Here is a 104,340-nt window from a genome sequence, read left to right on the forward strand (position 1 = left end):
GAGGATTTCTGCCTCTACCATCCTTTCAGCAGTGAGTTCCAGACCCCCACTGTTGTGTATGGAGAAAGAGTCAGACTGAACACTGTGAGCTCAAAGTAAAGTGTGACTGTAGTATTTTATTGCCGGTCTCCCGAGTACCTCTCCAACCTGTGAAACCTCCTGAAATAACTGTGCTCCCAAGGGATTATGGGATCCTTTGGGACTCCAGGGGATGAGCCCTCTGGTGGGTGTACAAGTCCACATATATAACAACATTCCCCCCCAAAAGTCAATAGTGTAACTATTTACAATGTGAGTCGATCTGGGGTCCTTCTTGCCCTGGTTGATCGTCTCGGTGTGAAAGCTGGTGTTGTTGAATCATTTGTTGGGCCCTCGCTGGGCTGCTGTGCAGCTGGCCTTGCTGGGCTGCCTTGTGTGTTGGGCCCTGCAGGGCTGCTGTGGATGATGGGTTCTGCTTCGTGGTCAACCGTGGTGCCGGTTGCCACTGGTGTGTATGTTGGGAGATCAAAAAAGGTAGGGTCCAAGGTGGGTTGCTCAGGATAGTCTGTGAATCTGAGTTTGATTTGGTCCAAGTGTTTCCGATGAATGAGTCCATTTGAAAGTTTGATCCGAAACACCCTGCTCCTCTCTTTGGCCACGACAGTGCCGGGAAGCCACTTGGGACCTTGTCCATAATTTAAAACAAATATAGGATCATTGATTTCAGTCTCACGTGACACATTTGCACTATCATGGTATGCACTTTGTTGAAGCTGCCTGCTCTCTACCTGTTCATGTAGATCAGGATGAACTAACGAGAGCCTTGTCTTAAGTGCTCTTTTCATGAGCAGTTCAGCAGGTGGGATCCCAGTGAGTGAGTGGGGGGGTCTCATGTGGTAGCGAAGCAGGACTCGGGATAGGCGAGTCTGCAGTGAGCCTTCAGTTACCCTCTTCAAGCCTTGCTTGATGGTTTGCGCTGCTCTCTCTGCCTGACAATTGGACGCTGGTTTAAACGGGGCAGATGTGACATGTTTGATCCCATTACGGGTCATGAATTCTTTGAACTCAGCACTGGTAAAACATGGCCCGTTGTCGCTCACCAGGACATCGGGTAAGCTATGTGTGGCAAACATGGCCCACAGGCTTTCAGTGCTTGATTATTTGCACTGCTCTCTCTGCCGACCATTGGATGCTGGTTTAAACCAGCGGACATGCTAGCTGACATTATCTCCCATTCAAACCACTTGGAATATGCGTCTACAACCACCAGGAACATTTTACCCAAGAATGGGCCTACAGAGTCGACGTGTACCCTAGACCATGGTTTGGAGGGCCAAGACCATAAACTTAGCGGCACCTCCCTGGGTACATTGCTTAACTGTGAGCATGTATTACATCTGTGAACGCAGGATTCGTAAGTTCGCATCAATACCGAGCCACCACATATGGGATCTGGCTATCGCTTTCATCATTACGATGCCTGGGTGGATACTGTGGAGGTCATTCATGAAGGTGTCTCTGCCCTTCTTGGGGACCACTACTCGATTGCTCCACAGAAGGCAGTCTCCCTGTATAGACATTTCATCTTTGAGCCGCTGGAACGACTTTATCTCTTCCTGCATTTCCACTGGGATACTGGACCAGCTCCCGTGAAGCACACAGCTTTTGACTAGAGATAATAAGGGGTACTCGCGTGTCCAGGTTTTGATCTGCCGGGCAGTGATGGGTGATTGCTCACTCTCAAATGCTTCCATAACCATGGCTAGATCTGCGGGCTGCGCCTTTTTCACCCCCGTGGTGGGCAATGGTAGCGTACTGAGAGCATCGGCGCAGTTTTCTGTGCCTGGCCTGTGGCGGATGGCGCAGTTGTATGCGGACAACGTGAGTGCCCATCTCTGGATGCGGGCCGATGCGTTGGTATTTATCCCTTTACTCTCGGAAAACAGGGATATAAGTGGCTTATGGTCAGTTTCCAATTCGAATTTAACCCAAACAGGTATTGATGCATTTTATTTACCCCATAGACACACGTTAATGCTTCTTTTTCAATCATGCTGTAGGCTCTCTCAGCCTTGGACAGACTCCTGGGTGCATAAGCAACCGGTTGCAGTTTCCCGAAATCATTAGCTTGTTGCAATACACACCCGACGCCATATGATGACGCTTATATGGATCATACAACATAAGCAATTTGTTTGAGCATAACAATTTTCTCACTTTTACAAAGGCATTTTCTTGGCTTTTGCCCCAAACCCATTCACCCCCTTTTTGTAGTAAGACATGCAGTGGTTCTCAGTGTGCTGAGACCCGGTAAGAAGTTACCAAAGTAGTTTAAGAGTCCCAGAAACGACCGCAGCCCCGTCACGTTCTGTGGCCTCGGTGTGTTCTCGATTGCCTCCGTCTTCGCGTTGGTGGGCCTGATGCCGTCCGCTGCAATCCTCCTTCCCAAGAACTCTACTTCAGGTGCTAGGAATACACACTTCGAGCGTTTTAACCTGAGCCCCACGCGGTTAAGTCGACTAAGAACCTCCTCCCGGATCTACAGATGCTCGACTGTGTTCCGACCTGTGACCAAGATGTCGTCCTGGAAGACCACGGTGTGCGGGACTGACTTCAGTAAGCTTTCCATGTTTCTCTGGAATATCGCCGCCGCCGATCGGATTCCAAACAGGTATCTGTTATAAACAAAAAGACCTTCGTGCGTGTTGATGCAGGTGAGGGCCTTCTATGATTCCTCCAGTTCCTGCGTCAGGTAGGCTGAAGTCAGATCCAGCTTCGTGAACATCTTTCCTCCCGCCAGCGTTGCAGAGAGGTCGTCGGCCTTTGGTAGTGGGTATTGGTCCTGCAGGTAGAAACGATTGATAGTTACTTTGTAATTGCCACAGATTCTGATAGTGCTGTCTCCCTTGAGGGCTGGGACAATAGGACTAGCCCACTCGCTGAACTCAATCGATGAAATGATGCCCTCTCATTGCAGCCGGTCTAGCTTGATCTCTACCCTTTTTTCTCATCATGTACAGTACTGCTCTCGTCTTATGATGGATGGGTCGCACCTCCGGAATTAGGTGGATCTGCACTTTTGCTCCTTGGCATTTCCCGATGCCTGGTTCGAACAGCGAAGGAAATTTGTTTAAGACCTGGGCACACAAAATGTCGTCAACAGGCGATAGCGCTCGGACGTCGTCCCAGTTCCAGAGTATCTTTCCCAGCCATATCCTACCGATCAGCACGGGACCATCGCCCGGTACCGCCCAGAGTGGTAGCTTGTGCACCGCTCCATCATAGGAGACTTTTATGGTAGCACTGCCATTTACAGGAATCAGTTCTTTCGTGTAAGTTCTTAGTTTCGTACGAACTGGAGTTAAGACTGGCCTTGAGGCCTTGTTGCACCACAACCTTTCGAAAGTCTTGTTGCCCATGATGGACTGGTCCAGCTCCATTGACACCGGGAATCCATTTAGTTCAACATTCAGCATTATCGGGGGACAATTCATGGTGAATGTGTATCTGAGGCTCTGGTTCATCATGATCCTCTGTGGATTTGTCCTCCTCTGCAACATGGTGGTTTGCAGGTTTAACACGCTTAGCAGCTTGCCTGCACACTTGCTGGAGGTGTCCCATTGTTCCACAGCCCTTGCAAATGTACTCTTTGAATCGGCATGAATGGAAACGATGAGCACCGCCGCAGCGCCAACAAGGTGTTAATGGCCTTGCATTCATCACCCTTGATAGTGGACTCTGAATCATCTGCAGATGTGCAGCTGCAGGTATGTGTGACCTGCCCTGTACATTACGATTCGAAAACAACATCACTTTGTTCACAGTACTTGTAGCAGTACTTGTGTGCTGAGAGATTTGCTTCGTATTGTCATTGCATGGCAGATGAAGTATAATGTGGATAAATGTGAGGTTATCCACTTTGGTGGTAAAAACAGAGAGACAGACTATTATCTGAATGGTTACAGATTAGGAAAAGGGGAGGTGCAATGAGACCTGGGTGACATGGTACATCAGTCATTGAAGGTTGGCATGCAGGTACAGCAGGCGGTTAAGAAAGCAAATGGCATGTTGGCCTTCATAGCGAGGGGATTTGAGTACAGGGGCAGGGAGGTGTTGCTACAGTTGTACAGGGCCTTGGTGAGGCCACACCTGGAGTATTGTGTACAGTTTTGGTGTCCTAACTTGAGGAAGGACATTCTTGCTATTGAGGGAGTGCAGCGAAGGTTCACCAGAGTGATTCCCGGGGTGGCAGGACTGACATATCAAGAAAGACTGGATCAACTGGGCTTGTATTCACTGGAGTTCAGAAGAATGAGAGGGGATCTCATAGAAACGTTTAAAATTCTGATGGGTTTAGACAGGTTAGATGCAGGAAGAATGTTCCCAATGTTGGGGAAGTCCAGAACCAGGGGTCACAGTCTAAGGATAAGGGGTAAGCCATTTAGGACTGAGATGAGGAGAAACTTCTTCACCCAGAGAGTGATGAACCTGTGGAATTCTCTACCACAGGAAGTTGTTGAGGCCAATTCACTAAATATATTCAAAAAGGAGTTAGATGTAGTCCTTACTACTCGGGGGATCAAGGGGTATGGCAAGAAAGCAGGAATGGGGTACTGAAGTTGCATGTTCAGCCATGAACTCATTGAATGGCGGTGCAGGCTCAAAGGGCCGAATGGCCTACTCCTGCACCTATTTTCTATGTTTCTATGGTGGCAATGAATGCTATGACCTTACTCAAGGTTGGGGTCTCTACAGTCAAAAGTTTGCGAAGTATGGTTTCATGGCCAATACCTAGTACGAAAAAGTCTCTGAGCATGTGCTCCAAATGTCCTTCAAATTCGCAATGTCCTGCAAGGCGTCTTAGCTCGGCGACATAACTCGCCACTTCCTGGCCTTCAGACCTTTTGTAGGTGTAGAGCCGGTACCTCGCCATCAGAACGCTTTCCTTCGGGTTCAAATGCTCTCGGACCTGTGTGCACAAATCGTCGTACGATTTCTCCATGGGTTTCGCTGGAGTGAGCAGATTCTTCATGCCCCACAGACGGTGAGGAGGATCGCTCTACGTTTAGCAGCGCTCTCTTCCCCATCTAGCTCGTTGGCACAAAGTATTGGTCGAGTCGTTCCACAAAAAGTTTCCCAATCATCTCCCGCCGAAAATTTCTCCAGGATGCCCACTGTTCTGTGCATCATTGGGTTCACTATCTGTATCTCGTCGCCAGTTGTTGTGTATGGAGAAAGAGTCAGACTGAACACTGTGAGCTCAAAGTAAAGTGTGACCTTAGTCTTTTATTGCAGATCTCCCGAGTGCCTCTCCAACCTGTGAAACCTCCTTAAATACCTGTGCTCCCAAGGGATTATGGGATCCCTTGGGACTCCAAGAGATGAGCCCTCTGGTGGCTGTACAGAGTAAATACAAGTCCACAAATATAATACCCACCACCCTCTGGGTGAGAAATGTCCCCTCAAATCCCCTCTAAACCTTCTACCAATTACTTTAAATGTATGCCTCCTGTTGTTGACCCCCCTGCTAAGGAAAATAGGCCCCTTCTATCCACTACATCTAGGCCCCTCATAATTGTATTCACCTCAATGAGGTCTCCCCTCAGCCTCCTCTGTTCCAAGGAAAACAAACCCAGCCTATCCAATCTGTCCTCATAGCTCAGATTCTCCACTGTCGGCAACATCCTCGTAAATTTGCTCTGTACCTTCTCCAGTGCAGTCACATCCTTCCTGTAATGCGGCGACCAGAACTGCATGCAGTACTCTAGCTGTGACCTAACTAGTGTTTTATACTGTTGAAGCATAACCCCCCTGCTCTTGTATTCTATGCCTTGCATTCCGTATGCCTCCTTAACCACCTTATCTACCTGGCCTGCTACCTTCAGGGATCTGTAGACCTGCACTGCAGGGTCCCGTTGTTCCTCTACACTTCTCAGTATCCTTCCATTTTAATGTGTATTCCCTTTCCTTGTTAGCCCTACCAAAATGCATTACCTCACTCTCGCTCACAATCCCCCCAGCCTCTCTCTAAACCCCCCCCACCCCACAGCCTCTCTCTAACCCCCCCCCCCAGCCTCTCTCTACCACGCCCCCCCAGCCTCTCTCCTTCCCCCCTAGCCTCTCTCTATCCCCCAGCCTCTCTCTACCCCCCCAGCCTCTCTCTAACCCCCCCAGCCCCTCTCTACTCCCCCCAGCCTCTCTCTAACCCCCCCACAGCCTCTCTCTTACCCCCCCCCAGCCTCTCTCTACCCCCCCAGCCTCTCTCTACCCCCCCAGACTCTCTCTAACCCCTCCCAGACTCTCTCTAACCCCTCCCCCCAGCCTCTCTCTAACACCCCCAGTCTCTCTCTAACCTCCCCCCGAGCCTCTCTCTAACAACCCCCCAGCCTCTCTCAAACAACCCCCCCCCAGCCTCTCTTTAACCCCCCCCCCCCCAGTCTCTCTCTCTCCCTCCAAGTGTCGATTGTTCATGGTCCACGTTTATGAGCCATACAGGAGGGCGGGGTTTCACTACAGCCCTGTAGACCATGAGCTTGGTGCCAGATTTGAGGGTCTGATCTTTGAACACTCTCTTCCTCAGGCAGCCAAAGGCTGCACTGGAGGCGGTGTTGAACCTTGCCGTCGATGTCTGCCCTTGTTGATAATAGGCTCCCGAGTTGACCCACTAGGCTCACAACTGCATACCTCATCGTGGATGACCTAGACTCAATGGACTGGGGTTTTAATGAGTCTTGTGAACATCACGTGACTGGCTTAGTCACTCAATGTAACACCTCTACAACTTTTTTCAATTATAATTTTAAGCCAAGTGTCCCCTTTGGTAAGGACACTAGAACGCGCAAATACACAAATAAACATTAAAGGGAACGTTAACAAATCAAATTAAAATTCTGTTCCCTGTTGTAATGAAGCACTTCAGTCCCTCGGTGCCTACCTGTCACAGAAGCCCTCGAGCGTACTGGTATACACCGCGTGCTCCATCTCCAGGGACACCATGGTGCGAACATAGGCACGGAAGAGAAACAGGCAGTCGGGCTGAATGACCACCTTGACCACCTGCTGCCTTGAACTGTTAATGGCCACCTTGGCCTAGCCCAGGAGCAGTCCCATGAGGAGGCTCTCCAAACTGCCCGCTCCCCTCTGCACAGGGTGCCCAAAGATCAGAAGTGTGGGACTGAAGTGCAGCCAGAAATTGAGTTGCAGCCCCAACAAATAGTGGAAGAGGGCTGCAATTTCACACACTGTGTAAAAACATGGATCATAGACTCCTCCAGACTGCAACAGCTCTACAACTATTTTGGTGAAAAGTATAAATCAAGTGCCCCTTATTAAAGGGGCACTAAAACCAAAAATTAAACAAACTTTTAACATTAAAGGATCAAATTAAAATTTGGTTGCCGGGGGTGATGATGCACTCCAGTCCCTCTGGCGCCCACCTCTCGCAGAAGGCCGCGAGCATACCGGTGGATACCGCATGCTCCATCTCCAGGGACACCCTGGCTTGAATGTAACCATGGAAGAGAGGTAGGCAGTCGGGCTGAACCACCCCCTCGACTGCCCGCTGCCTGGACCTGTTAATGGCCACTTTGGCCATGCCCAGGAGCAGTCCTACGAGGAGGCCATCCGACCTACCCGCTCCCCTTCACACAGGATGCAACAGCTCTACAACTATTTTAGTTGTGAACATTAAACAAGTGCCCCCTGATTAAAGGGGGGGGGGGAGGGGGTCACACTCCAAAAAAACCTTAAGTGCCCCCTTGCTTTTCTTTTTGAGGGCACCAAAGACAAATTATACAAGTGCCCCCTGGCTAAAAAGGGGGGGGGGGCACTACAACCGACAAACATAGACAAATTAAACTTTAAACATTAAGAATCAAATTAAAATTTGGTTGCCGGGGGTGATTATGCACTCTAGTCCCTCCGGTGCCCACCTCTCGCGTAAGGCTGTGAGCGTACTGGTGGACACTGCATGCTCCATCTCCAGGGACACCCTGGCTTGGATGTAACCGCGGAAGAGAGGCAGGCAGTCGGGCTGAATGACCCCCTCGACCGTCTGCTGCCTGGACCAGCTGATGGCCCCCCTGGCCATGTTCAGCAGCAATCCTACGAGGAGGCCTTCCGACCTGCCCACTCCCCTCCGCACAGGATGCAACGGCTCTACATGTTGTATCAGTAATCAAGTGCCCCCTGATTAAAGGGGGGTGGAGGGTGGGGGGGGTCACACTCCAAAACACTTTTCAACTGCCCCCTTGTTTTTGGTTTTTTTTATTTTTTTTTTATTTGAGGGCACTAAAACACAAATTATACAAGTGGCAACAGCTCTACAACTATTTTGTTGTAATCAGAAAATCAAGTGCCCGCTGATTAAAGGGGGAGGCACACTCCAAAATACTTTTCAAGTGCTCCCTTGTTTTTTTTTGCAGGCACTAAAACACAAATTATACAAGTGGCAACAAACATGTGAGCATACTCACAGGTGCATACATTACATGCCGCACATACGCTAGTCCAGATCAATTTTCTATATTGTGAAGAGCAACTCAGAGAGTTGTTAACCTGTGGAATTCCCTGCCACAGAGAGTTGTTGATGCCAGTTCACTGGATATATTCAAGAGGGAGTTAGATATGGCTCTTGCGGTTAAGGGGATCAAGGGATATGGAGAGAAAGCAGGAAAGGGGTACTGAAGGAATGATCAGCCATGATCTTATTGAATGTCGGTGCAGGCTCGAAGGGTCGAATGGCCTACTCCTGCACCTATTTTTCTATGTTTCTAATGGTCTCAACACTGACGCTGGGGGTCACCACTGTTTACATCCTTCCAGTCTGAAGAACATCCATTAACCGCTACTCTCTGTTTTCTGCCCTTTACCCAACTTCCTATCCATGCTGCCCCACTCCCTTTAATACTGAGCCTCAATTTGATCAACAAGCCTCCTCTCTGCCACCTTATCAAACAGCTTTTGACAATCCATTTGCACAACATCCACTGCATTTCCTTTCTCACGTTCGTGGACCACTTTCCATACCTCAGGAACATATTATCAACAAGGGTAGACATCGATAACGAGATTCAACAGTGCACCAGCGCAACCTTCGGCTGCCTGAGGAAAAGAGTGTTTGAAGATCAGGCCCTCAAATCTGCCACCAAACTCATGGTCTACAAGGCTGTAGTGATACCTGCCCTCCTGTATGGCTCAGAGATGTGGACCATATACATGAGACACCTCAAATCACTGGAGAAGTACCACCAACGATGTCTCTGCAAGATCCTGCAAATCCCCAGGGAGGACAGACGCACCAACATTAGCGTCCTCGACCAGGCCAACATCCCCAGCATCGAAGCACTGACCACACTCGACCAGCTCTGCTGGGCAGGCCACATTGTTCGCATGCCTGACACAAGACTCCCAAAGCAAGCGCTCTACTCGGAACTCCTACACGGCAAGCGAGCCCCAGGTGGGCAGAGGAAACGTTACAAGGACACCCTCAAAGCCTGCTTGATAAAATGCAACATGCCCACCAACACCTGGGAGTCCCTGGCCAAAGACCACTCTAGGTGGAGGAAGTGCATCTGGGAGGGCGCTGAGCACCTCGACTCTCATCGCCGAGAGCATGCAGAAACGAAGCGCAGGCATGGAAGGAGTGTGCGGCAAACCAGTCCCAACCACCCTTCAGTGACTATCTGTCCCACCTGTGACAGAGACTGTAATTCCCGTATTGGACTGTTCAGTCACCTAAGAACTCACTTTTGGAGTGGAAGCAAGTCTTCCTCGATTTTGAGGGACTGCCTATGATGATGACACTATTATTTCCTCAAATAATCCCTGCTATCTGTCCTGAATGAATCCATTTCACTTACAAATGTTGCAATATTTGCTTCACACCATAGGGTCTCATCTGTTTAAAGCCACAGTTTTCTCCTGGAGTTTTAGAGAAATCAGCTTTTAAAAAGAAAAGTAAAGGCACAGTGTCTCTGGGTGTGAATCTAATAATAACCTCCGACCTGGGTATAGGTGTAATACACAGACCGGCTTGTGGGTATGGTCTGGTCACAGCTGAACTAAATTCCCTGAATTAGCAAGAGTTCAGGAGATGGTCAACAGACGGGTCCAAACAATCCCATTTCCTGAACGGTAACCAAGCTTGTGTATAAGAACAGGCCACTTAGGCCGTTGTTGATTGGAACAGACTTGAGAAAATTGCACGCGAATCCACTGTACTTCTGTTCTCCAGATTGAGGGAATTATCACCCGATCCGTGTTATGCAGCGCTCTTAATAAAAGAAAATATGCTCTTGTGTGCTTTTTTTATTTGTTCACGAGATCCGGGAGTCACAGACACAGCCTTTATTACCCATCCCTAATTGCCCTTGAGAAAGTTATGAGCAGAAAATGTGTATTTAAATAAATTGTGTGAAGCTTATGGCCCTTTGAAAGGCCGCTCACTGTGGCCCCTCTCCCAGATTCCAGCCCCAGCTCTGGGCTCACTGTGGCCCCTCGCCCAGAGTCCAGCCCCAGCTGTGTGCTCACTCAGCTGCTCTCTCCTGGGGACAGCGCGTCACAATCGGCCCCAGCGCACCTGAGCTGGGCACCAGGCCCCGCCCCCTTGCTGCGCCGCCATTGGTTGAAGGACCCGCCGCCCGGGCTCTTCCGATTGGTCCGAGTTCCCGTCAGTCAGGCTGTGCCCCGGGGTCACGTGTCCAGGTCACGGATACGGCTGAGTCCGTTCCATTTGATGTCCGGGGAGCTCCTGCCGATTCTCAGGTTTGGATTTGACTTTATTCTCTCTCTCCGCCCAACCTCGAGCTCTGTCGGTGCCACAAACTCACTTTCCGCCGGTGATGAGGCCTGTCCGCCTGACCCAGGAGGCCCCTGATTTCAGCAGAGAGGAGGGAGAGCGGGTTTGGGAAGAACAAAAAGGTAATGTAAGAAAGGGAATTGCCTATTCTGAATTTCTCTCCTGCACTTACAGTAATTAGTGATAACTTGTTTTACAGGGTATTGCAAGGGGAGGATTTGTAGAAGGGAAGCTCTAAGCTCGATTCACCAGGGCCTGAATATCATCGGCGTATGCAGGGGAAAGCAGCAGTCAGAGCGTGGACAGACTGTACACGTGTGTCTCTGGGATGCAGATCAACCAATCATAGAAATTTGCAGCACGGAAGGCGGCGATTTGGCCCATCTTGTCCGCAGTGGCGGACCAAGAGCTATCCAGCCTAATCGCACTTTCCAGCTCTTGGTCTATAGTCCTGCAGGTTCCAGCACTTCAAGTGCACATCCAAGTATCTTTGAAATGTGTTGAGGGTTTCTGCCTCTACCACCCTTTCAGGCACTTTGTTCCAGACCCCCACCACTGTCTGGGTGAAGACATTTCCCCTCCTATCTCCTCTAAACCTTCTACCAATTAATTTAAATCCACACGCCCTGACCCCTCTGCCAAGGGAAACATGTCCTTCCTATCCACTACCCAGGCCCCTCAATAATTTTTTTGTCCTGTAAAAATACTCCACCCTTTGTTTCTGATTGGTCCCTTTGGAGGATAAGCCACACCCTGAAGTTTAACGGGAATGTGTCACTGGAACCGCCCATCTCACTAACTTTGCAAATTGTAACTCAGGTTTATTGGGTATGAAGTGAATAGTGACAATGTTGTGACTTCTGGATATCATCCACACTAATGTTCTTTGTAGGGGGTTGGAAGAACGTGATCCATTTTCCCCCGGCCCGTGTCTCTTCCTCACCTCCCCAGCCCGTGTCTCTTCCTCACCTCCCCCTTCCCTACCCCCCGCCCCCCATCTCTCCCCCTTCCCTGCCCCCCCCCCCTCTTTGCTGGCCCGTGTCTCTTCTCTCTTCCTCCCCCACCCCGGCTCCTGTGTCTCACTCCTCTGGCGTGTGCCTTTCCAAATGAAGATTTATCCTGTCCTTCAGGAGTTTTTCCAATAATTTTGACTGACGTTAGGCTGACTGGCCTGTAATTACGCAGTCTATCCCTTTTTCCCTTTTTAAACAAAGGTACAACATTACCAATCCCCCAGCACCATACCTGCAACCAGAGCGGACTGGAAAATGATGGTTAGAGCCTCTGCTATTTCCTCTTTTGCTTCTCTTAACAGCCTGGGATACATTTCATCTGGGCCTAGAGATTTATCCACTTTCAAAGCTGCAAAGCCCCTTAATACTTCCCCTCTCACTATGTTTATCTTGTCTAATATTTCACATACCTCCTCCCTCATAGCAAAGTCTGCATCGCCCCTCTTGTGAAAACCGATGCAAAATATTCATTAAGAATCATACCCACGTCTTCTGCCTCCACACAACAATTTCCTTTATCTTTCTCTAGTTATCCTCTTGCTCTTAATATATTTATAAAACATCTTCGGGTTTTCCCTGATTTTACTTGCCAACATTCTTTCATGCTCTCCCTTTGCTTTCCTGATATATTTTTTAATTGCATCCCAGCACTTCTTATACTCCTCTCGAGTTTCTGCAGTATTGAGTTCTTGTTAGCTGTCATAAGCTTCCATTTTTTCTTTATCTTGCCCCGTATGCCCCTTAACATCCAGGGGGCTCTCGATTTGTTAGGCCCACCCTTTTTTTTTAAGGGAACATACTTGCTCTGTACCCTCAGGATCTTTTCCTTGAATGCCTCCCACTGCTCTGACACTGATTTATCATCAAGTAGCTGTTTCCAGTCCACTTTGGCCAAGTCCCATCTCAGCTCAGCAAAATTGGCTTTACCCCAATCTTTTATTCCTGGTTCTTTGTCCTTTTTCATAACTACCCAAAATCTTACTGAATTATGATCACTAGCACTAAAATGCACTCCCACTGATACCCCTTGCACCTGTCCCTCTTCATTCCTCAAAACCAAGACCAGAACCGCCCCTCCCTCGTTGGGCTTGTTAGACAGTGGCTAAAGAAGTTCTCGTGAATGCATTTTAGGAATTCCGCAGCCTCTGGACCATTGACACTACTTTTTCCCAGTTAATATTAGGGTAGTTGAAATCCCCCCACTATTACAGTGCTATAGCTTTTGCACTTCGCTTCAATTTGCGCACATATTATTCTTTCTCTCTGTTGACTGTTTGAGGGTCGATAGTACACTTCGAGGAGTGTGATTGCCCCTTTTTTGTTCAATTCAACCCATAAGGCATCGTTTGACCCGGGGAAGCACAAGTGTACCAAACTGGGGCAAATCGGTGTAAACATAGAAACATAGGTGCAGCAGTAGGCCATTTGGCCCTTCGAGCCTGCACCACCATTCAATAAGATCATGGCTGATCATTTACCTCTGTACCCCTTTCCTGCTTTCTCTCCATACCCCTTGATCCCTTTAGCCGTAAGGGCTACATCTAACTCCCTCTTGAATATATCCAACGAACTGGCATCAACAACTCTCTGCGGTAGGGAATTCCACAGGTTAACTACTGAGTGAAGAAGTTTCTCCTCATTTCAGAACTAAATGGCCTACCCCTTGTCCTTAGACTGTGCCACTGGTTCTAGACTTCCCCAACATCGGGAACATTCTTCCTGCATCTAACCTGTCCAGTCCCGTCAGTATTTTATATGTTTCTATGCGATCCCCTCTCATCATCCTTCTAAACTACAGTAAATAAAGGCCCAGTCGATCCAGTCTCTCCTCATATGTCAGTCCAGCCATGCCGGGAATCTGTCTAGTGAACCTTCGCTGCGCTTCCTCAATAGCAAGATCGTCCTTCCTCAGATTAGGAGACCAAAACTGAACACAATATTCCAGGTGAGGCCTCACCAAGGCCCTATACAACTGCAGTAAGATCTTCCTGCTCCTATACTCAAAACCCCTAGCTATGAAGACCAACATATCATTTGCCGCCTTCACTGCCTGCTGTACCTGCATGCCAACTTTCAGTGACTGATGTACCATGACACCCAGGTCTCGTTGCTCCTCCCTTTTTCCTAATCTGCTGCCATTCAGATAATATTCTGCCTTTGTGTTTTTGCCAACAAAGTGGATAACCTCGCATTTATCCACATTATACTGCATCTGCCAGTAATTTGCCCACTCACCTAACCTGTCCAAGTCACCCTGCAGCCTCTTAGCGTCCTCTTCACAGCTCACACTGCCATCCAGTTTAGAGTAATCTGCAAACTTGGAGATATTACACTCAATTCCTTCATCTAAATCATTAATGTATATTGTAAATAACTGGGGTCCCAGCACTGAGCCTTGCGGCACCCCACTAGTCACTGCCTGCCATTCTGAAAAGGACCCATTTATCCCGACTCTCTGCTTCCTGTCTGCCAACCAGTTCTCTATCCACGTCATTACATTACCCCCAATACCATGTGCTTTAATTTTGCACACCAATCTCTTGTGTGGGATCTTGTCAAAAGCCTTTTGAAAGTCCAAATACACCACATCCACTGGTTCTCCCTTGTCCACTCTACTAGTTACATCCTCAAAAAATTCCAGAAGATTTATCAAGCATGATTTCCCTTTCATAAATCCATGTTGACTTGGACCGATCCTGTCACTGCTTTCCAAATGCGCTGTTATTTCATCTTTAATAATTGATTCCAACATTTTCCCCACTACTGTTGTCAGGCTAACCAGTCTATAATTACCCGTTTTCTCTCTCTCTCTCCTTTTTTAAAAAGTGGTGTTACATTAGCTATCCTCCAGTCCATAGGAACTGATCCAGAGTCTGTTGGAAAATGATCACCAATGCATCCACTATTTCTAGGGCCACTTCCTTAAGTACTCTGGGATCAATCCCATCAATTTCCCGAACACAATTTCCTGACTAATAAAGATTTCCTTCATGAAGACAGAACCAAAGTATTTGTTCAATTGATCTGCCATTTCTTTGTTCCCCGTTATAAATTCCTGATTCTGACTGCAAGGGACCTACGTTTGTCTTCACTAATTTTTCTCTCTTCACATATCTATAGAAGCTTTTGCAGTCAGTTTTTAAGTTCCCAGCAAGCTTCCTCTCGTACTCTATTTTCCCCCTCCTAATTAAACCCTCTGCTGAATTCAGAATTTCTCCCAATACTCAGGTTTGCTGCTTTTTCTGTTCAATTTATATGCCTCTTCCTTGGATTTAACACTATCCCTAATTTCCCTTGTTAGCCACGGTTGAGCCACCTTTTCCGTTTTTATTTTTAATCCAGACAGGGATGTACAATTGTTGAAGCTCATCCCTGTCTGGATTTTTAAATGTTTGCCATTGCCTATCCACCGTCAATCCTTTAAGTATCATTCGCCAGTCTATTCTAGCCAATTCACGTCTCATACCATCGAAGTTACCTTTCCTTAAGTTCAGGACTTTAGTCTCTGAATTAACTGTCACTCTTCATCCTAATGTAGAATTCTACCATATTATGGTCACTCTTCCCCAAGAGTCCTCTCACAACAAGATTGCTAATTAGTTCTTTCTCATTACATATCACCCAGTCTAGGATGGTCAGCCCTCTTATTGGTCCCTCGACATATTGGTCTAGAAAACCATCCCTAATACACTCCAGGAAATCCTCCTCCACTGCATTGCTACCAGTTTGGTTAGCCCAATCTATATGTAGATTAAAGTCGCCCATGATCACTGCTGTACCTTTATTGCACGCATCCCTAATTTCTTGTTTGATGCTGTCTCCAACCTCACTACTACTGTTTGGTGGTCTGTACACAACTCCCACTAGCATTTTCTGCCCTTTGGTATTCCGCAGCTCTACCCATACAGATTCCACATCATCCAAGCTAATGTCCTTCCTTACTATTGCGTTAATTTCTTCTTTAACCAGCAACGCTACCCCACCTCCTTTTCCTTTCTGTCATTCCTTCCTGTATGTTGAATACTCCTGGATGATGAGTTCCCAGCCTTGGTCACCATGGAGCCATGTCTCCGTAATCCCAATTATATCATATTCATTAATAGCTGCCTGCGCAGTTAATTCGTCCACCTTATTCCTCGCATTGAGGCACAGAGCCTTCAGGCTTGTCTTTTTAACACACTTTGTCCCTTTAGACTTTTTCTATAATGTGGCCTTTTTGATTTTTGCCTTGGCAGATACAGCACGGGTTAAATACAATGTAAATCTCCGACTACACTGACCCATGAATCACTCCCAATGCAGGTACAGCACAGGTTAGAAACTGAGTAAAACTCCCATTATACTGTCCAACTAAATACTCCCAGGACAGGCACTGCACAGATTAGATACAGAGTAAAGGTCCCTCTATACTATCCCATCAAACAATCCCAGGGCAGGTACAGCATGGCTTAGATACAGAATGAAGTGCTCTCTACACTGTCTCATCAAACACTCCGAGGGCAGTTACAGCACGGGTTACAGACAGAGAACAGCTCCCTCTACACTGTTGTGTTGAACACTCCCAGAGTAGGTACAGCACAGGTTAAATATGGAGTAAAGCTTCCACTACACTGCCCCATCAAATATTCCCAGAGAGAATTATATTTACATATTTATATATTTATCTATCTATAGAGATATATATCGCCTTTAACTTGGTAAAACGTCGCAACAGATGACCAAAAGCTTGGTCAAACACGTAGATTTTAAGGTGCATTTTGAAGGAGGAAAGGGAGGTAGGGAGGTTTAGGGAGGGAGTTCCAGAATTTGGGGCCCAGGCAGCTGAAGGCACGGCCGCCAATGGTTGAGCAGTTAGAATCAGGGATGCTCAAAAGGGCAGAATTTGAGGAGCGCAGTCAGCGGGGATGGAGGCTGGAGGAGAGTACAGTGGTAGGGAGAGGTGAGGCCATGGAGGAATTTGTAACAAGGATGAGAATTTTGAAGAAGAGGCGTTGCTTAACCGGAAGCCAATGTAGGTCAGCGAGCATAGGGGTGATGGGGGAGCAGGAATTCATGCGAGTTAGGACACGGGCTGCCGAGTTTTGAATGACCTCAAGTTTACGTAGGGTAGAATGTGGGAGGCCAGTCCAGGAATGTGTTGGGATAGTCAAGTCTAGAGGTAAAGGCATGGATGAGGGTTTCAGCAGCGGATGAGGGTTTCAGCAGCGGATGAGCTGAGGCAGCGGCAGAAACGGACAATGTTACGGAGGTGGATATAGACGGTTTTACTTAGGCAGCGGATATGTGGCCGTCAGCTCAATACAGGGTCAAATGAGACACCTAGGTTGCGAACAGTGTGGTTCAGCCTTGGACAGATGCTAGGGAGAGGGATAGAGTTGGTGGCTCGGGAATGCAGTTAGTGGTGGGGACCAAAGACAATGGCTTCGTTCTTCCCAACATTTAATTGGAGAACATTTCTGCTGATCCATTATCGGATGTCGGACAAGCAGTCTGACAATTTAGTGACTGTGGAGGGGTCGAGAGAAGTGGTGGTGAGGTAGATCTGGGTGTCACCAGCGTACATGTGGAAACTGACGGCGTGTTTTTGGATGATATCGTCAAGGGGCAGCATATAGATGACCTAGAAGGGGGCCAATTATAGATCCTTGAGGGACACCAGAGGTAATGTAGAGTAAAGCTCCGTTTATACTCTCCTTCAAACACTCCCAGGGCAGGGACAGCATGGGTTAGATAGAGTAAAGCTCGCTCAACACTGTCCCAAACACGCCTCGGGCAGCTACAGCACAGGTTAGGTGCAGAATAAATCTCCCTCTACACTGACCCATGAAACAATCCCAGAGCAGATACTGCAAGGGTTAGATACAGAATAAAGACCACTCTAAATTGTCCCAGTAAACACTCCCATTTCAGGTACAGCACGGGTAAGATACAGAGTAAAACCTCCTCTACACTGACCCATTAAACACTCACACGGCAGGTACAGCACAGGTTAAATACAGAGTTAAGCTCCCACTGCACTCCCATCATACACACCCAGGGGCAGGTAGAGCACCGGTTAGATCGAGAGTAAAACTCCCTCTAAACTGTCCCATCAAACACTCCCAGGGCAGGTATACAGACATGTTACCAATGCTTTCCCTGGATCTCAAGGCTAGAAGAGGTACTGTGGAATATATGGGGAGCTCGGACTTGTCCATGAGAGTACCGATGGTAAGAAAACTGAAATAATCCAGAGTAATGAGGTGTTTGTCGTGGCTCAGTGGTAGCACGCTTGTCTGAGTCAGTAGATTGGGGTTCAAGGCCACCTCCAGAGCCTTGAGCATTAAATCTAGGCTGACATTCCAATGCAGTACAGAGGGAGAGCTGCACTGTCAGAGGTTCAACATGAGACGTTCAACCGAGGCCCCATCTGATCTCTCAAGTGGGTATAAACAATCCCATGATATTCGAAGAAAAGGGGAGTTCTCCCTGGTGTCCTGGCTAATGTTTATCCCTCAACCAACATCACTAAAAAAGATTATCTAGTCATTATAACATTGCTGTTGAGGGGGCCTTCTGTGTGCAAATTGGTTGCTGCATTTCCTACATTACAACAGCGACTGCACTTAAAATGTACTTCATTGCTTGTAAAGCGTGTTGGGATATCCTGAGGTCATGAAAAGCACTTTAGAAATACAAATTTTCCTTTAACTAAGGAGAAAAGGCTCAAAATGGAACAGTCGGTAACAGGACATCAATTAGTCTCCTCTTAGAGTGAGTTGATTTCTTGATTTCTCCATGTAGGAAACAAAGGTGATTTATTCGACAATTGTTTGAGGCTGCAGGAAAGATTTACAAGAATGGTTCCAAGGATGAGGGACTTCAGTTACGTGGATAGATTGGAAAAGCTGGGGTAGTTCTCCTTCGAGCAGAGAAGGTTGAGAGGAGATTTGATTGAGGTGTTCAAAATCGAGGGCCTGGAAAAAGTATATATTGAGAAACTGTTCCCATTGGCGGAAGGGTCAAGAACTAGAGGACACAGAATCAAGGTGATTGGCAAAAGAACCAAAGGCGACATGAAAAACTTTTTTAGGCAGCGAGTGGATAGGATCTGGAATGTATTGCCTGAAAGGGTGATGGAGGCAGATTCAATCGTGGCTTTCAAAAGGGAATTGGATAAGTATCCGAAGGAAAACATTTGCAGGGCTACGGGGTAAGGGCGGGGGAGTGGGACTAGCTGAAGTGCTGTTAGAGAGCCGGCACGGGCTCGACAGGCCGAAAGGTCTCCTGTGCTATAATCATTCTATGATCCAGAAAATTAAACTCCAGCCCAGTTACAGCGATTAATTACATCAGCAGCAACAAACCCCAACTGTCAGTGAACATGGTTCAGTACTGGACGTGATTAACATCAACAATATCGGCAGAATCCAACCCCTGCAGCCACTTGTGAACTTGCTGGTGCCTCAGTAGGTGGAATGACTGAGTGAATCCCTTCCCACACACTGAATTAGTGAACGGCATCTCCAATGTGAGCTCGCTGGTGTCTGATGATTTAACAAACCCTTTCTCGCATATGGAGCAGACGAACGGTCTCTAGTGTGAACTCGTTGGTGTTCAATGAGGGTGGATGAACAAGTGAATCCCTTCCCACACATCGGAAGAGGTAAATGGTCTCTCCCCAGTGTGAACTCGCTGGTGTTAAATTAGTTCCTGAGGTTTTAAAGCTGTTCCCACAGTCAGAGCATTTATAAGGGGCCTCATCAGTGTGAACACGTTGGTGTCTTAGAAGGTGAGGTAAATGAATCCCTTCCCACACACAGAGCAGGTGAAGGGCCTCTCCCCGATGTGACGGTGTCGCTGAGTTTCCAGCTCAGATGGGTAATTGAATCCCTTCCCACAGTCTCCACATTTCCACGGTTTCTCCACGGTCCGGGTGTCCTTGTGTCTCTCCAGGTTGGATGATCAGTTGAAGCCTCGTCCACACACACAACACTTGTCCGGTGAATGGTACAATGTTTCTCCTTCCACTTTGAAACGCTGATGATATTCAGGTTCTGATGAATGGAGTGACTCTGTCAGATCTTGACACGATGTTTGGTTCGAGTTTCCCATCTGCAAATCCTCCCCTTCTAATATCCTGTAAAAGGAATTTACAAAAGTCAGCACTGGAAGTGCAGGATAGAAATTGAGGATAGACAATTCTCGTTTCTATGAAACATTCTTTTCCCTCTCTTTCCCCCAAAGCTGTAAATCCCTGTCTCTCTCTCTCTCTCCCTCCTCCCTGTGCTGAAATTCAAACTCATTGCACTATCTCCAACATTTCTTTCCTCCACTCCTTGTTTGCTCCCTCCCTTTGCTCTGGTTGGGTTCAATTCTATGTGCAGAGTGAGAAAATCAATGAGGCAATGATTTTTTTCTCCTGGTCACTGGGACCATGAAGCCCCATCCACTTTCTGTTCCTGTACCAAAATGGCCACGCAGGTGCCATAATCCGGCCTGTCACCGGGCAGATGGCCATGCAGGTGCAACGATCGCTCCCTGTCCAAGATGGCGGCTAGTTAACCCGGGCGACCGGGCCTATCACCACGTGCAAACACGGGGTAGTGGGCTCTTATTCGGTGCCTGAGGCCTTCGCGACCTGTTTATGAAGCTTCCCAGCATATCCAGCTGTCCAATTTCTCCGCTGAGCCCACAATCTCGTGACTCCTCGCAGAACCGTCTCTTCCGCCACAGACCATCTCCACCACTGGCATTGCGCATGCCCAGAGCACAGACCAGTCCCGCGCACTGGGCTCCTGTAGTCATTCATAGGGCACATTCAGCCGTGCGGGGGTTTCTGGCGCTGCCAATGAAAGCCCCAAGTAGTGAAGATAAAATTTATTTCATGTCATCCGATTGAGATTGGGTCTTTTTTCACTACCTGTAGGGGATCACACTAAGTTGCCCCAGTGTCACCACATGTAACAAAAACCTTTAAGATCAACTATCATTTCTTTAACCTGCGGTGCCAACTGGGTCACGGAAGGTATCAAGCCTTCCAGATGGACACCACATGCTCCCTCTCCAGTGCCACCCGGGCAAGACCGCAGAAGCGAGGCAGGCAGCCAGTGCGACCCCCCCCAATGGGCCCTGCCCATCCTGGACTTGCACATTTCTGTTTTTGCCAGACCCAAGAGAAGGTCCAGGAGAAAATACTCCGACTTACACACCCTGCCACCCCCACCCTCCGCACCAGGTGGTCTAAGATTAGGAGGGCAGGGCTCAAGCGTAACCAAAACTTGAGGAGCAGCTCCTTCAGGTAACTATGCAGGGGCTGAAAACACTCTCTGAATATATACATGCCCCAGGACCACAAAAATCCACATCTGGCCTTGGAGCCTGGAAAGGGGCTAAAATTGACTGCACACGACTGCTCTGTGCAACAGTCTCTACCCCAGGTCCCGAGTGGTGCAGTGGAGGAGGACTCCCGCATAGAAAGCCCTCCATTGGGGACCCCAGCCTCTGTCAGAAGATGACCCGCCAGCCCGATTGAGATTGGGCAATAAACAAATTTAATAAATAAATTACACAGAAACCTGAGTGCCCGGGTCCTCGACCATGGTGTGAAGTATGCTGGCTGACACATTTCCTTTACTAACTCACATCTCAGGACACACCCAATCTGATTTAATTGAAAAATATATTCTAACTGTTTTTGTAACGTGAGTTCTGGCCTATCATTCTGAGGGAAACTTACGAGGCCTCATTTTGTTTGTGTGTCCCACCCAAGAGGCTGTTAATGGCTTTAATAAACTGGCATCAAGTTTTTTTTAATGTGGCAAGAGATGAAAAACACCATTAGCGATGCCTCAAACCACATGGGAGAGAGAAATCCAGTTAATCAGCGCCCCTGCCACAGTACTCAATATCCACCCTCTTCACCACTGGTGCACTGTGTCTGCAGTAAGTACGGTCTATAAGATGACCACAATCAGGCCATGTGGAGTCAAAGGCCAGGTCGCAGAATGGATGGAAAGATGGCTACAAACCAGAAATCAGAGGCTATGAGCTAAGCGAAGTTTCTCAGACCAGCAGGAAGTGAGAAGTAGTGTCCCGCAGGGATCCGTGCCGGGATCACTGCTGTTCACCATTATATGGACTCAGAAATTGGAGGCATGTGGAGGCTGAGGCCAACTTCCATCGTATTGTGTGGCACTACCACTGTGCCATGTGGAATAGGCCAATAATAGACCAAGCAGCTCAAAACTGGGCAGCCATAAGGTGCTGTGGGCCATCCGCAACTGCAGAATTGTATTCCAACACAATCTGCACGCTCATGGCCCGGAATATTCTCACTCCTCCATTACCATCAAGCAAGCTGACCAATCTCGGTTCATTGAGGAGTGTAGAAGAGCATGCTGGGAGCAGCATTAGGCGTACCTAAAAATGAGGTGCCAACCTGTTGAAGCTACAACACAGGATTACCTGCCTGTCAAACAGCATAAGCAGCATGCTATAGACAGAGCTATAAGCTGAATTTAGGGAGCTAGGAGTTAAATTAAAATGTAGGACCTCCAAGGTAGTAATCTCAGGATTAGTCAGAGTAGAAATAGCAGGATAGTTAAGATGAATACATGGCTAGAGGAATGGTGTAAGAGGGAGGGATTCAAATTTCTGGGACATTGGAACTGGTTCTGGGGAAGGTGGGACCAGTACAAACCTGATGGTCTGCACCTGGGCAGGACTGGAACCAATGTCCTAGGAGTATTTGCTAGTGCTGTTGGGGAGGGTTTAAACTAATATGGCAGGGGGATGGGAATCAATGCAGAGGGAAGTAAAATGGGGGCAGAAGCAAAAGGTAGAAAGGAGATAAGGAAAAGTGGAGGGCGGAGAAATCAAAGGTCAACAATCAAAAAGGGCCATAGTACAACATGATTCTAAAAGGACAAAGAGTGTTTTTAAAAAAAACAAGCCTGAAGGCTCTGTGTCTCAATGCGAGGAGCATTTGTAATGAGGTGGATTAATTAATTGCACAGATAGCTGTTAACCGATATGATGTAATTGGGATTACAGGGACATGGCTCCAGGGTGACCAAGGCTGAGAACTCAACATCCAGGAATATTCAATATTCAGGAAGGATGTACAGAAAGGAAAAGGGGGTGGGGTGGCGTTGCTGGTTAAAGAGGAAATTAATGCAATAGTAAGGAAGGACATTAGCTTGGATGATGTGGAATCTGTATGGTAGAGCTGCGGAACACCAACAGGCAGAAAACGCTAGTGGGAGTTGTGTGCAGACTACCAAACAGTAGTAGTGAGGTTGGGGATGGCATCAAACAGGAAATTAGGGATGCGTGCAATAAAGGTACCGCAGTTATCATGGGTGACTTTAATCTACATATAGATTGGGCTAAGCAAACTGGTAGCAATATGGTGGAGGAGTATTTCCTGAAGTCTATAAGGGATGGCTTTCTAGACCAATATGTCGAGGAAACAACGAGAGAGCTGGCCATCCTAGACTGGGTGTTGTGTAATGAGAGAGGATTAATTCGTAATCTTGTTGTGGGAGGCCCCTTGGGGAAGAGTGACCATAATATGGTAGAATTCTTCACTAAGATGGAAAGTGACACAGTTAATTCAGAGACTAGGGTCCTGAACTTAAAGAAAGGTAACTTCGATGGTATGAGACGTGAATTGGCTAGGATAGACTGGTGAATGATACTAAAAGGGTTCATGGTGGATAGGCAATGGCAGGCATTTAAAGATCACATGGATGAACTTATACAATTGTACATCCCTGTCTGGTGTAAAAAAATAAAACGAGGAAGGTGGCTCAACTGTGGCTAACAAGGGAAATTAGGGATGGTGTTAAAACCAAGGAAGAGGCATGTAAATTGGCCAGAAAAAGCAGCAAACCTGAGGACTAGGAGAAATTTAGAATTCAGCAAAGGAGGACAAAGGTTTTAATTAGGAGGAGGAAAATAGAGTATGAGAGTAAGCTTGCAGGGAACATGAAAACTGACTGCAAAAGCTTCTATAGATATGTGAAGAGAAAAAGATTAGTGAAGACAAACGTAGGTCCCTTGCAGTCAGATTCAGGTGGATTTATAATGGGGAACAAAGAAATGGCAGACCAATTGAGCAAATACTTTTGTTCTGCCTTCACTAAGGAAGACACAAATAACCTTCTGGAAATACTAGGGGATCGAGGGTCCAGCGAGAAGGAGGAACTGAGGAAATCCTTTTGTCAGGAAATTGTGTTAGCGAAGTAGATGGGATTGAAAGCCGATAAATCCCCAGGGCCTGATAATCTGCATCCCAGAGTACTTAAGGAAGTGGCCTTAAAATAGTGAATGCATTTGTGGTCATTTTCCAACAGTCTATCGACTCTGGATCAGTTCCTATGGATTGGAGAGTAGCTAATGTAACCCCACTTTTTAAAAAAGGGAGAGAGAAAACAGGGAGTTAGCCTGACATCGGTAGTGGGGAAAATGTTGGAATCAATTATTAAACATGTTATAACAGTGCATTTGGAAAGCAGTGACAGGATCGGTCCGAGTCAATATGGATTTATGAAAGGGAAATCATGCTTGACAAATCTTCTAGAATTTTTTGAGGATGTAACTAGTAGAGTGGACAAGGGAGAACCAGTGGATGTGGTGTATTTGGACTTTCAAAAGGCTTTTGACAACGTCCCACACAAGAGATTGGTGTGCAAAATTAAAGCGCATGGTATTGGGGGTAATGTATTGACGTGGATAGAGAACTAGTTGGCAGACAGGAAGCAAAGAATAGGAATAAACGGGTCCTTTTCAGAATGGCAGGCAGTGACTAGTGGGGTATCGCAAGGTTCAATGCTGGGACCCCAGCTATTTACAATATACATTAATGATTTGGACGAAGGAATTGAATGTAATATCTCCAAGTTTGCAGATGACACTAAGCTGGGTGGCAGTGTGAGCTGAGGAGGATGCTAAGAGGCTGCAGGGTGACTTGGACAGGTTAGATGAGTGGGCAAATGCATGGCAGATGCAGTATAATGTGGATAAATGTGAGGTTATCCACTTTGGTGGCAAAAATAGGAAGGCAGAATATTATCTGAATGGCGGCAGATTAGGAAAAGGGGGAGGTGCAACGAGACCTGCGTGTCATGGTACATCAGTCATTGAAAGTTGGCATGCAGGTACAGCAGGCGGTGAAGAAGGCAAAATGACATGTTGGCCTTCATAGCGAGAGGATTTGAGTATAGGAGCAGGGAGGTCTTACTGCAGTTGTACAGGGCCTTGGTGAGGCCACATCTTGAATATTGTGTACAGTTTTGGTCTTCTAATCTGAGGAAGGACATTCTTGCTATTGAGGGAGTGCAGTGAAGGTTCACCAGACTGATTCCCGGGATAGCAGGACTGACATATGAAGAAAGACTGGATCGACTAGGCTTATGTTGACTGGAATTTAGAAGAATGAGAGGGGATCTCATAGAAACATAAAATTCTGACGGGATTGGACAGGTTAGATGCAGGAAGAATGTTCCCGATGTTGGGGAAGTCCAAAACCAGGGGTCACAGTCAAAGGATAAGGGGTAGGCTATTTAGGACCGAGATGAGGAGAAACTTCTTCACTCAGAGAGTTGTTAAACTGTGTAATTCTCTACCACAGAAAGTTGTTGAGTCCAGTTCATTAGATATATTCAAAAGGGAGTTACGGCTAAAGGGATCAAGGGGTATGGAGAGAAAGCAGGAATGGGGTACTGAAGTTGCATGATCAGCCATGATATTAAATTGTGGTGAAGGGTCGAGTGGCCTACTCCTGCACCTATTTTCTATGTTTCTATGTGATCCCACAACTGACCGATCAGATCAATGCTCTGTAGTTCTGCCACATCCAGTCATGAATAGTGGTGGACAATTAAGCAAATAACGGAAAGAGGAGGCTCCATGAACATCCCCAGGCTCAATGATGGCAGATCCCAGCACTTAAGTGCAAAAGGAAGGCTGAAGCATTCACAACTATCTTCAGCCAGAAATGTTGAGTGTATGATCCTTCTCTCCCTCTTCTGAAGTCAACAACCACAACAACTTGCATTTATATAGCTCCTTTTAACATCGTAAAACATTCCCATGCTCGTCACAAGCGTCTTATCAAACAAGATTTGACACTGAGCCACATAAAAAGATATTTGGTCAAGTGGCCTAGAGCATGCTCACAGAGGTAGGTTTTTGGGAGTGTCTTTAAGGAGAGAGAGGTGGAGAGTCTGAGACATTTACGGAGGGTGAAAGTTGAGAGGCTGGGCAGGAGAGCACTGGAATAGTCCAGTCTGGAGGCAACAAAGGCATGGATGAGGGTTTCAGCAGCAGATGAGCTGAGGCAAGGGCGGAACTGGGTGATAATACGCAAGTGAAGGGAGATCTCAGCTGATGTACTGCTGAAACCCACAACCATGTCATTGTTGTCTCTCGACTTTAGTATTCCAATGTTCTCCTGCCACCTTCAAAGATTTGTGTACGTACACTCGAGGTCTCTCTGTTCCTGTAACCCCTTCAAAATTGTACCATTTCATTCATATTGCCTCCTCATTTTTCGTACCAAAATATATCACTTCACACTTCTCTGCATTAAATTCCATCTGTCACGTGTCTGCCCATTCCACCAGTCTGTCTATTTCCACCTGAAGTCTGTTACTACCCTCCTCGTTGTTTACTACATTTCCAAGTTTCGTGTCGTCTGCAAACGATGAAATGATGCTGTGTATACCCAACCATACCAACTTGCATTTATATAGCTCCTTTAACATAGTAAAATGTTCTCAGGCTCTTCACAAGAGTCTTATCAAATGAGATTTGACACCGAGCCACATAAAAAGATGTTGGGTCAGGTGGCTTAGAGCATACTCAAAGATGACCATTTATATCAAAAAGAACAGTGATCCTAACGATCCCTGGGAAACACCACTGGATACTTCCCGCAGGTACAGCAGCCGGTGAAGAAGGTAAATGGTATGTTGGCCTTCATAGCTAGGGGATTTGAATATAGGAGCAGGGAAGTTTTATTGCAGTTGTACAGGGCTTTGGTGAGGCCTCACCTGGAATATTGTGTTCAGTTTTGGTCTCCTAGTCTGAGGAAGGTCGTTCTTGCTATTGAGGAAGTGCAGCGAAGGTTCACCAGACTGATTCCAGGGATGGCTGGGCTGTCATATGAGGAGAGACTGGATCAACTGGGCCTTTATTCACTGGTGTTTAGAAGGATGAGAGGGGATCTCATAGAAACATATAAGAATTTGATGGGACTGGACAGGTTAGATGCGGGAAGAATGTTCTCGATGTTGGGGAAGTTCAGAACCAGGGGACATAGTCTTAGGATAAGGGGTAGGCCATTTAGGACTGAGATGAGGAGAAACTTCTTCAGAGTTGTTGACCTGTGGAATTCCCTGCCACAAAGAGTTGTTGATGCCAGTTCATTGGATATATTCAAGAGGTAGTTAGATATGGCCCTTACGGTTAAGGGGATCAAGGGGTATGGATAGAAAGCAGGAAAGGGGTACTGAAGGAATGATCAGCCATGATCTTATTGAATGGTGGTGCAGGCTCGAAGGGCCGAAGAGCCACCTACTGCACCTATTTTCTATGTTTCTATGTTTCTTGTCTGAAAAACAACCGTTCCACTACTGTCTGCTTTATGTCGCTTACCCAATTATGTATACATGCTGCCACTGTCCCTTTAATCCCATAGGCTTTAATTTTGCTAACAATTCTATTATGTGGTGCTTTGTCAAGTGATTTTTGTAAGTCATATGCACAACATCAAATGCACTACCCTCATTAACCCTTTCCATTACTTCATCAAAAACCTCAATCATGTTACTCAAACATGCCTTTAACAAATCCGTGTTGACTTTGTTATTAGCCCATAGTTTTCCAAATGCCAATGAATTTTGTCCCGGATTATTGTCTCTAAAAGTTTCCCTACCACCCACGTTAAGCTCAATGGCCTGTAGTTTCTGGGTTTATCCCTCTCCCCTTTTTTAAACAGGGGTGTAACAGTTACAGTCCTGCAGTCCTCTGGCACCACCCTGATATCCAAGGAGGATTGGAAGATTATGGCTGGAGCCTCTGCAATTTCCATCCTTACTTCCCTCAGTAATGCAGGGTGCATCCCATCCAGATCGTATAACTTTTCTACTTTGAGGACTGTCAACCTTTTATCTACTTCCTCTTCATCTATTTTTATCCTATCTAATATCGCTAATGCCTCCTTCTTTACTGCTACATTGGTAGCATCCTCTTCTCTTCTCTTCTTAAGACTCATTAATATCTCAGCCATGCCCTCTGCCTGCACAAGAATATCTCCTTTTTGGTCCCTAATAAGCTCAACCCTTCCTTTTGACTATCCTTTTACTAGTTATGTGTTTATAAAAGACTTTTGTGTTCCCTTTTATGTTGGCTGCTAATCTATTTTCACACTCTCTCTTTGACCCTCTTATTCCATATTTTAGATCTCCTCTGTACTTTCTTTATTCAGCTTGATTCCCCACTGTATTTGAACCTTGCATTTGTCAAAAGCATCCTTTTTTGTCATTTTAACTTCTATACGTTTAGTCATCTAGGGAGCTCTAGCTTTGGATGCCCTTCCTTTCCCCCTCATAGGAATATGTCTCCTCTGTCCCCGAACCAAATCCTCTTTGAAGGCCTCCTGTTCACTTGCTGTTTTGCTTCCCAATATTTGACTCCAATCCACCTGGGCCAGATCCTTTTTCATTCTATCTCACTGCATAATGGGAATGGTAACATAGTGGTAATGTCATTGGACTAGTAATCCCGAGGCCTGGACTAATAATCCTGAGACATGAGTTCAAATCCCACCATAGCAGCTGGGGAATTTAAATTCAATTAATTAAATAAATGTGGAATAAAAAGCTAGCATCAGTAATGTAATTACCGGATTGTCATAAAAACCTATCTGGTTCACAGAGAAGGAAATCTGATGCCCTTATCTGGTCTGGCCTATAAGTGACTCCAGACCCCACAGCAATGTGGTTGACTCTTTACTGCTCTCTGAAATGGCCTAGCAAGTCACTCAGTTGTAACACACCGCTACGACAAAGTCAGCAGCGTGGGAGTACCTTCACAAGGACTGCAGTGGTTCAAGAAGTTGGCTCAACAACAACATCTTGAGGGCAATTGGGGATGGGCAATAAATGCTGGTCTTGCCAGAACTGCCCACATCCCATGAACGAATATTCTAGTTAAGTATTGTTATACTTGATTGTTACTTGTCCTTTTCTAAACCTGCTGATATAAGAACATAAGGAATAGGAGCAGGAGTAGGTCATACGGCCCCTCAAGCCTGCTCCACCATTCAATAAGATCATGGCTGATCTGATCATGGACTCAGCTCCACTTCCCTGCCCGCTCCCCATAACCCCTTATCGTTTAAGAAACTGTCTAGTTCTGTCTTAAATTTATTCAATGTCCCAGCTTCCACAGCTCTCTGAGGCAGTGAATTCCACAGAGTTACAACCCTCTGAGAGAAGAAATTTCTCCTCATCGCAGTTTTAAATGGGCGGCCCCTTATTCTAAGATCATGCCCTCTAGTTCTAGTCTCCCTCATCAGTGGAAACATCCTCTCTGCATCTACCTGGTCAAGCCCCCTCATAATCTTATACGTTTCGATAAGATCACCTCTCATCCTTCTGAATTCCAATGAGTAGAGGCCTAACCTACTCAGCCTTTCCTCATAAGTCAGCCCCCTCATCTCTGGAATCAACTTAGTGAATCTTCTCTGAACTGCCTCCAAAGCAAGTATATCCTTTCGTGAATATGGAAACCAAAACTGCATGCAGTATTCCAGGTGTGGCCTCACCAGTACTCTCTATAGCTGTAGCAAGACTTCCTTGCTTTTATTCTCCATCCCCTTTGCAATAAAGGCCATGATTCCATTGGCCTTCCTGATCACTTGCTGTACCTGCATACTATCCTTTTGTGTTTCATGCACAAGTACCCTCAGGTCCCACTGTACTGCAGCACTTTGTAATCTTTCTCCATTTAAATAACTTGCTCTTTGATTTTTTTTTCTGCCAAAGTGCATGACCTCACACTTTCCAACATTATACTCCATCTGCCAGATTTTTGCTCACTCACTCAGCCTGTCGATGTCCTTTTGCAGATTTTATGTGTCCTCCTCACACATTGCTTTTCCTCCCATCTTTGTATCGTCAGCAAACCTGGCTACATTACACTCAGTCCCTTCTTCCAAGTTGTTAATATCGATTGTAAATAGTTGGGGTCCCAGCATTGATCCCTGCGGCACCCCCCTCCTTACTGATTGCCAACCAGAGAATGAACCATTTATCCCAACTCTGTTTTCTGTTAGATAGCCAATCCTCTATCCATGCTAATATATTACCCCCAACCCCGTGCACTTTTATCTTGTGCTGTAACCTTTTATGTGGCACCTTGTCAAATGCCTTCTGGAAGTCCAAATACACCACGTCCACTGGTTCCCCTTTATCCACCCTGTTCGTCAAAGAATTCCAGCAGATTTGTCAAACGTGACTTACATAGACATAGAAACATAGAAAATAGATGCAGGAGTAGGCCATTCGGCCCTTCAAGCCTGCACCGCCATTCAATGAATTCATGGCTGAACATGCAACCTCAGTACCCCATTCCTGCTTTCTCGCCATACCCCTTGATCCCCCTAGTAGTAAGGACTACATCTAACTCCTTTTTGAATATATTTAGTGAACTGGCCTCAACAACTTTCTGTGGTAGAGAATTCCCCTTCATGAATCCATGCTGACGCTGCCTGACAGAATTTTGCTTTTCCAAATGTCCTGCTACTGCTTCTTTAATAATGGACTCCAACATTTTCCCAAACAGATGTTAGGCTAACTGGTCTATAGTTTCCTGCTTTTTGTCTGCTTCCTTTTTTAAATATGATCACTCTTCCCCCAAATACTCTCCCACTGAAAGATGCTCGACTTATCCCACCTCATTCCCCAGAATTAGATCCAGCGCTGCTTCCTTCCTCAATGGAAACACACTGATCTAGAAAGTTCTCTTGTACGCATTTCATGAATTCCTAACCATGTTGCCGCTGTTACTATCCAAGTCTATATTCGGATAATTGAAGTCCCCCATTATCACTACTTTGTAGTTCTTGCATCTTTCTGTAATTTGCCTGCAAATTTGTTCCTCTATCTCCTTCCCACTATTTGGTGGCTTATAGTGTACACCCAGTAGTGTAATATCTCCTCTATTCCTTAATTCAAACCAAATAGACCCTGTTTTTGACCACTTGACTACACCATCCAGTGCTATATAATAGTTTATTTGATCAGTACTGGAAGCCCCTTTTCTTTTTCCGTCCCTCTCTTTCCTGAATACTTTAGTGCTAGGAATATTACGTTCCTAGCCTTCTCCTTCTTTGTCCCGGGGCTGTGCTATTGTCATTATATCATAGTCCCATGTTGCAATTTGTTCCTGCAGCTCACCAACCTGATTTACCATGCTACATGCATTTACAAATCCATCTTAGTCTGCCTTGCTTTTGCCCATCTGATCCCTTCTGTTTCTGAACTATTTTTTATTCTGATGCTATTTCTCTTTATATTTATGACCTCCCGTTCTGATCTCCCCCACGAGTTAAACATTTTCTCTGCGTCCACCCTGTCAAATGCTTTCATAATTTTAATGACAGCCTAACCTTGGTGGTGGGAAAATTATTGGAAAAAATCCTGAGGGACAGGATAAACCTTCATTTGGAAAGGCATGGATTAATCAAGGAGAGTCAGCATGGATTTATCAAGAGAAGGTTGTGTCTGACTAACTTGATTGAATTTTTTGAGTAGGTAACTAGAAGATATATGATGTAATGTATATGGATTTTAGCAAAGCTTTTGATAAGGTCCCACATGGCAGACTGGTCATGCAAGTAATAGCCCATAGGCAAAGTGGCAAATTGGATCCAAAATTGGCTCAGAGAAAGGAAGCAAAGGTTCTAGTCTCCCCCATCCTCTCTGCATCCACCTTGTCAAGCCTCCCTCATAATCTTACACTTTTCGATAAGATCACCTCTCATTCTTCTGAATTCCAATGAGTAGAGGCCCAACCTACTCGACCTTTCCTCATAAGTCAACCCCCTCATCCCCGGAATCAACCTAGTGAACCTTCTCTGAACTGCCTCCAAAGCAAGTATAGACTGCCCTGCTTTTATTCTCCATCCCCTTTGCAATAAAGGCCATGATTCCATTGGCCTTCCTGATCACTTGCTGTACCTGCATACTATCCTTTTGTGTTTCATGCTCAAGTACTCCCAGGTCCCGCTATACTGTGGCACTTTGCAATCTTTCTCCATTTAAATAATAACTTGCTCTTTGATTTTTTTCTGCCAAAGCGCATGACCTCACACTTTCCAACATTATACTCACTCTGCCAAGTTTTTGCCCACTCACTTAACCTGTGTATATCCTTTTGCAGATTTTTTGTGTCCTCCTCGCCCATTGTTTTTCCTCCCATCTTTGTATCGTCTGCAAACCTGGCTACGTTACACTTAGTCCCTTCTTCCAAGTTGTTAATATAGATTGTAAATAGTTGGGGTCCCAGCACTGATCCTTGCAGCACCCCACTAGTTACTGATTGTCAACCTGAAAATGTCCCCTTTATCCCGACTCTCTGTTCTCTGTTAGTTAGCCAATCCTCTATCCATGCTAATATATTACCCACAACCCCGTGAACTTTTATCTTGTGCAGTAACCTTTTATGTGGCGCCTTGTCAAATTATGAAGGGCCTGGATAAAGTGGATAGGAAGGACCTGTTTCCCTTGGCAGAGGGGTCAATAACCAGGGGGCATAGATTTAAAGAAGAAAGCTGCGGACAGCAGGAAGATATCAATGTACTGGTCAGGTGGGCAGAACAGTGACAAATGGAATTCAATCCAGATAAGTGTGAGGTAATGCATTTGGGGAGGTCCAACAAGGCAACGGAATATACATTAAATGGTACAACACTGAAAAGTGTAGAGGAACAAAGGGACCTTGGAGTGCAGGTCCACAGATCCCTGAAGGTAGCAGGCCAGTGGTTAAGAAGGCATATGGAATACTTGCCTTTATTAATCAAGGCATGTATAAAACACTGGTCACTCTGCAGTACTCTGCAGTTCTGGTAACCACATTACAGGAAATATGTGATTGCATGGGAAAGGGTGCAGAGGAGATTTACAAGAATGTTGTCTTTACTGGAGAATTTTGGCAATGAGGAAAGATTGGAGATGCTGGATCTGTTTTCTTTGGAACAGACGAGGTTAAGGGGAGAACTGATTGAGGTGTGTAAAATTATGAGGGGCCTGGATAAAGTGGATAGGAAGGACCTGTTTCCCTTGGCAGAGGGGTCAACAACCAGGGGGCATAGATTTAAAGTAATTGGGGGAGGTTTAGAGGAGATAGGTTGGGTGAAAAAATTTCCCCGAGGATGGTGGAGATCTGGAACTCACTGCCTGAAAGGGTGGTAGAGGCAGGAACCCTCATCATATTTAAAAGATATTTGGATGTGCGCTTAAAGTTCTACGGACCAAGAGCTGGAACGTGGGATTAGGCTGGATGGCTCTTGGTCGAGGAGTGCGGACAGGATGGACCGAAATGGCTTCCTTCCGTGCTGTATATTTCGATGATTTCTATGACCTCCATCGGGCCACCCCTCAGCCTTCTCTTTTCTCGAGTAAAGAGCCCCAGTCTGTTCAGCCTTTCCTGATAGGTATATCTCTCAGTTCTGGTATCATCCTTGTGAAACTTTTTTGCACGTACTACTGATGTCAGGCTAACCGGCCTATGCTTCCTTGTTTTCTCTCCCTCCTTTCTTGAACGTCAGGGTTATATTTGCTACCTTCCAATCCTCGTGGATAGTTCGAGAGTCCAGGGAATTCTGGAAGATCAAAACCAAGACTCGGGGAGTTATTGGTAAACAAAAGTCAGCACTGGAAGTGCAGGATAGAAATTGAGGACAGACAATTCTAGTTTCCATGGAACATTCTTTCCTCTCATTCCCCCAAAGCTGTAAATCCCTGTCCCACACATATTCCATCCTCCGTGTGTTGAAATTCGAACCCCATGGCACCATCGCCATCATTTCTTTGCTCCCATTTCTCTCTCCCTCCCTCTGCTCTGGTTGGGTTTAATTCTACACCTCCTGTGTGCAGAGTGAGAATAAAATCAATGAAGCAATGATTTTCTCTCCTGGTCACTGGGACACTGAAGCCTCACCCACTTTCTTCCTGTACCAAGATGGCCACGCCTGCGCCCTGATACCTCCCTGCTCAAGATGTAATATGGGAAAAAAATTAATTACAAACTTGCAGAACAAGCAGAATCGCTGTCCCTTTAACTACCACAAATCCCTGTGTGGCGGAGAGGGAGAGATACAGTCTGTCCCAGGAAGTGCCGCACAATAGAAATAGAGATACTGTCCCTTTTATTGATGAATTTTAAAAGTCTGCATTAAAATTTGATCCAGTAGATTGTGAAACAAAGAGCCTTGTCTCCAATACAGGGAAATAAAGGTCCACAGCCTCCCCTGGCCCCAGGTCCTAAAAGGGGATGCAGAAAATGGCTGCCCTGTGGATCAGCCAATCAGTTGGCTCGTACCCCCAGACGCCTCGCTCGCTTCCCATTGGTCGGAAGCTCCCATCAATCAAAGTTGAAGCAAGTCTTCCTCGATTTCGAGGGACTGCCTATATTGATGATGACGATGGGGGCCCGGGTCACATGTCCCTTGAGCCAAAATGAAGAAGCTCCGCGCGGGGGGACTCTCTGTTTGGAATTTTCCTTTATTCTTTCCCCCCTTCTCTCCCGCTCTCCATCTGAGAATCTCACTGATTCCACTCTAACCGGACACCGGCCCCACCCCAGATTGTGGGCACAGGGAAGGGATTAGACCCCTGGGTGGGCTTGGAAGCTTCATAATCACCTGGTGAAGGCCTTAGACCCCAAATAAAAGCCCTGTGTCTGCACGGCGGGGAAAGGCCAGAGTGAGCGGGGTCAGTGGCTGCCATCTTGAGCAGGGAGGGATCAGGGCGCAGGCGTGGCCATCTTGGTACAGGAAGAAAGTGGGTGAGGCTTCAGTGTCCCAGTGACCAGGAGAGAAAATCATTGCTTCATTGATTTTATTCTCACTCTGCACACAGGAGGTGTAGAATTAAACCCAACCAGAGCAGAGGGAGGGAGAGAGAAATGGGAGCAAAGAAATGATGGCGATGGTGCCATGGGGTTCGAATTTCAACACACGGAGGATGGAATATGTGTGGGACAGGGATTTACAGCTTTGGGGGAATGAGAGGAAAGAATGTTCCATGGAAACTAGAATTGTCTGTCCTCAATTTCTATCCTGCACTTCCAGTGCTGACTTTTGTAAACTCCTTTCACAGGATGTTAGATGAGGAGAATTTGCAGACGGGAAACTGAAACCAATCATAATATCAAGATCTGACAGAATCACTCGATTTATCTGAATATCATCGGCCTTTGAATGTGGAAGAAGAAATGTTTGTCTGTTTGGTTTGTGGGAAAATATTTCAAACATCAGTGTGATTGGAAAAGCACCAAGACACACACCCGAGTGAGAGTGTTCTAGTGCACTGACTGGAAAGAGCTTTAACCAGTTACACATCCTGAAAAAAAATCGCATCATTCACAGCGGGAAGAAACCGTACACGTGTTCTGTGTGTGGAGGAGGCTTCAACTGATCATCCAACCTGGAGCGACACAAGGACACTCGCATCATGGAGAAACCGTGGAAATGTGGGGACTGTGGGAAGGGATTCAAATATCCATCTACGCTGGAAACTCATCGACGCAGTCACACCGGGGAGAGGCCGTTCACCTGCCCCGTGTGTGGGAAGGGATTCACTCAGTCATCCAGCCTGCTGACACACCAGCGCGCTCACAATGGGGAGATGCCGTTCACCTGCTCTATGTGTGGGAAGGGATTCACTTGTTCATCCAACCTCACTGAGCACCAGCGAGCTCACACTGGGGAGAGGCCGTTCACCTGCTCCATATGTGGAAAGGGGTTTGTTAAATCATCTCATCATCTGAGACACCACCGAGTTCACACTGGAGAGAGGCCGTTCATCTGCTCTGAGTGTGGGAAGGGCTTCACTCGATATTCCACCCTGCTGACGCACCAGCGAGTTCATACTGGGGAGAGGCCATTCACCTGCTCCAAGTGTGGGAAGGGATTCACTCAGTCATCCCACCTACTGAGACACCAACGAGTTCATAATTGACTGACTGTAGGGGTTGGATTCTGCTGTTATTGTTGCTATTCATCACATCCAGGATTGAAGCCGGTTCACTCTTGACAGTTGGGGTTTGTTGCTGCTGATGTAATTAATCCCTACAACTGGGTTGGAGTTTAATTTTCTGGATATCATAGAATCATAGAATGGTTATGGCACAAGGAGGCCTTTCGGCCCATCGAGCCCGTGCCGGCTATCTGCAAGAGCACCTCAGCTGGTCTCATTCCCCCTCTTTCTCCCCCCACCTCCCCTTTTCCCGTAGCCCTGCAACTTTTTTTCTTCAGGTACTTATTCAATTCCTTTTTGAAAGCCACAATTGAATCTGCCTTAAACATTCGTTTCAGGCAGTGCATTCCAGATTGTACCCACTCGCTGCGTAAAAAGGTTTTTCCTCACGTCGCCTTTGGGTCTTTTACCAATCATGTCAATTGGACTAATTCATGACCTGTTACTAACTGATCTTATGTTCCATTTTGAGCCTTTAACAAAAGGAGAAAAGAAAGACTTGTATTTATAGAGTGCCTTTTACCGCCTCAGGTTGTCCCAAAGCGCTTTACACCCAATGAAGTATCTTTTGATGGGACAGTGTAGAGGGAGTTTTACTCTGTATTTAACCCGTGTTGTACCTGCCCTGGCATTGTTTGATGGAACAGTGTAGAGGAAGTTTCATATGAAAGATGGCACCTCTGACAGTGCACCTCTGTACTGGATTGGAACGTCGACTTAGGTTTTATGCTCAAGGCGCTTGAGGTGGATGAACCCATAACCTACTGACACGGAGACAAGAGTGCTACCACTGAGCCACGGCTAACACCTCATTACTCTGGATTATTTCAGTTCTCTTATCATTGGTTACTCTCATGGACAAGTCCGAGCTCCCCGTACCTTCCAGAGCGCGCCTCCTAGCCTTGGGATCCAGGTAAGGTATCGGTAAAATGGCTGTGTACCTGCCCTGTGGAAGTATTTGATGGGACAGAGTAGAGGGAGCTTTACTCTGTATCTAACCCATGCTGTACCTGCCCTGGGAGTGTTTGACGGGACAGTGTAGAGGGAGCTCTATTCGATAGGGGACCGAGGGTCCAGTGAGAAGGAGGAACTGAAGGATATCTTTATAAAGCGGGAAATTGATGAGATTGAAGGCTGATAAATCCTCGGGGCCTGATAGTCTGCATCCCAGAGTACTTAAGGAAGTGGCCCAAGAAATAGTGGATGCATTAGTGATCATTTTCCAACAGTCTGTGGACTCTGGATCAGTTCCTATGGACTGGAGGATAGCTAATGTAACACCACTGTTTAAAAAAGGAGGGAGAGAGAAAACGGGTAATTATAGACCGGTTAGGCTGACATCAGTCGTGGGAAATGTTGGAATCAATCATTAAAGATGTAATAGCACATTTGGAAAGCAGTGACAGGATCGGTCCAAGTCAGCATGGATTTATGAAAGGAAAATCATGCTTGACAAATCTTCTGGAATTTTTTGAGGATGTAACTAGTAGAGTGGACAAGGTAGAACCAGTGGATGTGGTGTATTTGGACTTTCAAAAGGCTTTTGACAAGGTCCCACACAAGAGATTGGTGTGCAAAATCAAAGCACATGGTATTGGGGGTAATGTACTGACTTGGATAGAGAACTGGTTGGCAGACAGGAAGAAGAGAATGGTAGGCAGTGACTAGTGGAGGGCCACCGGGCTCAGTGCTGGGACCCCAACTTTTTACAATATACATTAATGATTTAGATGAAGGGATTGAGTGTAATATCTCCAGGTTTGTAGATGATACTAAACTGGGTGGCAGTGTGAGCTGTGAGGAGGACGCTAAAAGGTTGCAGGGTGACTTGGACAGATTAGGTGAGTGGGAAAATGCATGGCAGATGCAGTATAATGTGGATAAATGTCAGGACCCATTTATCCCGACTCTCTGCTTTCTGTTCGCCAGCCAATTCTCTATCCATGCTAATACATTTCCTCTGACTCCATGTACCTCTATCTTCTGCAGTAAGCTTTTGTGTGGCACCTTATCGAATGCCTTTTGGAAATCTAAATACACCACATCCATCGGTACATCTCTATCCACCATGCTCATTATATCCTCAAAGAATTCCAGTAAATTAGTTAAACATAATTTCCCCTTCATGAATCCATGTTGCATCTGCTCGATTGCACTATTCCCATCTCGATGTCCCGCTATTTCTTCCTTAATGATAGTTTCAAGCATTTTCCCCACTACAGATGTTAAACTAACCGGCCTATAGTTACCTGCCTTTTGTCTGCCCCCTTTTTTAAACAGAGGCGTTACATTAGCTGCTTTCCAATCCGCTGGTACCTCCCCAGAGTCCAGAGAATTTTGGTAGATTATAACGAATGCATCTGCGATAACTTCCGCCATCTCTTTTAATACCCTGGGATGCATTTCATTAGGACCAGGGGTCTTGTCTACCTTGAGTCCCATTAGCCTGTCCAGCACCACCTCCCTAGTGATCGTGATCGTCTCAAGGTCCTACCTTCCCACATTCCCGTGACCAGCAATTTTTGGTATGGTTTTTGTATCTTCCACTGTGAAGACCGAAGCAAAATAATTGTTTAAAGTCTCAGCCATTTCCACATTTCCCATTATTAAATCCCCCTTCTCTTCTTCGAAGGGACTAACATTTACTTTAGTCACTCTCTTCCGTTTTATATATCGGTAGAAGCTTTTACTATCTGTTTTTATGTTTTGCGCAAGTTTACTTTCGTAATCTATCTTTCCTTTCTTTATTGCTTTCTTAGTCATTCTTTGCTGTCGTTTAAAATTTTCCCAATCTTCTAGTTTCCCACTAACCTTGGCCACCTTATACGCATTGGTTTTTAATTTGATACTCTCCTTTATTTCCTTGGTTATCCATGGCTGGTTATCCCTTCTCTTACTGCCCTTTTTCACTGGAATATATTTTTGTTGAGCACTGTGAAAGAGCTCCTTAAAAGTCCTTCACTGTTCCTCAATTGTGCCACCGTTTAGTCTGTGTTCCCAGTCTACTTTAGCTAACTCTGCCCTCATCCCACTGTAGTGCCCTTTGTTTAAGCATAGTACGCTCGTTTGAGACACGACTTCCTCACCCTCAATCTGTATTACAAATTCAACCATACTGTGATCACTCATTCCGAGAGGATCTTTTACTAGGAGATCGTTTATTATTCCTATCTCATTACACAGGACCAGATCTAAGATAGATTGCTCCCTTGTAGGTTCTGTTACATACTGTTCTAAGAAACAATCCCGTATGCATTCTATGAATTCCTCCTCCAGGCTACCCCGTGCGATTTGATTTGACCAATCGATATGTAGGTTAAAATCCCTCATGATTACTGCCATTCCTTTTTCACATGCCTCTATTATTCCCTTGATTATTGTCCGCCCCACCGTGAAGTTATTATTTGGGGGCCTATAAACTACACCCACCAGTGACTTTTTCCCCTTACTATCTCTAATCTCCACCCACAATGATTCAACATTTTGTTCATTCGAGCCAATATCATCTCTCACAACTGCCCTGATGTCATCCTTTATTAACAGAGCTACCCCACCTTCTTTCCCTTCTTGTCTGTCCTTCCGAATTGTCAGATACCCCTGTATGTTTAATTCCCGGTCTTGGCCACCCTGCACCCACGTTTCTGTAATGGCCACCAAATCATACCCATTTGTAATGATTTGTGCCGTCAACTCATTTACTTTATTTCGAATGCTGCGTGCGTTTAGGTAAAGTGTTTTAATACTAGTTTTTAAACCATGATTTTTAGTTTTGACCCCTCCTGCAGCCCCTTTATATTCATACATATTGTCCCTTCCTATCACCTTGTGGTTGACACTTACCCCACTGCTACTCTGCTCTGTTGCCTCCTGCCTTTTGCATTCTTTTTTGGGGTCCTGTTCATCTGCGCTCTCACCCACTCTAACTAGCTCAGAGCCCTCTCCTGGGTTCCGAATACTCCTCGCATTGAGGCACCGAGCTTTCAGGCTTGCCTTCTTATTACACTTTGACCCTTTAGAGTTTTGCTGTACATTGGCCCTTTATGTTTTTTGCCTTGGGTTTCTCTGCTCTCCACTTTTACTCATCTCCTTTCTGTCTTTTGCCTCTGTCTCCATTTTGTTTCCCTCTGTCTCCCTGCATTGGTTCCCATCCCCCTGCCATATTAGTTTAACTCCTCCCCAACAGCACTAGAAAACACTCTCCCTTGGACATTGGTTCCGGTCCTGCCCAGGTGCAGACCGTCCGGTTTGGACTGGTCCCATCTCCCCCAGAACCGGTTCCAATGCCCCAGGAATTTGAATCCCTCCCTGCTGCACCACTGCTCAAGCCATGTATTCATCTGCGCTATCCTGCGATTCCTACTCTGACTAGCACGTGGCACTGGTAGCAATCCTGAGATTACTACTTTTGAGGCATACTGAAGTTGCATGTTCAGCCATGAACTCATTGAATGGCGGTGCAGGCTCAAAGGGCCGAATGGCCTACTCCTGCACCTATTTTCTGTGTTTCTATTTGTACTAACTGGCCGCCGTTTCTCTGATTGGCTCTACATTATCACATGACCCATTGCTGATCGGTCCCCTTGGAAGATAAGCCACACCCTGAAGTTCTCTGAAATGTGTAAATGGAACCGCCCATCGCAAGCTCTCACTGACTTTGCAAATTGTAATATGATCCTTTCTGACTTCAGAAGCCAGAGAAGCCACATCTCGAACAACCCAGCAAAAGCCACCAAATTCCAGCCGAAGTCCCCAGCACAAGTGATCCCACCCTCAGTCCAAGTCCCTTACCCCAGCGGAAGTGCTGCCTCCACCAACCAAAGTCCCTTACCCAAGTGCAAGACCTGACCCCCACCGGCCATAGATGAGGCATTGTGTGCGGATTGTTAACAGGTTTATTGGGTATGAAATGAATAGTGACAGTGTCGTGACTTCTGGATTTCATCCACTCCAAGGATGTCCCTTGTAACACCTTTCACAACCACCGGACGTCGCAAAGCGCTTTACAGCCAATGAAGTACTTCTTGAAGTATAGTCACTGTTGTAATGTAGGAAACGCGGCAGCCAATTTACAATGTGATAATGACTAGATAATTTTTTTTACTGATGTTGATTGAGAGATAAATATTGGTCAGGACATCGGGGATAAATCCCCTGCTCCTCTTCAAAATAGTGCCGTGGGATCTTTTCCGTTCACCTGCGAGAGCAGACTGGGCCTCGGTTTAATGTCTCTTCCAAAAGACGGCACCTCCAACAGTGCACTGGAGTGCCAGGCTAGATTTTTGTGCTCAGTCTCTGGAGTGGGACTTGAATCCACTACCTTGTGATTCAGAGGCAAGGGTGCTACAAACTGAGTCATAGCTGAAACAAATACTAGATGTAGTTAAAGCAGGTTAGCTCAGTTGGAGATGTTAGACAATGCATTTATCAATGCTGAGATATTTTTCTGTTCCTTCAAATCAATAGGATTCTTGGAATGTTAAGGTCAAGGTTCACAGATTAAGTTTATATCATACTTAAAATCACACACTAGAAGGAAAGAATGTTCCATAGAAAATAAAATGTTCTGTTCTGAATTTCTATCCTGTACTTAGAGATGACTTTTGTAAACTACTTTTACAGGGTGTTAGAAGGGGAGGATTTGCAGACAGGAAACTCAAACCAAGCATCATAATCAAGATCTGACAGAATCACTCGATTCACCAGGACCTGAATATCATCGGCCTTTGAATGCGGAAAGAGAAATGTTTGCCTGTTCTGTCTGTGGGAAAAGATTTCAAACATTAGTGTGACTGAGAAACCATTCACCTGCCCCGTGTGTAGGAAGGGATTCACTTGGTGATCCTATCTACTGACACACAAGCGACTTCACACTGGAGAGAGAGACCGTTCACCTGCTCTGTGTGTGGGAAAGGATTCACTCAGTCATCCACCCTTTTTGAGACACCAGTGAGTTCACAAGTCACTGCTGTGGTTGGATTTTGCTGTTGCTGCTGTTAATCACATCCAGGACTGAACCATGTTCATTCTGGCATTTGGGATTTGTTTCTGCTGATGTTAATAACCATCATAAGTGGGCTGGAGTTTAATATTTTGATATGTCAAATAGATTAGGTTTGTTCAAAAACAGTCAGGTCTTTGATTTCTCTAATATAAGAGGAGACGAATTGATGTCCTGTTACAGACTGCTCCATTTTGGGACCTTTTATCCTTTCTAATTCGAGATTATTTTGGTTCTCATGCCTTCAGTTACTTTCAGGGACTGATCCCAGTTCCCCATACCTTCCAGAGAGTCTCCCCTAACCTTGATATCCAGGGAAGGTATCGGTAACATGTGCTTGTATCTGCCCTGGGAGTGTTTGATGGCACCGTGTAGAGTGAGCTTTACACTGTATCTAACCTGTACTCTATCTGCCCTGAGTCTTTAAAATAAATATAGCCACAATGGCTAATGAAATATTAATCCTTAGAAGAAGAGGACTGGAATATAAAGGGGTGGAAGTTTTGCTACAGCTATACAAAGCCCTGGTTAGCCCACATCTGATGTACCATGTACAGTTCTGGGCACCACACCTGAGAACCAATATACTGGCCTTTAAAGGAGGGCAGCACAGATTCACCAGCATGTTACCAGGGCTCCAAGGGTTAAACGATTGAGAGTTTACATAAATTAACCGTGTATTCCCTGGAATATAGAAGGTTAAGAGGTGATTTGATTGAGGTTGTTAGGATTTTGAAAGCAATTGCTAGGATAGATAGAGAGAAACTGCTGGCAGCGTCTACGACGAGGGGGCATAACCTGAAAATCAGAGCCAAGCCATGCAGGGCAGAAGTTTGGAATCACTTCTTCACACAAAGGATGGTAGAAGTGTGGCACTCTCCCACAATGAGCAGTCGATGCTCGCTCAATGAATCATTTTGGGCCGGTTGTGGTTTCTTCCCGTTCTCTCATTGCTTGTTCCCTTGGATTGGATCTTTATTTGTTCCCTTTGGTTTGGTTTCAGTTTCACTGCCTGACCCACCACTCAAAGCACTGTGATCTGCCCCTGGGAATGAGCAGACTCCTCCCTCATCTCCCACACTGCACCAGCTCTCCTCCTCTTTTTCCCCTTGGTTATGTTCCACACTCTGGGCCTCGGCCCTTCCCCGGGGATTCTCAGTATGAACAGGGGGATGTGTTTTGAGACAGGATGTCCCAGCTCTCCACCTTTAAAGGGACAAGGAGAGGACCAGCTGGGCTGAATGGCACTGCTTTATGACATCACTGCAGTGCCGAGCAACCAACCTCCTTGAGCTCTGCTCATTATGGGCTGGGTTTAGTTCAGTGCTGTTACAGGAAGGGAAACAGGAGCAGGATTCGACCTGTGTGGAGCCCAGGATTAATGGGGAGAGGTACAGGATCAATTTATACCTTATTGAATGAGAAATGTCATTGTCCTGGACACTCCCTGTCCCTCAGTATCTGTGTCGGGGAACAGCTGATGGGTTTACTCTGTAACTAACCTGTGCTGTGCCCGACTGGAGAGTGTTTGATGCTCAGCTCGATGAGCACAACATTTAACCCAAAGTTGATCTGATAAACCATCAGCTTCTCCTCTGGACACAGATCCTGAAGGACAGGGAGTGTGTCTCTCAATTTTGTCGGTGTCCTTGATCAACTTTAAACACCTCGCTCACATCTCCTCTCACCCTGCTTTGTTCTAATGAGAAGTGCCCCAGTTTCTTTAGTCTCTGCTCCTGGGAAAGTGAAGTTAGCCCAAGTTAGAAACTTAAACTGGTGCTTCACTGCAGACAGGTCATCAGGAGGAAACATTTCGTCCTGATCTGAAATGCCCTGCCTGAAAGGGTGGTGGAAGCAGATTCAATAGTAACTTTCAAAAGGGGATTGGATAAATATTTGAAGGGAAAACATTTACAGGGATATTGGGAAAGAGCAAGGTAGTGGGACTAATTGGATACCAAAGAGCTGGCACAAGCACAATGGGATGAATGGCTGTGTTTTAGAATCATTGATGCTTGCAGCATGGAAGAAGGCCAGTCAGCCCGTTGAGCCTGTGCCGACTCTCTGCAAGAGCACTTCAGCTAGTCCCACTATCCCGCCCTTTCCCCGTAGCCATGTAATTGTTTTCCTTCAGGTACTTATTCAACTCACTTTTAAAAGCTACCAGCCTTTCAGGCAATGCATTCCAGATCTTAACTACTCACTGCGTTAAAAAGTTTTTCCTCATGTTGCCTTTGGTTCTATAGCCAATCACTTTAAATCTGTGTCCTGTGGTTCTTGACCCTTGTGCCAATGGGAACAGTTTCTCTCTATCTACCCTGTCCAGACCCCTCATGATTTTGAACACCTCTATCAAATCTCCTCTCAACCATCTCTGCTCCAAGGAGGACAACCCCAGCTTCTCCAGTCTATCCATGTAACTGAAGTCCCTCATCCCTGGAATCATTCTTGTAAATCTTTTCTGCATTCTTTCTAAGGCCTTCACACCGTTCCTAAAGTGCGGTGCCCAGAATTGGACACACTACTCTAGTTGAGGCGGAACCGGTGTTTTATACAGGTTCATCATCATTTCCACTTTTGTACTCTATACCTCTATTCATGAAGCCCAGGATCCCATCAGCTTTGTGAATTGAATTCTCAACCTGCCCTGCCACCTTCAACAATTTGTACACGTATACTCCTAGGTCTCTCTGTTCATGCACTCCCTTTACGATTGTACCCTTTAGTTTATATTTCCTCTCCTCATTCTTTCTACCAAAATGTGTCACTTCGCACTTTCCTGAGTTAAATTTCATCTGCCACTGTCCAACAATTCTACCAGCCTGTCTAGTTCCTCTTGAAGTCTATCCTCCTCATTGTTCCCTATACGTCCAAGTTTTTTGTGTCATCTTCAAATTTTGAAATTATGCCCTGTACATCCACATCTAAGTCATTAATATATATCAAGAAAAGCAGTGGGCCTAGTACTGACCCTGGAGAACACCACTGTATACCTTCCTCCAGTCCAAAAAATAACCGTTCACCACGAAGCTGTTTCCTGTCACTTGGCCAATTTCATATCCATGCTGCCACTATCCCTTTTATTCCATGGGCTTAAACTTTCCGAGCAAGACTATTATGTGGCACTTTGTCGAATGCCTTTTGGAAATCCATATACACCACGTTCACCTCATGGCCCTCAACAACCCTCTCTGTTAACTCATCAAAAAACTCAATCAAGTTGGTTAAACCTGATTTGCCTTTAATAAATCTGTACTGACTTTCCCTAATTAATCCACACTTGTCAAAGTGACTGTTAATTTTGTCCCTGATTATTGTTTGTAAAAGCTTCCTCAATTCAGAGGTTAAACTGACTGGCCTGTAGTTGCTGGGTTTATCCTTGCACCCTTTTTTGAACAAGGCTGTAACATTTGCAATTCTGCAGTCCTCTGGCACCACCCGATTCTAAGAAGTATTGTAAGATTATGGCCAGTACATCTGTGATCTCTTCCTTCACTTCCCTCAGTGTCCTAGGATACATCCCATCAGGTCCTGGTGACTTATCTACTTTAAGTCCAGCCAGTCTTTTGAGTACCTCTTTATCAATTTTATCCTTACAGTATCTTCTCTACCTCCTCTTTCACTATGACTTTGGCAGCATCTTCTCCCTTGGTAAAGACAGATGCAAAATACTTATTTAATACAAAAGCAAAATACTGTGGATGCTGGAATCGGAAATAAAAACAGAATGCTGGCAATCTCTGGGTCAGGCAGCGTCTGTGGAGAGAAAAACAGAGTTAACGTTTCGGGTCGATGACCCTTTGTCAGAAATGCCGAATGTTTGAAAAGAGCACATTCTTAAGCACTAAAAGGGGGAGGGGAAGAAAGAACAAAAGGGAAGGTCTGTGATAGGGTGGAAGGCAGGAGAGATTAGAGAGACAAAAGGAATGATGGGCTGAATTGAAATGGTAATGATAGAGGTTAGAAAAAGATTAATCTGGATAGGTGTGAATGCTGTAGTAATGACCAGCTACCATTATAGGCAAAGAGAAGAGAAAAAACATAAGATATTCTGAATTAAATAAATATAGTGAGAGAGGAAGTATTAAGGGGTTTAGCAGCTTTGAAAGTAGATAAGTCCCCAGGCCCAGATGAAATGCATCCCAGGCTGTTGAGCGAAGTAAAAGAGGAAATAGAGGCCTTGGCCATCATTTTCCAGTCCTCTTTGGATCTGGGCATGGTGCCGGAGAATTGGAGGACTGCTAATGTAGTACCCTTGTTTTAAGAAGGGAGAAAGGGATAGGCCAAGTAATTACAGGCCTGTCAGCCTAACCTCAGTGGTGGGGAAATTATTGGAAAAAATCCTGAAAGACAGGATAAATCTACATTTGGAATGGCAAGGATTAATTGGGGACAGCACGGATTTGTTAAGGGAAGATAGTGTTTGATGAACCTGATTGAATTTTTTGAGGAGGTAACCAAGAGGATCGATGAGGGTACTGAGTACGATGTAGTATATATGGACTTTAGCAAGGCTTTTAATAAGGTCCTGCATGGTAGATTAGTCATGAAGTTTAAAGCCCATGAGATCCAGGGCAAAGTGGCAAGTTGGATCCAAAATTGGCTTGGAGGTAGGAAGCAAAGAGTAATGATTGGATGTTTCCATGACTTGAAGGATGTTTCCAGTGGGGTTCAGTACTGGGTCACTTGCTTTTTGTGGTATATATCAACAATTTAGATTTGAATATAGGGAGTATGATTAAGAAGTTTACAGACTACACTAAAATTGGCTATGTGGTTGATAATGAAGAGGAAAGTCATGGGCTGCAGTAGGATATCAAATCTACTGGTTAGGTGGGCAGAGCAGTGGCAAGTGGAATTTAATTCAGAGAAGTGTGAGGTGATGCACTTTGGGAGGGCTAATAAGGAAAGGGTATACACATTAAGCGGTAGGCCACTTAATAGTGTAGATGAACAAAGGGACCTTGGAGTGCTTGTCCACAGATCCCTGAAAGTAGCAGCCAGGTGGTTAAGAAGGCATATGGAATGCTTGCCTTTATTGGCCGAGGCATAGAATATAAGAGCAGGGAGGTTATGCTTAAATTGTATAATACTTTGGTTAGGCCACAGCTGGAGTACTGCATGCAGTTCTGGTCCCGTATTATAAGAAGGATATGATTGCACTAGAGAGGGTGCAGAGGAGATTTACTAGGATGCTGCCTGGAATGGAAAATCTTAGTTATCATAAGAACATAAGAAATAGGAGCAGGAGTAGGCCATAGGCCCCTCAAGTCTGCTCTGCCATTCAATAAGATCATGGCTGATCTGATCATGGACTTGGCTCCACTTCCCTTCCTGCTCCCCATAACCCTTTATCCTCTTATCTGTCTATTTCTGTCTTAAAATTATTTAATGTCCCAGCTTCCACAGCTCTCTGAGGCAGCGAATTCCACAGATTCACAACCCTCAGAGAAACAATTTCTCCTCATGTCGGTTCTAAATGGGCGGCCCCTTATTTTAAGATTATGCCCTCTAGTTCTAGTCTCCTCCACCAGTGGAAACATCCCCTCTGCATCCACCTTGTCAAGCCCCCTCATAATCTTATATGTTTCGATAAGATCACCTCCCATTCTTCTGAATTCCAGTGAGTAGAAGCCCAGCCTACTCAACCTTTCCTCATAAGTCAACCCCCTCATCCCCAGGATCAACCTAGTGAACCTTCTCTGAACTACCTCCACAGCAAGTATATCCTTTCATAAATATGGAAACCAAAACTACGCAGTATTCCAGGTATGGCTTCACCAATACCCTGTACAGCTATAACAAGATTTCCCTGCTTTTAAACTCCATCCCCTTTGCAATAAAGGCCAAGATTCCATTGGTCTTCCTGATCGCTTGCTGTACCTGCATACTATCCTTTTGCGTTTCATGCACAAGTACCCCCAGGTCCCGCAATACTGCAGCACTTTGCAATCTTTCTCCATTTAAATAATAACTTTTGACCTCACACTTTCCAACATTATACTCCATCTGCCAAATTCTTGCCCACTCACTTAGCCTGTCTATGTCCTCCTGCAGCCTTTTTATGTCCTCCTCACACATGCTCTTCCTCCCATCTTTGTATTGTCAGCAAACTTGGCTATGTTACACTCAGTCCCCTCTTACAAGTCATTAATATAGATTGTAAATAGTTGGGGTCCAAGCACTGATCTCTGCAGCACCCCACTCGTTACTGATTGCCAACCAGAGAATGAACCATTTATCCCGACTCTCTGTTTTCTGTTTATCAGCCGATCTTCTATCTATGCTAATATATTACCCCCAACCCCATGAACTTTTATCTTGTGCAGTAACCTTTTGTGTGGCACCTTGTTACATGCCTTCTGGAAGTCCAAATACACCACATCCACTAGTTCCCCTTTATCTGTGCTGTTCATTACATCCTCAAAGAATTCCAGCAAATTTGTCAAATGTGACTTCCCCTTCATAAATCCATGCTGACTTTGCCTGATCAAATGTTGCTTTTCCAAATGTCTTGTTACTGCTTCTTTAATAATGGACTCCAACATTTTCCCAACCACAGATGGTAGGCTAACTGGTCTATAGTTTCCTGCTTTTTGTCTGCCTCCTTTTTGAATAGGGGTGTTACATTTGCAGTTTTCCAATCTGCTGGGACCTCCCCAGAATCCTGACTCTGATGAGGACAGATTGGATAGGTTGGGTTTGTTCTCATTGGAACAGAGGAGGTTGAGAGGAGACCTCATTGAGGTGTACAAAATATTGAGGGGCCTGGACATGGTGAATAGTAAGGGCTTATTTCCATTGGTGGAAGTGTCTATTACGAGGGAGCATAGTTTTAAGATGGTTGGTGGAAGGTTTAGAGGGGATTTGAGGGGGGCTTCTTTACGCAGAGGGTTGTGGGGATCTGGAACTCGCTGCCTGGAAGAGTGGTGGATGCAGAAACCCTCACCACTTTTAAAGATGGTTGGATGGGCACTTAAAGTGCCATACCTGCAGGGTTACGGACCTAGAGCTGGTAATTGGGATCAGACTGGATGATCTTTTGTTGGGCAGCGCAGATATAATGGTAAGTACTGCAGGGAATCTAATACAGCCAGGGTGATTTGGACTAGTTTCGATAGCCTGGATGCGTCAGAGAGGAATTTTCCCAGATTTTTTTCTCCCAAAATTGGCCTGAGTTTTTAATGTGTTTTTTTGCCTCTCCCAGGAGATCACATGGCTCCGGTTGGGGTGGCGTGTAGAATGTTTCAGTATAAGGGGTGTCGCAGTTGTATGGGGTGAACTGGTTGGACTGGATGCTCTTTGCCTTTCTGTCATTGTTCATAGGTTTATATGTAACCTTCAGGGCTGCTGACCGAGGGCCGTGCGGCTCTTTGTCAGCCAGCGTGGACACGATGGGCCGAAATGGCCTCCTTCTGCGCTGTAAATGTCTGTTTCTATGGCGGGGGGAAAAGGGAGCCAAAGATGGCCAGAAGTTATGCTCTGAAATTGTTGAACTCGATGTTGAGCCAGAAGGCTGTAAAGTGCCTAAAGGAAAGATGAGGTGCTGTTCCTCGAGCTTGTGTTGAGATTCATTGGAAGAATGGAGGAGTCCAAGGATGAAGATACCAGAGGGAGTGGGAGTATTAAAGTGACAGGCGACCGGAAGCTCAGGGTCACACTTATGGATTGAACTGAGTGTTCAGCAAAGCGGTCACCCAATCTATGCTTGGTCTCAACATTCAATAAGATCATGGCTGATCTTCGACCTCAACTCCACTTTCCTGCCCTGTCCCCATATCTCTTGATTCCCTTAGAGTCCAAAAATCTATCTGTCTCTGTCTTGAACGACTGAGTATCCACAGCCCTCTGGGATATAGAATTCCAAATATATACCCCCTGAGTAAAGAAATTCCACTTCAGCTCAGTCTAAAATGGCCGCCCCTTGATCCAACTCATGCAAACTCATTCTAGACTTCCCAGCCAGGGGGAACATCCTAATGGCCAACTCCTGCTCCTATTTCCTATTTATTTTATTCTCACTCTGCAAGATATTAGTTGGAACTGGTACAAACCGGACGGTCTGTACTAAGGCAAGACCGGAACAAATGTCCTCGGGGTAGTGTTTGCTCATGCTGTTGGGGAGGGGTTAAACTAATATGGCAGGGAGACAGTGGGAAGTAGAATGGGGGCAGAAGCAAAAGATAGAAAGAAGAAAAGTAAAAGTTGAGGGCAGAGAAACCCAAGGCAAAAATCAAAAAGGGCCACATTACAGCAAAATTCTAAAGGGACAAAGTGTGTTATAAAGACAAGCCTGAAGGCTCTGTGCCTGAATGCGAGGAGTATTCGTAATAAGGTGGACGAATTAACTGCGCAGGCAGCAATTAACGAATATGATATAATTGGCATCACAGAGACATGGCTCCAGGCTGACCAAGGCTGGGAACTCAACATCCAGGGGTATTCAACATTCAGAAAGGATAGACAGAAAGGAACAGGAGGTGGGGTAGCGTTGCTGGTTAAAGAGGAAATTAATGCAATAGTAAGGAAGGACATTAGCTTGGATGATGTGGAATCTGTATGGGTGGAGCTGCGGAATACCAAAGGGCAGAAAACGCTTGTGGGAGTTGTGTACAGATCGCCAAACGGCAGTAGTGAGGTTGGGGACAGCATCAAATAAGAAATTAGGGATGCGTGCAATAAAGGTACAGCAGTTAACATGACTTTAATCTACATATTGACTGGGCTAACCAAACTGGTACCAATGCAGTGGAGGAGGATTTCCTGGAATGTATTAAGGATGGTTTTCAAGACCAATATGTCGAGGAACCAAATAGAGGGCTGGCCATCCTAGACTGGGTGATGTGTAATGAGAAAGGACTAATTAGCAATCTTGTTGTGCGAGGCCCCTTGGGGAAGAGTGACCATAATATGGTAGAATTCTTTATTAAGGTGGAGAGTGACGCAGTTAATTCAGAGACTAGGGTCCTGAACTTAAGGAAAGGTAACTTCGATGGTATGAGACGTGAATTGGCTAGAATAGACTGGCGAAGGATACTTAAAGGATTGACTGTGGATAGGCAATGGCAAACATTTAAAGATCACATGGATGAACTTCAACAATTATACATCCCTGTCTGGAGTAAAAATATAACTGGTCAGAAAAAGCATCAAACCTGAGGATTGGGAAAAATTTAGAATTCAGCAGAGGAGGACGAAGGGTTTAATTAGGAAATAGAGTATGAGAGGAAGCTTGCTGGGAACATAAAAACTGACTGCAAAAGCTTCTATAGATATGTGAAGAGAAAAAGATTAGTGAAGACAAACGTAGGTCCCTTGCAGTCAGAATCGGGTGAATTTACAATGGGAAACACAGAAATTGCAGACCAGTTGAACAAATACTTTGGTTCTGTCTTCACAAAGGAAGACACAAATAACCTTCCGGAAATGCTAGGGGTCCGAGGGTCTAGTGAGAAGGAGGAAATCCTTATTAGTCGGGAAATTGTGTTGGGGAAATTGATGGGATTGAAGGCCGATAAATCACCAGAGCCTGATAGTCTGCATCCCAGAGTACTTAAGGAAGTGGACCTAAATAGTGGATGCATTAATAATAATTTTCCAACAGTCTATCGACTCTGGATCAGTTCCTATGGACTGGGGGGTAGCTAATGTAACACCACTTTTTTAAAAAAAGGAGGGAGAGACAAAACGGGTAATTATAGACCGATTAGCCTGACATCAGTAGTGGGGAAAATGTTGGAATCAATTAAAGATGAAATAGCAGCGCATTTGGAAAGCAGTGACCGGATCAATCCAAGTCGGCATGGATTTATGAAAGGGAATGCTTGACAAATCTTCTAGAATTTTTTGAGGATGTAATTGGTAGAGTGGACAAAGGAGAACCAGTGGATGTGGTGTATTTGGACTTTCAAAAGGCATTTGACAAGGTCCCACACAAGAGATTAGTGTGCAAAATTAAAGCACATGGTATTGGGGGTAATGTACTCACGTGGATAGAGAACTGGTTGGCAGACAGGAAGCAAGCAGAGTCGGGATAAACGGGTCCTTTTCAGAATGGCAGGCAGTGACTAATGGGGTGCCGCAGTGCTCAGTGCTGGGACCCCAGCTATTTACAATATACATCAATGATTTAGATGAAGGAATTGAGTATATCTCCAAGTTTGCAGATGACACTAAACTGGGTGGTGGTGTGAGCTGTGAGGAGGATGCCAAGAGGCTGCAGGGTGACTTGGACAGGCTAGGTGAGTGGGCAAATACATGGCAGATGCAGTATAATGTGGATAAATGTGAGGTTGTCCACTTTGGTGGCAAAAACACGAAGGCAGAATATTATCTGAATGGCGGCAGATTAGGAAAATGGGAGATGCAACGAGACCTGGTTGTCATGGTTCATCAGTCATTGAAAGTTGGCATGCGGATACAACAGGCGGTGAAGAAGGCAAATGGCATGTTGGCCTTCATAGCTAGGGGATTTGAGTCGAGGAGCAGGGAGGTCTTACTGCAGTTGTGCAGGACCTTGGTGAGGACTCACCTGGAATAGTGTGTTCAGTTTTGGTCTCCTAATCTGAGGAAGGACATTCTTGCTATTGAGGGAGTGCAGCAAAGGTTCACCAGACTGATTCCCAGGATGGCAGGACTGACATATGAGGAGAGACTGGATTGACTGGGCCTGTATTCACTGGAGTTTAGAAGGATGAGAGGGGATCTCATAGAAACATATAAAATTCTGACAGGACTGGACAGGTTCGATGCAGGAAGAATGTTCCCGATGTTGGGGGAAGTCCAGAACCAGGGGACACAGTCTAAGGCTAAGGGGTAAGCCAGTTAGGACTGAGATGAGGAGAAACTTCTTCACTCAGAGTTGTTAACTTGTGGAATCCTCTGCCGCAGAGTTGTTGATGTCAGTTCATTGAATATATTCAAGAGGGAGTTGGATATGGCCCTTGCGGCTAAAGGGATCAAGGGGTATGGAGAGAAAGCAGGAAAGGGGTACTGAGGTGAATGATCAACCATGATCTTATTGAATGGTGGTGCAGGCTCGAAAGGCTGAATGGCCTACTGCTGCACCTATTTTCTATGTTTCTATGGAACTGATAGGGTAGGTCGAGAGAAGCTATTTCCGGTGTTTGGGGAATCTAGGGCTCGGGCACAGCCTAAAAATTAGAGCCAGGCTTTTCAGGAGTGAAGTTAGGAAACATTTCTACACACAAAGGGTAGTAGATATTTGGAACTCTCTTCCGCAAACAACAGTTGATGCTAGGTCAATTAATTTTAAATCGGAGATTGATAGATTTTTGTCAACCAAAGGTATTAAGGGATATGGGGCAAAGGCGGGTATATGGAGTTAGGTCACAGATCAGTCGTGAATCATTGAAACTTACAGCACAGAGGTTGTTCGACCCGTTGTGCCTGTGCTGGCTCTTTGAAAGATACGTCATGTTTAGTCCCACACACCGCTTTTTGTCCGTAACCCTACAAGATCCTGATCCTCAAGTACCTGTCCAACTCCCTGTTAAAATTAGTAATGGAATCAGTTCCACCACCTTTTCAGGTACAGCGTTTGAGATCCCGACAACTCTCAGCTGGTACAGAAATTGTTCAACTCGATATTGAGTCCGGAAGGTTGTAAAATGCTCAATCGAAAGATGAGATGCTGCTCCTCAAGCTTCCGTTGAACTTCATTGGGACAGTGTAGAAGGCCGAGGACAGAGAGGTCGGCGTGGGAGTGGGACAGAGAATTAAAATGGCAGAGACCGGAAGCTCGGTCACGTTTGTGGACTGAACGGAGGTGTTCAGCAAAGCGATCTCACAATCTGCGTTTGGTCTCCCCAATGTAGAGACCACTGCATCGTGAGCAGCGAATACAATATACTAAATTGAAAGAAGTACAAGTAATTCACTGTACTTGAAACCTTGATAATAGCCCGAAGGGGGTGACTTTATTTGAAGAGTAAAGCAAACAGATTGTCAGAATATTAATCTCCAGCCCAGTTATAGGGGTTATTAACATCAGTAGAAACAAACCCCAACTGTCAGAATGAACATGGTTCAGGCCTGGATGTGATTAGCAGCAAAATCCAACCCCTGTAGTCACTTGTGAATTCGCTGGTGTCTCAGCAGGTGGTGTGACAGAGTAAACCTCTTCCCACAGTCAGAACAGGTGAACGGCCTCTCCCCAGTGTGAGTACGCTGGTGTCTCACCAGGGTATATGACAGAGGGAATCCCATCCCACACACAGAACAGGTGAATGGCCTCTCCCCAGTGTGGATGCGCTGGTGTCTCAGCAGGCCATTAGTACTTTTAAAGCTTTTCTCACAGTAAGAACATTTAAAAGGTCTGTTATCAGTGTGAACTCGCTGGTGTGCCAGGAGGTTTGATGAAGCATTAAATCCCTTTCCACATTCAATGCAGGTGAACGGCCTCTCTTCAGTATGAACTTGCTGGTGTGTCAGAAGCTGGGATGACTGAGCAAATCCTTTCCCACACAGAGAGCAGGTGAACGGCCTCTCCCCGGTGTGACTGCGTCGATGAGTTTCCAGGTGAGACGGGGAACTGAATCCCTTCCCACAGTCCCCACATTCCCACGGTTTCTCCGTGGTGCGGGTGTCCTTGTGTCTCTCCAGGTTGGACGATCAGTTGGATGGTTTTTCCCTGCTGTGAATGGTGCGATGTTTTTTCAGGCTGTGTAACTGGTTATTCTTTCCACAGTCAGTGCACTGGAACACTCTCACTCGGGTGTGTGTGTCTCGGTGCTTTTCCAGTCACACTGATGTTTGAAATCTTTTCTCACAGATAAAAGACAAACATTTTTCCTTCCACATGCAAAGGCTGATGATATTCAGCTCCTGATGAATCAAGTGACTGTCAGATGTTGATGTGATAATTTGGTTTGAGTTTCCCGCCTGCAAATCCTCCCCTTGTAATACTCTGTAAATGGAGTTTAACAAAAAGTCATCACCGTAAGTACAGGATAGAAATTCAGAAAAGGCAATTATAGCTTCTATGGAACATTCTTTCCTCTCTTATTCCCCCAAACATGTGATCCAATCAAATTAAATGAAGCCAAAATTAGCAGCAAAGTCCCAACAAAAGCAAAGGGAACCTTCCCAACTAAAGCAGAATGTTGTTCCCAGTGTCGATGAGACACTCTGTACCCTGATGTGCCACCGGTCACGGAAGGCACCAAGCGAACCAGTGGACATCGCATGCTCCCTCTCCAGGGCCATCCGGGCATGGACAAGACAAAAGACAACAAGAATTAGGCGCAGGAATCGGCCATATGGCCCCTCGAGCTTGCTCTGCCATTCAATAACTCCGCTTTCCTGCCCAATCTCTATATCTCGTGATTCCCCAAGAGTCCAAAAATCTATCTATCGCAGCCTTCAATATATTCAGAGACTCAGCGTCCACAACCCTCTGGGGCACAGAATTCCAAAGATTAACAACCCTCTGAGTGAAGAAATTCTTCTCATCTCAGTCTTATATGGCTGACCCCTTATCCTGAGTCTATGCCCCCTTGTTCTAGACTCGCCAGCCAGGGGAAACAACCTGTCAGCATCTATCCTGCCAATCCCCCTCAGAATCTTATGTTTCAATGAGATTACCTCTCATTTTTCCAAATGCCAGAGAATATAGGTGTATTCTGCTCAATCTCTCCTCAGGACAATCCCCCCATCCCAGGAATCAATCTGGTGAACCTTTGTTGCACTCCCTCTATGGCAAGTATACCCATCCTCCGATACGGAGACCAAAACTGTGCACAATGCTCCAGGTGTGGTCTCACCAAGGCCTTTTACAATTGTAGCAAGACTTCCTTACTTTTGTACTCCAACCACCTTGCAATAAAGGCCAACATGCCTTCCTAATTGCTTGCTGTTTGCTGGCTAATTGCATGCCAGCTCTGTGTTTCCTGTATGAGGACACCCAAATCTCTTGAACACTAACATTTATTTATTAGTTTTTCACCATTTAAAAAATATTCTGTTTTTCTATTCTTCCTACATAAGTGAATAATCTCACATTTCCCCACATTATACTCCATCTGCCACCGTATTACCCACTCACTTAACTTGTCTATATCCCTTAGTAGGCTCTTTGCGTCCTCCTCACAGCATACTTTCCCACCTAGCTTTGTATTGTCAGCAAACTTGGATACATTACAATTGGTCCCTACATCTGTCATTAATACAAATTGTAAATAGCTGAGGCCAAAGCACTGACCCCACCAGTTACAGCCTGCCAACAGAAAATGACCCATTTAGCCCTATTCTCTGTTTTCCGTCCAATCCTCTATCCATGCTAATATATTACCTCCAACTCCATGAGCTCTTACCTTGCATAGCAACCTTTTATGTGGCAACATACATTGATAAAGAAAGGGAAAATAGAATGAGAGTAACCTAGCAAGAGATATAAAAACAGATGGTAAAAGCTTCTATAGGTATGTAAAAAGGAAAAGATTAGCAACAGTAAATGTGGGTCCCTTACAAGCTGAGACAGGAGAAATTATAATGGGGAATAAGGAAATGGCAGAGAAATTGAACAAATACTTTGTGTCTGTCTTCACAGAAGAAGACACGAAAAACCTCCCGGAAATAGTGGAGAATCAAGGGTCTAGCAAGAATGAGGAACTGAAAGAAATCAGTAAATAAAATAGTACTGGAGAAATTAATGGAACTGAAAGTCGATAAATCCTGTGGACCTGATGGTCTATATCCTAGGGTTTTGAAAGAGGTGGCTATAGAGATAATGGATGCATTGGTTGTCATCTTCCAAAATTCCATAGATTCTAGAACTGTTCCCGCAGATCAGAAGGTAGCCCCAATGTAACCCCAATATTTAAGAAAGGAGAGAGAAAACAAACTGAACTACAGACTAGTTAGCCTGACATCAGTCACAGAAAATGCTAGAATCTATTATTAAGGATGTGGTAACAGGGCACTTAGAAAATAATAATAGGATTGGACAGAGTCAACACGGATTTATGCAGGGGAAATCATGTTTAACAAATCCAAGTTTTTTGAGTTTGTAACGAGTAGAATAGATAAGGGGGAACCAGTGGAATTTTGTACATTTGGATTTTCAGAAGGCATATTCGATAAGATGCCACACAACAGGTTATTAAACAAAATTGGGGTTAATATACTTGCATGGATTTATAATGGGGAACAAAGAAATGGCAGACCAATTGAACAAATACTTTGGTCCTGACACAAATAACCTTTCGAATGTACTAGGGGACTGAGGGTCTAGTGAGAAGGAGGAACTGAAGGATATCCTTATAAAGCGGGAAATTGTGTTGGGGAAATTGATGGAATTGAAGGCCGATAAATCCCCAGGGCCTGATAGTCTGCATCCCAGAGTATTTAAGGAAGTGGCCCTAGAAATAGTGGATGCATTGGTGATCATTTTCCAACGGTCTTATTGACACTGGATCAGTTCCTATGGACTGGAGGGTAGCTAATGTAACACCACTGTTTAAAAAAGGAGGGAGAGAAAACGGGTAATTATAGACTGCTCAGCCTGACATCAGTGGTGGGGAAAATGTTGGAATCAATTATTAAAGATGAAATAGCAGCGCATTTGGAAAGCAATGACACGATCGGTCCAAGTCAGCATGGATTTATGAAAGGGAAATCATGCTTGACAAATCTTCTGGAATTTTTTGAGGATGTAACTAGTAGAGTGGACAAGGGAGAACCAGTGGCTGTGGTGTATTTGGACTTTCAAAGGGTTTTGAAAGAGGTGGCACACAAGAGATTGGTGTGCAAAATCAAAGCACATGGTATTGGGGGTAATGTACTGACGTGGATAGAGAACTGGTTGGCAGACAGGAAGCAGAGTCGGGATAAACGGGTCCTTTTCAGAATGGCAGGCAGTGACTAGTGGAGTGCCGCAGGGCTCAGTGCTGGGACCACAGCTATTTACAATATACATTAATGATTGAGATGAAGGAATTGAGTGTAATATCTCCAAGTTTGCAGATGACACTAAACTGGGTGGCGGTGTGAGCTGTGGGGGGAGGCTAAGAGGCTGCAGGGTGACTTGGACAGGTTAGGTGAGTGGGCAAATGCATGGCAGATGCAGTATAATGTGGATAAATGTGAGGTTATCCACTTTGGGGGCAAAAACACGAAGGCAGAATATTATCTGAATGGCGGCAGATTAGGAAAGGGGGAGGTGCAACGAGACCTGTGTGTCATGGTTCATCAGTCATTGAAAGTTGGCATGCAGGTTCAGCAGGTGGTGAAGAAGGCAAATGGTATGTTGGCCTTCATGGCTAGGGGATTTGATTTATAGAGCAGGGAGGTCTTACTGCAGTTGTACAGGGCCTTGGTGAGGCCTCACCTGGAATATTGTGTTCAGTTTTGGTCTCCTAATCTGAGGAAGGACGTTCTTGCTATTGAGGGAGTGCAGCAAAGGTTCACCAGACTGATTTCCGGGATGGCGGGACTGACATATGAGAAGAGACTGGATCAACTGGGCCTTTATACACTGGAGTTTAGAAGGATGAGAGGGGATCTCATTAAAAACTTACAAGATTCTGACGGGACTGGACAGGTTAGATGCGGGAAGAATGTTACCGATGGGGAAGTCCAGAACCAGGGGACACAGTCATAGGATAAGGGGTAGGTCATTTAGGACTGAAATGAGGAGAAACTTCTTCACTCAGAGTTGTTAACTTGTGGAATTCTCTACCGCAGGGAGTTGTTGATGCTAGTTCATTGGATATATTCAAGAGGGAGTTAAATATAGAAACATAGAAACATAGAAAATAGGTGCAGGAGTAGGCCATTCGGCCCTTCTAGCCTGCACCGCCATTCAATGAGTTCATGGCTGAACATGAAACTTCAGTACCCCATTCCTGCTTTCTCGCCATACCCCTTGATCCCCCTAGCAGTAAGGACCTCATCTAACTCCTTTTTGAATATATTTAGTGAATTGGCCTCAACAACTTTCTGTGGTAGAGAATTCCACAGGTTCACCACTCTCTGGGTGAAGAAGTTCCTCCGCATCTCGGTCCTAAATGGCTTACCCCTTATCCTTAGACTGTGACCCCTGGTTCTGGACTTCCCCAACATTGGGAACATTCTTCCTGCATCTAACCTGTCTAACCCCGTCAGAATTTTATATGTTTCTATGAGGTCCCCTCTCATTCTTCTGAACTCCAGTGAATACAAGCCCAGTTGATCCAGTCTTTCTTGATAGGTCAGTCCCGCCATCCCGGGAATCAGTCTGGTGAACCTTCGCTGCACTCCCTCAATAGCAAGAATGTCCTTCCTCAGGTTAGGTGATGGTAATGCCATTGAATAGAAACATAGAATATTACCTGAATGGACTGAGAGGAGGAGAAACTTCTTCACTCAGAGTTAACCTGTGGAATTCCCTGCCGCAGAGAGTTGTTGATGCCAGTTCATTAGATATATTCAAGAGGGAGTTAGATATGGCCCTTACGGCTAAAGGGATCAAGGGGTATGGAGAGAAAGCAGGAAAGGGTTACTGAGGGAATGATCAGCCATGATCTTATTGAATGGTGGTGCAGGCTCGAAGGGCCAAATGGCCTACTCCTGCACCTATTTTCTATGTTTCTATGGATTGAGGATTGGTTAACAGACAGAACAAAGAGCAGGAATAAACGAGTCATTTTCGGGTTTGCAGGCTTTAACTCGTGGGGTGCAGCAAGGATTGGTGCTTGGCCCCCAGCTATTCACAATCTATATCAATGAGGATGGTGGGACTAAATGTAATGTATCCAAGTTTGCTGAAGCTATAAAGCTAGGTGGGAATGTAAGTTGTGAGGAGGATGCAAAGAGGCTTCAAGTGGATATGGACAGGCTATGTGAATGGGCAAGAACATGGTAAATGGAGTATAATGTGGGGAAATGTGAAGTTATCCCACTTTGTAGAAAAAATAGAAAAGCAGAGTACATTTTTAAATGGTGAGAGATTGGAAAATGTTGGTGTTCAGAGGGACCTGGGTGTCTTTCTACACGAATCACTAAAAGTTAACATGCAGGTCCGGCAACCAATTAAGAAGGCAAATGGTATGTTGGTCTTTATTACAAGAGGATTTGAGTACAAGAGTAAAGGCATCTTATTGCAATTATATAGGGCCCTGGTGAGACCACACCTAGAGTACTGGGTACAGTTTTGGTCACCTTACCTGAGGAAGGATATACTTGCCATAGAGAGAGTGCAATGAAGGTTCACCAGACTGATTCCTGGGATGGGGGTTTGTCCTATGAGGAGAGATTGGGTAGCCTAGGCCTATATTCTCTCGAGTTCAGAAGAATGGGAGGTGATCTCATTGAAACATACAACATTCTTAGAATAGATGGAGGGAGGATGTTTCCTCTGGCTGGGGATTCGAGAACCAGGGGTCACAGAATAAGAGGTTGGCCATTTAGGACTGAGATAAGAAACTTCTTCACTCAGAGGGTGGTGAATCTCTGAAAGGGCCACTGAATATAAAGGGGCAGTAGGAGGGGTCAAAACTAAAAACCATGGTTTAAAAACTAGGATTAAAACACTCTACCTAAATGCACGCAGCATTCGAAATAAAGTAAATGAGTTGACAGCATAAATCATTACAAATGGGTATGATTTGGTGGCCATTACAGAAACATGGTTGCAGGGTGGCCAAGACTGGGAATTAAACATAGAGATATCTGACGATTCGGAAAGATAGACAAGAAGGGAAAGGAGGTGGGGTAGCTCTGTTAATAAAGGATGATATCAGGGCAGTTGTGAGAGACGATATTGGCTCTAATGAACAAAATGTTGAATCATTGTGGGTGGAGATTAGAGATAGTAAGGGGAAAAAGTCACTGGTGGGCATAGTTTATAGGCCCCCAAATAATAACTTCATAGTGGGGCGGGCAATAATCAATGGAATAATGGAGGCATGTGAAAAAGGAACGGCAGTAGTCATGGGGGATTTTAACCGACATATTTGGTCAACTCAAATAGCATGGGGTAGCCTGGAGGAGGAATTCATAGAATGCATACAGGATTGTTTCTTAGAACAGTATGTAACAGAACCTACAAGGGAGCAAGCTAGCTTAGATATGGTCCTGTGTAATGAGACAGGAAAAATAAACAATCTGAGTAAAAGATCCTCTCGGAATGAGTGATCACAGAATGGTTGAAGTTGTGTCAGAAACGAGCGTACTATGCTTAAACAAAGGGGACTACAGTGGGATGAGGGCAGAGTTGGCTAAAGTAGACTGGAAACACAGACTAAACGGTGACACAATTGAGGAACAGCGGAGGACTTTTAAGGAGCTCTTTCATAGTGCTCAACAAAAATATATTCCAGTGAAAAAGAAGGGCGGTAAGAGAAGGGATAACCAGCCGCGGATAACCAAGGAAATAAAGGAGAGTATCAAATCAAAGACCAATGCGTATAAGGTGGCCAAGGTTAGTGGGAAACCAGAAGATTGGGAAAATTTTAAACAACAGCAAAGAATGACTAAAAAAGCAATAAAGAAAGGAAAGATAGATTATGAAGGTAAACTTGCGCAAAACATAAAAACAGATAGTAAAAGCTTTTACAGATATATAAAACGGAAAAGAGTGACTAAAGTAAATGTTGGTCCCTTAGAAGATGTGAAGGGGGATTTAATAATGGGAAATGTGGAAATGGCTGAGACCGTAAACAATTATTTTGCTTCGGTCTTCACAGTGGAAGACCCAAAAACAATGCCAAAAATTGCTGGTCACAGGAATGTGGGAAGGGAGGACCTTGAGACAATCACTCACTAGGGTGGTAGTGCTGGACAGGCTAATGGGACTCAAGGTAGACAAGTCCCCTGGTCCTAATGAAATGCATCCCAGGGTATTAAGAGATGGCGGAAGTTATAGCAGATGCATTCGTTATAATCTACCAAAATTCTCTGGACTCTGGGGAGGTACCATCGGATTGGAAAGCAGCTAATGTAACGCCTCTGTTTAAAAAAAGGGGGCAGACAAAAGGCAGGTAACTATAGGCCGGTTAGTTTAACATCTGTCGTGGGGAAAATGCTTGAAACTATCATTAAGGAAGAAATAGTGGGACATCTAGATGGGAATAGTGCAATCGAGCAGATGCAGCATGGATTCATGAAGGGGAAATCATGTTTAACTAATTTACTGGAATTCTTTGAGGATATAACTAGCATGGTGGATAGAGGTGTACCGATGGATGTGGTGTATTTCGATTTCCAAAAGGCATTCGATAAGGTGCCACACAAAAGCTTACTGCAGAAGATAAAGGTACACGGAGTCAGGAAATGTATTAGCATGGATAGAGAATTGGCTGGCTAACAGAAAGCAGAGAGTCGGGATAAATAGGTCCTTTTCGGGTTGGAAATCGGTGGTTAGTGGTGTGCCACAGGGATCGGTGCTGGGACCACAACTGTTTACAATATACATCGATGACCTGGAAAAGGGGACAGAGTGTAGTGTAACAAAATTTGCAGATGACACAAAGATTAGTGGGAAAGCGGGTTGTGTAGAGGACACAGAGAGGCTGCAAAGAGATTTGGATAGGTTAAGCGAATGGGCTAAGGTTTGGCAGATGGAATACCATGTCGGAAAGTGTGAGGTCATCCACCTTGGGGGGGGGGGGGGGGGGGGGAAAACAGTAAAAGGGAATATTATTTGAATGGGGAGAAATTACAATATGTTGAGGTGCAGAGGGACCTGGGGGTCCTTGTGCATTAATCCCAAAAAGTTAGTTTGCAGGTGCAGCAGGTAATCAGGAAGGTGAATGGAATGTTGGCCTTCATTGCAAGAGGGATGGAGTACAAAAGCAGGGAGGTCCTGCTGCAACTGTATAGGGTATTGGTAAGGCCGCACCTGGAGTACTGCATGCAGTTTTGGTCACCTTACTTAAGGAAGGATATACTAGCTTTGGAGGGGGTACAGAGACGAATTCACTAGGCTAATTCTGGCGATGAGGGGGTTACCTTATGATGATAGATTGAGTAGACTGGGTCTTTACTCGTTGGAGTTCAGAAGAATGAGGGGGTGATCTTATAGAAACATTTAAAATCATGCAAGGGATAGACAAGATTGAGGCAGAGAGGTTGTTTCCACTGGTAGGGGAGATTAGAACTAGGGGGCACAGCCTCAAAATACGGGGGAGCCAATTTAAAACCGAGTTGAGAAGGAATTTCTTCTCCCAGAGGGTTGTGAATCTGTGGAATTCTCTGCCCAAGGAAGCAGTTGAGGCTAGCTCATTGAAGGTATTCAAGTCACAGATAGATAGATTATTAACCAATAAGGGAATTAAGGGTTACGGGGAGAGGGCGGGTAATTGGAGCTGAGTCCACGGCCAGATCAGCCATGATCTTATTGAATGGCGGAGCAGGCTCGAGGGGCTAGATGGCCAACTTCTGTTCCTAATTCTTATGTTCTTATGAATTGTCTACCCCAGAGGTCTTTGAGTATACTCAAGACAGAGATCGATAGACTTTTGAATATTAAGGGATATGGGAATAGTGCAGGAAAGTGGAGTTGAGGTAGATGATCAGCTATGATCTTATTGAATGGCCTACTCCTGCTCTTAATTCTTATATTCTTACATCAAATGCCTTCTGGAAATGCAAAAATATTACATCCATTTGTTCTCCTTAATCCACCCTGCTAGTTACATCAAAAAACTAATAAATTTGTTAAACACTATTTCCCTTTCATAAAACCATGTTAACTCTACCTAATCATACCATGATTTTCTAAGTGCCCTGTTACCACTTATTTAATAATGGATTCCAGCATTTTCCCAACAAATGGTATTCGCCTAACTGGTCAGTAGTTCCCCGTTTTCTCTCTCATAGAAACATAGAAACATAGAAAATAGGTGCAGGAGTAGGCCATTCGGCCCTTCTAGCCTGCACCGCCATTCAATGAGTTCATGGCTGAACATTCAACTTCAGTACCCATTCCTGCTTTCTCGCCATACCCCTTGATCCCCCTAGTAGTAAGGACCTCATCTAACTCCTTTTTGAATATATTTAGTGAATTGGCCTCAACAACTTTCTGTGGTAGAGAATTCCACAGGTTCACCACTCTCTGGGTGAAGAAGTTCCTCCGCATCTCGGTCCCAAATGGCTTACCCCTTATCCTTAGACTGTGACCTCTGGTTCTGGACTTCCCCAACATTGGGAACATTCTTCCTGCATCTAACCTGTCTAACCCCGTCAGAATTTTAAATGTTTCTATGAGGTCCCCTCTCATTCTTCTGAACTCCAGTGAATACAAGCCCAGTTGATCCAGTCTTTCTTGATAGGTCAGTCCCGCCATCCCGGGAATCAGTCTGGTGAACCTTCGCTGCACTCCCTCAATAGCAAGAATGTCCTTCCTCAGGTTAGGAGACCAAAACTGTACACAATACTCCAGGTGTGGCCTCACCAATGCCCTGTACAACTGTAGCAACACCTCCCTGCCCCTGTACTCAAATCCCCTTGCTATGAAGGCCAACATGCCATTTGCTTTCTTAACCGCCTGCTGCACCTGCATGCCAACCTTCAATGACTGATGTACCATGACACCCAGGTCTCTTTGCACCTCCCCTTTTCCTAATCTGTCTCCTTCCTTTCTTGTCCGTGGAAGAGAGAGAGGCAGGCAGCCAGCCAGAGTGACCCATCCCGGGCCTTGCCCATCCTGGACCTACAAATTGCTGTTTGAGCCAGGCCCAAGAGCAGCTCCAGGAGAAGATCCTCCGTCTTACCCACCCCACCCCACTCCGTGCCGGGTGGTGAACGATTAGGAGTTTGGAGCTAAAGTGCATCCAAGAGTTGAGGAGCAGCCCCTTCAGTAAACTCTACAGGGGCTGCACCCTCTCCCACTGAATATATACATGGCCCATGGCTTCCCTAGGTCACAAAGATCACATGCAGCCTGGGAGTGGGTGAAATTAGATGCAGAGAGGATGTTTCCACTCATGGGGGAATCTAGAACTAGGGAGCATAGTTTCAGAATAAGGGGTCGCCCATTTAAAACTGAGATGAGATGAGGAATTTCTTCTGAGGGTTGTAAATCTGTGGAATTCTCTGCCCCAGAGAGCTGTGGAAGCTGGGTCATTGAATATATTTAAAGCGGAGATAAAACAGATTTTTGAGCGATAAGGGAGTCCAGGGTTATGGGGAGCGGGCAGTGAAGTGGAGCTGAGCCCATGATCAGATCAGCCATGATCTTATTAAATGGCAGAGCAGGTTTGAGTCCAAATGGCCTACTCCTGCTCCTATTTCTTATGTTGTGTTTAAAAAGCTGTTGCCCAGGATGCTCCATCTCCCAGGCAATGAGACCCGGTTGGGATCACAGACCCTGAAGCCCCGCCCACTCTCTGTTCCTGGCCAGGATCGCAGTGAATGCACCATGATCCTGCCCTGTCGAAGATGGCAGCCAGTGATCCCGCTCACCCAGGCCTGTCATCGCAGTGCAAACATGAGTCCTGTGGCTCTTATTCGGGGCCTGAGGCCTACAGCATGTGTTTATAAAGATTCTCAGCCTACCCGCGGGTCCAAATCCTCCCCTGCGCCCACAATCTCCTACCGCCTCCTGGAAGCACCTGTTCGACCGAAGTCCGTCTCCACCACCCGTGCATGCTCAGTGAGCGAGATTCGGGCTCAGCCCCGTCCACTGCGGGGTCGGGAGGGGGGTGCCGCAAGCCCCGCCCCACACACACTCCGATCGGTTGGAGGACCAACCGCCTGCTCGGCCTTCCAGCCCCACCCCCTCCCTCTTCCTATCCCATTAGTCCAGAGCTGCCGTAAATCACCCGGGCAGCACCAGATGGTGAGTGAGCTCCAGGGAACGGGTTAAAGAATCTCTGGGGCAAAAACAGAGTGTGGCCCCGGGACTTAGTATAAAAAAACTCCACATTATTTGCTTTACACACACCCGGTGTAGGCCTGAGGCCCAAACAAGAACCTACGGGTCCGCCGTTTGCGTCGGGTGGGGTGGCAGCTGCGAGGCTTTCTCCCGGTGACAGGCCCGGGTTAACGGCCGCCATCTTGAGAGGCTCGGTGCAGCAGGGCGCATGCGCGGCCCCCTTGGGCAGGAACCAGGAGGAGAGAATGTTGCGAATTTCTATCCTGGACTCAGTGATGGCTTTTGTAAACTCCTGTTACAGGCTGTGAGACTGGCAGCATTTACAGACCGCAAACTTAACCAAACATCACATTTTACACCAGCACACTCACTGGGGAGAGGCTGTGTATGGGGGAAGGGATTCACTCAGTCATTCAACCAGCTGAGACACCAGTGAGTTCACAAGTGACTACAGGGGTTGGATTCTGTTGTTGTTGCTGCTGTTAATCACAGCCAGGACTGAATCATGTTCATTGATAGTTGGGGTTTGTTAAACTCCAGAACAGTTTATAGGGGTTAAACATTCTGGATACATTTGGAACAGAGGAGGCTGAGGAGAGACCTTATTGAGGTGTATAAAATTATGAGGCCGAGATAGAGTGGATGGGAAGGACATATTTCCCTTAGAGGGGTCAACAACTCAGTGGCATAGATTTAAAGTAATTGGTAAGGGGTTTAGAGTGAGGGAAAATGTGGTGTATTGTGATTTCCAGAAGGCATTCGATAAGGTGCCAAATAAAAGTTCAGTGTTGGGGTTAATATATTAGCATGGATAGAGGATCGGCTAACAGAAAACAGAGTGTCGGGATAAATGGGACATTTTCCAGGTGACAATCAGTAACTGGTGAGGTGCCACAGGGATCGGTGTTGGAACCTCAAATATTACATCTATATTAATGACTTGGATGAAAGGACCGAGTGTAATGTAGCCAAGTTTGATGATGATACAAAGATGGGTGGGAAAGCAAATTGTGAGGAGGACACAAAAAATCTGCAAAGGGATATAGACAGGCTAAGTGAGTGGGCAAACATTTGGCAGATGGAGTATAATGGGGGAAATGTGAGGCTATCCACTTTGGCAGAAAAAATAGAAAAGCACATTATAATTTGAATGGAGAAAAATTGCAAAGTGCTGCAGTGCAGAGGGACCTGGGATCCTTTTGCATGAAACAATAGTATGCAGATACAGCAAGTAATCAGGAAGGCAAATGGAATGTTGGCCTTTATTGCAAGGAGTTAGAGTATAAAAGCAGTGAAGTCATGCTAGAACTGTACAGGGCATTGGTGAGGACACACCCTAGAGTACTGCGTACAGTTTTGGTCTTCGTATTTAAGGAAGTTTATACTTGCATTGGAGGCTGTTCAGAGAAGGTTCACTAGGTTGATTCCGGATTTGAGGGTGTTGATTTATGAAGATAGGTTGAGTAGGTTGGGCCTCTACTCATTGGAGTTCAGAAGAATGAAAGGTAATCTTATCGAAACATATAAGATAATGAGGGGGTTCGACAAGATGGATGGAGAGGATATTTTCATTCATAGGGGAAACTAAAACTAGGGGGCATAGTCTCAGAATAAGGGGCCGCCCATTTAAAACTGAGATGAGGAGGAATTTCTTCTCTGAGGGTTGTAAATCTGGGGAATTCTCTGCCCGAGAGCTGTGGAGGCTGGGTCATTGAATATATTTAAGTCAGAGATAGACAAATTTTTGAGTGATAAAGGGATAAAGGAGTGGGCAGGGAAGTGGAGCTGAGTCAATGATCTGATCAGATCAGATTAAATGGCGGAGCAGGCTCAAGGGACCAAATGGCCTACTGCTGCTATTTCTTATGTTTTCAACCAGTGGATGGTGCGGGTCTGGAACTCACTGCCTGAAAGTTTCTGCCTCTACCACCCTATCACCACAATTAAAAAAAGTACTTTGATGCATCAGAAGTTACTGAGGGAAGTAAGGGTTGAAATTGCGGAGGCCATAATCTTCCATTTCTCCTTCGATATGGGGGTGGTGCCAGATGACTGCAGGATTGCTAGTATTACAGCCCTGTTTTTAAAAAAAAAAACAGGAGGAGGATAAACCGGGCAACTAAAGGTCAGTCAGTTTAACGCGAGGTGGGTCAGGAGGCAGGAGGAGATTTTTGGTGCAGGGGATGGTTTGGACCAGTGGGTGGGTTTAAAAGCCTTATAAACAGCTGGTGTAGGTATGAGGCCCCGAGTAAGATCCCACAGGCCCCATGTTTGTCCCCCGGTTACAGGCCCGATCAGTGATTGCCAGGGTGAGGGGGCTCACTGTCCGCCATCTTGGATAGGGCGGGGCTCACGGCACATGCGCAGCACTTTGGGCAGGAACAAAGAGTGGGCGTGGCTTCAGTTTCTCTTTCATTTTGATTGGACCACATGTTTGTGTCCATGTCAGTGACCCCTGAAGGAAGTCTTGTGCTGATTCTTGTCTAGTGACTCTGGGCCAGCTGAGACTCACCCTATTGGTCCATTTAAAAAAAAAAGGTATCGTGACCAGGAGAGAAAATCATTGACTCATTGATTTTATTCTCACTCTGTACATAGGGACTGTAGAACTGAACCCAACCAGAGTAGACGGGAGGGGGAGAGAGAAACTGGGAGCGGGGGAGAAAATGATGGAGATGGGACGATGATTTACAGCTTTGGAGAAACAAGAGGAAAAAATGTTGTCCAGAATCTAAAATTGTCTGTTCTGAATTTCTATCCTGTAATTATAGTGATGTCTTTTATAAACTCCCTTTACAGAGAATCAGAAGGAGAGGATTTGCAAACCAGAAACTCAAACCAAACATTGTCAAGATCTGACAGTCACTCACTTCATCAGGACTTGAATATCATCGGCCTTTGAATGTGGAAGGAGAAATGTTTGTTCTGTTTGTGGGAAAAGATTTCAAAAATCGGTGTGACCAGAAAAGCACCGAGACACATACACCCGAGTGAGAGTGTTCCAGTGCACTGACTGTGGAAAGAGCTTTAACCAGTTACACAGCCTGAAAAAACATCACACCATTCATTCACAGCCGGGAAAGACATCACTATATAATTACAGGATAGAAATTCAGAACAGACAAATTCAGAACAGACAATTTTAGATTCTGTACAACATTTTTTCCTCTTGTTTCTCCAAAGCTGTAAATCCTCGTCCCATCTCCATCATTTTCTCCCCCGCTCCCAGTTTCTCTCTCTCCTTCCCCCCCCCCCCCCCCCCCAGGTCTACACGTGTTCTGTGTGTGGACGAGGCTTCAACTGATCGTCCAAACTGCAGACACAAGGACACTGCACCATGGAAGGGATTCAATTAACCATCCTAGCTGGAGACTGGGGAGAGGCTGTTCACCTGCTCTTTCTGTTGGAAGAGATTCACTCAATTTTCCAGCATGCTGACACGCCAGCAAGCTCACAATAGGGAGAGGCCATTCACCTGCTCCGTGTGTGGGAAGGGATTCACTTGTTCATCCAACCTCACTGCACACCAACTTGATCACACTGACAAGAGACCTTTTAAATGTACTGACTGTGGGAACAGCTTTACAACCTCTGAGGGGCTGATTAAACACCAGCAAGTTCACATTGACGAGAGACCGTTCTGTTGCGGGAAGAGGTTCCGGCAGTCATTCCATCTGGCTGAACACCAGCTCCTTCATGCTCATAAAAGTCCATTCAGTTGCTCTCAATGTGGGGAGAAGTTCACCCAGTCATTGCAACTCGCTGGTGCACCGGGGAGAGGCCGTTCACTTGCTCTGTGTGTTGGAACAGATTCGCTCATTCATCCCATTTCCAGGAACACCAACTTGTTCACTCAGATAAGAGACCATTTAAATGTTCTGACAATGAGAAGACCTTTAAAAGAAATAATGATCTGCTGAAACACCAGCGAGTTCACACTGGGGAGATACCGTTCACCTGCTCAGTGTGTGGCAAGGGATTCACTGATTTATCCCACCTACTGAGACACCAGCACACTCATACTGGGGAGTGGCCGTACACCTGCAAAACTCCACGCACAGGCATCTTCCACCCCCTAAATTGGAGTTCAGGACTAGAACATTGGGTCTTTCATTGAAACATCTGTGAACTCATGTGAAGCAAGTCATCCTTGTTTGAGGGACCGCCTATGATGATGATGATGATGATAATCCCATCCAGGACAGAAGCATATTCATTCTGACAGTTGGAATTTGTTTCTGCTGAACACTAGATTATTTCAGTTCTCATACCTTCGGTTACTCTCATGGACAAGTCCCAGCTCCCCTTATCTTCCAGAGTGCCTCTCCTAGCTTTGGTAGGGAAGGTATTGGGAACACGCATGGGATCTCTAAACACAAAACCCAGTTTGTTAATCACTTTCAGCGACTAGACTTAGCGTGTGCCCCACAGCATCTCCCTCACCTTCGATCTGTGAATAGAGCATCACGCCTGCAAACCTGGTTTTCAATTTACATGCACTCAAGAAATGTATTGAACAAATGATGAACAAGTAAACAGATTATGGCCCAATCCTCCAACTCTGTATTCTAGGCCGATGAGACTGTTAAGGTGCCAGTGTGCTGCTGGACTGCTCTACATTTTGCCTGAATGAAAAATGACAAAGTTTGTCCCAGTGTAACCCTTGCTGTAATGAAGTAGGTATATCTTTCAGTGAGCCTCACGTCCTTGCTCATGTCTGCTGCATTGTGTAGAAAGGGGATGCGTAAAGAGATGGTCTTTGTATGGAGAAGTAAAACAAGGAAATGGTGTCTGTGTGTGATAGTGACACAGCCTTGTGGTCACAGTCAGAACGCTGCATAGATATCCTTGTGATTATGGTTTGAGCAGGATCAGATCAGGAATATAGTAAATAAGTTCAGTATAAATATTGCCAGTGTAGCGGCAGCTTGTTAGAACAGACCTGGGAAGAATAGAACTCTGAATCCACTGTATTATCTCTCTTCTCCGGATCAGGTAAGTGTATTTTTGCAGTGCTGTTAATAAAGTCAGTAACAGTCAATCTATTGTTTGAGCTTGATTATCTGGTGTCTGAAACCACAAGATTCAATATTTAGAGACAACAAGATGAACAAGTAAACACATCACGGCCAAATACTCCAGCTCTCTATATTTACAGGAGGAAGTCTGTTATCTAACCCCTTGAGTGGAGGAAATAAAGATCCAATCTTTAAGAGCCCCTTAATGCATTTATAAATATCTTTCAAATCCTGACATATCAATTGTCAGTGTATGATTCATTGAAGTCAATGGAAGAGGGGGGCTAGAGAGCAGAGCTGAAAGAGGAGTTGGGGTGAGGGGGGCTCACTTCTCATTAATAGACTCTAACTATGATTAGGTCTGTTTTCTCTTTAAAATGTTTTGAATTATGTGTTTAATTGAAGTCCGACTGCAGTTACCTGTGGGCACTGGGTTGTCTCTAATGAATGAATGTGGACAGTGTTAATGGGGAATAGATCTGTGTGGGATCATTCTGTGTTAAGCACATTGCTGGGCTGCGGGTTTGCTTCAGTCCCAGTGTTGTTGAAACATAAACCTGCCAGAGATTTAAACCCCGTGGGCAATCCCTCAGTGTGGTTGGGGGGGGGCGGGGGAAAGATTCCTTCCAGTCTGTGCAGGGCCACCGGTTTGTCCTGAGATACCAAATCCAGGGACCACTTACACTGAAACACCAAATCCAGGGACCACTTACACTGAAACACCAAATCCAGGGACCACTTACACTGAAACACCAAATCCAGGGACCACTTGCACTATTACACTGTTCTTGTCCCAAAATCCTAAAGTCTAATGTCACTGATGTTTTCTTCTGTGGGAAATGTTGAGATGTGAAAGAAGGGAGGAAATTGGATTCCGTCAGAAAGAAGGTTCCTGGAATGAACAATTCATGAAGCTGTTTTTTGAGTCGACTGCGCGAGGTTTTAAAAAAAGACATTAAAATTGATGCACCTAGTGACACTGTGTTATCAATAGCAGTTTCTATCCCTAATCGCTAACTCATAAACTGAACATCGTATTGACTATCCCCAACCACTAACCCCTAAATCTACACCCAAAATCCCATCACCGAGAATTATTGACAGGGATCCATAAAGGATCTAATGACCTGATAAAGGAAGTATTTGAAACAATGATCTCGACTAAAGAAATAGTGCAAGGTATGTTAGTAACAAGAGATTAAATCAACGAGACCATTAAAATCAGCAATGATAATTACAAAGATCAGAGTGTTTCAAAGGCTGTCACATGCAATATGTGTGGAGGAGTTTTAAAAAATCAGATTCAAAAAGGGTTAAATGGTACAGAAAATAACAGATTTACAGTCTTATGCAAGATAGTTCTATAAAGGGATGGGTTCACAGAACTTCAGATGCGTGTAAAGTTCATGATAGACTGCAGTGTGATAGACTGAACTGCAGTCTATCACACCCACAAGCCATGTACACAAATGGAACAAGCTTGGGTTGGATGTGGTAGAATGCAAACTAAATGAGAACTGAAATAATCTAGAGTAAGAAAAGGCCTAAAAATGGAACATTCAGTAACAGAACATCAATTAGTCTTTTAACCATGGAGAAATCAAATATTCGACACACTGGGGAAAAAAAAGCTGATTTATTTAATAATTATCCAGAATATTAAACTCAAGCCCAGTTATAGGGGTTATTAATACCAGCAGAAATAAAGCACGATTGCCATAGTGAACATAATTCAGTCCTGGATGTGATTAACAGCAGCAATAACAGCAGAATCCAACCGCTGCAGTCAATTGTGAACTCGATGGTGTCTGAGCAGAGTGCATGACTGAGTGAATTCCTTCCCATACACGGAGCAGCTTAACAGTCTTTCCAGCGTGAGTATGTGATGTGTCAGCAGATCCTCTGTGCTTTTAAAGCTCTTCTTATAGTCAGAACATTTAAATGATCTCTTAACAATGTGAACAAGTCGGTGTGTCAGAAGATGGGATGACTCTCATCCCTTCCCACACTCAATGCATGTGAACAGTCTCTCCCCAGTGTGAAGTCGCTTGTGTGTCTGGAGCTTGGACGACAGAGCGAATCCCTTCCCGCACATTGGCCTCTCCCCAATGTGAATGCATCAATGAATATCCAGCTGGAACGGGTAATTGAATCCCTTCGCACATTTCCACGGTTTGTCTGTGGTGCGGGTGTCCTTGTGTCTCCAAAGATTGGACGATCAGTTGAAGCCTCATTTTTTTTTTCAGGCTGTGTAAAGCTCTTTCTACAGTCAGTGTACTAGAACACTCTCACTCGGGTGTGTGTGTCTTGGTGCTTTTCCAGTCACACTGATGTTTGAAATCTTTTGCCACAGACAGACAAACATTTCTCCTTCCACATTCAAAGACCGATGATATTCAGGTCCTGATGAATGGAGTGACTGTCAGATCTTGGTGTGATGTTTGGTTTGATTGTAGCTAATACCATGTCTAATTGATAGCAGTTTTGAGAGTCTAGTGTCAGCAACTTTAAAACCTTATTAAGAAATGTAAGATGAGCAGATTCTCTGTCCTCTACCACATCTTATACTGATCCATCAATCAGAGTAAACATACAAGTCCCACATGTCCACAGTAACTGACACGAGGTCAGCCCGTTGGATGGAGCCTCGGGCTCCCTGAGCTTGATCTCCGGTGTCTCCAGTCCCGACTGCCCCCTTACATCAGTATCCCCTCAATTTTATACCCTGCAATGATCCATCTCTGGCACCGGGCTCTCTCTTTTGTCTTCTCTGCTGAGTTTTGGCAGGAAGTGAGGAAAAGACAGATGGAACTTCTCTAATCTGTGATTTACAAGGACACGTTCCCTGGTTCCCAGCAGTTATTTTTCTTCAGTAATTTTCTCATTATCCTGAAACTCCCCTGCCTGCTGTTAATTCTGTTATTTCTTATAGTTTCACAATTATAGGTATAAACATAGAGAACATCACACATTCTAATCTAATCTATTCTATTACTCACTCTGGTTTAAGCTTATATTATGGTTAATAACAGACAATCCCTGTTCTTTCCCCTGATCTGATTACAGATTCCAACCAGTTGATTCAGTGAATGGAATGTCTCGTTAGTGTTGCCACGGCGTTCTGTCTGCAGTGAAGTGCCTGTTTGAGTTTCTAACTCAGACTAAACTTCTCTTTCCCAGAATACACATTGACTGAAAATGTCTGATATAATATGTTTGCAGCTATGTTATGTTAGTATCTCTCAAAGCTACAAAGGGTTCAGATACACAAATCTTTAAAAGTGGGAGGTCAAGTTGATAAAATGCTTAAAAGCACATGGAATCATAGGTTTTATAAATAGGAGTGCAGAGTACAAAAGGAGAGAGGCCATGTAAACCTGTACAAATCATTGGTCAGACTGCAATTAGGATATTGTCAAGTTTTGGGGCAGCTTACACTGGGAAGGATGTCGAGGCCATGGAGAGGGGGCTGAGAGATTCATTTAGATGGTACCAGGGAAGAGAGCCTTTAGTTAACAGGAGAGATTTGAGAAACTGGGGCTCTTTTTTCATTGGAGAACATGATAATTGGAGATCTGAGGGAGTTGTTCAAAATTTGATCAGGTAACACTAGTCGGTAACTCGAGGGCATCAAGTTCAAATCATCACCAAAAGGCTCAGACCCAGGGAGGAACTATCGAGCACTGTACAACAATGTTCGGGACACTCACTCTCCCTCTGGATCTGTGTCCAGGGGAGAAACTGATGGGTTTCTTATCTTTGTGTTTAATTTTGTTCTCATCGAGGTGATGGATGTCAGTGCATGGGGAATGGGGTATTGTGAGCACCTTGTGTCTGCCTGAAACTCTCTCCACTGAAGTACAGCACGGGTTAGATACAGAGTAAGACTCCCTCTACCCTGTCCCATCAAAGACTCCCAGGGCAGGTACAGCACAGGTTAGATACAGAGTAAAGCTCCCGCTGCACTGTCCCATCAAACACTGCCAGTCCATAATGAGCAGGGCTCAGAGAGGTTGATTGCTAGGCATTGCAGTGAAGTCATAAAGCAGGGCCATTCTACCAGCTGGTCCTCTCCTTGTCCCTTTAAAGGTGGAGAGCTGGGACATCCTGTCTCAAAACACATCCCCCTGTTCATACTGAGAATCCCCAGGGAAGGGCCAAGGCACAGAGTGTGCAACACAACCAAGGGGGAAAAGAGGAGGAGAGCTGGTGTAGTGTGGGTGATGAGGGAGGAGTCTGCTCATTCGCAGAGGCAGATCACAGTGCTTTGAGTGGTGGGTCTGGCAGTGAAACCAAATCCAAGGGAACAAACAACAGGGCAATGGGAAGAAACATAGAAAATAGGTGCAGGAGTAGGCCATTTGGCCCTTCGTGCCTGCACCACCAATCAATAAGATCATGGCTGATCATTCACCTCAGTACCCCTTTCCTGCTTTCTCTCCATGCCCCTTGATCCCCTTTAGCCATAAGGGCCATATCTAACTCCCTCTTGAATATATCCAATGAACTGGCATCAACAACTCTCTGCGGTTGGGAATTCCACAGCTTAACAACACTGAGTGAAGAAGTTTCTCCTCATCTCAGTCCTAAATAGCTTACCAATTATCCTTAGACTATGTCCCCTGGTTCTGGACTTCCCCAACATCAGGAACATTCTTCCTGCATATAACCTGTCCAGTCCCATCAGAATTTTATAGGTTTCTATGAGATCCCCTCTCATCCTTCTAAACTCCAGTGAATACAGTCCCAGTCGATCCAGTCTCTCCTCATATGTCAGTCCTGCCATCCTGGGAATCAGTATGATGAACCTTCGCTGCACTCCCTCAATAGCAAGAACGTCCTTCCTCAGATGAGGAGACCAAAACTGAACACAATATTCCAGGTGAGGCCTCACCAAGGCCCCGTACAACTGCAGTAAGATCTCCCTGCTCCCATACTCAAATCCCCTAGCTATGAAGGCCAACATACCATTTGCCTTCTGTACCTGCATGCCAACTTTCAATCATGTACCATGACACCCAGATCTCGTTGCACCTCCCCCTTTTCCTAATCTGCCGCCATTCAGATAATATTCTACCACCAAAATGGATAACCTCACATTTATCCACATTATACTGCATCTGCCATGCATATTTGCCCACTCACCTAACCTGTTCAAGTCACCCTGCAGCCTCTTAGCGTCCTCCTCACAGCTCACACCGCCACCCAGCTAAGTGTCATCTGCAAACTTGGAGATATTACACTCAATTCCTTCATCTAAATCATTAATGTATATTGTAAAGAGCTGGGGTTTCAGTTCTGAGCCCTGCGGCACCCCACTAGTCACTGCCTGCCATTCTAAAAAGGACCCGTTTATCCCGACTCTGCTTCCTGTCTGCCAACCAGTTCTCTATCCACATCAGTACATTACCCCCAATACCATGTGCTTTAATTTTGCACACCAATCTCTTGTGTGGGACCTTGTCAAAAGCCTTTAGAAAGTCCAAATACACCATATCCACTGGTTCTCCCTTGTCCACTCTACGGGCCCAAGTTTCCACATGATTTGCGCCTGATTTTTAGGAGCAACTGGTGGAGAACGGACTATCTTAGAATTTGCAATTCTCCACTTTTTTTTCTGCAGTTCTAGTCAGGTAGAACAGTTCTACTTTGGAACAGAATTTTTTCTTCAAAAGGGGCCACTGACGCCTGATTTGAAAGTTTCCACAGTGAAAATGTACTCCAAACTAAAGTAGAATGGAGCAAGTGAAGATTTTTGTAGAACTGAAAAAAACCTGTTCTACACATTAAAAAATCAGGCGCAGGTTACAAATCAGGCGTCCAGAACGAGGTGGGGGGGAGGGGGGAAGGGAACTCATTAAATTCTACAATAAATCCTTATACAAATATTATACAAATAAATCCAACCTGAATAAACATTTATAAGCAAAGAAAAGATTAAAGAAACCATCTTCCTACCTGTGTGAAAGTGCTTCAGCCAGGGAGAATGGTGCAGCAAGCCTCACAAAACGAGGGAGCCGACCGAACGCGGGAGGGGAGGGGGAAGGGGAAGGGGAAGAGGAAGAGGAGGAGGAAGCCGACCGAACACGGGCCGGGGGGGGGAGGAGGGAGCCGACCGAATGCGGGCCGGGGAGGAGGAGGAGGAGGAGGGAGCCGACCGAACGCGGGCGGGGGGAAAGGGAAGGGAAGGGAGCCGACGAACGCGGGGAGGGGGGAGGAGGGAAGGGAAGGGGAGGGAAGGGAAGGGAAGGGAAGGGAGCCGACGAACGCGGGGGGGGGGAGGGGGAGAGGGAGGGAAGGGAAGGGAGCCGACGAACGCGGGGGGGGGGAAGGGAAGGGAGCCGACGAACGCGGGGCGGGGGAGAGAAGGGAGCCGACGAACGCGGGGGGGGGGGGGGGGGGGGAAAGAGAAGGGAGCCGACGAACGTGGGGGGGGGGGGGAGAGAGGGAAGGGAGCCGACGAACGCGGGAGGGAGAGAGCCGACCGAACCGCGGGCGGGAGGGAGCCTACCGAACGTGGGGCGGGGGGGGAGGGAAGGGAGCCGACCGAACGCGGGCGGGAGGGAGGGAGCCGACCGAACGCGGGCGGGAGGGAGGGAGCCGACCGAACGCGGGCGGGAGGGAGGGAGCCGACCGAACGCGGGCGGGAGGGAGGGAGCCGACCGAACGCGGGCGGGAGGGAGGGAGCCGACCGAACGCGGGCGGGAGGGAGGGAGCCGACCGAACGCGGGCGGGAGGGAGGGAGCCGACCGAACGCGGGCGGGAGGGAGGGAGCCGACCGAACGCGGGGAAGGGAGGGAGCCGACCGAACGTGGGCGGGAGGGAGGGAGCCGACCGAACGTGGGCGGGAGGGAGGGAGCCGACCGAACGTGGGCGGGAGGGAGGGAGCCGACCGAACGCGTGGAAGGGAGGGAGGGAGCCGACCGAACGTGGGCGGGAGGGAGGGAGCCGACCGAACGCGTGGAAGGGAGGGAGCCGACCGAACGTGGGCGGGAGGGAGGGAGCCGACCGAACGCGGGGGGGGGGGGGAGGGAGCCGACCGAACGCGGGGAAGGGAGGGAGCCGACCGAACGTGGGCGGAAGGGAGGGAGCCGACCGAACATGGGCGGGAGGGAGGGAGCCGACCGAACGCGGGGAAGGGAGGGAGCCGACCGAACGCGGGGAAGGGAGGGAGCCGACCGAACGCGGGGGGGGGGAGGGAGCCGACCGAACGCGGGGGGGGGGGAGGGAGCCGACCGAACGCGGGGGGGGGGAGGGAGCCGACCGAACGCGGGGAAGGGAGGGAGCCGACCGAACGCGGGCGGAAGGGAGGGAGCCGACCGAACGCGGGCGGGAGGGAGGGAGCCGACCGAACGCGGGGAAGGGAGGGAGCCGACCGAACGCGGGGAAGGGAGGGAGCCGACCGAACGCGGGGAAGGGAGGGAGCCGACCGAACGCGGGGGGGGGGGGAGGGAGCCGACCGAACGCGGGGGGGGGGGGGGAGGGAGCCGACCGAACGCGGGGAAGGGAGGGAGCCGACCGAACGCGGGGAAGGGAGGGAGCCGACCGAACGCGGGGAAGGGAGGGAGCCGACCGAACGCGGGGAAGGGAGGGAGCCGACCGAACGCGGGGAAGGGAGGGAGCCGACCGAACGCGGGGAAGGGAGGGAGCCGACCGAACGCGGGGGAGGGCGAGGGTAGAGGGAGGGAGCAGGGAGCCGACCGAACGCGGGGGGGGGAGAGGGAGGGAGCCGACCGAACAAGGGGGGGGGGGGGGGGGGGAGAAAGGGAGGGAGCCGACCGAACGCGGGGGGGGGGGAAGAGGGAATGGAGCCGTTCCAGACGGCTGGCGGGAAAGAGAGAAGGCTGCAGGAAGCCTCAGAAATTGAGGAGCCATTTCCCGACGGCAAAAGGGGGAGGTCGTCGGGAAACGGCTGCCTCAACTTTCTGAGGCTTCCTGCACCCTTCTCACTGCTACAAGAAGCCTCAGTGCTGATGGCACTTTTATTAAAAAAATGTTCAAAAACTAAACAGCTGCAAAGAACTACAAAAATGGCTGAGTGCCAATGTTTTTTTCACACTGAGCATGCGCGAACGCTTCAACGTGCACGTGCAGCGTTGCTGGCAGGAAAAAAACTAATTTAAATAGTACCCGCCCCCTCCCACTTACAAAATTGGCGCGAGTGTAGGCTCCGCCCCCCTGGGCGCCACGCCAAACAGACAAGGAGCTGCAGAACGCTCCATAATCGCTCGTTTTTTTTCCGGCGCCGTTTTAGGCGCGAAAAACGGGCGCCCAACTCGGAGGGGCGCCCGTTTTTTATCATGTGGAAACTTGGGCCCTACGAGTTACATTCTCAAAATATTCTAGAAGATTTGTCAAGCATGATTTCCCTTTCATAAATCCATGCTGACTTGGACCGATCCTGTCACTGTTTTCCAAATGCGCTGCTATTTCATCTTTAATAATTGATTCCAACATTTTCCCCACTACGATGTCAGGCTAACTGGTATATAATTGCCTGTTTTCTCTCTCCCTCCTTTCTTAAAAAGTGGTGTTATATTACGTACCCTCCAGTCCATAGGAACTGATCCAGAGTCGATAGACTGTTGGAAAATGATCACCAATGCATCCACTATTTCTAGGGCCACTTCCTTAAGTACTCTGGGATGCAGACTATCAGGCCCCAGGGATTTATCAGCCTTCAATCCCAACAATTTCCCTAACACAATTTCCTGCCTAATAAGGATTGCCTTCAGTTCCTCCTTCTCACTAGACCCTCGGTCCCCTAGTATTTCTGGAAGGTTATTTATGTCTTCCTTCGTGAAGACAGAACCAAAGTACTTGTTTAACTGGTCCGCCATTTCTTTGTTCCCCATTATAAATTCACCTGAATCTGACTGCAAGGGACCTACGTTTGTTTTCACTAATCTTTTTCTCTTCACATATCTATAGAAGCTTTTGCAGTCAGTTTTTATGTTCCCAGCAAGCTTCCTCCTGTACTCTATTTTCTCCCTCCTAATTAAAACCTTTGTCCTCCTCTGCTGAATTATAAAATTCTCCCAGTCCTCCAGTTTGCTGCTTTTTCTGGCCAATTTATATGCCTCTTTCTTGGATTTAACACTATCCTTAATTTCCTTTGTTAGCCACGGTTGTGCCACCTTCCCAGTTTTATTTTTACTCCAGACAATTGTTGATGTTCATCCATGTGATCTTTAAATGTTTGTCATTGCCTATCCACCATCAACCCTTTAAGTATCACTCGCCATCTATTCTAGCCAATTCACGTCTCATACCATCGAAGTTACCTTTCCTTAAGTTCAGGACCCTAATCTCTGAATTAACTGTGTCACTCTCCAACTTAATAAAGAATTCTACCATATTATGGTCACTCTTCCCCAAGGGGCCTCGCACAACAAGATTGCTAATTAGTCCTTTCTTATTACACATCACCTAGTCTAGAATGGCCAGCCCTCTAGTTGATTCCTCGAAGAAACCACAACAGGCCCAAAATGAATCCATCATCATCATAGGCAGTCCCTCGAAATCGAGGAAGACTTGCTTCCACTCTAAAAGTGAGCTCTTAGATGATTGTAATTCCTGTATTGAACTGTTCAGTCTCTGTCACAGGTGGGACAGCCGTTGAAGGAAAGGGTGGGTGGGGAGTCTGGTTTGCCGCACGTTCCTTCCGCTGCCTGCGCTTGTTTTATGCATGTTCTCGGCGACGAGACTGGAGGTGCTCAGGGCCCTCCCAGATGTTCTTCCTCCACTTAGGGTGGTCTTTGGCCAGGGACTCCCAGGTGTTGGTGGGGATGTTGCATTATATCAAGGAGGCTTTGAGGGTGTCCTTGAAATGTTTCCTCTACCCACCTGGGGCTCACTTGCCATGTAGGAGTTCTGAGTAGAGCGCTTGCTTTGGGAGTCTTGTGTCAGGTATGTGGACAATGTGGCCCGTCCAACGGAGCTGGTCGAGTGTGGTCAGTGCTTCAATCCTGGGGATGTTGGCTTGATCGAGGATGCTAACGTTGGTTTGATCGAGGACGCTAACGTTGGTGCGTCTGTCCTTCCTGGGGATTTGCAGAGACATCGTTGGTGGTATTTCTCCAGCGATTTGTCTACTGTATATGGTCCACGTCTCTGAGCTGTACAGGAGGGCGGGTATCACTACATCCCTGTAGACCATGAGCTTCGTGGCAGAGTTGAGGGCCTGATCTTCAACCACTCTTCCTCAGGCAGCCAAATGCTGCGCTGACACACTGTGTAGGCGGTGTTGAACCTCGTCATCGATGTCTGCCCTTGCTGATAATAGGCTCCTGAGGTATGGAAAGTAGTCCATGTTGTCCAGGGCCACGCCTTGGATCTTGATGACTGGGGGGTGGGGGATGGACTGTGCTGTGTGGCAGGGTCAGGTTTGTGGAGGACCTTTGTCTTATGGATGTTTAGTGCAAGGCCTATGCTTTCGTACGCCACAGTGAAAATGTTGACTATGACTTGGAGTCCAGTCTCTGAATGTGCGCAGACGCAAGCGTCGTCCGCGTACTGTAGTTCGACGACAGAGGATGGGAAGGTCTTGAATCTGGCCTGGAGTCAACGAAGGTTGAACAGGTTCCCACTGGTTCTGTAGTTTAGTTCCACTCCAGCGGGGAGCTTGTTGAGTGTGAGATGGAGCATTGCAGCGAGGAAGATCGAGAAGAGGGTTGGTGCGATGACGCAGTCCTGCTTGACTCTGGTCCAGACGTGGAATGGGTCTGTGATGCACTTGTTGGTCAGGATCATAGTCAGGATAACCAGACCAAAATGATTCACTGGACGAGCATTGACTGCTCACTGTGGGAGACTTTCACACTTCTGCCATCCTTTGTGTGAAGAAGTGTTTCCAGCTTCTGTCCTGAATGTCCTGGCTCTGATTTTAAGATTATATCCCCTTGTCCTGGACTCCCCACCATTGGAAAATGTTTCTCTCCATCTACCTTAGCAATTGCTTTCAAAATCCTAAAATCAGCAATCAAATCACATCTTAACCTTCTATATTCCAGGGAATACTCGGTTAATTTATGTAAACTCTCAATAGTTTATGTAGTATATGTAAGCACTCTAATAAAGACTCCACGAGGTAAGGGAATAATACTTGAACTGTAGTGACCTTAGTCGGTTTATTGCTGCTCCTTGAGTGAGGATACCAAGAGGTGAGCTTCCTTTTATACTTGGTTACCTGCAGTGTGCAGGTGACCCTTAAGTCTCCACCAGTAGCACCCTCTGGTGGTACAGGTATGATGTATACAGCGTGAAGGTACATTCAGTGGTCTAGTGTTACAGTGCACACATTAACATACATAACACTCCCCCCTTGTAGACTTGTGTCATAGGCTTTTGCACTGTGTTCTCTGGCCCTTGACTCGAGAGGTTGTAGTGAGGGTTGTGTGGGTTCTGGGTGTGATCCATGCGTTCATGGCTATGTACATCCATTTCCCCCCCCCCATACATAGACCATGTGTATAGCTCAACACCTGCATTGGCATACATGTAGAGTGAGTAAGGAATCTAGTTGGTTATGTCACTGTTTTTGAGTTCAGCAGTAGTGGAGCAAGTACATGTTATAGGTAAGGTACATACATTATATTGTTTGGGTAGGTGAGGACATTTAGTGGTGGGCAGAACCACAGGGTGGTGTGGCCTCCCTGTCCTCCATTGAGGGCTGCAGGGTCACCCTGCTGCCCTTCATGGTGGTGGAAGTCTGGTAATCCCAGGTCCAGCCGGGAAAGCTGGAGGGTATTGGCCTCTTGCTCCCAGTGCTGTCCCTGGTGACCAGGGGGGTAGGGCCGATCTGGGGCAGGTTGCCAGTGGTGGTGGCTGTGCTGTCTATTGATCGCTGGCCCTGCAGTGGGTGGGTGGGTGGGTGTGTGTGTGTGGCCACCTCCCTGGGGCATCACATTGGTCCCAGAGGCGCAGGCTACATGATCGGGTAGTCCGCTGGACCTGGGTGTTTTCCACGAGGGGTGCCTTTGGCATTGTCGGCATACATGTAGAACCCGGCATCATTTCTCATTTTATTAGCATACATGATACATTGGCTCCGACCAGTTTATGTAAACTCTCAATAGTTTATGTAGTATATGTAAGCACTCTAATAAAGACTCCACGAGGTAAGGGAATAATACTTGAACTGTAGTGACCTTAGACGGTTTATTGCAACTCCTTGAGTGAGGACACCAAGAGGTGAGCTCCCTTTCATACTTGGTTACCTGCAGTGTGCAGGTGACCCTTAAGTCTCCACCAGTAGCACCCTCTGGTGGTACAGGTATTGTGTATACAGTGTGAAGGTACATTCAGTGGCCTAGTGTTACAGTACACACATTAACATACATAACAGTTTAACCCTTGGAGACCTGGCTGGTGAAGCTGCGCTGCCCTCCTTCCAAGGCCAATATATTCATTCTAAGGTGCGATGCCCAGAATTGTACAACCAAGACAATCTATATCTGTAGCAGACCTTCCTCCACTTTATATTCTAGCCCTCTAGTCATAAAGGTTAACATTTCATTAGCCTTTTTGTTTATATTTATTTTAAACACTCCCAGGGTAGGTACAGCACAGATTAGATACAGAGTAAAGCTCCCTCTACACTGCCCCATCGGACACTCCCAGGACAGGTACAGCACAGATTGGATACAGAGAAAAGCTCTCTCCACATCGTCCCATCAAACACTCCCAGGGCAGATATACGGACATGTTACCGATACCTTCCCTGGATCGCAAGGCTAGGGGAGGCATGCTAAAAGGTATGGGGAGCTGGGACTTGTCCATGAGAGTAACCGAAGGTATGAGAACTGAAACAATCTATAGAGTTAGAAAGGAGAAAAGGTCCCAAAAATGGAGCAGTCTGTAAGAGAATATCAATTTGTCTCCTCTTATCTTAGAGAAATCAAGTACCTGACACACTGTGTGTTTGAAACAAACCTAACCTACTTGAGAGATATAAAAATATTAAACTCCAGCCAAGTTATGCGGGTTATTAATATCAGCAGAAACCCCAACTGTCAGTGAACATTGTTTAATCCTGGATGTGATTAGCAGCACCAATAGCAACAGAATCTCCTTTTGTCTTCTGTCAGTTCCCCATCTCCCGTTCCCCACCCAACTTTACAGCTCATTTCTTGTGTACAAGATCTCTCTCTCTCCTTTCCCTCACTCTATCCCTCCCTATAAGCTGACCATCTGCCATATCTCCCAGTTCTGAAGAAATGCTCTCCCTGACCGGTCACCATTTCTATATCCTTTATAGACAACTACAACTTGGATTTATATAGCGCCTTTAACACTGTAAAATTGCCCATGGTGCTTCACAGGAGCATTATCAAAGAATTAGGAGCAGGATCGGCCCCTCGCGCCTGCTCCACCATTCAATGAGATCATGGCTGATCATCTACCTCAACTCCATTTTCCTGCACTATCTCCATATCTCTTGATTCCCTTAATATCCAAAAATCTGGCGATCTCTGTCTTGAATATACTCAAGGACCAAGCCTCCACAGCCCTATTGCGGTAGAGAATTCCAAAGATCCACCATCCTCTGAGTGAAGAAATTGTTCCTCATCTCAGTCCTAAATGGCTGACCCCTTATTCTGAGACTGTGACCCCGGGTTATTGACTTCTCAGCCAGAGGAAACATCCTCCCTGCATCTACCCTGTCAAACCCTGTAAGAATTTTGCATATTTCAATGAGATCACCTCTCATTCTTCTAAACTCTAGAGATTTTAAACATTTGATACCGAGCCACATAAGTAAATATTAGGACAGGTGACTTGGTCAAAGAGAAGGGCTTTAAGGAGCATCTTAAAGGAGGAGAGAAGGGTTGAGGGGCAGAGAGGTATAGGGAGGGAATATCATTTAGGGCCCAGGCAGCTGAAGGCACTGCTGCCAATGGTGATGTGATTAAAATCGGGAATGTGCAAGAGGCCAGAATTGGGGGAACAGAGATCTCGCAGGGTTGTAGGGCTGGAGGAGGTTACAGAGAATGGGAGGGGTGCGACCATGAAACGATTTAAAAACAAGATAGATAATGTTTAAATTGATCCTTCATGCCCAGTCACCATTTCTGCTACGTTTTTTTAAATATTTAAAGATTTTTTTAAATCTTTGAAGGTGGCAAGACAGGTTAACGAAGCAGTTAAAAACATAGAAAATAGGTGCAGGAGAAGGCTATTCAGTCCTTCGACTCTGCACCACCATTCAATAAGATCATGGCTGATCATTCACCTCAGTACCCCTTTCCAGCTTTCTCGCCATACCTCTTGATCCCTTTAGCCATAAGGGCCATATCTAACTCCCTCTTGAATATATCCAATGAACTGGCATCAACAACTCTCTGCGGTAGGGAATTCCACAGGTTAACAACTCTCTGAGTGAAGAAGTTTCTCCTCATCTCAGTCCTAAATGGCTTACCCCTTAGCCTTAGACTGTGTCCCCTGGTTCTGGACTTCCCCAACATTGGGAACATTCTTCCTGCATATAACCTGTTTCTATGAGATCCTCGCTCATCCTTCTAAACTCCAGTGAATACAGGCCCAGTCAATCCAGTCTCTCCTCATATGTCAGTCCAGCCATCCTGGGAATCAGTCTGGTGAACCTTCGCTGCCCTCCCTCAATAGCAAGAACATCCTTCCTCAGATTCGGAGACCAAAACTGAACACAATATTCCAGGTCCTGTACAACTGCAGTAACACCTCCCTGCTCCTATACTCAAATATCCTAGCTCTGAAGGCCAACAAACCATTTGCTGCCTTCACCGCCTGCTGTACCTGCATGCTAACTTTCAATGACTGATGTACCATGACACCCAGGTCTCGTTGTACCTCCCCCTTTCTTAATCTGCCGCCATTCAGATAATAATCTGCCTTCGTGTTTTTGCCCCCAAAATGGATAACCTCACATTTATCCACATTATACTGCATCTGCCATGCATTTGCCCACTCACCTAACCTGTCCAAGTCACCCTGCAGCCTCTTAGCGTCCTCCTCACAGCTCACACCTCCACCCAGTTTAGTGTCATCTGCAAACTTGGAGATATTACACTCAATTCCTTCATCTAAATCGTTAATGTATATTGTAAATAGCTGGGGTCCCAGCACCGAGCCTTGCGGCACCCCAATAGTCACTGCCTGACATTCTGAGAAGAACCCATTTAGCTCGACTCTCTGCTTCCTGTTTGCCAACCAGTTCTCTATCTACATTAGTACATTACCCCCAATACCATGTGCTTTAATTTTGCACACCAATCTCTTGTGTGGGACCTTGTCAAAAGCCTTTTGAAAGTCCAAATACACCACATCACTGGTTCTCCCTTGTCCACTCTATTAGTTACATCCTCAAAAAATTCTAGAAGATTTGTCAAGCATGATTTCCCTTTCATAAATCCATGCTGACTTGGACTGATCCTGTCACTGCTTTCCAAATGCACTGCTATCTCATACTTAATAATTGATTCCAACATTTTCACCACTACTGACGTCAGGCAGTGCATTCCAAATCCTAACCACTCAAGTTGTGTGAAAAATGATTTTCCTCATGAGACCTCGGCATCTGCCATGCATTTGCCCACTCAGAGATGAGGGACTTAATTTATGTGGATAGACTGGAGAAGCTGGGATTGTTCTCCTTAGAGCAGGGAAGGCTAGAGGAGATTTGATAGAGATGTATAAAATCATTAACAGTTTAGATAGAATAAATAAAGAGAAACTGTTTACAGTGCTGATAACAGCTGATAACAAGAGGGCAACAATTTAAGGTGATTGGCAAAAAAAGAGGTCACGTGAGGAAAAACATTTTCACACAACTTGAGTGGTTAGGATTTAGAATGCACTGTCTGAAAGAATGGTGGATACAGATTCAATAGTAGCCTTCAAAAAGTGAATTGGATAAACACTTGAAGCAGAATGATATTGCAGGGATTTGGGGAAAGAGTAGGGGAGTGGGACCAACTGGATCGCTCGCCGAAAGAGCCGGCGCAGACTCAATGGGCCAAATAACCTCCGACTGCGCTGTAATATCTTCACTGAGGCGTACGAAAGCTTACAGTAAAAATCCGTAAGACAAAGGTCCTCCAGCAACCTGACCCTGCCACACAGCACTGCCACTCAGTCATAAATATCCACAGAGAGGCCCTGGATAACGTGGACCACTTTCCATACCTCGGGAGCCAATTATCAGCAAGGGCAGACATCGACAACGAGGTTCAACACTGCCTCCAGTGCGTCAGCGCAGCCTTCGGCCGCCTGAGGAAAAGAGTGTTCGAAGATCAGACCTTCAAATCTGCCACGAAACTCATGGTCTACAGGGCTGTAGTGATACTCGCCCTCCTGTATGGCTCAGAGACGTGGACCATATATAGTAAACACCTCAAATCACTGGAGAAATACACCAACGATGTCTCCGCAAGATCCTGCAAATCCCCTGGGAGGACAGACGCACCAACGTTAGCGTCCTCGATCAGGCCACAATCCCAGCATCGAAGCACTGACCACACTCGACCAGCTCCGTTGGGCGGGCCACGTTGTTTGCATGCCTGACACAAGACTCCCAAAGCAAGCGCTCTACTTGGAACTCATACATGGAAAGTGAGCCCCCAGATGGGCAGAGGAAAGGTTTCAAGGACACCCTCAAAGCCTCCTTCATAAAATGCAACATCCCCACCGGCACTTTGGAGTCTCTGGCCAAAGACCGCTCTAAGGGGAGGAAATACATCCGGGACGGTGCTGAGCACCTCGAGTCTCGTCGCCGAGAGCATGCAGAAAACAAGCGCAAGCAGCGGAAGGAGCGGACGGCAAACCAGTCCCACCCACCCTTTCCTTCAAAAACTGTCTGTCCCACCTATGACAGAGACTCTAATTCCTGTATTGGACTGTTCAGTCACATAAGAACTCACTTTTAGAGTGGAAGCAAGTCTTCCTCGATGTCGAGGGACTGCCTATGATGTGATGAATATTGTAGGATTCTTTACAAACGCTCCCTGCTCGGCCACCATTGCGCCTTCATTTATACACGCTCCCTGAGAATTTGACGCCGGCGCTGACCGCACCTGCGGGCCAGGGGGGAGCCGGTGGGCGGGGAGAATGTTCCCCGGTTCATATTCCCGGGCCCGCACTCAGTGCTTTTGCCCCCAGAGTTTCTCTAACCCGCTCCTTGGAGCTCGCTCACCTCCTGCGTCACCGTCTGGCATCGCCGCCCGCGCATGCTCAGCTCACACTGCCCGGGTGATTGACGGCAGCTCAGGACCAATAGGAAGAGCGGGGGCGGGACTAGAGGACCGCCCGCCCGCGCGGCCCTCTAACCAATCGGAGTGCGTGAGGGGCGGGGTTTGCGGGGCGAAGCCCAGATCTCCCTTAGTGTCTGAGCATGCGCGGGTGATGCGGGAAGCAGAGCGCCAACAGCGGCTGAGAGATGCGTGGAGGGAGCGGGTCAATAAACTCCGGGGGGGGACGCGGGCTTCACACACACCGAGTGCGGGCCCAGGCCCAAGAGAAAACACTCCTCATTATTGCCTTTTCACACACCCGGTGTGGACCACGGGGTCCGGCGTTTGTCCCAAGCGTGGTGTCAGCTGCGGAGCTTTCTCCCGGTGACAGGCCCGGGTTAACGGCTGCCATCTTGTGAGGCTCAGGGTGCAGCAGGGCGCATGCGCGGCCCCCTTGGGCAGGAACCAGGAGGAGAGAATGTTGTGAATTTCTATCCTGGACTCTCAGTGATGGCTTTTGTAAACTCCTGTTACAGGCTGTGAGGCGGGCAGCATTTACAGACCGCAAACTCAAACCGAACATCACATCAAGACCTGACAGTCACTCCATTCATCAGGACCTGAATATCATCGGCCTTTGAATGTGGAAGGAGAAATGTTTGTTCTATCTGTGGAAAAGATTTCAGACATCAGTGTGACTGGAAAAGCACTGAGACACACACACCTGAGTGAGAGTGTTCCAGTGCACTGAATGTGGAAAGAGCTTCAACCAGTTACACCACCTGAAAAAAACATCACACCATTCATTCACAGCAGGGAGAAACCGTACACGTGTTCTGTGTGTGGATGAGGCTTCAACTGATCCTCCAACTTGGAGAGACACAAGGCTACCCGCATCACGGAGAATCCATGGAAATGTGGGGACTATGGGAAGGGATTCAATTATCCGTCTTAGTTGGAGACTCTGGCGCCTTCACACTGGGGAGAGGCCATTCACCTGCTTTAAGAACATAATTATTAAAAACATAGAAAAATAGGTGCAGGAGTAGGCCATTCGGCCCTTCTAGCCTGCACCGCCATTCAATGAGTTCATGGCTGAACATGCAACTTCAGTACCCCCTTCCTGCTTTCTCGCCATACCCCTTGATCCCCCTAGTAGTAAGGACTTCATCTAACTCCCTTTTGAATATATTTAGTGAATTGGCCTCAACTACTTTCTGTGGTAGAGAATTCCACAGGTTCACCACTCTCTGGGTGAAGAAGTTTCTCCTCATCTCGGTCCTAAATGGCTTACCCCTTATCCTTAGACTGTGACCCCTGGTTCTGGACTTCCCCAACATTGGGAACATTCTTCCTGCATCTAACCTGTCTAAACTCGTCAGAATTTTAAACGTTTCTATGAGGTCCCCTCTCATTCTTCTGAACTCCAGTGAATACAAGCCCAGTTGATCCAGTCGTTCTTGATAGGTCAGTCCCACCATCCCGGGAATCAGTCTGGTGAACATTCGCTGCACTCCCTCAATAGCAAGAATGTCCTTCCTCAAGTTAGGAGACCAAAACTGTACACAATACTCCAGGTGTGGCCTCACCAAGGCCCTGTACAACTGTAGCAACACCTCCCTGCCCCTGTACTCAAATCCCCTTGCTATGAAGGCCAACATGCCATTTGCTTTCTTAACCGTCTGCTGTACCTGCATGCCAACCTTCAATGACTGATGTACCATGACACCCAGGTCTCATTGCACCTCTCCTTTTCCTAATCTGTCACCATTCAGATAATAGTCTGTCTCTCTGTTTTTACCACCAAAGTGGATAACCTCACATTTATCCACATTATACTTCATCTGCCATGCATTTGCCCACTCACCTAACCTATCCAAGTCACTCTGCAGCCTCATAGCATCCTCCTTGCAGCTCACACTGCCACCCAACTTAGTGTCATCCGCAAATTTGGAGATACTACATTTTATCCCCTCGTCTAAATCATTAATGTACAGTGTAAACAGCTGAGGCCCCAGCACAGAACCTTGCGGTACCCCACTAGTCACTGCCTGCCATTCTGAAAAGTACCCATTTACTCCTACTCTTTGCTTCCTGTCTGACAACCAGTTCTCAATCCATGTCAGCACACTACCCCCAATCCCATGTGCTTTAACTTTGCACATTAATCTCGTGTGTGGGACCTTGTCGAAAGCCTTCTGAAAGTCCAAATATACCACATCAACTGGTTCTCCCTTGTCCACTCGACTGGAAACATCCTCAAAAAATTCCAGAAGATTTGTCGAGCATGATTTCCCTTTCACAAATCCATGCTGACTTGGACCTATCATGTCACCTCTTTCCAAATGCGCTGCTATGACATCCTTAATAATTGATTCCATCATTTTACCCACTACTGAGATCAGGCTGACCGGTCTATAATTCCCTGTTTACTCTCTCCCTCCTTTTTTAAAAAGTGGGGTTACATTGGCTACCCTCCACTCGATAGGAACTGATCCAGAGTCAATGGAATGTTGGAAAATGACTGTCAATGCATCCGCTATTTCCAAGGCCACCTCCTTAAATACTCTGGGATGCAGTCCATCAGGCCCTGGGGATTTATCGGCCTTCAATCCCATCAATTTCCCCAACACAATTTCCCGACTAATAAAGATTTCCCTCAGTTCCTCCTCCTTACTAGACCCTCTGACCCCTTTTATATCCGGAAGGTTGTTTGTGTCCTCCTTAGTGAATACCGAACCAAAGTACTTGTTCAATTGGTCTGCCATTTCTTTGTTCCCCGTTATGACTTCCCTTGATTCTGACTGCAGGGGACCTACGTTTGTCTTTACTAACCTTTTTCTCTTTACATATCTATAGAAACTTTTGCAATCCGTCTTAATGTTTCCTGCAAGCTTCTTCTCGTACTCCATTTACCCTGCCCTAATCAAACCCTTTGTCCTCCTCTGCTGAGTTCTAAATTTCTCCCAGTCCACGGGTTCGCTGCTATTTCTGGCCAATTTGTATGCCACTTCCTTGGCTTTAATACTATCCCTGATTTCTCTTGATAGCCATGGTTGAGCCACCTTCCCTTTTTTATTTTTATGCCAGACAAGAATGTACAATTGTTGTATTTCATCCATGCGGTCTCTAAATGTCTGCCATTGCCCATCCACAGTCAACCCCTTAAGAATCATTCGCCAATCTATCCTAGCCAATTCACGCCTCATACCTTCAAAGTTACCCTTCTTTAAGTTCTGGACCATGGTCTCTGAATTAACTGTTTCATTCTCCATCCTAATGCAGAATTCCACCATATTATGGTCACTCTTCCCCAAGGGGCCTCTCACAACGAGATTGCTAATTAATCCTCTCTCATTACACAACACCCAGTCTAAGATGGCCTTCCCCCGAGTTGGTTCCTCGACATATTGGTCTGGAAAACCATCCCTTATGCACTCCAGGAAATCCTCCTCCACCGTATTGCTTCCAGTTTGGCTAGCCCAATCTATGTGCATATTAAAGTCACCCATTATAACTGCTGCACCTTTATTGCATGCACCCCTAATTTCCTGTTTGATGCCCTCCCCAATATCACTACTACTGCTTGGAGGTCTGTACACAACTCCCACTAATGTTTTTTGCCCTTTGGTGTTCTGCAGCTCCACCCATATAGATTATTAATAACTATTGCATTAATCTGCTCTTTAACCAGCAATGCTACCCCACCTCCTTTTCCTTTTATTCTATCCTTCCTGAATGTTGAATACCCCTGGATGTTGAGTTCCCAGCCCTGATCATCCTGGAGCCACGTCTCCGTAATCCCGATCACATCATATTTGTTAACCTCTATTTGCACAGTTAATTCATCCACCTTATTACGGATACTCCTTGCATTAAGACACAAAGCCTTCAGGCTTGTTTTTTTAACACCCTTTGTCCTTTTAGAATTTTGCTGTACAGTGGCCCTTTTTATTCTTTGCCTTGGGTTTCTCTGCCCTCCACTTTTCCTTATCTCATTTCTGTCTTTTGCTTTTGTCTCCTTTTTGTTTCCCTCTGTCTCCCTGCATTGGTTCCCATCGCCATGCCATATTAGTTTAACTCCTCCCCAACAGCACTAGCAAACACTCCCCCTAGGACATTGGTTCCGGTCCTGCCTAGGTGCAGACCGTCCGGTTTGTACTGGTCCCACCTTCCCCAGAACCGGTTCCAATGCCTCAGGAATTTGAATCCCTCCCTGCTGCACCACTGCTCAAGCCACGTATTCATCTGCGCTATCCTGCGATTCCTACTCTGACTAGCATGTGGCACTGGTAGCAATCCCGAGATTACTACTTTTGAGGTCCTACTTTTTAATTTAGCTCTTAGCTCCTTAAATTCATTTTGTAGGACCTCATCCCTTTTTTTACCTATGTCGTTGGTACCAATGTGCACCACGACAACTGGCTGTTCTCCCTCCCTTCTTAGAATGTCCTGCACACGCTCCGAGACATCCTTGACCCTTGCACCAGTGAGGCAACATACCATCCTGGAGTCTCGGTTGCGGCCGCAGAAACGCCTATCTATTCCCCTATCACTATCGCTCTCCCACTCTTTTTTCTGCCCTCCTGTGCAACAGAGCCAGCCACGTTACCATGAACTTGACTGCTGCTGCCCTCCCCTGATGAGTCATCCCCCTCAACAGTACTCAAAGCAGTGTATCTGTTTTGCAGGGGGATGACCCCAGGGGACCCCTGCACTACCTTCTTTGCACTACTCTTCCTGCTGGTCTTCCATTCCCTATCTGGCTGTGGACCCTTCTCCTGCGGTAAGACCAACTCGTTAAACGTGCTACTCATGTCGTCCTCAGCATCGTGGATGCTCCAGAGTGGAGCAGGAGTAGGCCACCTGGTCACTCGAGCCTGCTCCGCCATTTAATAAGATCATGGCTGACCTGATCATGGACTCAGCTCCACTTCCCTGCCCGCTCCCCATAACCCTTTATTCTCTTATTGCTCAAAAATCTGTCTATCTCTGCCTTAAATATATTCTATGACCCAGCCTCCACAGCTCTCTGAGGCAGAGAATTCCATAAATTTACAACCCTCAGAAGAAATTCCTCCTCATCCGTTTTAAATGGGCGGCCCCTTATTCTGAGACTGTCCCCCAGTTTTAGTTTTCCCGATGGGAAAATATCCTTTCTGCATCCACCTTGTCGAGCCCCCTCATTATATTATATGTTTCAATAAGATCATCTCTTATTCTTCTGAACTCCAATGTGTATAGGCCCAACCTACTCAATCTATCTTTATAAGTCATCCTCCCACAACTCCAGAATCAACCTAGTGAATCTTCTCTGAACAGTCAAATACTCCCAGGGCTGGTACAGCACAGGTTGGATAAAGAGTAAAGTTTCCTCTAAACTGACCCATCAAACGCTTCCAGAGCAGGTACAGCATGTGTTAGATACAGAGTAAAGCTCCCTCTGCGCTGTCCCATCATACACTCCCAGCGCAGATACAGCACGTGTTAGATGAAGAGTAAAGCTCCCTCTAAGCTGTCCCATTAAACATTCCCAGGGCAGATACAGCACGGGTTAGGTACAGAGTAAAGCTCCCTCTACACTGTCCCTTAAAGTACTCTCAGGGCGGGTACAGGACGGGTTAGATACAGAGTAAAGCTTCCTCTCCACTCCCACTACACAATCCCAGAGCAGATACAGCCAGCATTACATACAAATTAAAGCTCCATTTACGCTGTCCCATCAAACACTCCCAGGTAGGTACAGCACAGCTTGGATACAGAGTGAAGCTGCCTCTAAACTGTCCCATCAAACACTGCCAGGGCAGGTTAGATACAAAGCAAAGCTCCCTCTACAATGTCCCACCAAACACATCCAGTTCAGGTCTAGCCCAGTAAACCTCTCTCTACGCTGACCCATCATAGAATCCCAGAGCAGGTACTGCACCCTCTACACTTTCCCAGGTACGGTATGGCACCGGTTAGATACAGAGTAAAGCTCGCTGTACGCTGTTCCATTAAGCACTCCCAGGGCAAGTACAGCAATGGTTAGATACAGAGTAAAGAACATAAGAAATAGGAGCAGGAGTAGACCATTGGCCCCTCAAACCTGCTCAGCCATTTAATAAGATAATGGCTGATCTGATCATGGACTCAGCTCCACTTCCCTGCCTGCTCCCTATATCCCTTTACTCTCTTATCGTTCAAAAATCTGTCTATCTCCAGCTTAAATATATTCAATTCCACAGCTCTTTGGGGCAAGGAATTCCACAGATTTACAACCCTCAGAAGAAATTTCTCCACATCTCAGTTCTAAATGTGCAACCCCCTATACTTAAACGATGCTCTCTAGTTCTAGGTTCCCCCACGAGTGGAAACATCCTCTCTCTATCTACTTTGTTGAGGCCCCTCAGTATCTTATATGTTTCAATAAGATCACCTCTCATTCTTCTAAACTATAATGTGTATAGGCCCAACCTGCTCAGCCTTTCTTCATAAGTCAACCCCTTCACCTCAGGAATCAACAGAGTGAACCTTCTCTGAACAGCTTCCAATACAAGTATATCCTTCCTTAAATACGGAGACCAAAACTGTACGCAGTACTTCAGGTGTGGCCTCACCAATACCCTGTACAGTTGTAGCAGGACTTCTCTGCTTTTATACTCTATCCCCTTTTGCAATAAAGGCCAACATTCCATTTGCCTTCCTGATTACTTGCTGTACCTGCATACTAACTTTTTGTGTTTCAAGCACAAGGACCCCCAGGTCCCTCTCTACTGCAGCATTTTGCAATTTTTTCTCCATTTCAATTATAATTTGCTTTTCTATTTTTTCTGCCGAAGTGGATAACCTCACAATTTCCCACATTATACTCCATCTGTCAAATGTTTTCCCACTCACTTAGCCTGTCTATATCCCTTTGCAGATGTTTTGTGTCCTCCTCACAATTTGCTTTCCCACCCATCTTTGTATCATCAGCAAACTTGGCTACATTACACTCGGTCCCTTCATCCAAGTCATTAATATAGATTGTAAATAGTTGAGGCCCCTGCATCGATCCCTGTAGCACCCCACTAGTCACTGTTTGCCATCTGGAAAATTATCCATTTATCCCGACTCTGTTAGTTCGCCAATCCTCTATCCATGCTAATATCTTACCCCCAACCCTGAACTCTTGTCTTGTGCAGTAACCTTTTATGTGGCAACTTATCAAATGCCTTCTGGAAATCCAAATACATCACTACAACTCTAGTTATTCAATTCGCCAGGACACTAGTCCCAGCATGGTTCAACTGAAGCCCGTCCCAACGGAACATCTCCCTATTACTCCAGTACTGTTGCCAGTGCCCCATGAATCGAAACCCATTAAGCCGCGTGTTCATCTCTCTGATCTTATTTACCCTATGCAAATTTGCTCTGCATCGAACCCGTGCTGTACCTGCCCTGAGAGTGTTTGATGGGACATTGTAGAGGAAGCTTTGCTTTGTATCTAACCTGTGTTGTTCCTGCCCTGGGGATATTTGATGGGACAGTGTAGAGGAAGCTTTACTCTGTATGTAACCAGTGCTATACCTGCCCTGGGAGTGTTTGATGGGACAGTATAGAGGCAGCTTCACTCAGCATCAGTGCTGTACCTACCCTGAGAGTGTTTGATGGGTCAGCATAGAGGCAGCTTTACTCTTTATCCAACCCTTGCAGTAGCTGACCTGCAATGCTTGATCAGTGTAAAGAGAGCTTTATTCTGTATGTTACCCACACTGTCCCTGCCCTGGGAGTGTTTGGGACAGTGTAGAGGGATCTTTTTTCAGTGTATAACCCGTGCCATAGCTAGCTTGTGAAAGGATAGAGGGAGCTTTACTCTGTTTCTAGCTCTTGATAGACTTGCACTGGGAATGTTTGATGGGACCATGCTTTACTCTATCTAACCTGTGCTGTTCCTTTCCTGGGAGTTTTTGATAGAGGGAGATTTACTCTGTATCTTAACTTGCTGCAGGCACACTGGGAGGGTTTGATGGAGCTTCATTCTGTAACAAACCCGTGCTGTACTTACCCTGGGAGGTTAGTTACGAACGGAGAGGGTGCTTGACTCTATCTAATCCTTGTGTACCTGCCCTGGCAGTGTTTGATGGGAGAGTGTAGAGGGAGCTTTATTCTGTATCTAACCCCTCTTTCACCCCTACTCTCCAACACCCTCACACCAACTCCACTTTCACCCTCATCCTCCCATTCAAAGGGTGATAATATTGAGGTCCTGATGAATTGAGTCACTATGTAAAATCTTGACAGGATGTTTGGTTTAAGTTTCAGAGTAACTATTTGTACTGCCCTTTTTCTGTCCTTCTGCGCCTGCGTCCTCTGGACTCTGCCCCCTGCCCCCTGCCCAAAATCGGAACTGGAAGTGAGGCCCCGAACCGGAAATGGGTGTTCGCAATTGATCACATTGTTCCTCAGAGCCTGCGGGCAGCGGGGAGAGAGGTAGTGGGTGGGCAGGGAGGAAGAGAGAGATACACGGGTGGGGAGAATCACGGGGTGGAGAGAGAAACATGGGGGGCTGGTGGAAGAGAGAGAGACACGGGGGTGGGGGGGAGAGAGAGAACACAGGGAAGACGGATCACGTTCTTCCAACCTCTTTACACCTACACCCAATTTCTCGGAAAGCTCGGTGCGTGTGTTACAAGAGACATTGTTGGAGTGAATGAAATCCGGAAGTCACGACACTGTCACTATTCACTTCATATCCAATAAACCTGTTAACAATCCGTGATCCACCCACAATGGCAGTAGTGGGGGGGGGGGGGCGCATTAAGGTAATGCGCTTGCGCTGGGGTAAGGGACTTTGGCTGGAACTTGGAAGGCTTTTGCTGGGTTGGTGGAGATCTATCCTCTCTGGCTTCTGAAGTCAAAATGGATCGAATTACAAATTGCAAAGTAAGTCAGAACTTGGGCTGGGCGATTCCAGTTACACATTCCAGAGAAACTTCAGCGTGTGGCTTATCCTCCAAGGGGACCAATCAATAATAGGTCATGTGCTAATGGAGAGCCAATCAGAGACAATGCAGCCATTTTGGCAATACAAATAAGCATGTCCTTTAAGATTCCAGTTTGCATATTTTCTCCTTATAATACTCCTGTAAAAGGATTTTACAAAACTCATCACTAAGTACAGGACAGATATTAAGAACAGACAATTCTAGTTTCTATGGAACATTCTTTCCTTCCTTGTTGCCCCAAAGCTGTAAATTCCTGTCCCACACACTCTCCCTCCTCCCAGTGCTGAAATCAAAACCCATCGCAGCATCTCCATCATTTTCTCCCCCGTTCACAGTTTTCTCGTTCCCTCTGCTCTGGTTGGGTTCAGTTCTACACCTGCTGTGCGCAGAGTGAGAATAAAATCAATGAGCTGCTGATTTTCTCTGCTGGTCACTGGGCCTTTTGTGTTGGCCCAATAGGGTGAGCCCGGGCTGGCCCAGCGTCACCAGACAGCAAGCAGCACAACAAGGCTCCCTTTCAGGGGCCACTGACATGGGCACAAACATGTGGTCCAAATCAAACTGATAGACACCCTGAAGGCCCGCTCATCCTTAGTACCTCAATGAATTTCAACCTCGGCTCCCCACCCCCACCCTGACCAAGATGACGGCCGGTGAACCCGCTCCCCCAGGCGCTCACTGACCGGGCCTGGAACCGGGGGCAAACACGGGGCTGTTATTCTGGGCCTGGGCCCGCACTCAGACTGTGTGAAGCCAGTGTTCCCCCGGGGTTTACTAACACTATTTATTAACTAACTCTGTTTCTCTCTCCACAGATACTGCCTGACCCACTGAAATTTCCAGTATTTTCTGTTTTTATTTCAGATTCCAGCATCCGCAGTATTTTGCTTTTGTAAATCGGAACCTTCTTCCCCTTCACTTTCTTCTGATCCCATTCCATCATGATGTGATTGGGATTACGGAGATGTGGCTCCAGGATGATCAGGGCTGGGAACTCAACATCCAGGGGTATTCAACATTCAGGAAGGATAGAATAAAAGGAAAAGGAGGTGAGGTAGCATTGCTGGTTAAAGAAGAGATTAATGCAATAGTTAGGAAGGACATTAGCTTGGATGATGTGGAATCTATATGGGTAGAGCTGCAGAACACCAAAGGGCAAAAAACGTTAGTGGGAGTTGTGTACAGACCTCCAAACAGTAGTAGTGATGTTGGGGAGGGTATCAAACAGGAAATTAGGGGTGCATGCAATAAAGGTGCAGCAGTTATAATGGGTGACTTTAATATGCACATAGATTGGGCGAGCCAAACTGGAAGCAATACGGTGGAGGAGGATTTCCTGGAGTGCATAAGGGATGGTTTTCTAGACCAATATGTCGAGGAACCAACTAGGGGGGAGGCCATCTTAGACTGGGTGTTGTGTAATGAGAGAGGATTAATTAGCACTCTCATTGTGTGAGGCCCCTTGGGTAAGAGTGACCATAATATGGTGGAATTCTGCATTAGGATGGAGAATGAAACAGTTAATTCAGAGACCATGGTCCAGAACTTAAAGAAGGGTAACTTTGAAGGTATGAGGCGTGAATTGGCTAGGATAGATTGGCGAATGATACTTAAGGGGTTGACTGTGGATGGGCAATGGCAGACATTTAGAGACCGCATGGATGAACTACAACAATTGTACATTCCTGTCTGGCGTAAAAATAAAAAAGGGAAGGCGGCTCAACCGTGGCTATCAAGGGAAATCAGGGATAGTATTAAAGTCAAGGAAGTGGCATACAAATTGGCCAGAAATAGCAGTGAACCCGGGGACTGGGAGAAATTTAGAACTCAGCAGAGGAGGACAAAGGGTTTGATTAGGGCAGGGAAAATGGAGTACGAGAAGAAGCTTGCAGGGAACATTAAGGCGGATTGCAAACGTTTCTATAGATATGTAAAGAGAAAAAGGTTAGTAAAGACAAACGTAGGTCCCCTGCAGTCAGAATCAGGGGAAGTCATAACTGGGAACAAAGAAATGGCAGACCAATTGAACAAGTACTTTGGTTCGGTATTCACTAAGGAGGACACCAACAACCTTCCGGATATAAAAGGGGTCAGAGGGTCTAGTAAGGAGGAGGAACTGAGGGAAATCTTTATTAGTCGGGAAATTGTGTTGGGGAAATTGATGGGATTGAAGGCCGATAAATCCCCAGGGCCTGATGGACTGCATCCCAGAGTACTTAAGGAGGTGGCCTTGGAAATAGCAGATGCATTGACAGTCATTTTCCAACATTCCATTGACTCTGGATCAGTTCCTATCGAGTGGAGGGTAGCCAATGTAACCCCACTTTTTAAAAAAGGAGGGAGAGAGAAAACAGGGAATTATAGACCGGTCAGCCTGACCTCAGTAGTGGGTAAAATGATGGAATGAATTATTAAGGATGTCATAGCAGTGCATTTGGAAAATGGTGACATGATAGGTCCAAGTCAGCATGGATTTGTGAAAGGGAAATCATGCTTGACAAATCTTCTGGAATTTTTTGAGGATGTTTCCAGTAAAGTGGACAAGGGAGAACCAGTTGATGTGGTATATTTGGACTTTCAGAAGGCTTTCGACAAGGTCCCACACAAGAGATTAATGTACAAAGTTAAAGCACATGGAATTGGGGGTAGTGTGCTGACATGGATTGAGAACTGGTTGTCAGACAGGAAGCAAAGAGTAGGAGTAAATGGGTACTTTTCAGAATGACAGGCAGTGACTAGTGGGGTACCGCAAGGTTCTGTGCTGGGGCCCCAGCTGTTTACACTGTACATTAATGATTTAGACGAGGGGATAAAATGTAGTATCTCCAAATTTGCGGATGACACTAAGTTGGGTAGCAGCGTGAACTGCGAGAAGGATGCTCTGAGGCTGCAGAGTGACTTGGATAGGTTAGGTGAGTGGGCAAATGCATGGCAGATGAAGTATAATGTGGATAAATGTGAGGTTATCCACTTTGGTGGTAAAAACAGAGACAGACTATTATCTGAATGGTGACAGATTAGGAAAAGGGGAGGTGCAACGAGACCTGGGTGTCATGGTACATCAGTCATTGAAGGTTGGCATGCAGGTACAGCAGGCGGTTAAGAAAGCAAATGGCATGTTGGCCTTCATAGCGAGGAGATTTGAGTACAGGGACAGGGAGGTGTTGCTACAGTTGTACAGGGCCTTGGTGAGGCCACACCTGGAGTATTGTGTACAGTTTTGGTCTCCTAACTTGAGGAAGGACATTCTTGCTATTGAGGGAGTGCAGCGAAGATTCACCAGACTGATTCCCGGGATGGTGGGACTGACCTATCAAGAAAGACTGGATCAACTGGGCTTGTATTCACTGGAGTTCAGAAGAATGAGAGGGGACCTCATAGAAACGTTTAAAATTCTGACGGGTTTAGACAGGTTAGATGCAGGAAGAATGTTCCCAATGTTGGGGAAGTCCAGAACCAGGGGTCACAGTCTAAGGATAAGGGGTAAGCCATTTAGGACTGAGATGAGGAGAAACTTCTTCACCCAGAGAGTGGTGAACCTGTGGAATTCTCTACCACAGAAAGTAGTTGAGGCCAATTCACTAAATATATTCAAAAGGGAGTTAGATGAAGTCCTTACTACTAGGGGGATCAAGGGGTATGGCGAGAAAGCAGGAAGGGGGTACTGAAGTTGCATGTTCAGCCATGAACTCATTGAATGGCGGTGCAGGCTGGAAGGGCTGAATGGCCTACTCCTGCACCTATTTTCTATGTTTCTATGTTTCTATCCCTTCTTCCAATCTCGCCCCCTGCCGTGTTTTCACTATCCACTATGCCTTCCTCTCTCTGACCCCAAATGATCAGTCCTCAGCAAAGGCCTAAGCTTCATGCCCTTGTGCCCCACCTCAATGAATTTCGAGCTCGGCACGATGCTGAGCTCTTTTTCTGCCACCTTCGCCTACATGCCCACTTCTTTGGCCAGGAGTCTTCCCCCTGCACAACTGACCCTTTCGCCCGTTTTCAGAATTCTCGCTCCACCTGGACCCCTCCCTCTGGCCTCTTACCCTCTCTAGACCGCTTCATTGCAAACTGCCGACTGGACATCAGCCGTCTCAATTTCTCTGCTCCCCTCACTCACTCCAACCTCCCTCTGAACTTGCAGCATTCCACTTGCTCAGATCCAACCCCAACTTAGTCATTAAACCTGCTGACAAGGGTGGGGCTGTTGTTATTTGGCGGACCGACCTCTACCTTGCAGAGGCTGATTGCCAACTCTCTGACACCTCCTCCTACCTCCCCCTGGACCATGACCCCACTACCGAACATCAAGCCATCATTTCCCAGACCGTCACTGACCTCATCTCCTCAGGAGATCTTCCCTCCACAGCAACCAACCTCATAGTTCCCCAACCCCACAGTGCCCACTTCTACCTCCTTCCCAAGATCCACAAACAGGACTGCCCCAGTAGACCCATTGTTTCAGCCTGTTCTTGCCCCACATTAAATTATTTTTTCCTATCTCGACTCTATTTTTTCTCCCTTTGTCCACTCTCTTCCCACCTATATTCGCGACTCCTCCGACGCTCTCCACCACTTTAACAGTTTGCAGTTTCCTAGCCTCAACCGTCTCCTTTTTACCATGGACGTCCATTCCCTCTACACTTCCATCCCCACCAGGATGGAGGCCATCGAGCAGAGGCCCTACCAGTCCCCATCCACCACCGCCCTCCCCCGCCTGGCTGAACTTGTTCTCACATTGAACAACTTCTCCTTTAACTCCACTCACTTCCTCCAAATTAAAGGTGTTGCTATGGGAACTCGCTTGGGGCCTAGTTTGGGGGAATGTAGAACATTCTTTGTTCCAGTCCTACTCAGGTCCCCTCCCTCACCTCTTTTTCCGGTACATTGATGACTGTATCGGTGCCGTTTTCTGCTCTTGCCCTGAACTAGAAAATTTCATTCACTTTGCATCCAATTTCCACCCTTCCCTCACCTTCACATAGTCCATCTCCAACTCTTCCCTTCCCTTCCTCAACTTAACTGTCTCCATTTCTGGGGATCGACTATTGACAAACACTCACTATAAGCCCACTGACTCCCACAGCTAACTGCACTACCTTCCTCCCACCCTGTAAGAACTCCATTCCATTCTCCCAGTTTCTCCGTCTCCGTCGCATCTGCTCCGACGACGCCACCTTGCTCACTAGTGGCTCTGATATGTCTTTTTCCTCAACCGAGGATTCCCCTCCATCGTGGCTAGCATGATCCTCGACCGTGTCCATTCTTTTTCCCGCACCTCTGTTCTCAATCCTTCCCCTCGCTCTCAGAGCCATGACAGGGTTCCCCTTGTCCTCACCTTTCACCCCATCAGCCTCCACGTTCAACGGATCATACTCTGCCATTTCCGCCGCCTGCAGTGTGATCCCACCAATCACATCTTCCCCTCCCCCTCCTCCTCAGCATTCCGAAGGGACCACTCCCTCCGTGATACCCTGGTCCATTCCAGTCACCCCCAGCACCTCCTCCCCTTCCCACGGCACCTTCCCGTGCAAGCGCAGGAGATGCAACACCTGCCCTTTTACCTCCTCCCTTCCCACTATCCAGGGCCACAAACACTCCGTCCAGGTGAACAGCAATTTACTTGTACTTCTTTCAATTTAGTATACTGTATTCGCTGCTCACGATGTGGTCTCCTCTACATTGGGAAGACCAAATGATGCAGATTGGGTGACCCCTTTGCAGAACACCTTCATTCAGTCCGTAAGCATGACCAGGAGCTTCCGGTTACCTGTCACTTTAATTCTCCACTCCCACCCTGATATCTCCGTCCATCGTACTCCTGCATTGTTCCAATGAAACTCGAGGAACAGCACCTCATCTTTCGTTTCGACACTTTACAGCCTTCTGGACTCAACATCAAGTTCAACAATTTCAGACCTTAACCTCTGCCCATATGTAGCTCTAATGTATTTTTTCTCTTTGTTTCCCATGGCAGCTGATAATTATCCTGCCATTCACACCCTATCTAAACTAATCTTTTTCTAACTTCTGCCATTGCCATCTCAAGTTGGCCCATCATCCCTTTTGTGTCTCAAATTTCTCCTGTCTTCCATTCTATCACAGACTTTCCCTTCTGTTCTTTCTTCCCCTCCCCCTTTCAGTGCTCCTTAAGAATTTGTTCATTTCGAACATTCACCAATTCTGATGAAGTGTCATTGACCCGAAAAGGTAACGCTGCTTCTCTCTCCACAGATGCTGCCTGACCCGTTGAGATTTCCAGCATTTTGTTATTTCAGATTCCAGCATCCGCAGTATTTTGCTTTTTTATAAACCCACTCCCTCCACCCATCTCACCCACTGCCGCCCCACCATGCATGCTCAGCTCACACTGCCTGACCAATAGGAAGAGGGTGGGCGGTTAGTCCTCCAACCAGAGTGTGAGGGGTGGGGCTTGCAGCATCCAGTGGGTGGTGCTGATCCCAGATCTCTTTCATTGACTGAAACTCTGCCCCATTGTTAAAGTTGATTTCTTTCAAACTCCAGGAGGAAACTGTACCTTTCTGTTGTGGCTTTAAACAGATGGAACCCTGTGAGGTGGAGCAAACATTGCAACATTTGGCAGTGAAATGTATTCATGCAAATGGATTTATCAGCTGTGAGTCAGAAAGTTGTGGGTTCAAGTCCCACTCCAGGAGCTTGAGCACATAAATCTAGGCCGATACTCCAGTGCAGTGCAGCACTGTTGGAGGTGCCGTCTTTTGGATCAGACCAAGGTCCAGTCTACTCTCTTGGGTGGACAAAGATCTCATGTCCCTATTTCAGAGCAGGGGAGTTATCCTGGTGTCCTAGCCAATATTTATCCCTCAATCAACATAACAAAAACAGTTAATCTGGTCATTATCTTGGGAGCTTGCTGTGCGCAAATTGGCTGCCACATTACAACAGTGATTACACTCCAAAAGTATATCATTGGCTGTAAAGCACTTTTGAGATGTCCAATTGTTATGAAAGTCGCTATATAAATGTAAGTCTTTATTTCATTCAGGACAGACAGCAGGGATTATTTCTGGAAATAACAGTGTAATGAGAAAGGAAATACAGTGGATGTTGTGTAGACGGATTGTCAAAAGGTGTTTGATAAGGTGCCGGAAAAGAGGCTTGATCATCAAATTAAGGCTCACAGTATTAAAGGGAGTGAGGCAGCGTGGATAGGATGTTGGGTAAAGGGCAGAAAACAGAGAGTAGTGTTTGATGGATGTTCTTCAGACTGGATGGATATAAACAGTGGTGTCCCCCAGGGCCAGTGTTGGGAC

The 104,340-nt window shown here is 46.4% G+C and overlaps 2 long non-coding RNA genes and 1 pseudogene across 3 annotated transcripts; 2 read left to right on the forward strand and 1 right to left on the reverse strand.

Annotated features, from left to right (window-relative positions):
- Window positions 1-10,679: 10,679 nt before the first annotated feature.
- Window positions 10,680-69,104, forward strand: LOC139238403 (uncharacterized). Of its 2 annotated transcripts, none has more exons than XR_011588585.1 (3): window positions 10,680-10,743; window positions 54,452-54,579; window positions 68,654-69,104. It is a non-coding gene; the product is annotated as an uncharacterized lncRNA (long non-coding RNA). The 2 variants fall into 2 exon arrangements; XR_011588586.1 differs by lacking the exon at window positions 10,680-10,743 and adding an exon at window positions 10,756-10,899.
- On the forward strand, window positions 25,946-36,038 carry LOC139228100 (zinc finger protein 239-like; annotated as a pseudogene).
- Window positions 53,950-88,056, reverse strand: LOC139238441 (uncharacterized). Its single transcript, XR_011588589.1, has 2 exons — window positions 87,771-88,056; window positions 53,950-54,967 (listed from the first exon to the last, which is right to left on the reverse strand). It is a non-coding gene; the product is annotated as an uncharacterized lncRNA (long non-coding RNA).
- Between the last annotated feature and the right edge of the window lie 16,284 nt (window positions 88,057-104,340).

Source organism: Pristiophorus japonicus, chromosome 2 (genome assembly GCF_044704955.1).
Source record: "Pristiophorus japonicus isolate sPriJap1 chromosome 2, sPriJap1.hap1, whole genome shotgun sequence".
NCBI lineage: Eukaryota > Metazoa > Chordata > Chondrichthyes > Pristiophoridae > Pristiophorus > Pristiophorus japonicus.